Raw genomic sequence first — 121,896 nt, 5'->3', positions numbered from 1 at the left:
AGTTTCAGGCTGTAAAACAGCGTTGGGCTGTTTTCTTCTAATCCTGTGTTGGGGGCCTTTGCAGTGTTTCTGACTGATGCTCAGGAGTGCAACACATGTCCTTAAAGGAAACCTGCAGTGATTAACTGACGAGAGAAGCGATTACTGCCCACCATGGAACAGATGATCGGTTTGGCTCTTTCTAGAAATGCCTGTTGCTATTTCGCGCTCTCTCTCTAACAGTGCCTGGAGTTGCTCTGAGAGCTGCTGGTGTTACTAACACTTTCCCCCCCGGGAAGGCATGTGTGATACCGCAGGATCGGAGCTGAGGGGGGCCAGCCCTGTCCTGGCACGACAGATTTTTCACGTGTGTAAGAGAATTTTTGGATTAACAGCAGCAACTTCACTAAGTTTTTCCCCAGCACCAGCCCTTCCCTCACATAATGAGTTTGAATCTCTTTTGCATTCACACATTCTTGTCAGAACTGCATTTCCTGAGTCTGCCTGCACGCCAGACAATCAAGGTGGCAGTTTCCTATTTGCCTGCTGTTAGATGCCTTTTTATCGTCAGTGAGAAACTTCAAGGTGCGTTTTGAGCAACTTTGTCATTGGATGCAATGATGAAACAGGGAGTTTAGTCCTGCTTCAAACGGAGATCTCACTAAGGACCCCTACTGGGACCCTCCCTAAATACACGGTGGGCTTCCTACACACTTTAAACTTCTATGACCTTTGGGCTATGAGCTAAAAGAATGGGCTTGGGAATTTCATTTGAATGGTAGAGGCAGTGCAGGTACTTCCTGCTCAGTTAGTTTATGGACATGATTCCAGCCTAGAATTAAATAACTCAGTTTTATTTGCTGTAGTAAGGACACTACAGTATCTGAAAAATGCTGCATTTTAACGGCTTGAGAAGGCAACATCCCACGGCAACGTCTACCTACAGTGAATGAATGAATGAATGATGAATTAATGGAGATATCCTATCTCCTAGAGCTGGAAGGGACCTTGAAAGGTCATTGAGTTCAGCCCCCTGCCTTCACTAGCAGGACCAAGTACTGATTTTGCCCCAGCTCCCTAAGTGGCCCCCTCAAGGATTGAACTCACAACCCTGGGTTTTGGCTAAAGAAACCCAGCAGAAGTGCAGTCTTGGAGCCTTAAACATTGCCCGTGTCCTGAAGAAAGGGTGTATCCTCAACAGGACCTCCGTGTCAGTCAGTGGAATTCACACTGCAGGCCAGGAAGGTCCATGGAGGACAGAGGGAGTATTAAGGACCCAGGAGTGATCACTGGTGTTGGCAGGGGAAGCTTTGGTGATTGCAAAGGATTTTCCATAGTGATTCCAGGGAGACTTGGCAAATGACCAGGCAATCACGTGGCTTGGGATGAGGGCAGTTGCTGTTCTTTCCCTTATCTCCTGTGGCTTAATAATTGGCACTTCTATAAAGCTTCTCTGCACATAACAAATGGGGAAAACAAAAGCACAGAGCACCTAAGTGACTTCTTTGAGGTCACACAGAATGGACCCCAAATCCCCTACCCTGCACTCTCACCACTAGATGGCACTGCCCCCTCATTTGATTGGAGCAGAGCCTGGAGGTTTGACTATGGTATTGCAGGTGACGGTGGAGGTTACATGGGGGAAAGATCCTCATTCTCCCGGTGAGCAGTGATGGAAGAAGAACAAACAGGGTGCAGAGCCTCATAATGTACTGGGCACTGGCAGCAGGTGATGCACATGACAGCAGAGCGAAGAACTGAGAAAAACCTATGACAGTAGGTTGCTAGCCCTTTGCCTCCAGCCCTTCTACCCTGAGCAGCACCCTTCACTAAGGCAAATCCGCTGTGATGCTAATGCGGTTTCTGGAGTTAGGCACCGTTAGGCACCAGAGGCTTCTGATCATTCTGTATCCAGGTTCTCAGCCCGGGGGTGGGGGGTGTCATGACCACTCTGCCCTTCCCATAGTGCTAGATCCCAGCTAGACGGAAGGGGTCCCAGTATGGAAAAGACTGAGAAGCCCTGCAAGAGGCCTTCAAGCTCTTAACCTTTTACGATGGCCAGAAGCTGAACTTTCTTGTCTCTAGTCAAGGCTTAAATACCGGCACTCTCCCGCTATAGAAGCAAAAATACAACCTAGTCTGGACTGTGAATATGTTGTGATTGAACAACGTTTGGGCCAGAGCAAACGCCAGTCATGGTCTCCTGCCTCAACAGGGGATTCAGGCACCTGGGTGGCTCCTTGCTCCACAGGATGCTCCAAGCGACGGCACTTGTGGCTCTGATCGTTTTGGGGTTGTTTTTTTTGTTTTGTTTTGTTTTGTTCTGCTGGTAGAGTTTCATGTCACTTATAAATGCGTGTCCTCCTCTCCCTCCAGCTCCTCTTTTGTGAGGTTGTCCATGGGGACTATCCAGCTGTCTCCCAGCTCCCCGTTCAGGTTCACCTTCTTCTCCTGCATCTCCGAGGAGGTCTCCATCACCTCCAGAGTCGGGTTGTCATGGTAGCCATTCTCCATGGTCTGTAGCTCTTCTGTCAGGCGTTGCTGGAGGGGGACAAGAAAAAAACAACACAGAAATCTTTGGTGAAAACAAGAGCGTGATCAGTCTGTGGATAAATGTACGGTATTTCCCAGCTGCCAACGTTATCCTCACAGCATCTGTCCACACTGCACAGTCATCTCACAACCAGACATGTTAGTGTGACTTTCCTGGTGCTGACCAAAACTAGACTAGCCGGGGTGCTGTAGATCAGGATGGAGGGGCCTGGACTGGACAAGGCAGGGGTGCTGTGGGTCAGGACTGAGGTACCTTGGCGGGGCGCTGTGGCGAATCTTACAAAGCATCTGCCAGCCTTTAGACTCTCTCTCTTTTTAAAAGTCACTGATTGTGTAGTGTCAAAGTGTAATGCAGCTGGTGGCTTGGTTCTACCTCAGCTCCTCACGCCCAGGGCCAGAGACGGGCAATCTCCCTGGCTCACCTCACCAGCTCCTGATTCCTTCAGCAAGGCATTTCCTGAGCTCAGTGGCACATTGTCCTTCAGAACTAGCCTGCTCCACGCTCTGTTTTCTGCACCTGTCCTCCTGGCATTCCCAAGGCAGGAAAAACCCTGCTGTTCAGGCTGAACCTTCTTTGACTGGGGCCACCCTTGGTTTACAGCACACTTAGGGTCACGAAGTGCCTCTATAAATAATGCCACGGAGTCCCACCTTAGTCCTCTGTGACAGAAGTCAGAGATGGGAAAGAACAAATAGCTCATTCACTCCCTCTCCCCTTAGCCAGGAAGCGTTGTTCTCCATTCTACGCTCCCCGCTGTCTTTCTTGTCCAGGCTAGTCCCAAGGTATTGGGCTTCACTATTTCACGCCTGATACACCTCCTCTTTCTAGTGATATGGTGCCTGGAAATGAACTAACTTGCTGTCCATGCTCCCTCTGTTGTCTCTTTGGGCATTGTTGCGCCTCGCAGGTGTCTTGCACTGGTCAGGTGCCTGAGGGAGCATCCCCCAGATGTCCTCACCTGGGCCTTTCCCAGCGCAGCTTTGTTTCCATGTTTCCAATCTCTCTCTCGGGCTCTTTCGAGGATTTGTCTGTCCTGATTGGTTCTTGCCACTTCTTCCAGTTTCGTATCATCAGTCTGTGCTCTGAATGTGTTGTTCTAGCCATGCTCCCAGCTCAGCTGTGAAGCTAACAAGCCATCACTGTAGAATGGGGCTAGACTTCTGCCCCAGCTACATTGGTTTACCATTACCTGGGGTTTAGCCTGTTAATCGTTCTCCGAGTGTTCCTATCCAAGCCAATTCAAATAAGACTTCGAGACTCTTCATCAAATGCTTTGCTAAAATCCATTTGACATAGAATCATAGAAGATTAGGGTTGGAAGAGCCCTCAGGACGTCATCTAGTCCAATCCCGTGCTCAAAGCAGGACCAACACCAACTAAATCATCCCAGCCAGGGCTTTGTCAAGCTGGGCCTTAAAAACCTCTAAGGAAGGAGATTCCACCACCTCCCTAGGTAACGCATTCCAGTGCTTCACCACCCTCCTAGTGAAATAGTGTTTCCTAATATCCAACCTAAACCTCCCCCACTGCAACTTGAGACCATTGCTCCTTGTTCAGTCATCTGCCACCACTCAGAACAGCCGAGCTCCATGCTCTTTGGAACCCCCCTTTAGGTAGTTGAAAGCTGCTATCAAATCCCCCCTCACTCTTCTCTACTGCAGACTAAACAATCCCAGTTCCCTCAGCCTCTCCTCATAAGTCATGTCCCCAGAACCCTAATCATTTTTGTTGCCCTCCGCTGGATTCTCTCCAATTTGTCCACATCCCTTCTGTAGTGGGGGGCCCAAAACTGGACTTAATATGCCAGGTGTGGCCTCACCAGTGCCGAATAGAGCGGAATAATCACTTCTCTTGATCTGCTGGCAATGCTCCTACTAATACAGCCCAATATGCCGCTAGCCTTCTTGGCAACAAGGGCACACTGCTGACTCTCATCCAGCTTCTCGCCCACTGTAATCCCCAGGTCTTTTTTCTGCAGAACTGCTGCCTAGCCAGTTGGTCCCCATCTCAGTCCAGAAAGCAAAGCAATTAAGTTTCTGGCAGGATTTCTTCTTTATGAAACCCACCGATCATGCTGTTTATTGCTCGTGGCTCTGTATAGTTACTTGATGTTCCCCTTCTCAGGGTGGAAATTGGCCTTATGGGCTGATTACAGCCAGGATCACCCTGCCTTCATTTTTTGGGAAATCTGCACTAGCTTGTACTTGCCCTTCCCCCAGGCCCTCCTCCCCTGCCCTGTGGTCTGTGACGTTTCTAAAATAACTACAGCAAACTGGCTTGCTCTCAAATGCCCCGCGGGATGACTGTTCTACCAGGCTGAACGTGGGCGCTGAACCGTCCCTTGTAATGCAGCCCCTTACAATGAAAGCGACAGCGGAGATCAGGGAACACAGCACATATCGGAGTTGAGACCGTGCGCTACGGCCTCTGATTTGCCTACCTCCCACACTCTGTCTTGTCTATAAAGGCCTTGTCTTCATGGGAGAGTTGTTGGAGTGAATTTAAGCTGCTGCACTTATAAGTGGATGCATGACTATTAATATAGTGGTTTAACACGTGCCCCTTCCAGGCACTCATTCCTATGAGTGGCTTTTTTTGATTCAGCTTGTGTTACTTGGGAAGGGGCTTAAGCTAAACCAAAAAAGCTGTTCTTATACCAGAATCAGAGTGTGCACACTGGAGGACGGGGGGGCGGTTTATATTGGTCTGAGTACATGGGCATAATTGGTACAACTTTCCTGTGTAGCCATGGCCGTAGACAATAAACTCTTCCGGGCACGGACTTGTCGTTGGTTACGTGGCCATACAGCGCCTAGCACAAACAGGGCCGGCTAGCTGTTGCTGTTAGAAATATTAGAAGCCAGGTTGCTGCCATGGCAACCGCAGGAGCCAGCGGCTGGAAGTGCTGCTTTGTAAAGAAAGCCAGCGGCTCTGATGGGCACTCACACATCTCAGGCCGGCTGCGTTCACTTCCATCACTCACATATTGCAGCGGGAGACTCTTCGGCGCTGCCTCCAGAAACCGCCCGCTTCTGAATGCTTCCCTGGAGACAGATGGGGAGCTGAAGTGGGTGTTGATTCTAGCAGTGCGTCACTCAGACCAGGGTTTCTCAACCTAGGGGTCGGGACCCAAAACTGGGTTGCCAGAATGTTTGGAAGGGTCACGTGGCACCTCCTGTCCCTCGAGTCTCCCTGAGCTCACCTCCCTGCTCCAGGCACTGCAACCTCTGGGGTCCCAGCGCCGCTTAGGGTTGGCCCAGCCGCCATGACGACAGGAGTCCGGGTAGGCCAAATTTGAGTGAGTGGCACCGCCACCCCACGAGCCAGGTCACAGCTCCACTCTCACAAATTTAGTCCAGTCGGGTGGGGCCAAACTTGAACAGCACGGAGAGCCAAGCCCAGCCAGCCCCACAGCACTGGAGCCGCAGGAGCTGCCACTATGGGGTGAGTGTCGGGCAGGACCCAACCCCGCTGTGGGGCAGAACAGGGGCAAATCCACCTGCGGGCCTCCACCCCCAGATTATTTACTGGGTTGCGACAGGCCCTAAACAGTGACAAATGGGTCCTGAGCCCCAAAAGGTTGAGAACCACTGGACTAGGGTTTAAGGCTAGATGGGACCCCCGGACTGTCTAGTCTGATCTCCTCTATAGCCCAGGCCTCCACCACCACCCAGCACCCGCACACCAAGCCCAACAACCGGAATCAGACCCGAGTATCCCAGCACTCAGGTGCCTACACTGTTGTGTGCCATGGGCAGAGGACAGCAGGGACAGAGATGAACCAATGCCAATGGCAGGGAATTGCCACAGCTGCCTTCTCCCAGTCTGCTCCCCCAAGCACATCACCCCTACGTCTATTTAAAACTCAGCCCTGCATTGGAGCAGCCTTGCCGGCTCTGAAGCGGGGCCCTGGTCTTTTCAGGTCCAAATGCAGCCTCACTTTCATCCCGCTCTTAATCTTCAATCTAGTCTGTGGCTGGTTCCCCAGGGCTTGACAAACAGGCCGAGGAGCGAGTCCTTCGGTGTCTAGACAGGATGCTGCCACTTCCTGTTTGGTGACTCGACTGCAGCTTTTCTCTCATGTTTGTAGATTAAATAATCATGGCAAATTAAGTAAGCTTGGAAGGAAATTTGGAGGTGGAGGGACGACCTGGCTCCGTGCTAGCAAGGACCTGCAACGGGGACAGGGGAGGGGAAAAGGGCGTGTGCCCATTTTTGCTCTGATGATGTATAAAGAAGGCCTGAAATGTATTTGCCGGAGGGAGAGGGGAGAAGAGAAATCATCTGCTTGTCTTTTACATTAGAACTTCAGGCCTCATCTGCCCCGGAAGACACCTGTGGTCTCGTCCCTCCAGTCCCAGGAGGTTGAGAGCTGAGCCGTGACGCTCAGCGACACGGGAAGGGTTTGCTCTGATGCAGCTGCACTGGTGGAAACCCCCGGCCCACGGCTCCTCAGCTGACAGGCAGTGGTTTCGAAGAGGGGTAACTGATGTAGCTGCACTGCCTCAGAACTCCTCACAAGGGAAGGGGTTTTCAAGTCAAGGTGCTCCACAGCCATTGCTTTTTGTCCTTGCTCAGAGCTCCTCTGCTCCAATGCGCACTTGGGACAACGTGAGCGAAAGATGGAGCCGCCAGCCCCTTCAGGTGTAAGAACCCACAACACCCCTCAGCGCCCCGTCCTCCAGCAAAACCCAGGAAGAGCAGCTGGGCTGTTCCAGGTTCTTAGCTAGCCTTCCGAGTCACCGCTAAGGCCTGTCTTCCTCAGGGCAGAGAGAGCCTTTCTTCTCAAGGACGCCAACCTGACTCCAGCCCAGGCCCACGATTACAGATACCTGTGACTGTCTGTGCCTGGCCAGCGGCCTTTTGGGACGTGAGTGTGCTGAGCTGCAGTCCAGTTCCACCTTGCAGTGAAAGGGACCTAAAAATCACACGTCTGCCTGAAAATGTGTTTCAATCTGTAAATAGCCGTAGCCAACACGCAGCGCTGACAGCTCGTGGTGTATAATCAGTGTCACTCCTTCCCCCATACAGCGAGTTGCACCTGTTGTTGGGCCTCTCACAGAGCAAGAAGGGTGAGAGAAACACGTACGCTCTAGTTGTGTGTGTACAGCGCCTAGCACACTGCAGTCCTGGGCCAGGATTAGGGCTCCTAAGCACTACAGCAATACAAGGAATTCACACTGATGGAGGGCTGCAGGCCAGGTAGAGTGTGTAACCACTTCTAATGCTTTTTATATATATATAGTTAATTTCAAGCTGACAGTGACCCTGGTTACGGTCTCGGCACAGTGACCAAAAATGAAATGGACCTAAAGACCAGCCTGTCTTTTCGCTCCTGCTCGCAGAGGTGGGGCACATGAGAAGCAGCATGAGTGTAGGAAGTTGGGGCGGTAGCCCTCGCTGTTGTTAATCCACCTCCCGAGAGGCGGTAGCTAGGTCACTGGAAGAATTCTTCTGCCAACCTAGTGCTGTCTACGCTGGGGCTTAGGTCAGCTTCACGACGTCGCTCCGGACTGTGGATTTTTCACACCCCTACGCGTCATAACTGGGTTGACCTCACTTTTCAGTGTAGCCCTGAGTGATCACCTTCTATAGATGTTTCTAAGCTAATTGAAAGGAGGATTTTAATGCTCTGACAAATCCCACACTGCCCTCAGGAGAACTTGTGAAGACCTCTAGTGGTTTTGCCCTATCACAGGATTCTTGCATATGACATTGTCAAATTCCTTCTCCGTTGGATCCAAACTTTTATCAGTAGCAATTGGAGCTGTGTAAACCTAGGGAGCAGTGACTTGTACTCTGGTATCTTTTCACTCTTTACACTGATTCTACAGCCAGCCTTTTTGCTCGTAAGCTTGGCACCAGATGTTGCCTTTATCGGTTAGGTTTGAGACCGGACTCTGCCCAGGCAGAGCAAAGGGATGTCCCTAGCACTGCTAAACGAAAGGGTTAAATAGCTTCAGCAGCAAACATCACTCCTGGCGCTCTTAGATCTGCTATGTGTAGTGCCTGCGCCCTCCTGTGGACATCAGCTGTGTCTGCAAGTCACATCTGCATTTCCTACAGCACAGAGCGATGCAATGACGGTCCAGCAGTGCCAGTGAGGGTAGGGTGACCAGATGTCCCAATTTTATAGGGACAGTCCCAATTTTGGGGGCTTTTTCTTATATAGGCACCTATTATCCCCCACCCCCATCCTGATTTTTCACACTTGCTATCTGGTCACCCTAAGTGAGGGGATAGCAGGAGTAAATCAGTACAGGCCAATATTCAGATTGGTAGGGAACCTTTGGGAGCAACAATCCAGCCTGTTCTGCTGTGAGCCTGATCCTCCCAGGGAAACTCAAAGGGACATGAACAGGAGAAACGTATGATGCCCTGTCAAATTAGCCTATTGTAAACTCTACTGTTCTGAGCACAATAGACTCACCCATCGGCTTCTAAGGAGGTGCTCAGGCCCGAAGGTATTTAGGTGTGTAACTCAAATTGGGGCTTTGATCCTCTGCTACCTTAGCTACGCTATGAGAATTTAGAGGGATGGAATGCAGGCTCGGGGCAGGAAGCCACGCTGCCCATCATTTCAAAACCACAGCCAAGGGCTGCGTGCTCGGTGACTGTCCCTGTGCTTGCTGTGTTAGCCAGGGATTTAATTTGGATGAGGGCCCGAGGGAAAAACTTGCCACCCACTTAAAAATGTTGGGCGTGTGGGAACTGTCAGCCCATCTTGTCCCGTATCCTGTCTCTGATAGAGGCGAGTGTTAGATCCGTTACAGAAACTGTGTAATGGACAGATTGTTCCATAACTTTCCCCTGGGGGCATCTCCTGGTTGATTTCCTGAAGGGGCAGAGTCTGGGTTCAGCTGGTTGGAAAATGCCAATTATTTTTCACAGGGAATTTTAAAATTTTTGAAAGAAATCAAATTGCTTTGGGGGGTGGGTTTTCATCAAAAAAAAATTCAGGGAAAATTTTGAAAAAAAAAAAAAAAATCCCCAAAAACCTGTTTTTTGATAACCAAAATTTTTACCCATTTTTGTTTTTCTATCAGAAAACCAGTTTCATTGCCAACAGAGCGATTCCCCCAAAGCATTTTCTGTGCTCGACCAAAAGCAATTTACATCACAACTCGGTTTCCCTGGGACAAACTTCTGACCAGCTCTTGCCTGTCTAATGTAATGGGAGGGGAAGGGGAACGTCTCCATATCAGTCCTCCCAGCCCAGCCATGCTGACAGAGCCAAGCAGCCAGCCCCACACGTCCCCAAGGCATTCAGGGTGGCTGGCAGTGGTCTGATCCCAGGACAGACCAGTAGCCCAGTCCATGTTGGGACACAGCTCCCTTCTCCCCCGCCACACAGGTCACCCCAGCCTTCTGGCTGCTGATTGACTACCATGCAGGGGGCTGGGGACATAACGGGAAGCCCCTGCGGGTGCACGGACGGTGGGAGTCGCTTACCTGATCCTTCCTACGGGCGACCCGCTGGTGGCAGCAGCCGTAGATGGCAGCGACGAGCAGCAGGGAGCAGGCCATGCACACGATGGTGATGATCAAGGGCATGCTGAACCGGTCTTCGTTCTCCTCCTCCAGCCGCTTGTCGGCATAGGTGACGTTGCCAATGCCAAGCTGCCAAGGGCAGGAAGGGTGAGGGGGCAGATCCAGCAGCACCTGCATTCCCTGCCCTCGGTGCCTAGCCTGCGCTGAGAGAGCACCCGCCTCCCCGACACCCCCTGCAGTCCTCTTTCCATAGCACGGCAAGCGGCCCAGCTCCTGCCCGCTCTCCCCAGCCTGGGCCTGCACGTTACGGCCAGTTGCCCAATCAGCTGGGTGCATACAACTGTGGCGTACGACACCCAGCGGGGGGAACTATGCTATCCTGCCCTGGCAGGGGCTCCAGGCAGCCTGCGCAGAGGGGAAGGAGGGATGTCCAAGGACGGCAGCCGGGCCACCCCCATGTTCCCGTCCTCTGCTGATCCTCTTAGTCACAGTCTAAAGACCTTTAGAAATGGAGACGCTGATTGCCCTGGGGCTGGCATGGCAGGGAGCAGTGGGACTGTCTCCATCGCCTTCCAGCCCCAGAGCTCCAACCAACGTCATCTCGGCAGCTGGCCCTGAGCAGCGTTTGCCCAAAGCCTCCTCCCCAGGAACGGGAAGTGGGGTTTGTCTGGGGGGAGGGGGGAGAGACTCACTCACCTGCTGGAGCTCTCCCTTCTTCGTCCCTAGCAGTTCAAACAGCTCCTTGGGCATGGCGTTGGCTGTAGGGAGAAACAAGCCAGAGGTGAAGGGTGGCCCCCTGCATAGCGGCTACGCCACCCGGCCTGCCCCATGCGGAGCTCGGGGCCTTCAGCCTCCATCTCACACATGAGGAAACGGGGCAACTTGCCCCAGGCCCTGCAGTGAATAAATGGCAGCCTCCCCCCGGCGCCCCCATCATCAGTGCCGTGGGCCTCTGCAGAGAAGCCAAGGATTAAACGGGGGAGGGAGACTGCCCAGCCCGCTCTGCGTGTCAGGCTTGGTGCATGGCCACCTGAGGTCCCGTCCAACCCTGAGATTCTATTGGGTTAAGTTTCAGAGTAGCAGCCGTGTTAGTCTGTATCCGCAAAAAGAAGAACAGGAGTACTTGTGGCACCTTAGAGACTAACAAATTTATTAGAGCATAAGCTTTCGTGGACTACAGCCCACTTCTTCGGATGCATATATATGCATCCGAAGAAGTGGGCTGTAGTCCACAAAAGCTTATGCTCTAATAAGTTTGTTAGTCTCTAAGGTGCCACAAGTACTCCTGTTCTTTTTATTGGGTTAAGGAGTCCGTGGGCCCGAGGAGGCCGTGCTGCTGGCTGTGTTTTGCCTGCCGCCTGGATGCTCGCTGGGTTGGAGCCCAGGGCTGTAACTCTAATACCTTTCAGCAGCGCGACACCCAGGCCCAAAGCAAAAGGAACATTTACCCAGGGAGATTTTTGGGGCTGGAGTTCCAGCTGGGGAAGGGCTGCCCGGAGCTGCCTGAGCCCTGCCTGGAGCATTATGACACACGTGCTGCAGAGCGTGACAAGAACAGCAATCAAAGCAGGAGCAAACCTCGCAGGACAGCTAGTCCCTGCCCCACCTGGGCTGGGCTGGTCCCTCCATGGGATCCCACAGCCGTCTGTCCACTCCGGCCATCCTGTTTGTGCAGCGCATTAGGGCCACGTGGGGAGCGGATGCAGCCCTGGGGCTGTTTTCACTAGCGAGATGGGCTTTGGGGATTGGTTTCCGGCCTCATAAGCACCAAGGGTTTCAAACAATCGCCCTAAGCATGTACTTGAGTCCCCGAGGGAATGTCTACACTACAACTGAATCCCCGTGGCTGGCCTGTGCCAGCTGACTTGGGCTAAGGGGCTGTGTAATTGCAGTGTAGACGTTCGGGCTCGGGCTGGAGCCCCGGGCTCTAGGACCGTGCTGGGGGGATCCCAGAGCTCAGGTTGCAGTCTGAGCCCCAGTGTCTACACTACAATTAAACAGACCCTTAGCCTGAGGCCAGGTGTGAGTGCCTCACTGTGGTGTAGACATACCCATAGCGCAAGAGGGCAGCTCCGAATCCCAGCCCCTGCCTACCCTGTGCCCACGCCGCGGGAGGGCTGTTACACCTGGCCGTCAGGCAGTGCGGTGTGCAATGGAAGCAGACAGCACGGGGGAAGGTGAGACAGGGAGGCTGGTGGTCGAAGAGCAGCTCACAGGCCAGGAATCACCTCCCTGCCCCCAAGGGCAGGAGTCCTTCATGGAGCGCGGGAGGGATCGGATTGTTCCTGGCAGCGTGGCAAACAGCCTCTGCCAAGCAGCGGGCTCCTACATCTCCCCAGCAGGTGGGGCTGTTGCTGACGTGACCAGGCAGCGCAGGGGGGGCTGGGAGAGGCTGTAGCAGGGTGTGTGCCCGGAGCGCCAGCTTGGGTTACCTAGATCCGCCTGAGCTTTGAGATCCCCTCTCCCCACTCTCGCCTGCATGAGACCACTGGCAGGTCTGGTACCAGCAGCTCTCCCTGGTGGGTAGAGGGGGAAGACCATGCACTGCTCTCACTTTCTCTCCCTTCCCCGCCACGCCAGGAGTGGCATTAAACAGAGAGGCAGGTGCTACCCTCCTCGGCTGTGAGAGCAAGTCCCCGCTCCAGTACCAGCTGCCTCAGAAGAAAGTGAAAGAGCCCCCGTAGGGGGCAGCTACAGAATATCCTGCCCCGAGGGGAGATCTCTTCCTGACCCCAGGCAGCTAGCAGTTAGCTTCTGCCGTGAAGCATGAGAGCTCTGGCCTGTCCTGCTCATGTAAACTGGCTCTAAGTGCCTGGCCTCGCTGAAAGAAGGGGAGTCCATCTTCAGGTCCTGTAAACACTGTCCTCTCCTCTGTGGGTGCCCAAAGGAGGTCAGTCCTTGTGGGACCCTTTAACCATGGAAGCACCGGCAGCCTGGAAGCTGGACTGAAACCTACCACCTCATTTCACATCAGCAACCCAACAGCCATCAAATTGGTGTTTGGTCACACCTGAGCTGGCTGGATTTGAACTGGGGCCCTTGAAGTGAGAGATCATTGCCCAGCTACTCTCCTGAGCCTCCGTGGGGTGAGGCTTTTCTCTCCCTGGCCTGGGCTCCAGTCCCTTGTTGATATTGGCTAATGAGTTGTAACCCTACTGGAAGATAAAATTGAACTGATTCACCTGGCAACTAGGTTTGGAACCAGAGCGGTGGCCTAGCGGTTTACTGATTGCTGGGGGCTACTGGGCTTCCGTCACACCCCAAACCAGCCCTTAATGGAAAGTACTGGAGTCCCCAGTAAGGCTGATTACACAGCTCCATGATTTCCACCAGGCTTCCTGAAGAGGCTAAAATAGTGGTGCCCAAACTTCCTCTTGCCTCCCCCCAGTAATGGAATGTGTCTGCACACCCCTCCCCAGGCCTGGAGCGGAGTTGTGGCCAGGCTGGGGCCAAGAGCGGAGGCCTGAGGCCAAGCATGCGGGCTCAGGGCTGACAGCAGGGGCTGGCGGCTGAGCCAGGGCCTGGAGCAGGGCCGCAGCTGGGTGCTGGGAGTGGAACTGGGACCACGGCTATGGCTGAGGCCAGGGCCAGAGCGGGGCTGGGTAGTGCCCCTCCCTGCCCTCCACCCCCCGTGGGGGGCTGGCCCAGGCTGCTGCCTCCCCCGCACACCAGACATTCCTCCATGCCACTGTAGAGGGGCACACCAGTTTTGGGACCACTAGGCTAAAAGGTCTTCAGCATTGAGACACCCCCGCCCCCTCCCCTCCTGCAAAGCCCTTGGGTAGTGAGCAGGCCTCACTTTTCACAGAAACACCGAGCACAGCAATCCTGTTGGGGGGGTTCCCAGTGGCGATCAGGTGCACGGTGCAGATGTCTCGGCTCTGGTTGAACGTGGCCTTCACGGCTTTGCAGAGCATGTTGTGCAGGGAGGGATCCACAGGGCTGTCCTGCAGGGACAGAAAGCGCACATCAGCTAAGTCGGCAGAGAGCTTCCAACCAACCTTCTGGTCCCCTGGTCTGCCTGGGTCCAGCACCCCAGGTCAAATCCAACCCAGCACTGTAGTGCAATGAGTGTGACGGTTCTCAGCCCTTGTCTGGGGGGAGAGGGCAGGTGTCTACATCACAGCCCCACACCAGCACTGGGCACGAACTGGTCCTTTTGTGGGTGGCCTCAGGGGAGTGTGAACAACCCTCTTGTCCCAAGAGGTGGTACCTCCAGGTCAGAGATGGAGGCAGTGCTACCGTGCCCAGACGCCTTTGAAATGGAGGTCAGGCCAGATTTAATTTATCGCTCTATGGTACTTATACACCTCCCCACCCCCATCACTGTAGTACCTGAGCATCTCCCAGTCCTTAATGCTGTTATCCTCCCCCGCGTTGACTGTTTTAGCCTCACAACAGGGATGGGAACGAGGCACAGAGGCTAAGCGACTTGTCCAAGGTCTGCGGGCCAGCAAGGAATGACCCCAAGTCTCCCACACCCCATGCTAGAGCCCTAACCACTGGGCCAGCTTCCGCGGCATTAAAAGAATATGGTCGGGGGCTTGCTTTTGAGACGCTAAAATAGCAGCAACAGTTTCCTGCCTGGGGAATCCTGCGGATGGTCTCACCACCAATAAGGTGTTTGTGACACAGCAACCCCTTGGCAAAGAGTGCCCTGTTCTTTGCAACCACCTCTCCCCTCAGAACTGAGAAACTCACTACACCAAACGGTCTCACAGGGTATTTACCCATAAAGAGACGCTCCTAACGGGTCTGGATTCATAATCAGGGTGAGCTGTACGTACGCTAGTTAATAAGGTATTGCTATTGAACGTCTGCTTTATGGACTTGGCGTACAAGTTAGTCACCTGAGGATAATGTATCTGGGCAGAAGGCAGGTGTCACCCAGCCCTGTTCAGCCAGCAAGGTATTTGTCGACCCCTCCCGCTCCATCCCAAGACGTTCAATGGAAAACCCCCAGAGTCAGCTGCAAACAATTGAAACCACTTGGAGGTGAAAAGAACCATTATAGCAGGCAGTTGATGGCCCTGGCTGGGAATAAAGACAAAAGACTAATTCAGTGTATAGGGGGCGGGGGGGAACCTACTTTATTAACTAGGAAAGGGTGTAGCCCCAAGTCTGGGTTGTTATGATTTTGTTTTGTATTGTAGACATGTTTCCACCCCTCTCGTTCTTTCTTGCTGACTCTCGGTTCTTTCTTAAATAAACCGTCTTTTACTTCATGGCACGTGCTGCGGGGTTTACGGGGATTTAAGGGAAAACTGGGGCCCACGGCTCCTTTGGGCGGCACAGCATCTGGGATCTCTGCAAACCACCAGGGCTGGATAACACAGGAGAACAATTCGCAGGGACTCAGGAATTGGGACATCCCTACTGCCAAGGAGAAGCCAGTGTTGGCAGAGGCCAGAGAGGGCTTGCTAAGCTGGTGGTGGCGGCGATCCCCTGCACATTTTGCTGAGACGCCCGCCCGTGGCAGTCAGGGGGTAACAAGGCGGCTCTCAGGCCCAAATGCCCCAAGAGGCATCACAGGGTTGCCTCCCTTTCTAGCCCCCCACCTCCACCTCCTGCAAAGCAGGCAATGACCCACGTTGGCTGCTTCCCTCCCCATGTCAACATGGGACGAGTCTCCCTCTGGTCTCGCCTAATAACCCCAGAGGAGACTGAGCGCTGACAGGCACCACACCACCGGCTCGCTGAGCAGCAGTGGGCTTCTTGCCTGGGGCTTTTTCTCTGCTGAGCCCAGCTGCTCAGGCTGCACACATGGGGCCCATGAGCGTCCCTCCTGGCCGCGGCCTCCGCAGCCTCCCCTCTTCATCCGCCTTGTGCCTCAGCCCCCAAGGCCAGGAAGAGTTTCGAAGTAGTTTCTTTATCACAAGCCAAATCCAGTTGGCTGGAGTTCTTCGCCAGGGCACGGCCGGCCTTATCTGAGGGCTGCAGCTTTTGGAGTTACAGAAATAGCAACTCCCCGGAGGGCTGCGGGGAGCCAGATCACGCTTGCACGTCCCTGGCCGCGGCTTCAAACGAGCTGGGCTGTGCCATTACCGAGACGGGAGCCAGGGGATAGGATGGGGCAGGGTAAATAGGGCCCTGCGAGAGAGCAGGCCCAACGGATGTCGTATGAAGAGCCCCAAGCCCCAGAGGCAAGCAGGGCCCCGGTCAGCTCCCATCCCACAGGGATTTGTGAGCAAATGGCTGGACTTGTGACACTGAGCATGTGCTATGCAGGTACCCGGTACTGAGCTGTGCCAGGCCGGCCAGACAACCCCCCCCCCGCACCGCGCCTGCACCCCCCCTCCGCCACCAGTCCCAGGCGAATGAACAGCCAAGCAAAGAGCCAGCCCCGCCAGCGAGCCTGCAGCGTGCTCCGGCCCGTCACCACCCTCCCCCTGCCTTGTGAGGGGGGCTGCCCTGCACCCCAGGGTTATAACCCACGGCGCCGTCAGCCCCCAGGGAAACCCCAGCAGAGACCGTCCCCTTTGGAGAGGGCGTAGCTGAGACTGTGCCAAGACAGTGCGGCAGCAACAGGGCGGGACGTGCGGGGGTGGGGGACTTCTGAGCTGGGGCGCAGCATGTGGCGAGCATTAGGAGTGCCAGCGAGCCTGGCCTGGAATGGTGCCGGGCAGAGCTGGGGAGCAGAGCCCAGGGGAGAAGGGGGCACCCGGGAGCTCCCAGAACGGTGCAGGGGGGGCTGAGCCGGGGGGCAGAGCCCGGGGCAGAAGGGAGCGCCCGGGAGCACCTGGAACGGTGCGGTGGGGGGCTGAGGTGGGGAGTGGATCACAAACACCGCTTTGGCAGCTGTGTGCTGTGACCGCGGTTCAGTTCACTAAGCCCCATCATCTGTCTGTTACATCCTGCTCCCCCGTCTGTCTGTCTCCAGCCACTGCCTGACCTTACGCTCCCACCGTAGCTCTCTGGGGCAGGGACCGTCCCTCTGTTCTTTGCGCACACACAGCCCAGCACAACGGGGCCCTGCCATCTAGGTGCTACCACAAAACACACCCTACTAGGGCAGTCAGGGAAGCAGATGAGCTCCTGTGATGCTGCTGGGGACTGGAGCACAGGGGACAGTGAAGTGGGAAGGGGGCAGCCAGTGTGAGCCCAGAAGAGCCGATCTCCCTAACCCCTCACTTCTTAGTTATTTCCCTTTAGCCGTCTCACTCGGCCTCCCTTTAACTCCTGGGCTAGAAGGAGCCAGGCCTAGCCACACAGCAGTGGCCCAGGAGCTGATGCTTCCTTTGCTGAGTCCTCAGCCCGCTCCCGTGGAGAGGCGAGCCCAGTCTCTCTGCTAAGCCCCTGGGCTCGCAGCCACCAAGAGCACAGTTGCTTTATTCCCATCCTCTGCACCCCTGACCTCCCAAGGAACAACCTCGCCCCTCCTTGTCTAAATATTTGCGAAGCGGCTGAGAAGGCGCCCGTGGCAGTGACAGGATGCACATGCTCCGGAGGAAGGAACGTTCCCCAGCCGCCTGCGTGAGGGAGTTTGCCTGCATTGTTAGCCCCGCAGCGGGGACGAGCGCCCTTGGCCTCAGCTCCATGAGACTCCAGGTGCTGCCCTTCTCCTGCCCTTTCGCTCTTCAATCGCACAGCGAGCTCCTCCTGCCATTTTCCTCTGACCCAGCCAGCCCTGCCCACAGGTCGAAGCAGGGTCCTAGCAGCGATTGTTCCTGGGCACAATCCCGGGGGGCCAGGTGCAGCACACGCAGGAGGGCCGGGCACCCTGTCCTGAGAGCTGACAACGCAAAGACAAGGCGCAAGCAGTGAGCGGAACCAGCAAAGCGGAGGCAGGGCGCTCGGGAGGTCCCCAGGTTGGCTAACGACAGGCACAATGGGACGCGGCTAATCGTTTCATTATCTTTTTAAATGACCCCTTTGAAAATTTCCTCTCAAACCACAACCCTTTGTGCTCCCTTAACATCTGCCCCTGCCTCACCCTGAAAAGGGCCTCGGCTTGATATGCTAGTGTGGGTGGGTGGGTGGGGATGGGGGGGGTGAGGGGGGGACTAGCATTGGCTGCCTTCTCCCTCTCCCACCTGGCATTACCAGAGACATGGCTGCTCCAGGGCTTGGGGTGCTAGCCTGGGACTTAGGAGTTCTGGCTCCAAGTCCCTGTTTGGCTGCAGCTTTCTGTGGGCCCTGGGGTGAGTGGCTCAGGGGAAGGTTTTCCAAAGACACCTGTTAGGCACCTAACGCCGTAGGACCAGGCAACTCATTGCCACTGGTGCTTTTGGAAACCTTCTCCCCTTAGGGGCAGTGTGCCTCCACGCCCCGGCTCCTAGCGCTGTCCTAGCTCCCAGGCACGTTGTGAGGGGAAATCCACTACAGAACGTGAAAAGTAACAGAGGGTCCTGTGGCACCTTTTAAGACTAACAGAAGTATTGGGAGCATAAGCTTTCGTGGGTAAGAACCTCACTTCTACAGAACGTGAGGTGCTCAGCTACCCAGGGTCGGGGGTTCAGATAAGAACTTGAAGTAGAGTAGGTGGCACTGACTTGTTTGTATCCGACTCTCTACGTGACAATGATGTCGCTGTAATCAGTGGGGCCTGCTCCATCCCTGGGGGGACCCTGTGACTGTTAGAGGAGATCAGTGAGTATCAGCCTGCTGGATGCTGGCTCCCAGCTCCCAAGGGGAACTGAATCCTTTCAGGCTCTAAGTTCGAAGGGATCTTTCCCATCCCTCCTGTCCGTGACCCGGCATGTTCAGCTGAACGTGCTGAGGAAATCAGTGCTGCTCCGAGATCTGCTTTCTCAGACCCCGTGAGCTGAGTCCTGCCCCAGCAGTCCCCTGGCAATGGGACAAAGGAAATCAAGGTCCCCTCCTGCTGAGGGACAGACAGCAAAGACAACGCCAGCCTGGGGAAAGGCGTGAGGACAGGCAGAGCCGTGCCTGCCATTGGCACCTCCTGCTGTGGGATCTCACAGGTCTTAGGCAGGCTCAGAGCATGCCGACAGGATGGAGCCCTGCTGGTGAGCTAGGCGTTCCCCCACCTAGCTTGAGATTCTCACTTTGGGGCCTGTGGGGGGTTTGGCTTGAGCGAGGGCTCTGAGCAGCTCCTTGGCTGTGGGGCAGGGGCAGGGCTCGGGCGGCTTTGTGAAAGCCGACCGGCAGAGACGTAGGTGCACATAGGGATTTAGGAGCCTACAGGGTTAGATGGCAGCGAGGCAGCAATTTTGAAAATCTCAGCGGTGTTTAAAAAGTGGCCGCAGGCACCTACCTAGTGGCCATAGTCACCCACATGCTGCTGAGGAGCTGGGCCTAAGTGGCTTGCCCCAGGTCACGCAGGCAACTTGTAGCAGAGCTGGGAACCGAACCCACTCTCTAGGCTTGGTCTTTCCCCGCCCTGACTGCTACGAATCAGCCAGGGCCTGCAGAGCCATTGCTGGCTAGGCCGGAGCAGCAAGCGCAGCCGCGCTAACATCCGTGTTGCCAACGCTTATGATTTTTCTCGGGAATGACGGGATTTTGGTTGGGGCCGGAGCCGGGCTTCCGCTGATGCAAGATGCTCCCATCCTCTAGTGACCCCTCAGAGCTGCTGCAGAAAGAGCTCTCTCCCCTTCCCCAGGGCAACGGGCAACCCCAAGGGAGGAGGGAGCTAAAGACCCCAGCAGCTCAGCTCCTCTCCTTCCTCCTGTGAGCAACCAGGACAGGACGGTGCCTCTGCTCCTCCCCTTCCCTGCAGCAGCTCCCTGGGGAGGGGTGGAGAGTCCCAGGAAGCACCCAGCCTGGAAGGAGGAGAGGGGGGGTCCCACTGCAGCCCCCCAGGCCTGGGAGAGGGGGTGAAGAGCTACAGGAGGAACAGAGGGGGCTGGGTGGGATGAACTGATGGGGCGAGGGCTGGGGGCAGAACTGATGGGGTGAAGTAGGATAGGACAGGACTGATTTGGAGGTCAGGGGCAGAATTAATTGCAGGGCAGGGGATGGGGAGATGTTGGGGTGAGAGTTCCTGCAGTGGGGGGGGGCAAATCCCCTTACCCAGTACATTTGGGAGAGTGAGCAGCCCTAGATATCTCTCAGACCTACGCTGGGGCTGGGCAAGGGGAGTTCAAAAATCAAAAGATAGAGCAAAAAAACACAATACCGTCTTTTAAAAAAATCTCATGAGATTGTGGGCTGTCCTCCTGCCGTGTTGGGGTTTGATCTCTTGAAGTTCCCAGTACTGCAACATTCCCAAAGGCCTGTCGACACGATTAAGAATGCCGCAGGAATCGGTCTCCCTAGCAGCTGGCTAATTCTGCAGCACTTAGTGGGCCTTTTTGAGAGTCATGAAGCAAAGGGCTTTAGAAACAATGTGACTTAGCACTGATGAAGGGCGCTGGCCTATTTAAACCCTGCATGGGACACACCAAAGCAATGGAAGGCCTGGCCCCCTCAGGTGAAGAGGGAGCCCACAGAATCCAGAACTGAACTAAAAATGGAGGGTAAAGAATGAGAAACAGGGACAGGGTGCAGCTCACAAGTCAAATTGAGGGACCCAGAGGGGGACCCCACGCACAGAACGCCACACAGAGTTCACTACTCCCACATGGAGTCAATGCAGTTGGTTGACGCCATCCAAGGAACTCTGCAAAAACGAGGGATTGGCAAACAGGCCTCAAGTCACAGGAACACGACTTCTCTGTCCTGCTTTGATGTGTGGCCGATCTGGCCAATGCCAGGTGTCTGACAAGGAAGCCTCAGGACTTTGTGGGGCCATGGATGGGTCAGCCCAGGAGACCAAAGGGCTCTGGTCATCTGCAAGTGTCATTTAATCACTCTGCTCTACCGTGCCCTGAAGTGGCTGCCTGGATGGGCAAGAGGATGGTCCTACCTCCATGGCCCATTTGGTCATTGCTGCCTCTCCAATGACTGCCGGTGGCTATGGATGCCTCTCCACTAGAAACCCCCAGGCTCACCACCTACAGGCTCCCAAAGAGCCATGGGACAACTTTCAGTCCCTCCTGACGTGCACTGGGGGGGGGGGGGGGGGGGGGGAGGTCTGCTGCCCTCGGAGACGAACATCTCTATTCCTCATTCCCAGCCTCTTGAACCTGCTAGTGCCCCATGGTTTCCATCTGCTCCAATACCTCCCTGCCCCTCGGAGTATTTTACATTCTTTGGCTGGAGTTGACAGGGCCTGACGGGCTGAGCTAATCTGGTTCCCACACTGGCAGGAATCTAAAACTAACATCCCCAAATGAGGTAACAGCACTTGAATCAACAAACCGCCCTAAACAGATGGGCAGGGAGAGAGAACAGAGATTTCCCCTGGCCGCCACTCTCCAGCTCAGTGAAGTACCTCAGCTCGGCCCTGAGCGCGGCTGACGTGGGAAAATCCAGGCTTCAAGGCACGGTTTATAGCACAGCAAGCTCGGCCTGCACCCGTCGGAGGCCTGCTTTCCCATGTCAGTCGCTGTGGGGGCGAAGCCGCCAGGCTGCGACGCTGCGCAGATCTCCAGGAAGTAAAGGCCTGCCCTCCCAGCCCCAATCCTTTCCTTTTCTGGTGGCGAGGGAAACAAGTTGTCACGGGCCCTTTAAACAATAAATCAAATCAATGAGATGAATGATATGGTGCGTCTGAGAGGCCCAGCAACAGGTTTCCCTGCCTAGGGAAACCAGCCTTGCTCTGGTGACATTATACCGAGCAAGGGGCTTCCCCTTTAAAAAATTTTCTTGCTTCAAAGGGGCTGTGAGACAGAGTGTGAGGTGAGCCCAGCACACTGAACCTGGTGATTAGGGGAGAGGCATGAGACCGGAACTCAGGGGACCTGGGCTCTACTCCAGAGACTCCAAAAGCCTTTTACCAATGTTAATTGTGCCTCACGCTGACTCTATGGAGGTAGGAAAAGTAGACAGTAAGGCTCACTTTACTAGCTACTGAAATGCAGCCAGCTCTGGGGTGGCGGGCAGCAGCTCTTTAACTGAACACTGCAATGCTACCACATAAAAACAGCAGAATACTCTATCCAGCTGGATCCGACAGGATCCGCACGTGCCTCCCCTGAGTGCCCGACTCACCCCTACCTGGTCTCAGGGCCAGCCCACAATATTTTGGCACCTGAGGCGGGGAGCTCAAATGACTCCCCCATGTCCCCTCACTTGGGCCAAAACTTTGAAAGGTCTCAATTCTGCCTTCTTCCTGTTCTACTCCTCTCATGGTACTGCTCTGCTACCTACCCAAATAAAGGAGAACTAACAATTTAAAATACCTTTTTCAAAAATTTTAAGTAACACTTAACTTTCAAACTCCTGAACAGCAAATGTAACTTTTCTTGTCGTCATAGTAAACACTGGCATTTTTATCTGTTTGAATAATCAAAGTGGTGCTTTCGTGGTTGCAAAGCTTTGAACTGCTTCCTGAAGGTCCACAGTCTGGGCCAGCTCATGCTCTATTGAGATGGTTGCAAGGCCGACCAGCCTCTCCTGTGTCATTGTGGAGCGTAGATGTGTTTTTATTCACTTCAGCTTGGAGAAGCTGCATTCTCCACTGGCAACTGTTACAGGAAGTGTTAGAAGTATGTGCAGAGCAACAAAAGCATTTGGAAAGAGGGTGGTCAACTTATTTGTGCACATATATTCCAGAACAGCCTTTCGAGTTGATCCTGCTGAAATGTATCTTGAAAGGGCTTTCAGTTCATCATCTAAATCACTCGCATCAATATTGCGCATGTCATCATGTGTCAACACTGTCTCTAGTGCATTGTTGGTGTAGGTCTTCTTCAGGTTTAGTGAGGAGTTTTGGAATATCCTACAACATCCCAAATATACTGCTGTGTTCCTTGAGCTGCATGAAATGTTCTTTAACTGATTGTATTGCACAATCTAGCACCTGGTGAAAGAATTCAACTTTGAATTGTTGTTTGGGGTCTCTTATGGGATTATCCCGTGTCTCATAATCAAAATGTCTTCTTCTTCGGTGACTCTTGTATTCTTGAATGGGTGGGAAAATAGCTTCAGTGTGAAGTTCCTCTGCCAACTTCTGTGCACTCTTCAGAATGTTTTGAAATCCCTCATCTAACCGGTTAGACGGTAGGTATGACTTTGCTTTGTCCAGTTGTTCCATTGTTCCAGATATATCAAGGTCAACACCTTGGAGCCTCTTGCTTACAACATTTATTTCAAACAGTATGTCATGCCACAACACTAAGCCACACAGAAATTTGAAGTTATGTATGTTTCTCGTGATTCCATTTCCCCTGCCACTGTTCTCCCATGAACAGTTCCGGTCATAGCATTATCCTCCATAATGGCAACTATGGCATCATCTATCTTCCCAATTTGGTTTTTGATAGGTGTTTGACAGGCTCCACAATGTTAAGGAAGTTTCCATTGTTTGGCACATACAGCTGATCTGAAGTGCCACGCAGGGCGAGGTTTTGGGTAGCAAGCATTCTCACAAAGGCAACGAGCCTTTTCAGAACATTTTGCCAGTAAAGAGACTCTGATGCAATCTTCTCTTGATGCTGATCATCTATGGTAGCCTTTAACCTTAGTCTCATCTCAAGCTCTTTCCACCTATGGAATGCTCTCTGGCGATTTGCTGCTTTCTCACGGCATGCCAGATTTTTCCAATGTGGCTGGAACATTAGACCGGAAGAGTTTGCAACAAAACAAAAACAGTATGCAGCATTCTGGGTTTTTGAGTACATAAGCCATGGCCTCTCCACTTTGTCACTATTGGGGATTTCACTCCAGTAATGTGTTGGATGGAAACTTCTATTTTCATTGTCTTTGGGGAACATGAAGTTTTTCACTTGCTGTGGCCCATGCAGTACAAGGAAGTCCCTCAGGCTACTGCTCAAGTGGGTCCACAGTCCTGGATCATCTAGACTTAAGGAACTAAACTCAGCAGCAGCTGTTTCTTGTGCCTCCACCACACTCTTCTCTAATCTACACTGTTCTTCAGGAATGTGCACGGTTACATCCATTTGAGATGGAGATATGGATGCTGCAGTAGCTGCCAGGTCACCTGCACTCTGACTAACAGGAAGATCAGGCATCTCCTCACCACTCTCATCCTCCCTGGGGCCGGAAGGCTCACCGTGAACATTTGTGTTTATGACTCTCAGGAGAGCTCCTTCCTGCTTAGATAGAAAAGCTTCCTTTGCTTTCTTGCTTGTTCTGAGTGTTGCCCCAGAGGGGCGTTTTCTTCTTTCACTCATGACTGCTGTTCTGTAACAGCTATAGTGGCTCTCAACACTCAATTGAAGAGGACAAATAAGCAGGCCCTGAGTGAGGGAAGATCAGCATCTTAAGGGCCTAACTGGCTCCTACTACTTCAGCTGACTGCCTGTTCTCCTCAAGTGGGTTCAGGGAAGCAGCAGGCAACAGGAAGCTCCCTGAGAAGATGGTGTGAATCAGTCCAGGCTCCCGGGGGTGCTAGAGAGGTACATAAGAGGCTCCTCCTCCTCTCTCCCCCTGCAGCTCCTGCTGCTTTCTGTTATTCCCTCTCACCTCTTCTCCTGCCTGCCTGTTATGTCTCTTGTGCCCTCCTTCCTCCAGCCCAGCTCGCCACCATCTCTGTGCATCTAGAGCAGAGAGACTACATATCACCAGCAGCAGACACCATTTTCTACACTCTGGGTCCTAGTGGCGCTCCCCCACAGTCTGGCACCTGAGGCGGCCGCCTCAGTTCGCCTCATGGTAAGGCCAGCCCTGGTTCACCACCACGTCCCTGGCCCGCTGTGACGTGAGGAGCTGGCCACCTTCGCTTTGCAGTCCTTGCTGAACGGGCAGTGCCAGAACTCCCAGTGAGCACGTTGGGCCAATGCAGCTTCCCTGCAGCACTACACGGACGACCCCTTCAACGCTCACGGCACCTGCTCACACCCCCTTCCTAAGAGCCAAGTAATTCAGGGGCATAAAGCTTGATCCTGCATCACTGAACCTTGACTTCAACGGCAGCTGGGCCATAAAGAGATGGGATATAATGGGGTTTATGCAGCTGCAACCCCGGGTAAGAGAGCTCCATGTCAGAGAGCCACCGTATGTGCTCTTACAGGGTAGGATGGTCTTGTGATGAAAAGCTGACCAGCCATCAGAATATCCTCTCTCCCTGGCTCCACCACAAGCTTGCGGTGCCTTCGGCATGGCACCACTCTGTGCCTTAGTTTCCCCATCCTTAAAATTAGGATATTGATCCTGACCTAATTAACGAGGGTGCGTTGAGGCAGATTTCATTCGTATTTATCAAGTGCTTAGAGATCTATAGATGGAAGGTTTTAGGGATGGATGAAGCACAGTGTCAATACATTTGCTCTTGTGTGGGAGCTTTCCATCTTCAAAGAACTTCATAGCCGTTCACGCAGCAAGCTGCCAGCCCCATTCTCTGAGGTTATTCCCTCCTTTGACAGCTGGGGAGTCTGAGGTTCAGAGAGGTGATGTGCCCCAAGTCACACAGGAGAAGCCACGGATTAGACTTCGGGACTCCTTGGCTCCTAACCCTGTGCCCACATCACAAGGCCATGCCGTTTGCTTAGTCAATCGTTGCCTCAGCAGAACAGACTGAGGTGGGAACAGACAGAGTCCTGCACTGGGTGTCAGGCGACCCGAGTTCTAGTCCCACCTCTGCTGCTACCCACCCGGGGCAAGTCACTCTGCCCCAAATCCTCAACATATCCAGGTACCTGATTCGTTTCAACAGGAGTGCAGTACCTAAATATCTTTATGTGGTACTGTTTTCCTCTTCCACCCTTTGTCTGGCTTGCCTAGTTAAATCACAAACTCTTTTGAGCAGGGCCTGTCTCTCACTGTGTGCATGTACAGCACCTAGCACGCTGGAACCACGATCTGGGTTAGGGCCTGTAATTATGGAACAATCATTGACTCAATCATGGAACAAAACAATCCTCTTTGGTAGCTCTCGGTGTGCTGCTTTCCCTTGTGTTACGAAGTGCGTGAGATTCTTTCACCTGACTGTCAAGGTTTGGCTAGAAACTTGTTTACCAGATCATCAGAAGGGGGAAGCAGATGCTGCAGGTTCTCAGTTATCTGCTTAGCTTGGGAGACATAAAAATTGTTCTGATTTTCAGGAATTCCTATCATGGGGAGTTAAAGGTAGCTGAGCGGGAGGCATTCCAGGAGCTGGTGAGGCAGGGACCTTCGAATGCTGGTGGGATGCATAATCAAGATCTTACTGCAGCTGCTTAAATATTTAATTAGCATGTCGTGTTAACAACATTTTAGATAATTATGTCTCTAAGAAATTGGAGTTGCAGACTTCCTGACGAGCCTGCCAGAAGGTGCAAAAGTGCAGCTCCCATAAGCACACCGGAGACGTGGACGAGGCTAACCTATGATGTTCACATGCCGACTACCCTACTTGGAAAATGAGCCGGAGGGGAGGGCCGGGGAGCGGAACTTAACCAGGGTGATTTCAGCACAAAGGGGCATTTCTCGGTTTTATTTTTAAAAATGTAAACAAAACCCATCGTTGGTTTGGAGTGGTGCCACCAGCATGAGCCCTGGCTGTGTAGAGACAGACACCGCCATCAGGAGAGGACCGAGCACACGACCTTCAGAACGAAGCACAAGTCCCTGCCGCTAACCTCCTTTAGCTGTGATGTTTTAGCAGGCTGTTACCGTCACGCTCACACACACTAAGCTAGTGTAGTACAGTATCCGTTCTCTGCACACACACCCCTTTTGAACATCTGAGGTCGATGTGAGTTCACGTCCCATCGAGGGTGTGATTTTGTGACAAAGACGTGTATACAGACAGACACCACGGGGTCTCAGCAGGGATCAAGCCCAGCATTGTCAGCACCCACAGCACAAACCCTGCCACTTAGGCTAAAGGAGGAATTTACTCCTTGAGCTGTGCGCCAGTCGCTGGGGCCTGCTGCAGGGAGAAGAGAATCCCAGGCTACAGCCAGTGTGTTAGACAAACAAGATTAAAGAAAGTGACAGCCAGTTTAGGTGCAAATTTTAGGGTTTGTAAATAAAATACAGGAGAAACATTTTCATGAATGACTATGTACATAGGGTGGTTGAAAACTAGGGGTTATTTTTGGTCTGGATTTAAAGATCAGATTTAGAGATTTAACAGAGATCGGGACGGGACCTAATGTGGGAAACAGACTATCCCACGTCTGCCGACAGCAGAGTTCTTACAGCTTCCACTGAAGCACCTGTATCTGGCCAGCATCAGACAGGATACTGAAGCAGATGGACCTTGGTTCTGATTCAGTCTGACAAACTATGTTAAACAGTCCCCGGCAGTTTGCAAACCTGTCTCGTGCTACTGACTGACAACATGGAAGTGAAACTAACTAGAAACACCGGCGAAACAGGCCAGTCTTCATCCTCCAGTCCAAGTGAAATGTACCAGTGGGGAAAAGTAAAGAGGAACGTAGGACGAGCCAGACTGGATCAGCCCTGAGGTCCATTCAATCCAGGATCCTGTCTCTGGCAGTGGCCAGTACTAGTTGTTACAGAGGAAGGTGCAAGAAACACTAAAGTGGGCAGTTCTGGACTATCCCACCCAAAGCAGAAGTTTCCTCCTGACCTCCGCAGTGAGAGGCTGGCTTATGGCCTGAAACATATGAGTTTATCCCTTCCAGACATGCATTGTTATTTTGACATGACAGAACGAGGAGCAATGGTCTCAAGTTGCAGTGGGGAAGATCTAGGTTGGATATTAGAAAACATTATTTCACTAGGAGGGTGGTGAAGCACTGGAATGGGTTACCTAGGGAGGTGGTGGAATCTCCATCCTTAGAGGTTTTTAAGGCCAGGCTTGACAAAGCCCTGGCTGGGATGATTTAGTTGGGGTTGGTCCTGCTTTGAGCAGGGGGTTGGACTAGATGACCTCCTGAGGTCTCTTCCAACCCTAATCTTCTATGATTCTATGATTTTAAATCCTCTTTAACTGTGGATGCTTTATCCATATTATCCATGTTAATTTCTAATACTTTTTGGAATCCTAAGCAATTAAGTCATCAGAGGTGTTATCAGTGACACAGATAAAGACACAGATGGGGTTTTTAGTCTGACAGTCCATTTAAGGAGCTAATTTTCCCCCAATAGCGGCAAGAAAGAGAAGGGGTGACTGATGACCAGGTGGTGGCAGCAGTGAGTCATTTCCCATCTCAGATGTTGCCTATCAGACTGCGATTTAGGTGCAAGCTTGCACCAACCTCACAAGAGTGCTTTCAAGGGGCCCGCTGGCCAGCCATCAAGCCATTGTACTGCTTGAGAGGCCAGAAGTGGCTCAGAGGCCCTGCCTCTCAGAAATGCGCAGGGCTGCCACTCACAGAGTCCCGGCCATTTTCAGGCTCTCGCTTATGTATGTTTTTTAAGCCTGCAGGGTGGGAAAGGGGATTGACTGTGCTTTCAAAACTACTTCTGAGTCCATCCTTAACATCCATCCCCAGAGCCAGGGGGTCAAGCTGGACCCGGACAGGCACATCTTCACCTCTCAAACCAAGCACTCCCCGCCCCCACCAAACACACACACACACACACACACACACAGGAGAGGGAGTGATAGACAGGGATTAACAGGCTGACAAACAGAAGGGGGAAGGTCTGCTTCCCTCTCGGTCCTGGCAGCTTCAGAACTGCCGATCTGTATGAAGAACGCTGTGCACAGCACAACAGATTCTTTCATCTGAAAAAAGCAACAGAGAGTCCTGTGGCACCTTTAAGACTAACAGATGTATTTCATCAGAGGATCTCCACGCATTTTACAGACATTGGGGAATCGCGGCTTCCTGCATTCCAGTGAAGTTAGGGTTATTCCATTTTACAGGTAACAGAGGCACAGGAAGTTTAACTGAAACCCTCTGAGGCCACGCAGGGAGAGCCACGGAAAGGACCCAGAAGTCCTGACCCCCTCTGACTCAGTATTTATACTATCATGAGCCCCACCGGCGCCAGAAACTAGAGCTTTATACTGTCCTAGAGCAACTCCGAATCTGAACTGTGCTCCAAATCTGAAGCAGGCGCTCATGTTCTGTGGTCAAATAATGCTGGCCCCTCGTCCTCATTTCCCAGGTGCTACATCGTATTACAGACAGCGAGAAATAAACTAAATACTTCCCCAGATAAGCAACTGCTGTGGTAGGAGGTTATGTGACAGGGAATGACAAGTGAGGGGTCCCTGAGCTGTGGCGTGGGCCACATTCAGAAAGAGTCTGAGTACTCCTGGTCGAAAAGATAAGTGCCAGGTTCTCCTTTCCACCTAAACCAGTTTTACAGCTGGTAACTCCACTCACTTTAGTGGAGTTGCTCCCGATCTTCCCCAGTGCAAGCAAGAAGAGAATGGGGACTTTTCTCTCTCCCTCTAGGGTTTTCTCAGAAATTGGCTGTTAAAATCCTGTCAGAACTGAAGTGGAGGCAGAGGGAGCGAGAAGGTAATCAGAATGACGTGGTTTACAGGTCCACTCTCACAACCTGCCATGGCCAGAAATGAATCTCGTCTCCTACTGGAACCCTAGTTTTCCAGAGCTCTAAGGCATGTGTGCCTAGTTCTAATTGTCTGCAAGATTCAGGACTGTAACATGGTGCCTGGCCCCTTGGTCTAACCGGGCTTTTTTGACCTTAATATAGAGAGTCCCCAGATTGCAGGTCATTTGCTGTATGATGAGCTGCCACGCTGCCTTCTGCTGTGGCGTTGCTAGGTCTCATAAAATAAGCAAGTCTGTCTGTGCTAGTACTTGGATGGGAGATCTTCAAAAACCAACCAACGAACCACCTCGCTGCTGCGCTGAATGGTGGTGGTGAGTCAGCAGGGGCCGCTGTTCACTCAATATTGAGCGAGCACCCCAGCATGCCATCAGAGGGCAGTGCGCCCCTGGAAATATCATCTCGTAGATGAGATCTAAATCCAAGGTCCTGACCACTTCTGGGATGAAATTCTGGCCCCAATTAAGTTAATGGCAAAACTCCAACGGACTTTAACGGAGGCAGGATTTCACCCTGGTCTTTAAAGCTCCATCTGCACTTTTCCCAACCAACTTGGGTTGGTTAATGCTTGTTTTCTGACCATCTTCCTACTCTGGTAATTATAGTCTGCCTATCTTTAACTCCTGCAACAGTTCCAGCTGGATACTGTCTCTTGCCTTATTGGGTAGTATTGTAGCGTACTGTTAAGCAGTGGCATTTTCCACCCCAGAAGCGATTGCATTTCAATAGCTGGTGAAATCATGCCTGTGCCTACAGCTTGTCAAGCGCTTTGAGATCCGTGGGTTAAAAGCTGCAGGGAAGTTGCTGTTGTAGCCAAGGACAACGGGGTGTTGTATGTAAAGGAGGGTACTCACACAGTGTATAGGCTTGTTCGGGGTTAGAATGATTGCTGAGTCGTTGGACAGGTTCTGGTCCTCACAAACGATCTGAAAAAAAAACAACCCAACCCACATCATTTCTGCACGGTGGAGGGATAGCTGGTCGTTAATGCAGCAGATTGATCAGAGACACAGGATTGCAAACACTCCAATCCGTTCTATAGACTGCGTTAGGCAGGTCAAACTAGATGATCTAATGGTCTCTTCTGGCCTTAGAATCCACGATTATGAATCAAGAGACAGAGATGGCAAAGGCCTGACAGGCCTCCAGGGCCCATCTCCCAACCCTTTAGAGATAAGTGTCCTGAACAGTCTGGGCACTTCTAACCAGGAAACTGTTGTCTGACCTGTATTTGCTAGCGCATGTGCCAAAACGGGCTTAGGACCTAGAGCAAGGGGTCAGCAGGAGAGAGCTGGTCTCACCAGCGTGTTCCTGCCAATAAATGGTTGGAGTCAGACACTCCGTCACATGATTTATGGGAGTCAGCCATGATGCATGCCCACCCACCGTGAAAACAAACCTCCAAAATATTTCCCTCTCCCGGCTTCCTGTTACCACGGCCCCCTCTCCTGTGCCTGATGCAGCTCATGTCCTAGCCCCATCATCTAATTTCTATTGTCGTTTATAGCATGCCCAATTACTAGAGCAAACAGAAACACCAGATATGGCCTCTGTCCAAAGCCATAACAATCTAATTCCTCTCCAAGTCAGTCAGGGCTGGATTCACAAAAGTACCTAGGTGCCTAAACCCCAGATTTAGAAACCTAAGTCCCAGTTTTGGCTCCACTGCAATCCTCAAAACTCCCGCTGAACCCAGGAGATGCCAAACCTCCCTCGGCACCTGTGTTTGTCTTAAAAATGGCCTCCATGCTTATGTTCCTGCCTCTGGGCCTGGGCACTGATGCCTCACTCTAGGCACCTGGACCCCTATCTCCCACTTAAACCCCAGATCAATTCACAAACCGGGGGAAGGCAGGCGTTTGGCCGTCTACGTCATCTGTGGGGCCAACCCGAGAGGTGTGCTCAGAGATCGCCTACCAGACTGGGCCCATCAGGTGAGTTCAGCGGAGGAAGGAGAAGGAAAAGGAAGAGCGCCCACGTAACAGCTGCAACAGGAGAGATTGAGGGAGCCCCAAATCAGAGTATCTGATGGGATAGCTCAGTGATTTGAGCATTGGCCTGCTAAACCCAGGGTTGTGAGTTCAATCCTTGAGGGGGCCACTTAGGGAACTGGGGTAAAAATCTGTCTGGGGATTGGTCCTGCTTTGAGCAGGGGGTTGGATTAGATGACCTCCTGATAAAAGATAGGATGTTCCAATCCTGATATTCTATGATTCGGTAGCCTAGTAGTTAGTGGCACTCACCTGGGATGTGGGAGACTCCCATTCAGGCAGAGGGGGGACTTGAACCAGGGGTCTCCCACATCCCAGAGGAGTGTTCCAACCGCTGGGCTGAGTAATGACTGAGGTAAGACCTTCCCCTCTGCTGCCTGGCTTCTTGGAAAAAACATAGGTAGCTAACCCCACAGCTGGGACTCACAAGCGGAGCTAGGCACCTCCCTGCAGCCCAGACTTAGCTCGGACGCAGGGGTGGGGCTTAGCACACACCCCTCTGGTTGGCATCTCCCATTGGCTAGCTTAGGCGGCTCCATGCCTAGCACGCTGGCTTTTGTGAATGGCAGTCTAAGGCGCTGGTCTGTCCCCATTCATTGTATAGAGACCCTGGGCACCTACCTCCTGTGATTTTCTCAGCACCGAGTTGCTTGGTGCCACAAAGCCTAAGGACCTTTGTGACTCCAGCCCTCGCGCCCTCTATTATACTCCCCATCCCACCCCCGAAACGAGACGTCTTTCCTGAACAGCTTCCCAACAGTAGCCCTCCTTCGCCCCTCTCTCCAAATCTATACACTGGGAGGGTTTGTCCATTCCTGTCTTGCAGACTCAAGAGGCTTTGTAGAGGCTTCCCCGGCAAGAGATCACCCTCTGACGACAACAGAGATACATAAGCAATGACACATGCCGTAAGGAACCCCTGACCTATGCACACACTGGGTGCTGCTTCAAATGAATAAGCTGCTTTAGGAATAAAACACAAGCCTTTGCTCCTTGAGCAGAAAGAGGATCTCTATTTGCTGTCAGCAGCAGTAGTAGGGCTTGTATCTTTTCCGTGGTCCAGCCACCAGAGGGAGACCTGATCACACATATTGAACCTGGCATGTCCCAGTGCCACAAGGCTTGACAGGCTTAGGCTGCCCGAGAGGAATGAGCCTTCTCTCCTGCTGGCTTTCGGCCTGCTCACCTACACCCAGGCCCCTGTTACCTTATTTGGGGGCGGAGAATCACTGGGCTTGGATTCCCTGCTAGGAGCTGGAGTGGGGCGGCTCGGCGAAGCGCTGGTTATAATGGAGATCACAGTTCCAGAGCTTGAGGCTGGTGGCTGTAATACAACACCAGACTGCTGTGTGGTTGCAACTGCAGCTTCCGTAGGTTTGGTAGCACTTTCCGTAGTTGCCACAGGTTTCACTGGCTGGTTCTGGGTGGTACGTTCCTTGTCTGTATTAACACCTAAGCTGCTTCCTAGACATCAGAACACAAACAAACAAGACATGGATAAGTTATAGTGAAGTCCCACCAACATGTGAAGAGCAGACAGGCGTCACGAGGAGCGATGAACTGTGAACTGCAAAAGGAAGCTTTCGCCTAAACTTTACATGACATTTATTGGCAGCCCTACCTGTATCCTGAAGTTTTTTGCCTAGGAATTTCCTCAGTGGTGTTTATTAAAATAAAAGAAAAAGGGGTGGGCAGGGTGGGGGCAGGTTGGAGAATACGGATATGTAAAAATTTGCTGTAGATAGTTATATTTCCTTGAGATGAAACCTCACCACACCGGGGCCTGAAGGCTGCCCTGCTTTATGCCAGGCTAAAGCCACGCTCTGAGGGGATTTCCCAGGGGCCATAGACGCCGACTCCATGGGTGCTCTGGGACTGGAGCACCCACGGGGAAAAACTGGTGGGTGCTCTGCACCCACCGGCAGCTCCCCGCCCCCCTGCCCCAGCTCACCTCCGCCGCTGCTCCACCTCCACCCCTGAGCACCCCACGGCTCCGGTTCTCCCCCTCGCTCCCAGCGCTTGCCACCGCGAAACAGCTGTTTCATGGCGGCAAGTGCTGGGAGGGAGAGGGGAGGAGGGAGAACACGGGGGGGGAAGAGGCGGGGCCGGGGCGGGGATTTGGGGAAGGAGTCCAATAGGGGCAGGGAGGGGGCGGGGTTGGGGCGGGGACTTTTGGGAAGGGACTGGAATGGGGGCGGGGCAGGGGTGGAGTCGGGGTGGGGCCGAGGGGGGTTGAGCACCCACTGGCGCTGCGAAAAGTAGGCGCCTATGCCAGGGGCTGTGATGGGGGGAGGGTGCCAGCTGAATGCCCCCATAGATCCCAGTTATAGAAGGATCTCGCTGATTTCTTCTAAGACAAAACTGATAAAACGCGTGACCTTCCCCGTCCCCTCAGCTCCCCTCCCCTCCTACAACTCTCTCCTCCTTCTCCCCTGTCACAGACACAGCAGTTTCTCATCTGTTCTCCTCCCCTAACCTCTTCACTTGCCCCAGTGGCTTCCTCCCACTTTATCTCCTGATCTCCCTCAAGTCTATTCTCATCCCCTCCCTTACGCTTCTCCTTAACCTCTCTCCTCCGACTCCTTCCGATCACAACACAAACATGCTTTGGTCTCTCCATTTTTTTTTTTAAATAACCACCACCTCTGCCCCCACTTGCTGCTTCAACAACCCACTCTCCCCCATTTCCCTTCTCCCTTTCATCATGAAGCTCATTGAATGCGTTGTCCACAGGCACTGTCTGGAGTTCCTCTCCTTCAGTTCCACCCCGGACCCTCACCAGTCTGGGCTTCTGCCCCTTGCAATCCACTGAAATCGCTCTTGACGAAGTCTCTAATGACCTTTTCTTAGCCAAAGCTCAGAACCAATCAGTTCTCCATTCTCACCCTCCTGGAGTGGTCAGCAGCCTTCGATACAGTCAGTCACGCTCTTCTTGAGATCTTGCCCTCCCTTGGCTCTGTCCTCTCCTGGTTCTCTCTAATCACTCCTTAAGTGTGTCCCCCTCCGACTTTCTACAAGGGCTCTACAAGGCTCTGTCCTGGGTCCTCTTCTCTTCTCCCTCTATATCTTATCCCTGGGTAAGTTCATCCATAAACACAAATTCAACCACCGTCTCCATGCTCTCCACCTCTCTACTCCAGACCTGTCTCCTTCTATTCAAATGGCAGGGGGCTGGGAGGGATATGCCCTATTCCACCCCCTTCCCCCAGGCTCCGTCCCTACCATCCTCTGCCTCCTCTATGGAGCTGTGTGCACGCTGCCGCTCTTCCCCCTCCCCCTCACTAGGGCCATCAGCTGATTGGCGCAGGGACGGAGAGGAGGTGGGGGCAGGAAAGCACCACGCTGGGGGAAAAAGCGGGGGAGGGGGGAAGCTTGGCTGCTGCAGAACCAAGCTTCTGCCTCCTGCCCCCGCAGGGGAGAGCGGTGGGGGGGGGGGGGGAGGGAGGCGGGACCGCGGCAGGCAGCTGCGTGCCACTCAGAATTGGCTCACGTGCCGTGTTTGGCACGCGTGCCGTAGGTTGACGACCCCTGGTCCAGGTCTTCACATCCAGGATATGTCTAAAGTTTGCCGATTCTTCCAAAAGAACTAGACAAGTTCATGGAGGATAGGTCCATCAATGGCTATTAGCCAGGATGAGCAGGGATGGTGTCCCTAGCCTCTGTTTGCCAGAAGTTGGGAATGGGCGACAGGGGATGGATCACTTGATGATTACCTGTTCTGTTCATTCCCTCTGGGGCACCTGGCATTGGCCACTGTCAGAAGACAGGACACTGGGCTAGATGTAGGGCCGTCCCTACCCATTCGCAAAGTACGCAGCTGCGTAGGGCGCCAAATTTCCTGGTGCCCTGCGCAGCTGCGTGCTGCTCCAGCCCCTGCTCTGTCTCTTCCCCATGGCCCCCGCCCCTGCTCTGCCCCAGCCCCGCCCCCACTCCAGCCAGCCCTTCCCCTGAGGACCGCAGGAGGGGTCGGGCTCCCTGCACTCACCGGTAAGTAGAGCGACCCGGCCCAGCCTGCTCCGCTCCCCTGGCTCCCAGCCATGCTGCTGTGGCCAGCTTCCCCCCGCCGCCCCGCCAAGGCCTGGGGCCCCACACAGCGCCCCCGCGGAGGGGCTGCGGAGGGCACCAAAATGGCTAGGGATGGCCCTGGCTAAATGGACCTTTGATCTAACCCAATGTGGCCGTTCTTATGTTCTTTCTGTGGAACCTCTCTAAGATGCAGCTTTTTCTGTCCATCCACACAACTACAACTCCCATCCAGGCTCTCATCATCTCTCACCTTGATTAGAGCAACGTCCTTCTTTCTGGCCTTGACAAATACAGCCTTGCCCCGTTCGTATCCAGAATGCTTCTGCAACAATCATTTTCCTAGCCCCTACCTCCCCTGCCTCCCCCTTCTCCCTCGTGTCAAACATAAGCTGGCCTCCATGGCCTACCTGCTAAATTTTCAAACCAGCACAGACAGGGCCCTGCTAGGGACAAGCGAGGAGTTCGGCCTCTATGCTCCATTTGGTCCTGAGCCTCTTTTGCCAAGGCTGCCAACAAAGGGGCCACTTGCTAGGGTGGCTTTTGTGATAGGGACCCCTGGCCACTGGCCTCCGAGCCACCAGGTGATCTCACGCAGGCCGCTGAACAGCTGCTGGGTGTCAGCAACTGTCAGCCATGGCCAGGCTGAGCTCGACACGAACCCAGGACCTAACCTAGACCGGAAAGACTCCATAACCCGTTTTCTATTCCAGAGTCAGCCAGCATTCCCCCAGCCTCCAAAAACTGCACACAGCCCTGCTCATACCTGTAGTGGTTTCTGTTGTTTGGGGCTTCTGAGATGGAGACGCAGCTGCCGGACCAGTGTCTGCAGAGCTGGGGACGTCAGCGACGATGGTAAAGCTCGGGGTAACAGCTGTGTGAGCAGCTGGGGTGGCCATGGAGCTGGGGGTGGCTGTGGAGCTGAGGGTATGGACAACAGGGGCGGACGGGGAGCTGGGGGCAGCGATGGTGAGGGAGTCTGCAGAGCTGGTGGTGGTGGTGATCGCCGCTGTGCTCTGAGAGGTAGCACTAGCTTTAGTTGGTAGGGTGCTGGTGTCAGCAGGGGTCAGAGTGGTGGCAGGGGACAGAGTGGTGGCGGGGGTCAGAGTGGTGGCATTAGTGTGGGATGGGGCACCGGCGGGGGATGGAGGGACGGTGCCAGGTGATGTTCCAGCACCAGTGAAGGATGGGACGCTGGCACTGCCTGGTGTACCAGAGGTGGTGGGGAGCAGGGTGCTGGCACCAGACAGGGAAGTCGAGGCAGCAGGCAGGATGCCAGGGCCAGTGGAGGGTGAGGTGTCAGCTTTGGTGGGGGTCAAGGTTTGAGTGGGGGTTGGGGCACCCGTAGTCTCAGTGGGGGATTGGCTGGCCTGGGAGGAGGCATCGGCAGACGGGGCACTTGTGGTGGTAGCTGCAGTCATGTCACTTTGTGCAATGACATCTCCTAAAAAACACAAAGGGCCAAATGGTTACAAAATCAGAGGAAAGGTTTCCTGGCTTCCATCCAGCCCCCTCCACCCCCCACCTCCACCTGCTCTTCATATGCACCATGTCCAGCGCGGACACTTGTGTAAATAGCCAATGTGTGGGAACCAGCCCCTGCCCACTGCCGAGAACGCTCGCTCAGCACTTCCCCTGCAGCCCCTATAGGACCAGCTCACTGTGGGGGATTTTCAGAAAATGCCCCGAGGAGCAGCGTGGCAGAGGGGAGGGCTGAGGACGAGGTAAGGAAAAGGAGTGAAGAAGTCAGTCTAATGGGCACAAGTGTTGTAAACTGCATGGATCTTGGAGGGAGGCGCACAGGTTGCAGGAGGGAAGAGTGTGGAGGAGGCACCAGGAAGTCGGTCTGTGTGCACATGGCCGGAATCCTAGGTGCAGACAAGCATCTCTGTAAATAGTTCTTACTGAACTGTTGAATTTTACAGGCATTGAGTCCTTTCATATTATCATCTAGACTGTGAGGCATGAAAAACTACGTAACGAGCCAATGGAGGAGCATGTGAGACTTGCCCCGATACCAGGAAGGCTCCTTCCCTCTTGCCACCCCTCTGCATTTTGTTCCCACGTCACCTCCAACCCAATCTTCAAAAGTACCCAGTTGAAGACTGAGTCTATAGAGAGGAGCTGTGGCAGAGGGCAGCAGCAAGACAGCTCAAAACCACAAAAACCCAGTTCAGAGGGGTGAGCAAAAGAATAACACCAAAATTGATTTAAATTAAAAAAAAAACAAAAAACAAAAAACCAAGCAGCAAACCAGACAGGGTATCTTGCATATTATACATTCACCAATGGTTCCTGCAGGTGACCCATTCTCCTCTGCCAACCAGGGGTGCTGGAACAATTTGTGTAGTGGGGGTGCTGAGAGCCATTGAACCAAACTGTGCACCCTGTATATGATGGAAACCACTTCAAGCCAGGGGGTGCGGCAGCACCTCCACACCACTCGTTCCAACACCTATGCTGCCAACTGCCTGACTTAGGGTATGTCTACATTTTCGAGCTGGGGGTGTGATTCCCAGCTCATGTAGGCATATGCATGCTGAAAGCGGAGTGGAGTTGCGGTGTTGCGAGGTGCTGGCCATCCCAAATACATAACGGCTGGCTAGCCCCACTCATGCTGCCACGGATACAATGTATTTTTAGCACGCTAGCTAGGAATTGCATCCCCAACTCTAAGCACAGACATACCCTGACTGACTGTCCCCCAGCTGGAAGACTGGGGGTTTTATATGGAGAGAAAGGAAGTCCCTCCCTCAACTCTCTACTTGACTGACAGCCTTCTTAGCCAATTGGCTTTACACATAGGCTCACGCCCAGACAGTTTGCTGGCTTGGGTCTCATTAAAAGCCTCCCCACCAGTAAAAGCGCCACCCACCAAGCCATCAGTCCTGCTCACGTTCATCCTTTCATGGATTAGGGCCTGGGTTGAGTTCCCAGCTGGCCTGCTGAGTGTCCTTGGGCAAGTCACTTCACCTCCCTGTGCCACCTCTGTTCCCCATCCCAGCTTTCTGTCTGACTTGTCTTGTTAGCGCTTTGGGGCTGGGACATGACATGTATATGAAGCGCCAAGCACAATGAGGTCCTGATCTCCGCTGGGGGCCTCTACGTATTATATAATTATTAAAGAATAATAATATGTTGGGGATCTGATTTCTCCCAAAGCTGTGGTTGTTGACCCTGCCAGAGCCAATTAGGTGTCTGCCTGGATCCCAAATGGCCTGTGTCCGTGTCACCTCCAGCTGCAGCGATTTCATACCTCCACCCCCTCGCATGCTCCTCCACAGAGGGGAGCTTCCGTTAATTAATTCCCAGCCACAAAAATCTGCAACCTATGACTTTTCCTGGATGGATGAGAGCTGCAATTCTCACTCCCACTGCCCATCCTATGTATCCAGGCTCCCTCGCACAGGGCCAGCAGGCTCAAGAGAGATGCGGGCTGGAATGGAAGCAATGGAATTCCCCCCCACCCCCCGCTTTGTTGCAGTTGATATCAAAAGGCATAACAGAGACAGAGAGAGCGGAGATCGAGATCTCCCGCCCACTCGGAGCCCCTGGCAGGAGCGATCTATCTAAGAGGCACCTGTTAGGTGGGACCGTCAATCCTGACAAAAGGCCATTGTTTCAGCACAAACCCAGTAATGCAGTCACGGGATGGTGAGGATCCTTGGGAAGCCCCTTGTTAAACACCCCTCCCCCCAAATTCATCAGAAGGTGGGGGTGATTTTTTTTTTTTTAGACCTCTGATGGAGCTCACCTCAGCCCTGGCATCCACCCCACCCCCATCCAAAGACAACTTTTCTCTGGGCCTCAGGCAGATTCTTCTAAAGAGCAATTTTTGGCAGCTGGAATGGAGCAGATGCCCTAACTGGTATGCAGGTCCCTAAGCTTCCAGGGGAGAGGAAATCCTCAATCCCATCGCTTCTCCCCATCTCAGTTGACACACACCACGTCGTGGGCTCTCTTATCAATACACTCAGCCCGTGGCTGAGTCCTTGCACTGGTAGGAAGCCAGCGTGTCCATACCCACGTTTGTGCTAATTTACTTTTTGCCATCCATCTATTGGAGAAAGTTACCCTGATGCCCAGCCGGGGCAAGGAAGGTCCTATCTATCACTGTTAGTTCAACTGATGGACTGCCAGTGAGGATGCACCTCACTGCCACCATGCGACCAGGTTAAACAGTCCTCCCGCTGCTGTTTCACAGACATTGCTAATGGGGCCAGGCTGGACAACTTTCTGCAACTGCACTCCCAGGGGTCCCTGTTTGCTCAGGGTTCCTTCCCTGCCTCCTCCCATAGTAATGAGAGCACGATTTTACTGAAGAGGGGAACAAACAAACAGATTTCACCGTCCCTCGCCCTGTCAGGGAACAAATTATCCCCAAGAACACCGGGTTCATCTAAGGGGAAGAATATATTTTTGCAGGAACGCAATGCTAAATGATTCCCATCATCTCCCTAGGGAAAGACTCTTCCTGAAAGTCTGAGGAGGAATTTCACCTGGGGTTTCAACTAGGGTCACGCTCCCCACGCCCAATTTTTGGTAAGGTGGAAAATTATCTACCTCCCCCCATTCCGGGGTGGTAGCATCAGGGTGAAGTTAGTGACACTGCATTAACTGGGCTTTCATCTCTTGTAGCATGCCAGGGAAAACTAAGAGGTACGCCGCTAGTCCCCAGGTTTGCTGGAAGACAGTATCTCGGAGGTGGAATTGTCAGGCAGTTGCAACGAATCCAAATCCTGAAAGCAAAGGCATGTTGCATGGGACGCTTTGAAAAGGCAGTTAAAAAGTCACACACACACACCCCAGTTTGAGGTTAAATAGTCTGGGAGGAATAAGTGCCCTGAATAAGAGCATAACACCATCATGTCAGTGTGCATGTGAGATTGTTTGCCTCCCTCGAGGGAAGCCCTAGCGTGGATAGGAGCCTCATACCAACTGCTAGCAACAGGAGTTACCCCCTCACAGCAAATGAGGCAGGTCTGTGGTTGCAAGGCTGAAAGTGCCAGGTTCAATCCTCGTTGATGACTGAGCCTGATTCTCTATTGGCCCTTGTCTTGTGTAGTCATTCCTGTCAGCACAAAGTGGATGTGAAACGCTCCTGTTCTGATCTGATCGTACTTGGCGGTGGTGTGAATGACCATCTGAGGGGCTGGGCAATGGAGAGCCTGCTCCTCTGCTCCTCACGTTGTTAGGGCTGGTTCTGTTTATCCAAACCCAACCGAGGGCCACATCATCGGCTGGTGTGAATCGGCATAGCTACACTAAGGTCCACAGAGTGATGCTAATTTACACCAACTGAGGATCTGGCCCAGAGTTTTAAAACTGAAGCTCCAGATTGGTGGAGGGGCAGGAGGAGAAACTGTGGCAGGATTTATTCGGAAAGGGCCCCTGGGTCCGGGCGCGGGAAAAGAAGGGTCCCTGGCTCTGAGAAGAGAAGGGCCCCTGGTACTGGGTGCGGGAAGAGGAGGGTCCCCCGACTCCGGGCGCAGGAAGAGGAGGGCCCCTGGCTCTGGCCATGGGAAAAGAAGGGCCCTGGCTCTGAGAAGAGGTGGGCCCCCGGCTCTGGGTGCGGGAAGAGGAGGGCCCCTGGCTCTGGCCATGGGAAAAGAAGGGCCCCTGGCTCTGAGAAGAGGTGGGCCCCTGGCTCCGGGCAAGGGAAGAGAAAAAACACACCAGAGCAAAGTGCCTAGAAAAGGAACGTCCCTCCTCTTCCTCCCCCAACACCATCTAAAGCCACCTCCCCCCACCCCCTCGCAGCTCCTGTTGCTAGGTTCACTCCCCGTCCAAGTCCTTTCATTTCCTATCTCTGTAACTCCCCCTCCCCCCAATCACCTCTCGAAAGAGCTCAGACTGGCTCCAAGTCTATTAATAGTGGGAAAAGGAAACACAGAAGAATAACCTAGGAAATTGTGGGCGACACCCCACTCAGCCTGTCAAGCAGAGTCCTGCTCACAGAGTCGTTGGCCAAGAGCCCCTGCTTCTCTTGAGATCTGATGGGAAACTGAGGGACATGGGGTCGTGCAGTTAGTGGGAGGGGAGAGACAAACTGGGGCTGAACAGGCCTTTGGAAATGCCTACTTCTCCCTTTGCAGCCTTTCCTGCTTAAATAAGGGTACATCTACACTACAGCGGGGAGTCGATTTAAGATACGCAAATTCAGCTACGTGAATAGCGTAGCTGAATTCAACGTATTGCAGCCGACTTACCCCGTTGTGAGGACGGCGGCAAAATCGACTTCTGCCGCTTTTTGTCGGCAGCGCTTACTACCGCCTCCGCTGGTGGAGTTAGAGCGCCGATTTGGGGATCGATTGTCGCGTCCCGACGGGACGCGATAAATCGATCCCCGAGAGGTCGATTTCTACCCGCCGATTCAGGCGGGTAGTATAGACCAGACCTAAGGGAAAAGGGTTGACGTCATTACAGGGAAGATGGGATTTGGGAACCCAGGCATAGCATTTACTAGGGGAGGGAGTGTAGCCTAGAACAGTGAGGTGGGAGTCAAGAGTCTTCAATTCTTTCCCTTTCATCAGGCAAGATCCCAAAGTGCTTTGCAAACATTAGTTACAAAGAATCACTCCAGCTGCCACTGAAAAGCAGCCCCCCTTGGGCAGCAGCTGTGCCAGGAAGTGAGGAAGAACATAATCTCCAATTGAAACCGGGAGGGAAATTAGACAGAAAATAATCACTCACGCTGGAATGTGGTCAGGTGACCTGGGCAAGTGCTCCAACTGCTGACTAACCAGTCAGGATATTTACTGATCACGTGTGGGCAGGGCCGCAGTTTTATGGCATTGTAGAAAGACGGCGAATCTAGCACAGCGCCCCCTACTGACCTGCGAGCACACTGGTCACGGTAGTTCTATTAGTCACGTGCTAAGCCAGTGACACTCAGACTGAGGTTCGGGAGCCGCAAGTGGCTCTGTAATGTGTCTCCTTTGCAGCACATGACATTCCACAGGGCGTGATGTAATTATTAACCAATCCGGATGTTTTGACTATGTTATTAACCAATTGATAAAATAATCATGCTTGGTCAGTCATTTTGCTGTGGCTCTTTGAGGTAACGTCGATCGCTCATTCGGTTCCTGAGTATCAGGACTCGAAGCCAAACAATGGGTCCAGACGATAACCCAGTGCCATTTACCCCGTGGAAAAGCAGGTGTCCACATGACAAAAAGCCACTCACTAATTGGCATTAGCGGATCCCTTTGCTGCTGGCCTCACGAGCGGCGATTACGAGGTGGCTAGATCATGGAGAATGAACTGATCCCCTCACCTCTTCTACTCTGCCGCAAAGAGAAATCACAGCATGTGAGGTCCTCCAAGCAATGATACTTGGCCACACACAGCAACCACTGTCAAAGCACTTTACAGACAGTCGTTCATCCATCCAATCGTTGCATTATACAATGTTAAAGACAGGGCCTGGCACCCAGATAGAATGAGAAGTACAACACCTCTGGGAAGGAAGCTACCATGCTTGGATTCAGATTTAGTGCAATGGCGCTTGGTTTCTGGGGGCGGGGGAGGGTCTGTTTACCCCTCCCCCCAACTGTGACAAGGACTCGTTATGGAATTGGCTTTTGAGTCGGAGCTGTTTAGAGCTAGTGTGTGAGCGACACAGAGACAATCAAATCAAGGCAATAAAACACGCTGTGTCGTCTCTGCTCTCAGATAGGAACAAGTGTGTGTGTGGGGGGGGGGGGCGGTACATTCTGTCCAAAGCTTGCGCCCAGAAGGTCCCACCTGATAAGCCCTGACTGTCTGAATCAAGGGAGAGATAAAGACAGGGCATTCTTCCGATCCTGAAGTGTCCTGTTCTTATCGCCCCAGTTCAGATGGAGAGCCTGGCAAGGGCTCTCAGTGGGTCAGATTTCAATGGGCACCAGCTGCAGTGACGGTCTCCCTTCTTTCCCCCCCTTCCCAAACAGGTTGATGGATGCTCCAGGCCGCCGCGGGAATGATTTAAACCAGCGATGTCCACAATCACGAGAAGGGACATTTATCCACAGGAAGCAGCCGCACGGCCAGCCCTCCCCAATCAATCTCCACATGTGACAAAAGAGAAGTCGCTCCCAAGAGGGTGGCCTTGTGGTTAAGGCACTAGACTGGGACTCAGAGGGCTTCAATTCTCAGCCTTGCCACTGACTTCTTCTGTGAGCTTGGGAAAGTCACTTTGTCTCCCAGTGCCGCAGTTCCCATCTGTAAAATGGGGCTAAGCATCCTTCCTTGCTCCCAGTGCCTGTACTGTCTATTTGCACCGCAAGCTCTTGGGAAGCAGGGACTGTCTCTCGCCACGTGTTTGTACAGTCCTTAGCACAGTGCACTACTGTGAACCAACATCAGGGTTAAATCTAGCATCTTGCGGGGGGTTAGACTAAAGGACCCGTCTAACCCTATGATTCTATGATCAACAGCAATGTCTCTGCTAGGGTGGACTGGGGACAACAAGGTGCTGGCTCACAGGCTCCGACTCCCCCCCCCCCCGGCTCCCCCCTCCAGCACCGCCCCCTTCCCCCAAGTCCCCATCCCTGCCCTGCCTCTTCTCCACCTTCTCCCCTGAGCGCGCCGCATCCCTGCTCCTCCCCTTCCCTCCCGGAAAGTCCTAAGTGCCGCCAAACAGCTGCTAGGCGGCAGGGGGGGTGGGAAGCGCTGGGAAGGAGGGGGAGGAGCGGGGACGCGGCACGCTGGGGGGGGCGGGAGAAGGAGGCAAGGAGGGGGGAGCTTGGGTGCCGGTGGGTGCGGAGCACCCGCTAATTTTTCCCCGTGGGTGCTCCAGCCCCCCACAGAGTTGGCATCGGTGCCTGTGGGCTGGCTTGCAATGGTGGGTTTTGTTGGGTGAACGTATGGGCCCTAAACCAGACTTAGACCCTCAGCTTGTTTGACAGAGGGTCGCAGCGTGGACGGAGCGTGGGACCGGGAGCCAGGAACTCCGCTGTATGAGTTCTGTGTGGCACTGGGCAACTCAAAGTCAATGTACTTTAGCTTCCCTCTGTGTAACACGGGGCTCATAATAGCGCTCTCTCAGGGATGCTGGGTGACCTGATGCGTTCATGGTTATGCAGCACCGTGAGCTTATAAAGCACTGTGTAAGTGCGAACTATTTTTATCGTCACCAAACCCCTATCAGACGGCAGGGACTTTCGGTCACCCCCAAGCTGGGCTGCATTCAGGTCAATGACCCAGAGCTACAAGCCCATCACCGATTCCCCGAGCCAAACACTGCTCCAAAAGAAACAGACTTTACACCTTCAGCCGGACGCCTCCCCTCATCCCACCAATTCTCTGGTGCTTCTGTAGGAGAACTGTTCCTCGCTTCCCGAGTCCCCTTCGCACAGAGTCTGCTTAGTGTGGCAATAGCTCTGACCAGCAGGTCCTATGAAAACCACTCAGCACCCAGGGGGCAGAGACTGCAGCTGTAGGTAGAGGAAGGACAGCCCAGTGCTGTAGCCTAAGACTTAGAAAACCAGGGTTAGAGTCGCTGCTCCCCTACAACTCTGTGTGTGACCTTGGGAGAGTCAACTCATCCCTCTGGGTCGGTTCTCCAATGGGAATAGCGCTTCCCTGCCTTGCAGCAGTACTGTGAGGTGCTCGTATACTAGGCTGATGGGGTACCTCAGCACAGGCCATTTAAAGGTAATCCTGCTTTTACATTTGCAAAATAGGGGGGGCGTTGTGCCTAGCTTGGCTTCTCTGCGCCTGGGAAAGCTGGTCTCAGTTCTCTCCCTCCCTCCCCAGAAGAAGGCAATTCAATTTTCTTTAATATCAAGCTTGACCTCTCTCCGATTTCGCTAGCGTCGGGTGATTGTTAATGGAAAACGGAGCCATTCGCTCTTCAGTTGTGGATTCAAATCCTGCCTGCCACAGGGCAATAGTGACCCTTTAAAAGGGAGCAGGGCCGGTGCACCTGTGACTGGTCAGCTGACCCCAGCTGAGTTTTAAAAGAGGGTACCCAGGTTTAGAGAGAGACTCTGCCTGACTGGGTAAGACAGGCTGAGAGCCAGCCAGGAAAGGGGCACAGAAAGGGGGGCATGGGGCTCTCACTGCCTGCTCCCTGGGAGCCCTAGAGAGCAGGAATGCCTGAGTCCCCCTCCCCACCATGGGAGGGCAGGTGTAGTGAGATTGCCAGAGTGCGCTTGGAGTGGGTGCAGAAGGGCAGGGGGAATGCCCTGGGAGCTGTAGCCTGGGGCAATTGAGGAACTGGGTTTTGTTGACCTAGGCTAAGTTTGGACAATAAAACTGCATGAAAGAGCCTGGGGATGTGGCCGTGAGGCCTTGGCAAGCTGGGGGAAGGTCCCTGCCTTGTGACACGTCCCAGATGGGCAGGGACTGGATAGCATCATCCTCAGACGGTTGTTCAGTCACGTGTGGGTCTCTGTTCAGAAGCCGATGGACAAGGGTCCATATGGCAAGTGTCTCACCTGGCCCCCTTGATGGCAGCCTCAGTGGCATGAGCAAGAACTGAACCTCAGGTCAGAGTTGAGGGATACTGGGGGGATAATGTGATGGGAACTTGCTTTTAAAGCTTCCACTGTGCTGAGATTCGATTTCTGAGTTGATCCAGCTTCCCCCATTCCAGCCCATCGCCATTCCCAGGCTGCTAAACAAAACAGTAAGGGACGCTGCGCACTCGGAATAAAAATCCTGTCTACCTAAAACTGCACCGCTCAGGAAATGACAGCGGAACTGCTGGGACCGGAAAAGCAGGGAATGCCGGCAAACAAACCAGCATGTCCCTACTGCTCTCACTGCAGCTCCGTAAAGACAAGTGACCCAGGCTTGAAACCCTTCTGAGGGCTTGTCATTTTAAGGGTTTTTCCCCCATGTAGCCAGAGCAGTGCCAGCCTCTCATAATTTCACAGAGTCTGAGGCCAGAAGTGACCATTTTGGGTTGGACTAGAGCAGTGGTTCTCAACCAGGGGTACGTGTACCCCTGGGGGTACACAGAGGTCTCCCAGGGGGGTACATCAACTCATCCAGATAGTTGCCAAGTTTTACAATAGGCTACATAAAAAGCACTAGCGAAGTCAGTACAAACTAAAATTTCATACAGACAATGACTTGTTTATACTGCTCTATTCCCTATACACTGAAATGTAAGTACAATATTTATATTCCAACTGATTTATTTGATAATTACATGATAAAAATGAGAAAGTCAGCAATTTGTCAGTAATAGTGGGCTGTGACGCTTCTGTATTTTTATGTCTGATTTTGTAAGCAAGTAGTTTTTAAGTCAGGTGAAACTTGAGGGTGCACAAGACAAATCAGACTCCTGAAAGGGGTACAGTCGCCTGGAAAGGTTGAGAGTCATGGGACCAGATGACCCTTGCATCTACGATTAGATCATATCATCAGGGCTGGTGCTGATGCAATGTATCCCCGTTTCAAACCGGTGCAAAATATCCCTCATGTAAACAAGCCCTCCGAGGAGTTTTGCCATTGAAGTTTGTGACGACGATGCTGGTGTAATGATCTCTGAAACTCTTGGAGTCCTGCAAGTGCTACACTGGGCCAACGAGAGAGTTTTCAAGTAAACCAAAATATTATTGAGAACTTAGATCAGAAAAAGACTCAGTGCACCAGAGCAGAGCCGGGCTACTTCCATCACCCAGGTTCCCTCTACAGTAATCATGAGTCAGGCCCGCAAAATCAGGAGATTGGCGCTACAGTGATACAAATAATAAAACTGTCTCGGCTCCGCAGGCCAACGGCTTCAGCCTCATTGCCTCTTCCTGCCCCAGGCTTAACAGAGACCAGCCAAAGGGGGAGAGGCAATTGGGTTTGTGCCTGTTTCGGTAGCAATAGGTTACCGAATTGGGGGGGAGGGATAGCTCAGTGGTTTGAGCATTGGCCTGCTAAACCCAGGGTTGTGAGTTCAGTCCTTGAGGGGGCCACTTGGGGGATCTGGGGCAAAATCAGTACTTGGTCCTGCTAGTGAAGGCAGGGGGCTGGACTCGATGACCTTTCAAGGTCCCTTCCAGTTCTAGGAGATGGGATATCTCCATTTAGGTTATGCTGCAGGCAGGTAGGAAAGAGATCTGTGCTAAGCATGCAGAGGCCAGTGTTACACGCTCCTAGACCTGTGTTTATCCAGTAGCAACCCGGCCACCAGTTTGCATTCTGGGGTGTCACACCAAACTGGGCCTCTCCGGAAACCTGACCCTCTTTCTCCAGTCCCACTCACTATATGACGGAACTTCTTCACAATACACAAGAAAGGCCTGAAAGGTTGATCTGTTTAAAAATAAGGCAGTTGGGTAGGTTTTTCTGCTTGGTTTTATGTTAGAAAGTGAACTCCTCTCTATCCTGCTTTGCCTAGAGCAGGGGTTCTCAAACTGGAGATGGGGACCCCTCAGGGAGTCGCGATGTTATTACTTGGGGGTCGCGAGCAGTCAGCCTCCACCCCAAACCTTGTTTTGCCTCCAGCATTTATAATGATGTTAAATATATAAAAATGTGTTTTTAATATAAAAGAGGGGGTCGCATTCAGAGGCTTGCTATGTGAAAGGGGTCACCAGTACAAAAGTTTGAGAACCAGTGGCCTAGAGGACTCTATGGAAGACCAAAGATGTAGGGATAGGACATACAGAGTCACCATTGAAGCCTGACCAGATTAACTGAGATGGGAAGCAATTTTCATTCAGACTGGCTGAAATGCCAAGTTCTACCCGGATTTGCAACCCCTGCAAACTCAGGGTTTGTTTCTGCTAACACCTATTTAACTTAAACGCCTGGGAGGAAAGGTCTCTTTTTTAAGGATTCTGCACTCTGTAATTAACGCTGGCAGTTCCTGGCTTTTGAGTGTTGAAACAGTGGTCTCAATGTCACATTAACCAATTGTGCAGGGTTTTAATTTCCTGGTTTGTTTTTCTAAAGAAAAGAAAAGAATGAAAAGCGAACGCGTTTTCGAGCTAAATGCACCATACTTCCTCAGCTCTGCACCTGCAGAGACCTACTCCTACATACAGAGAAAGACCAAATCTGGTCTCACTCCTCATTGACACCAGGGTAACTCACTGATCTCAACCCTCAGATGGGCCAAGTTTATATTCAGCCAGGCTAAGGAAGGTGGCGCTAAGCTACCTTTCCTCTCTCCGAATCCTGGGCCATCGCCTGACTGAAACGGCCCCTAGCAGACTTTAGAACAGCTGTTGGGTTGCTCTAAGTTACATGAGCTACAGCTAGAGGCGGAGGCAGGTAAGTGCAATATGCTCTGTCCTAACCCCTCTCTGTACCTAGCCTTGAAAGTGGAAGATGGGGGGTCAGCCAGCCAGCTCTGCATGCTTTTGGCTGCCTCTTTAGGGAAACTCCCAACTGTCCTGCTGCTGTCTCAAGAAGCAAAGCAGATGGGGCACAGAGTTCCATTAATGTAAGCAAGTGGAGGATCTGGTCTGGAGAGTACACTGTGTATTCCTGTACTCAGGATGCAACTAGCTAGATGGGATGGGGAAATGCAGGGCTGTACCAACCTACCCGTATAGCATCCATTTTGCCTGTCCTTCCCCTGTATTCAGGCTCCCTCTTCCCGTCTTCAATGTACTTCCCTCCCACTTGCCATGAGGTTTTTCCTATGGGGCAAGTTCATCCTAAAGGACATTTACAACTCCCATGCCACGGAGAGATTCCAAGACTGGGTTTGTACACCAAGTGCTTCTCCTACCATGCACTATCCCAGAGTGCTTTACACTGCAATAGGCACTGGCAGAGCTGAGACCATGGAAGCAACACAAAGTCCAAACGCAGCCTGGGAGGTTAGACCAAGAAGGATGGAGGAGGTAATGGCACTGGAATTAGTGCTGACTCCCTTCCAAAAGCCATCCTGGACTCTGGACAGCAGTCACTGCGGAAAGGCAGAGGGGACCTCTGCTTAACGGCTCCTCTGTGAGATGAGGGAACAACAGAGAAAATGAATGAAGGGAATTGGAGCCTAGGATGGAATTTCTGCTCAGAGTGAAGGAGCGAGACCCAGCTTCAACTCCCTATGCTGACTAAGGCAGACCACGAACTTGAACCCACATCTCAGGTAAGTGCCCCAGCCACTGGGTTACTGGCTGGGCAGGTGGGTGTGTCTGTTTCTCTCTCTCTCTTTGCAACAAATTTCAAAAGGTCTCACCCACAACCTCAGAATTTTTCGCAAAAGGGAATTCTTCATTTTCGATCAGCGCTGGAAAACAACGGTGCAGGAAACGTCACACGCTGGACCTGGCTTCATACAGGAAGCATTTGTCTGTAAGCGTCCCAGATTCAGTGAATTTACAGTGGGGGTGGGGGGAGGCAACATGGCCTGGCACAAAGGAGAGCTGAGCTCCAGCACACGGACGAGGCAGAAATGACCACACACGACTGGAGCGTTACAATACGCATATAAAGCGGGCACAGCTATGCCCTATCGCTAGTAGCGCAAACGCAGAAAAAAAAAAAATCAGAGGTGGGGGGGGACAGCTTCACCGAGATTAGCAGATCCTAGCATGGAATAAAACCCACTTGTCCTCTGAGCTGAGCATGTGTATGTAACTCTGTGTACAGGTCTGGCCCTTCGTACCTCCCTTCCCTGAGCCCGCAGGGATCGCTCCTCAGCAGCGGCCGTTCCCTTCACAACTCCCACCTGCCTGATCATATCGCACAAGAGGAAAAGGAGAAGATCTGGATCTAGAGCGCCATAGGCAGGTAAAACGCCCGTTGACGTGTCTGGGTGAAATTCAGCAGGGACCTAAATGCTGAGGTGAGCTACACGTCTACCGTCAGCTGGCCGGGTGACAAAGCAGGGTCACTTTGCAGTGGTTTGGCATCCAGGGGACCTGACTCTCCGCTGCCTTGCTCTTCCTGTACTTGAATCATAGAATATCAGGGTTGGAAGGGACCTCAAGAGGTCATCTAGTCCAACCCCCTGCTCAAAGCAGGACCAATTCCTAACTAAATCATCCCAGCCAGGGCTTTGTCAAGCCGGGCCTTAAAAACCTCCAAGAAAGGAGACTCCACCACCTCCCTAGGTAACCCATTCCAGTGCTTCACCACCCTCCTAGTGAAATAGTGTTTCCTAATATCCAACCTGGACCTCCCCCACTGCAACTTGAGACCATTGCTCCTTGTTCTGTCGTCTGCCACCACTTACTTGCTTTAGCCCTGACCTCACCCCACTGCAGGGGCGGGGACTCAGGGGGAAGGAGTGGGGTGAGGGGCCACAGTTCAGGTGCCGGTGGCCCCCACACTTTTAGAGACCTTCTGTCACCCTTGGCTGAGGGAAGGGCGGTAGAAAGGGCCTGATTGCCATACACCAATAAGCACTTTGCCTCTGACGAACAGTGCTGTCATCCTCAACTCGAGCCACTCAGCCCATTATCCGTCACACCCACTGTCTGGCTTTATTTTGAGCCCTGATGAATGACGCTGGCCACCCTAGCGTTCTCACACTGATCTCATCCATCTTCCTGGTGAACGCTGATGTCAATGGGTGGAGTACATTGACTTCAATGGAGTTACGCTGGTTTAAACCAGCCAAGGGCCCTGTCCCTATGTGAGACTTCACCTTAGAGTTTCTCTTCTACAAATTACGCACAATAGTTCTGTGCTTTCCCCAGCCTTCAGCTACGGCCAGAAAATGCTTTCATAGCCTTCTCCCCGCAGTAGGGCTTGAATGGGAAACATTTCTGCCTTCCCCTCTCATCTTTGTCTGCACATGCTGCTTGCTAACTCGGGTCCTGCAGGAAGTGGCGTGGGTGATTCAGTAGGTTGTGCTCTGTCCCCTGAGTCAGGTCCTAAGGCAGAGGGTGTTGTCATGCCCCCACTGTCTTTTGGAGTTCAAAATCAAACTGATCCTCTTTGGTCATTAAAACTCCATGGCATTTCCACAACACTAAGGAAGTCCTGTGATTAAGAGGCAGGATCTCTGGTGTCCTGGCCAAATTCTAATGTTGGTGTATTTAGTTTAAATTCCTGTAGTTCCGACTGGATACAGAACAATTCACTTCCTGCCCTGCATTGTTGTGTAGTGCTGCGGGTTGCACTGTTAAATAGCTGCAGTGCTCTACCCCAGAGGCGGCTGCATTTCGGTGGTGGGTGCAGTGATTAATAAAGATACACAGCTTGACGGATATTGTAGGAACTACATCGGATAGACATCTTTGTGCAAAGTGATCATTTCAAAGTACCTCAAAGGCTCTCAGTCAAATGTTGTTTAATTCCAAGCAAAATACCAGCTCTACTAGGCCCCCTATTTTTGCTGCAGTCACTTGAGACAGGTTTCCCCACAGAGAGTTTAAGAAGCTCTTCAGGATACGCTATGACTGAAGATGTTCTACCCAAACGTAAACTACCACGCCTGACCCTGCAGCCAAATGTCAATGGGAGCTTTGCCTGCTTGGATCCACAGGATCAGGCCCTTTGCTACAGTCACATTGTTTAATGACCTTTGGTAGCTGGGGGTGACTCAGCCAGAAGCCTGGAGATTTCCTGTTAGTGTCTCAAAGAGGGCTGTACGTTTCCGTGCAGTCTTTTGTCTGTGGATGCTATTTAAGGTCCCACCTTTTTGCCTTTAGTCCCCCACCCACCACTCCCTCGCAGTGGGTTTTACCCAGGCGGTTTTGATAGCTATATATTTAAAGGCTATGCATGCTGAACCTTCAGGCATTGACAGGACACAGTTGGCTTGGCAAGAGACCATTCTTTAGGTGGGGAAGGGAAGGACACAGCTAACTCTCCCTCCTATTCAAAACTATTTAAAGTCTGGCACAAACGTCCCTTCCCAATGAATGGCTCCGTGACCATCTCGCTTTAAATCTGCGTAATCAGATCAACTTCTATTGTTGGCAAATTCATAATGGCTTCATTATTTAACTCTTGTGATAGACATTCCAGAAATAGGAAACCCCTATTCGCTTATTTCTGTAAAAAGGAGCACTTGGATCGGTGTTCCGTTTGAGGAAGAGCTTCTGTTCTTCCCCCTTGTCGACATAATACAGGTCTCAGAGATGGATGAGACCTGGAGTAAGAGAGGACCTTATCCAACATACTGTCAATGCCGAATTCTTCCCTACGGTTTATCTGTGATACTGGTAAACCAAGTGCAGCTCTGGCCAAGGCCATAGGCGTTAGCTAAGAACTGACGAACTCAGAGATGGAATCCAAACCAGTTCACCTCTGGTAGTTTTGTTCAAAATAGGTATTAGTCTTATAAGAATGTATTTAGTGTTTAGACTCTACAGAATGCTTGTAAGTTGCTGCCTGTACTAATCTCAGTCCTCATCCTCAAAGGAAACCTGCACAACACTGTCAAAAGACGAGCCTGGGAGCTTCAATTTCATAACTGCTAGACACTAAAATTCAGGGACTGAACAGAGGGCAGGTCTACACTCAAAACGCTGCAGCTGCGCCGCTGTAGCACTTCAGTAAAGACGCTACTGTGCCAACAGGAGAGGTTCTCCCATCGGCATAGTTAATCCACCTCCGCGAGAGACATAGCGCTGTCTACACTGGGGGTTACGTCGGTATCACTGCGTCGCTCAGGGCTGTGGACTTATTACAAGACTATAACCCCCGCGGCCCCTCTTTTTGTGCTATGGCTGTAGAGGTGTTAACAAGCCACTCTACCTTGAATGGTCTCTTAGAGCAGTGGCTCTCAACCAGGGGTACGCGTACCCCTGGGGGGTACGCAGAGGTCTTCCAGGGGGTACCTCAACTCGGCTACATATTTGCCTAGTTTTACAACAGGTTACGTAAAAAGCACTGGCAAAGTCAGTACAAACTAAAATTTCATACAATGACTTGTTTATACTGCTCTATCCACTATACACTGAAATGTAAGTAGAATATTTATATTCCAATTGATTTCTTTTATAATTATATGGTAAAAATGAGAAAATGAGCAATTTTTCGGTAATAGTGTGCTGTGACCCTTTTGTATTTTTAGGTCTGATTTTGTAAGCCAGTAGTTTTTAAGTGAGGTGAAACTTGGGGGTACGCAAGATAAATCAGACTCCTGAGAGGGGTACAGTCATCTGGAAAGGTTGAGAGCCACTGTCTTAGAATATGTGTTAACTGTTTATGCTAAACAATCTGTTCCACCTTGCATTTAGCTGTGAGGCTCAGAGTCCCTTTTCCAGACCTGAAGAAAAGTTGGTCCAATAAATGATGTTATCTCACCCACCTCGTCGCTTTTATCCCACCCATAATTTCTGTATTCCAGACTATAAGGAAACGTGTCAGTTTTGCATTATAACTTTGAAAATGTTTGTTCTGAACTTGTGAACCAAGGTACGGGAATCGTCCCCGCTGCCCATTCAGGAGGCCTATCAAGATTCAGGCTTTGTCTACACTGCACTTTTGTCGGTAAAACTTTTGCCAATCGGGGTGGGAAAAAAACCACACCACACCCCTGACCAACGTAAGTTTCACCAGAAAAGTGCTGCTCTGTCGGCAGGAGAAGTTCAGCAGCTACATGGGAAACCTTACAGCAGCACATGTGTAGCCTGTAGTGTAGACACAGACTAAATGAGCCATTATTCACACCCCTGAGCGATGTACATTGTACCCAGGTAAGTGGCAGTGTAGGCCTGGCCTTAATGTAGAAGCTAAAACAGGGTCACAAAAGAATTTTTCATCTCTTTGCTGTTTGGACCTGTGACAGGTCCAGAGACTCAGAGATCCCCTAGGGTTATCCCTGGGTTTGCCCTGATACAGTTTGCAGACATGCCAGCTCTTCTGAATTAATCGCCAGAGATGCAATTTCCAAGTAAAATTAAGCCCAACTCATGATCGTGTGATAGAACTCTTAAATGTCAGGATTTTTTTTTTTCAGCTGTTGGTCTCCTGCTCTCAGACCCAGTCCGGGGGGGAATGGCTCCCACTCTCAGTCCCAGCCTCAGGGGAGGTGGGGCTGCCCCTGTCGGCTTGAGGCCCCGGGTGGCTGGGGCGGCCGCTGTCAGCCCCAGGGCTACCCTGCCAGCCTGGGAAGTGGGAACCCCACTTCAGCCCCCCAAGACTTGGGGACTGTGAAGAACCCTAAGAAGAGCAGAGGTGAGGCCAGCAGGGCTGAACTATGCCTGGCGATGGCAGGGGGCTGAAGTGAGAGGGATGGGGGGCTGTATTGATGGTGGGTTCTGAGCAGATGGGGCGGTGCGGGGAGGGTGAACCGAGGGCGGTGGGAGTCAATGGGGTCAGGAGGGCTGAACTGATGGGGTGGTGATGATGATGAGGGCTGGGGGACTGAACTGAGGGGGGCTGAATTGACGGAGGTTGGGTGAGGACAGACCTGATGGGGACCTCGGGGACAGGATTAATTGCTGGGTAGGAGACGGGCAGATGTGGAGATGAGCACTCCTGCAGCTGGGGCCAGAATCACCTTATCCAGTACATATGGGAGAGCGGGCGACACCTACACGCACACACCCTGGGGACGGGCAGCGGGACTTCAAATATCAAGAGACTGACCCAAAAAACACATCTTTTTAGAATCTCATGATTTTGGGGGGTCCGGCTCATGATTTTAGATCACTTGAAGTTGGCAATACTGAGTTTGAATGGACACATCACTACAACCCCGACACTCTTCGGATTTAGATTGTAACTCGTTGCTGTATATAGGTTTGCTTGCTTGAACCTGTAAATAACATTTTTTTTTCCTAGTTAATAAATCTTTAGATAGTTTATTACAGGATTGGCTACAGGCGTTGTCTTTGGTGTAAGATCCTGGGTACCAAGTGATTGGTCTCTTAGGACTGGGCGCAACCTGAATATTATGTGATTTTTGGTGTAAGTGACCATTTATCACTAAGTCCAACTTGCCTGGGTGGCAAGATCAACTGGAGAGCCCAAGGGAACTGTTTCGGAGTCTGTGGTAAGACTGATATAGTGATCCAGGAATTCATGTTATTGGATTGGTGAAATCTAATTACAGAACATACCACCAGTTTGGGGTGTCTGCCCTGTTTTTGACAGTATGCCCTGAGGTAGGCATTCATGGCCATGAAGCACTCCAGACAGCATGACAATATCATCCAGTGTTTTCTCCAGTCTATGTACAAATATCACAAGTGAAGGGGCAACCGTCACCTTCCCCAAAAGAGCAAGGATGGTCTTGTGGTAAAGGCACTGAACTAGGGTTTGGGCTCAGTTCCCAACTCTGCCATGGAACTCCTGTAAGGCCTTGGGTAAGTCACTTAACCTTTCCCCATGTGCCTCGGTGCCCCATCAGTACAAAGGGAGTGTGTGGGAGATAATGTCTTGTTTAATTAGACTGTAGGCATATGGGGGGCAGGAACTCTCTCTCACTGTGTGTTAGTACAGCACCTAGCACAATGGGGCCTCAATCTTGGTTAGGTGCTACTGAAATACAAATAATTAATAAAACAATCTCTTAGGTCACGTGACAGATGCAGTGCTTTGGAATATTTTAAGATTATTATGTCAACTTTATAAATGTTGGCTACATCTTGATGGGCTGGCTGGGGATTGTATCCTTGGCTTGATGGGTGAGCACCAGTCGTGCGGGGTAATTACTGCAAAGCCCTAATGCTGAAACAAGGCAGGTCACAAAGTCCGTGGAAGTTTTGTCCCATGAGAAAAGAGCAGAGATTTGGTTTGACTTGGTTCAAGAGGCCTGGCAGAGAAAGAACTTGAAACTGTCTAAAATATCCACCCCGACCAGCTAAGAGGGTCACTCACACTCGATCCAAAACGGACATGAAACTGTGACCAAGAGAGATGGGTTTGTAGCTCCTATGGGGTCTCCATGTGGAAGAGGGGTGACTGCCTGGTATGTTAGACATATATAGTTTTAAAGAGGTTTTCTTTGCAAGACTTTTGTTCTGAATAAATAGTACGTTGCTTTATGAAGACTGGCCGGTCACTGGTTAACCTTGTCATTGCCCTGGAGAGATCAGGACTGCAGGTGCTGAGCTCAAGTCAGACCTGCACAGATAATCAGTCAACTGCAGGAGTCTGCAGCCGAAGTCCCTAGTTTGGAGAGAGAGGTCCCCACCCCAAGAAAGGTGATGGCTAAAAGCCTGAGACCTAAATCTGGTGCTCTTCAAGAGGCCATCAGCGAGGGGCAGTTAACTCAGAAACTGTGACAGGAGGCTACTGCATTTTGGCAGAGCCCGTCCTCTCAAACAATTGCTCCCTTCCTCGCTTTGTACAGCCTACAGAGAAGCTGCCGCGGTGCTTTAGGGCTGTGACAGCAGCCTTGGTAAACACAGGCCCAGAATACTCATGCTCAGACGGTCCTGATCAGCAGTAGCGAGGTGCAGAGTGAAACCTGGTTTAAGCAACCACTTAAAGGGTCAAGAAAAACTGGGTGTTTAACAGAGGTGGGGTCCTAACAAAGGTGGCTCAGAATTGTACTCAGTGCATTTGGGGATAATTTGGGGTGTGCCTTGAGGGCAGGTTTACTGCACTATATATGAATTATAATAATCCCTAGCTCTCAGGTAATGCTTTTCATCAGTAGCTCTCGAAGCGATTTACAAAGAAGGTCAGCATCATTATCCATATTTTACACATGCAGCACCTTTCATCCAAGAATCTCGAAGTACTTTACAAAGGCGGGTCAGTGCTAGACGTTAGGTGACTTGCCAAAGGTCACACCAAGATCAGTGGCAGAAGCAAGTATAAAACCCAGGAGCCTAGAATCACACAGGTTCTTGCTCTGAATAGCCTCTGCTGCCTGTTGATTCCTTTCGCCTCCCCTGCGAGAGGTGCAGAGAGGGGCTTCCAGCGGAGACCAGCCAGAGGTACAACCATGAGCCTTTCTGACTCATCCGATTGGTCTGCTGCCTATAGCCCACGAGGGTCTTGGTTTGGGCTGCACAACAGGTAGTGGGGAAAGAGGAAGAGGCTGCTAATTCATTCTTTGCCTACCAACAGGCCAGAACAATGGCCCAATAAAAATGTTGAATCGTCTACCAAGATAGATCCTACCCAGGAATCAGCCATTGTTTTAATTATTCAATTACCTGTGACTCTGACAAGGCGGAGGAACCTAAAAATAAGACTTCGCTGCCGTGTTTGGCTCCCGAATGGCATCTTCCTTCCAGCTTGCCTGCCCTGTTGTCATGAGTCAGAGGAATGAAATATACAGGGCAACGGCACCCACAGAAGGGTTGCAGGCAGTCGCGTTCGTGAGGGAATCCAGCACCCAGGTTTGGTGCTAGTGGGTTCCTGGGCAGATGCTGGATTTTAATGATGCAGTTTTGCGCTGCGAGATTCTAGCTTTCATGGAAGATGGAGGGCCTAGCATCACTCCACCCAATATAAAATGAGATCTAGACGCAGCTCACAGGGGGCTTAGGTAGTGCAGGGAGGGAGGGAGGCTACATGAGCTCATCACCTGGACAGTTGGAAAGGCAGCCTGGCCAAGTTTGGGCATCAGGAGAGGCTCTTTGGGTGGGGCAGGGGGAGCTGAGTGGTGTCCAGGGAGCACTGAGGCAGGGGAGACGGGTGAATGAATGGGGACTAGGAACAGCGCCGTGTGAGGTGGGCTGAGACACAGGCACCCACCCCCCCAAGGCAATTCTGGAGCCTTCTATGAGGGCAAAAAGGGTCAGCACCAGAGGGTGCGCAGTGCTTCTCTTCTCGCCCTGCCCCCTAGATTCCTCTCCTTCCCACCCGGATGTGGGGCCGTAGGAGGAATGCTAAGGGGGCAACGTGGGGTGGGGGACAGAGAGGACGGGAAATGGAGGGGCACATCTCCCCCACCCAAGGTTAACTATCACCATCTTTCTTTCAGAGAAGTTGGCCGCTTTGCAAACTCCACGCCCAGGTTCCTCTCAAGAGCTGGCTCGCGAATCTGGCTGCCGCTCACAGCCACAGGGGAGCTGGGCTTTAAGAAAGTATCTAAACAATTCCGCTCCAGGGATCTTACTGTCTGGTTCCCACCATTCGGCACGACAGTGAAATGTTGACACAGTATGGCTGCGTATTTCCTGAAGGAATGCTGGGCTGGGATAGCAGTGAAGGGGGCTGCAGGCCGGTGCACAGGCTGGGTTGGGCTGCATACGGGCCCATGGCTGGAATAAGACAGCGTACCATTCGGCGGGCACATGCTGCATTGGCAATGCTGTGGGGCTAAGGCTGGCATTACAGTGGGTGCTATTGGTCAGAGCATGGTATATTGGCAGTGCTCTGGAATAGCCATTGTGTTTGTGACCCAGTATCACTGTGAAATGTGCGTACGGGTACTATGTAAAGAGCAATGTATCTGTACCAGAAAAAAATGTCTTTTTAAGCATGTGAATGAAAAGCAGGGCTTAGATCGGTTTCTCCAGACAGGAGATAAGAAATGTCTCTCTCGGTCAGGCTGTACGTTAAGCATTGTAAGATGACACAATGGATAACATTTAACTCCATATGTAAATGGGTAACAAAGAGATGAGAGGTCAATAGGAAAGGAGCACACAGGAAAGAACAAGCCATGGGGAGCAGGGGTGGGGGTTATCCTGTCGGTGAGTAATGACAGTGAACTTTGCAGGTATTTTTAGAAGGACGAAGACTCCCTGGCTTCCTGTACCCAGGGAGTAAACAGACAGCACATTTGCATTCAGGAAAGTGGTGGCCTGGGTTGAAAATGTTGACGAGAACTTTGGGTGAGATAACAAGTTCACCTCCTGTCTAAAGGAGTTTAAGTGCAGTCTCTAGAAAGCCTGTTATGATTTTGTTTTCAAAGTAACCTTTTGTTTCCAATATTCTTACTCACTGTCACTTGAATCTCTGTTCTTGGACAAACTTCTTCTTGTTTTCACTATAAATGTATCTCAGTGCTGTGGTGTTAAGCAAAGTGCTGGCTCCGAGTTGAATCTTTCCAGCTGGTGTGTACTGTTCCTTTGGGAACAACGGGCCTGGTAATTCTGTGAGTGTTCAGTGGAAAAGGACTGGACGCTGCAGGGAGCGCTCTGAGTACTATGGGGTTGAACTGGCCCAGAGAGAACGAGGCCCGCAAAGGCCGGGAAGGCAGTGCTTGTGCTGTCACAGGCTGTTGGTCTCAGGGAGCTGATCCATAGCACGCGCAGACAAGACTCAGTCATGCTAAGGGCAGGTTGTGGTGAGTTGCTCCTCAACCCTGGCTACCTTTGGGGAATATCCCAGTGCTACTGGTCAGAAGTGGGGTGCATTGGTAAAGCTGGGTTCTGTGCACACATCTCATCTCTGTGGCTACATAGGCAAGTGATTCATCACCAAACCAACACATGCTTTGTTGCAGCAGATTATGTAGTGCTTTAAGATAAAAGACAATGCAGAAAACCATCTTCCCCGACCCAAGAATGGCAGGATGGAGCACGGAGTACGTTTTGGGACAACCCTAAAATAGTCATACATTCTGACGAGGATCTAATCATTCGGATGTTTGGGGAGACACCAAAGCTTATCTGCACCGCTTACTATAAAAGCGCCACATCGTGAAATTGTTACTCAGGCAAAATTGCCACAGACTCCAAGTGGAGTTCCTGTGTGTCCTCTCTAAATCAGGCCTCAACTGTCCCAAACCATATGCAAAAAACAGAGGCACCAAAAATGGAGTCTTATTACAATAGCACCTAGACACGCAGCTGAGATCAGGGCCCACGGCGCTAGGCACTGTACAAACTCACTGAGACTGTACCTGCCCCCGAAGAGCTTACAATCTAACTAAACAAGATGAAGCGTGAGAGGGGAAACAGGTACAGAGAGAAGAAGGGACTTGCCCCAGCTCAGCCAGCAGGTCAGTGGCAGAGCTGGGAATAGAGCCCAGCATAAGCGCCAACTTCTGCTGGCGCCGGTGGGTGCTCGACCCCACTCTGCCCCCAGCCCCGGCCTGATTCCACCTCTGCCCCGCCCCCATTCCAACCCCTTCCCCAAAGTCCCTGCCCCAACTCCACCCCCTCCCTGCCCCTATTCCGACTCCTTCCCCAAATCCCCGGCCCCGCCTCTTCCCTGAGCGCACCATGTTCCCGCTCCTCCCCCCTCCCTCCCAGAGCCTGCTACAGCTGTTTGGCAGTGGCAAGCGCTAGGAGGTAGGCGGAGGAGCAGGGACGCGGAGCGCTCTGGGGAGGAGGCGGGGGGCAGGGCGGGGAGCTTGGCTGCCGGTGGATGCAGAGCACTCACTAATTTTTCCCCACGGGTGCTCCAGCCCCGAAGCACCCATGGAGTCGGCGCCTATGGAGCCCAGTTCTCCTACTCCCATCTTCTAATCAATCAATCAATAGACCGTCATGGCACTGCATGACCACCTCTCCTAAGGTAATGTCCTTCTCCACGGGGAAGCAGACAGAGGTTCATGGGAAGATGGGAGGAAGAAGGGAATATATTTTCAGGCCTCCAAAGAAGTTGAGATTTGAGTTTTGGGAGAGGGTTGGGAGTTGGAGTCATTCGTTAGTCTAGCTGAAGTAGTCTGCCCAACACTAAGTCATCAGCCCACATCCACAGCCCTCCACTGCACACGGTAAGTCCTGTAAAAACCTGTTAAGCTAAATGACTCCCTTTCTTAGTGTCTGTGTCGTGCATCTCTTGCTCAAGCCAAGAAGCTGTTTCAGACAAGGCTTGCTCAAAGCGGCAGTCGTCAAGTGCAGCCCAACGTATGATTTTATTTTGTAAATAAATTTCACGCTGCTGGGGATTGACCCAGCCTAGGAGACAGAGGCTGCCTCTGGACAGAGACAGAGGCTGGACAGACATACAGCTCCCTCACCCACTGCCCCAGCCATGCAGAGGACGGACCTCACTGTAGGAAGACTGAGCATAACAGTTATGCCTGCTTCATCTCTCTATTGAGACTGCCAGCCAGTAGGACTTCTTTGCATCTATGCATTAAGCTCTAAACCAGTGGTTCCCAAACTTTAACAACCTGTGAACCTCTTTCACTAAAATGTCAAGTCTCATGAACCACCTCCTAAAAATGAACATTTCCAGGGATTTTCTCCTTTACCTGAGTATAAATTATAAAAGCAGTGATCTTGGAAATATAACATTTGTTTTTATGACATGATTATTACACACTATTTATTATTCATTATTATTTATCATTACAGTATTTTATTACATTATGAAAATGGTAACACTCTTCCAAAATCTCACTTTCGTAGCTTGTATCACTTTGAATAAGTCTGTTATAAGACAAGGCTCCTATATTTCATCAAGGACTATCAGATGTGAAACAGCATGAAGGTATTTAAGAAGTCAACTCAAAGACTTCCTCCTACACGAGCATTCAGGTCTTGAGCAGTCCAGGCAAACAACGCATGTTACAACAAAGCTTAAACTTGTTCTTCATGATCATTTTAAAAACAATACTAGCTGCCTATTTAATTTTAAAAACAGCAAAAAATATCCACTCCCCTTCCATTTCTTATAAGGAGTCTTGAAGTTTAATTCTCCTTAGTGTGCTAGATAAGCTTGCTTTGATCTGCTTAGCTCTTGGACGTCCAGAGGCTCCGGACTGCTGGCCCCCTGCTGTCCGGGGATCCTAGGGACAGCTCTGTCCGCCATTAGGGAATTTTTCCCCGAGAACCCCGTGTAACATTTCACGAACCCCAGTTTGGGAACAACTGCTCTAGACTGAAACTAGCAGCCATGTTCCACACAGACCTCTGAACAGCCTCCAGGAAGCACTGACTTTGGGTCACTACCACACTGGATTCCAAGCAGTGACTTAATGGTTGAAGGGTCTACATCCCAGTACCAAGTCCTCAGCCTCTCATCTAACCACCACTGAATGTTCCCCCCCACCCCCATATCCTTCTTTTGCAGCATTGCAGATAAGAGGTAGAAGCGTGTTTGATGGAAAATACCAGAGCTGGTCCCTTTCATTCACCTTCACTGAGCTACATGCTGCAATCTTCTGTATTGCAGAGCAAGCTGTGATTCAAACAAGTGGGATTTCCCCCCCTAAAGTCAGGAGTTAGATTTGGACTCTGACTGCACCAGATGGTAAATTCCTTCATTGCCAGAGGAAGTGCTTCGATATACTTCCCCAAATGAAGCAGAAGTGAGTAGGCCAGAAATGGGAGGTCAGGAAACATAGCTAGTTCGTATATTGTAAAGCACGGGAAGCCTGATGAACCAAGTTCCCCTTTGGTGTAATTCCACGGGTATCAACAGAGTTATACCAGGGATAAACTTGGCCTTATGTCTCAGAGAACTGGCAATGTCACATGGACCCTTCCACCCATAGGAAACTGGCTCAAAGCCAGATCAAGTCAGCTCAGCTGAGCTGGGACCAAAAGCTGTTACCATCAAAGGACTGTTTAGTGGTCGCTTACATGGGAAATGAGTTTGTTGATCTCAGCCAATTGCTGGGGGGACTAAGCTGCCTCTATCACCAAACCACCAGCATGTTTGGCTCTCGTTGAGCCTCTTGTTGGCAGACTCACTAGGGCTCAGACTGAATTGGGTCTGGACACTTAGTTGCCCACTGACCCCATGCACCCAGAGGCAGTGCATCAAAGTTGAAGCCTATGAGCAGGACATTGTAGTCTAGGGAAGCTTGCCTTGTGCTCTGCCTGTTCTGGGGATAAATGCAGGAATCCAGCCCGCGTAGCTGTCAGCTCAACACCTTATTTTCTACCTTGCTGTTGTTAAATGTAACCTTGTCCTTAACAGGAGAGGATGGCCTTATTGCTAAACCAGAGCTGGAGATTCATAGCTTCTAGGACTGGAAGGGACCTCGAGAGGTCATCAAGTCCAGTCCCCTGCCTGCATGGCAGGACCAAATACTGTCTAGACCATCCCTGATAGACATTTATCTAACCTACTCTTAAATATCTCCAGAGATGGAGATTCCACAACCTCCCTAGGCAATTTATTCCAGTGTTTAACTACCCTGACAGTTAGGAACTTTTTCCTAATGTCCAACCTAGACCTCCCTTGGTGCAGTTTAAGCCCATTGCTTCTTGTTCTATCCTTAGAGGTTAAGGTGAACAAGTTTTTTCCCTCCTCCTTATCTGAGTTCTGTTCCTAGCTCTGCCAAGAACTTCCTCTGTGATCTCAGGCACCTCCCCCCACAATGCCTCAGTTTCTTCATCTATAAAATGGAGCTAGTAATACCTAGGGCATCTGTTTCTAGGGGTTTATTCATTTCATTTTTCAGGGCTTATTTTTAGTAATCTTTGAGTTTTATGTAGATGTCCAAAAATTGGGGCTTTTTGGAGTTTTCTCCTTGTATATACTGTACTGAATAATCTCTGTCATATTCCCTAGTGCACTTGAACTGTTCCAAAACGTACTATATTCAAGCACACTAGGGAACCTTCAGGACCAGCAAGGTCTACACGCACCAGTTAGTGTGCAACATGTTCATGTGCTTTAGAAATCACATTCTCTGTGTAGGCAAGTCCTTAGATACAAGTACCCATTTCCGGTGTTTTTCTAGTATTTATTGGATAAACACCGATTTAATATTTTTTTTTTTTAATAACAGGGCTGTTTTATTGGTGTTTATCAGTTAAAACTGAAAATCAGAAGCCTTAAAATGTCTCAGCCTGCCTCGCAGTGGGGTTGTGAGGGTATCGTCTTTGATATTTAGCACTTAGAGCTCCTCAGATAGAAGGCACTGCAGAAATCCAAAGCACGGTTACCCATTGGCGATCTTTGTCCAGGGACATGGTTTGACAGGGCACACGCACATCTGTTCAAGCCGTACAGATGTTTCTGAAAGCATGGAAATCCGTTCCCCACCGCAGTGATCACAGAAGGGTCAAACTGCAGGATGGGAATGAAATACGAATAATAAAAAATGACAACAAACATGGCCATAAGGTAAATTAGCTTGCAAAGCTTTGCAGTCACTTCCCCGTTCACACAGCTGCTGCGAACAGGCATATTCCTGCCTCAGAGCTCTGTCGTCTTAGCCTGTTTGAGTTTCTGTGCCAAGACAGAGATAAGCCCTGGAAGTCAGTGCCCCAAGACTGCTGATCTGAGCTGTATCATGAGGGAACCTTCTCTAAAAAGACCAGCTGGACCCACTCTTCCTAGCGCCTAGACCCCTAAGCATGCTCAAGAGAAAATCGGCTTATGGCTTTATATTGCTGCTGCATCCCCTCATTAACGAGCCCCCTTCCTAATCGGATTGGAGTTGTCCCATCACACATGCAAAGAGGACGAGCAAACAGAGAAAGCAATCATAGGAAAAACACAATCCTATTGCGTCTGCTCCACTCTAACACAAATAAAAAGCAAATAACTGGCATTCTTTTGGCATGGCTGTTCCAGAACTATTTCTAATTAGCTGGCATTCTCAAGGACCAGCTAGCTTCTGGGCTGAAATTCTGATTGCAGAGACCTTATTTTGTTTTTTTCACTGCGATTGTTACTCGTAGTACTCTGTGTAAGAACGCTATTGAAAGCAACAACAACGCTGCTACTGAAAGCAACGGGAACCGTGATGCTACTGCTGAAAGGAGCCCTACCAAGAGCAGAAACCACAGATAAAAGAAATAATCTCTTAGCATTTTATAATACCTGTCCTCCAGAAGGAGATGTGTAAACGGAAGTTAGTGAAATGCAGGTACCTGAGGTGGAGCATGGCAGCTGTTTAACAGTTTAGGACTGGAAGTAAAGAAGAATACCAGGTACAATTGAAACTGGAGGGGAAATCAGGGAGGCAGAATGCAATGATCCATATTACAACTGGAGCAAGACCAATGTTCCTTCTCTTGCAGACAGTGCCTTGAGATCTTTAATGATCACAAACCCTCAGCGCTTGGGTTTCATGTCTCGTCCGAAAGACAACACTTTCCGCAGCATACAGCCCTCTTAGCAGCACGCTGGGGCACTGGCTCTCTAGTGATGTCACCTCTTGAATCATTCGCACCATTTCCTGAATAGGCTGGGGTTTCCTTGCAGGTTTCCCATCCATGTGGTGACCAGCCCCGACCCTGCTTACAAGATCAGACACAGTCACGACTGAATACATTAACCAAAGCAGAAGCGTAGCTCGTTGGACATGCACGTTTGCTTGTTGCCAAAACCCAGATCGGGTAACCATAATCTCTGTTTCTGATCTGATCAGCGGAATGAAAAGCCCCACCCCCTCCATTGCTGACACTGATGCGGAGCTGTGCCTTGTCTTAAACTTAGGTTTGTCTACACTAGAAATATAATGCAACGTATATTAGGTCAACTTACAGCCATTGCAGTGATTACTGCAGTGGAGCATGTCCACTCTACCCTTCTTGGGTCAGCGGTGCATGTTCTCACCAGGAGCACTTCCACCAACCTAAGAGTGTTAATTACAGCCCTGCCAAATTCTTGGGGAAGGCACACACCCACCCAGCTGGATTTTAGGGCATTGTTTATTAGGTGACCATCTTGGTCTGGATAAGGACAAGGTGACCTCCATGTTGTGACAGTTTCTTGTTCCCCTATTCTGGGCAAAAGGCGGGAAAGTGAAAAGAGCGGGAATCAGTTGTTGCTAAGTAACCGCCGACTTTGATAAGGGGCCGACAGGACTTTGCGTAGGCAGAAGGCCAGGATCTTGTGCTGATGCACTTGCTAGAATATCTTTCAGCGCTGGCGAGGCTGAAGGACCCCGTTCCAGTAATTACTGGGGCGGGGGGGGAAGAAGTATACAATTGTGTTGGAGGAGAAGACTGCTTTGAGCAGTTGACTGCATAATGAAGACGTTTCCTTTGAAAGGTGCCTCCCACGGTGAGGAGCCCGAGATAGATACACGAGCAGGGATGTGTCACTTGTTGAGACAGGCTACTTAATGATCCCTGAGTGTTGCGTTAAGCGGCAGCATTTTAGATGTCAGGCTGCAAGGGAGAACGTTCTTCCGCTGCGCTGGAGGTGGGAGGGCGGGGGATGCATCCAAACAGGGCTGGGTGGGGAGAGATGGTCTCAGACGGGTCTTGAGGGCTTGCGGTTTGTTTTGCTCTGTTCCTTTAGAAACAATGTGAAATGGGCTTGTGGCCTTCGTTACCGTATAGAGCCACACACAGGGCTGGCAGTGTAGGGGCTGCCTGGGGTGTGCCAGGCTTGCCTTCAGGCCTACTGTCATGGGAGCCAGGATGGCAGGACTACACGAGGCTAGCCCTGCTGGTGAGCAGCATGCTCTTGACATGAGATGCAGACGAGGACAGGTCTCCCCTGATGGCTTCTGGGATGGCAGAGTCACACCAACCCAGGCCTATCCTCACTGGACACGGGACAGCAGGGTCACACCATCCCTGGCCTGCTTCAGCAGAGCAGAGGCACACACCGCTCCTCAGAGTGCACCGGCTGGTAGACTCAGACCTCCTTACAGTGCATACGCTTGCTGCCAGCCATCCTTTCAATATGCAGCGTCTCCATTTCTTTGCATCGAAAAAGTACCATCTAGCCCCACCCCTGCAGGTATTCTGCCATGTGCATTTGAGATACATTTCAAGACAGATCAACAGACCCCAGGCTGGGTGCACTTGGAAACTGCAATGCAGGACAACAGTCAACTGCCGACCTGCCCCTTCTCTGTAATCAAGCATTTAATGTGTGCACCACTGCCCTCTACTGAATGGACTCGGGACTACTCAGCTGTGCATCCTAGGCCCTATATTAACAGCTACTGGAGACTCCCCTTTAGCTCAAGTGACAGAACCTGAGCTTTTTGGAGCTCAGCAATATCTGAGTTTTATTCCCTCTGTTATATGAAGTTCCTAAGTGGTCACAGTTTTGTTACACTACATTTTAAATCAATATAGATGAAGGTCATTTCCCCTTTTAGCTACCTGCCAAGATCGGAGTTCAGGGTTCTCCGTTTGCCCTTTGGCAGCAGACAATGTGGCAGGCACTGCGAGCAGAACATCCTCCTTTAGGCTGCTCGGGCTTTTGTGATGTCATCTACCTGCTGGGGAAAACGCAGAATCCCGAACGCAGGTCCTAGCAGGAAAGAGGATTTTAAACTTATTGTAACCAATCCATGACCAAATAGGACCACACTGGCATCACGCAATGCTGCACAGCATGGGAAGTTGGGCTTTCATGGCAACTGTAGGACTGAGCTTGGATCCTCCTCCGCCAGGAGCACTGGTAATCTAAGGTAGACTCAGGAAAAACTCCTTCTCTCCTCTTTAAACACCATTCCACCCATACGCGAGACCAACTACAGATCCAGGGCATCTGGACACTAAGTGCTGAAGTGACGAGCGTTAAAAAACCCTAAAACTTTCCCTCGCTTCATTGGGAGTAAACGGTCTACATTCTTCAGATTCCAGGGCAGGAAAATGCCCCCTAGTCACCAAGAGAGGGCTCTGGGTTTGGACTCTGGGTTGATATTGTACCAAATCTGTGGTCACATCACACCTGTCACTGTTGCAATGTCCCATCCACGTACCAAACTATCAGGAGTATGTTCAGCGGACAGGATATGACAAGATCACTTTGTTATGGGAAGAGAAGGGAGAGACCTTTATGGAAGGGTCCCAGAAGGTCAGATTCTGATGCCCTTTACTACTAGCTCACCAGCAAGAGCAAGGGCTTCACAGTCTGGCTAATAAAATTTAGTTAATAGGGAAACTAATAGGATTATATAGCCATTTTATTGGATTCTATAGAAATTACTTCAGCCAACCTATAGAATTGAATAGAGAAGGAGACCTCTCTATAGGGCTTTTGAACCATCCTATAGAATTCCATAGCAGGGATATAGTTTTCTACTATGTTCTACAGAATGATTTTTTAAACATCTATTTTTTATTAGATTCTGCAGACTTTTTGATAAAGGAAGGGTCATTATTAGTTCAAAGGGCACAGGCATCTCTCCCACACCGGCTGCCTTTTCTTTTCTGGAACTGTGACTAGACAGCAGTCCTGGGAAAGACTAAAAGTATTCTCCTGGCAGAAGCGGTCACAGAAGTGGGCAGAAGAGTATATAAGTCAGGGGTTCTCAACCTGGGGGTCGGGACCCCTCAAGGTGTCACAAGGTTATTACATGGGGGGGTCGTGAACTGTCAGCCTCCACCTCAAACCCCGCTTTGCCTCCAGCATTTATAATGGTGTTAAATATAAAAAACATGTTTTTAATTTACATGGGGGGGGGGTCACACTCAGAGGCTTGCTATGTGAAAGGGGTCACCAGTACAAAAGTTTGAGAATCACTGGTATAAGTAATACTTTTCTCTCTCTCTCTCACACACACACACACACACACACACACACACACACACACACACACACACCACTTTCTGCCTCTGTTTGCTGCCAGTAACATTCATTAGTCACCGCAGCGTGGGCTCGCGTTAATTCCTGTATGTGCAGGAAATTACGGAATGTGCAGAAGAGAGCGTTCGGAACAATAATTCGGGTCACCAAACAGGGTGAGATTCCTTCTTTCAGAGCTCACACAAAACATGAGGCCAGGTACTGTTCCTCCCATGTTTTGTTCCAGTCCTATGTAGCTTGAGTCACTCCCACCTTGAGCACCACGCATGTGCAGCCCAGCACAAATAACTGAAGCCCCTTTCATCAGACGCTCCCAACACACTTTACCAAAGTTCACTCAGCCTCACAGCACCCCAGGGAAGTAGTTTAGTATTATTCTTACCCCAGTTTTACTGATGGGGAAACCAAGGGACAGAGAGGTTAAGTGATTTGAGTCCTGACTCCATACTGCTCTACACTAGCTACTAGATCACGCTCCCAGGCAGGAACAATTTAAGGAAATGCACTTACCAACGTAATTCTACCAACTTCACTAAGTCACTTCTGATTCACACCAGTGTAAATGAGAGGAGAATCAGGCACACTTCAAAATGTCTGATTCTTGCACCCCCGTTTACACCTGTGCAAGTTGGATGTAACACGCTACCAACCCAGTTGGGTAGAATTGTCCACCCACTTTGCCGTCACTTTGCACAGGAGTAAATCAGCAGGAACAGTGGAGGCCCTGAAAACCCAGGCCCTACTATGGCTTCTAAACCAGTCTATTGCCCCTTGCTTGTACAGCAATTCATGACACAACCTTTTCCAGATCAACAAGAGCCCCTTGAGCTTGTGAGAATTGGGACAATTAGATCACCACTCTGCCATTAACATTGTCAGAGCACAATACAATCTTGAACTGCCTAATCCCTCCAGCACCACCGTGAAAAAGTGAGCAAGCATTATTAGCCCCAGTTTACAGCTTGAGACACAAAGAGCTTACTCTGACTTGTCCAGGGATGTTGAGTGATTTGACTAAGGCCACACAGGGGGTCAGTGATAGAACCCAGAAGCTCTTTGCTTCTAGTCCACGGTTCAGACCACTAGACCTCATTGATTCACTCCTCTGACTTGTTTCTGGGTCAGCCAAGATTTGTGCCAGCGAAGCCAAATGTGTTGTATTTACTTGTTTCCTGCAAATGAACCCACACATATTAAAGGAATTAGCCAATGAGAGTGGGGGGTCTAGAAGAAAACATTCTGATATATAGGGCTGGTAGTGGGGTTCAGTGATTAGAGCAGGGGGCTGGAAGCTAGATGTTTTGCATTCTACTCCTGCCTCTTACTCACTATGGGATTTTAGGTAGGTCATGTCTCCTCTCTATGCCTCTGTTTGCCCATCTGTAAAACAGGGACAATAATTCTTATTTACACGCACGCATGATGCAATGATCAATTCACTAATGTTTATAAATTACCTTGCAATCCTCACATGGAAAGAGTGTTACCTTTTTGAATCAGCAACACAGTCACTTCCCAGAATGCAATCTGGGTTTTCCTTGGTATGCAACCATAGCAATGGTGCATGCAAATTAGACACACAACTGCATCGCACACAGATTTTACACACACTGACTATCTTCGTGAGGCTCTCTGTGGTCAATTGTTCTTTTTTCAGAACAACAACAATGTGGCTCATTTGCTTTTTTATTATTTGATGGAGCAATTAATTTACAAGCATTGCAATTGTCATGAGAGTGATAAACGCACTAAGTGCACAGAGGGTAAAAGCCAGCCATTGGGAATTATTGGATGCAGTATTGCCAACCTCAAACATTCAAAAAAATCACGAGATTGGCTTAAAAATCACGAGATTTAAAAAAATACTGGGTTCTTTTTATTTGATTTCTGTTTTTTCAGCTGTTAGGACCTTGCTTCACATTTTCAAGCTTTGCTCTGCAATCATGAGGGCTAGAAACTTAATTTTAAATGAAAGTTGTGCTTCTCCTGCAGTACTATGATTCCAGCAGCTAGGACTTTAAGAAAAAACACTAAAAATGATGGCACTTGCAATAAAATCACAAAAGCTGGCATGAAATGGATGAAATTCAATAAGGACAAATGCAAAGTACTCCATTTAGGAAGGAACAATCAGTTGCACACATACAAAATGGGAAACGACTGCCTAGGAAGGAGTACTGCGGAAACGGATCTGGGGGTCATAATAGACCAAAAGCTTAATATGAGTCAACAGTATAACACCGCCGCAAAAAAAGCAAACATCATTCTGGGATGTATTAGCAGGAGTGTTGTAAGACATGAGAAGTAATTAGAATCATAGACTTTAAGGTCAGAAGGGACCATGATGATTGTCTAGTCTGACTTGCACAACGCAGGTCACAGAATCTCACCTACCGACTCCTGTAACAAACCCCTAACCTATGTCTGAGCTATTGAAGTCCTCAAATCATGGTTTAAAGACTTCAAGGTGCAGAGAATCCCCTAGCAAGTGACCCGTACCCCATGCTGCAGAGGAAGGCGGAAAACCCCCAGGGCCTCTGCTAATCTGCCCTGGAGGAAAATTCCTTCCCGACTCCAAATATGGCATGTGGGCAAGACTCACCAGCCAGACACCCAGGAAAGAATTCTCTGTAGTAACTCAGATCCCACCCCATCTAACATCTCATCACAGGCTGTTGGGCATATTTACCACTAATAGCCTAATTTTGGCAATTGATCTTTGACCATCCCATCCTACCATCTCCTCCATAAACTTATCAAGCTTAGTTTTGGAGCCATGTCTTTTGCCCCCGCTGCTCCCCTTGGAAGGCTGTTCCAGAACTTCACGTCTAATTTCAAGTCTAAACTTCCTGGTGGCAAGTTTATATCCATTCATTCTTGTGTCCACATTGGTACTGAGTTTAAATAATTCCTCTCCCTCCCTAGTATTTATCCCTCTGATATATTTATAGAGAGCAATCATATCTCCCCTCAGCCTTCTTTTGGTTAGTCTAAACAAGCCAAGCTCTTTGAATCTCCTTTCATAAGATTTCCATTCCTCGGATCATCCTAGTAGCTCTTCTCTGTATCTGTTCCAATTTGAATTCATCCTTCTTAAAAATTCTTCTGCTCTACTCCACGCTGATTAAGGCCTCAGCTGGAGTATTGTGTCCAGTTCTGGGCACCACATTTCAGGAAAGATGTGGACAAACTGGAAAAAGTCCAGAGAAGAGCAACAAAAATTATTAAAGATCTAGAAAAGATAACCTATGAGGAAAGATTGAAAAAAAATGGGTTTGTTTAGTCTGGAAAAGAGAAAACTGAGAGGGGACATGACAGTTTTCAAGTACATAAAAGGTTGTTACATGGAGGAGGAAGAAAAATTGTTCTTAACCTCTGAGGACAGGACAAGAAGTAGTGGGCTTAAATTGCAGCAAAGGAGGTTTAGGTTGGACTTTAGGAAAAACTATCAGGTTGGTTAAGCACTGGAATAAATTGCCTAGGGCAGCTGTGGAATCTCCATCATTGGGGATTTTTAAGAGCAGGTTAGACAAACACCTGTCAGGGATGGTCTAGATAATACTTAGTCCTGCCATGAGTGCAGGGGACTGGACTAGATGACCTCTTGAGGTTCCTTCCAGTCCTATGATTCTATGACTAGGGGACACATCTTCTCCCCAACGATGTACTTAAAACACAGGCACAATTCCACTGTCTCTCAGGCTGCAATAAACAAACTCCCAGGGAGTCAGTGGAATTACACCTCTGTGAGGGGAAATTCAAACCCACAGCATCTACCAAAAGTAGCAGAGGGCTGGAATTATACAGAGAGGCCATCTCCTCTTGGAGATTAATTACACACAAATTGATAAGCCCTGAAAGCCAAATTGCAACTTAAGGGAACAAAGTGAGATCCGTTAGCATTACAGCGAGTTCTCTTCCAACAGATGCTTTATTATGGATGTGCAGATGTTCCGGCACGCTCACTGCCAGCTCTTGAAAATAAAGACACCCGTTCCGAGTCATTATCGTGCGCCTCTCCTGCTCCAGGAGGTTCGAGTGCTGCATTTTACAGTAAGTGGCACAGAGATAATTTTTATAATTCATTTGCCCTCTCTTTGCACCCTGAAGTACTATCACCAAGCTGTCATCAGCATCTGCGACACAGAACTAGAGCTCTCTTGGCTTGTGGCCATACAGAGCAGCATCATGTCTGTTCTTTATGTGATTGTACAGCACTTCGCAGAATGGAGCCCCAAGCCCAGATTGGGAGTGCTGGGTACTACTGCAATACAAATACAGAAGAATAAGGCACTATAAAGCAGCCACATCTAGGTAGCTGGGGAATCTAGATAGTGGACCTGTCAGGCCATAACCTCCCTCTCCACTGAAAGCATCTGTCAGCCACAAGGTCTCCCTGGATGCCCTGATCCTGGGTGTCCCTCTGGATCCCCACGTAACAGCTTCTGGCCAGGAGATTGAACCACAGTGATCTACACCTTTGTCATCTTCACGCTGCTCTGTGCAAGATTCGATACCTAGGGCCAGGGCCATCCCTAGCCATTTTGGTGCCCTACGCAGCCCCCCAGCGTATGGGTAGGGACGGCCCTGCCTAGGGCTGGCCCTGCAAGCCACGTGACAGTTCCAGCAGGGTCAGCATGCAGCAGCCCACCTACTAAGCAACACTAGGGTGACCAGATGTCCCGATTTTATAGGGACAGTCCCCATTTTGGGGTCTTTTTCTCATATAGGCTCCTAATACCCCCCACCCTCGTCCCAATTCTTCACATTTGCTGTCTGGTCACCCTAAGCGACACAGTCCTCCACAACTCATCACCATAGGGCTTTGTCCCTCACAGTGCATGCTCATCCAGGGCTGAGTCCAAATCAAGTTCCCAGGCCTCAGCTACAAAGCCTTAGCTGGGTCAGATGCCCATTGATCTCAGCGACTGCCTCGCAGAACAGCAGCTCCATTCAGCCAGCACAGACCATATGATACACCTCACAGGGGCTAGGGCAGGGGCGGGCAAACTTTTTGGCCTGAGGGCCACATTGGGTTTTGTAAATTGTATGGAGGGCCAGTTAGGGGAGGGGGTCATGGCCTGGCCCCCACCTCCTATCTGCCTCCCTCCCCCGGAACTCCTGCCCTATCCAACCCCCCAGTTCCCTGACGGCCCCCCCCAGAACCCCTGCCCCATCCACACTCCCCCGCTCCCTGTCCCCTGACTGCTCCCGGACCCCCGCCGCCCCATCCAACCCCTCCTCTCATTCCTGATGGCCCCCCAGGACCTCTGCCCCAATCAACCACCCCTTCTCCCTGTCCCCTGACTGCCCCCGGAACCCCTGGCCCTGACTGCCCCCCGCTGCCCCTACAAACCCCCCTCTTCTTCCTGACTGCCCCACCTGGGACCCCTGCCCTCATTCAACCCCGTCTCCCCCAAACCGCCCCAACCCCTATCCACACTGCCGCCCCCTGACCACCACCCTGAACTCCCCTGCCCTCTATCCAACCCCCCCTGCTCTATGCCCCCTTACCGCACTGCCTGGAGCACCGGTGGCTGGCGGCACTACAGCCGCACCGCCCGGCTGGAGCCAGGCCATGCTGCCACCACCGCCACCGGGCAGCACAGAGCACCAGGTCAGGCCGGGCTCTGCAGCTGCGCTGCCCCAGGTGCTCACAGCCCCGCCGCCCACAGCATTGCGCTGGCGGTGGAGCGATCGAGCTGAGGCTGCGGGGGAACAGTGGGGAAGGGACCGGGGGCTAGCCTCCTGAGCCAGGAGCGCGGGGGCCAGGCAGGACGGCCGGCCCGCGGGCCGTAGTTTGTCCACCTCTGGGCTAGGGGCAGAGCTTTTATAGTCATGGAACCAGCGTCTGCCAGAGACTAGGTTGGGCACAAGTCCTGGGCAGATGTTCTGGGCTGGGGTCCCATCTCCACTTGGAAAATGAGCCTTCTAATAAGAGTCTCTGAAGGGGAAGAGGTGGGAGAGCTACATTTCTGGCCCTTTAAAAACTGTGTAGGAAGGGGGCATCTTTTCTATAGAAACTCAACGTTATTCAGTAGAATTCACCCTGCAGGGGAGGAGGGTTTTTAAAAGGGCCAGGACTGCTCCTCGGCAGAGATCACTCTTTGTACTACACTTTGGGTGTGAGTGCACCTAAATATTGGGGTGAAAAGCATCCTAAGAGAGTTTGTAATAAATATTAACCAATAATTATTAATAGGCTCCAAAGGTGCCCAGGATGCAGGCAGCGGGGTGCCCCATTTTTTACTTTATTACTGGTATTTTCCCTTCAGTGCTCCTTATTCCCAATTCGATTTGCATTTTGTACTGAGTGGAAGACAGGTCAGTGCTCTGCTGATGCTGTCGGGAGCTGAAACATATCTGTGGATTTTGTATTATTCCATCAAAAAATAACTACGTTTGAAAGGACATTAAGAGCTCCAGACTCAGGCAACACCAGAGCCCCCTTATGCATTATAGTATCGGGCCTCACTCCAATTCTGCTGGTCTGACATGGGGTCATCCTTTTGGGTCTGATTCTCCACTCACTCCCCACCCTGTAAATCAGGAGTAACTCCACTGAGGCACACGTCCTCGATGAGGGCTAGCTCCCTGCCAAATTTAAACTCTCTAGTCGTGGTCATTTTGTTATTATTTGTTTGTATTACTGTAACGCCTAGAGTAGGGTTGCCAGGTGTCTGGTTTTCGACGGGAATGCCCAGTCAAAAAGGGACCCTGGCGACTCCAGTCAACACTGCTGACCGGGCTGTTAAAAGTCTGGTTGGCGGTGCAGGCAGGCTCCCGACCCGGTTCCGTGCGACTCCCGGGAAGCTGCTGCCATCTCCCTCTGGCTCCTAGGTGGAGGGACGGCCACGGGGACTCTGCACGCTGCCCTCGCCCCCAGCACCAGCCAGATCCGTGGCCAATGGGAGCTGAGGGGGCGGTGCCTGCAGGCGCAGGCAGCGTGCAGAGCCATGTGGTCGCGCCTCCACTTAGAAGCTGGAGAAAGATGTTGCTGCTTCCCGGGAGCTGCCTGAGGTAAGTGCCACCCAGAGCCTGCACCCCAAACCCTCTCCTGCACCCCAACCCCCTGACCCAGCCCTGAGCCCCCTCCTGCACCCCAAACACCGAACCCACCACAGACCCCGCACCCGCAGCCCTCACCCCCCAGCCCCACATCCCAAACCGCCGCCCCAGCCCTGAGCCCCCTCCCGGACCCAAACTCCTTCCCGGAGCCCGTACCCCCACCAGCACCCCAACCCCCTGCCCCAGCCCTCTCCCACACACAAACTCCCTCCTGGAGCCCCCACCCCCTCCAGCACCCCAGCCCCCTGCCCCAGCCCTGAGTCCCCTCCTGCACTCCAAATCCTGGCCCCATCCCAGAGCCCACACCCACAGCTGGAGCCCTAACCCCCCTGCTGCACCCCAATCCCCTGCTCCAGCCTGGATCCCCCTCATTTCTGGCCCCATCCCAGAGCCCACACCCCTAGCCCAGAGCCCGTACCCCCTCCCACAGCTTAACCCCCTGCCTCCCTGCCTCAACCCGCTGAAAATGAGCGTGTGAGTTAGGGTGGGGGAGAGCGAGTGACGGGGGGGAGGGGGAATAATGTGGCTGGGGGCATGGCCTCCGAGAAGGGGTGGGGGGGGCAAGAGTGTTCGGTTTTCTGCAAATAGAAAGTTGGCAACCCTAGCCTAGATACCAGTCGAGATCGAGACCCCATTGTTCTAGGCACTGAACAGACACCACGAGAGACAGTCCCTGCTCCAAAGACAGACACAGGATGGGAGGGGAACAGAGGCACACAGATGACATAATTCGCTCCAGGAAACACAGCAGGTCAGTAGTAGAGCTAGGACTAGAATTTCTTGACTTCCAGGCCACTGCTCTACCCACTAGACTACACTGCCTCTTAGCACTAGGGTTGATCACAAGACATTTTTTAAATGATGGAAAAGTTCATTATTTCCCCTCCTGTAAAAAAAAGAAAGGGGGCTAATCCCATTTTTCCTCCAGCTTGTCAAAATAATTCACCTTCAGACAGAGACCAGGGCCAAAAAATTCCAGCTCATAAAATGAAATAGCAACTGAACATGTTGTAATGTTAATGCTCGGGTAACCTTAACTAGAGCTACGGCTTGTACTCCAGCTGGAATAGATAGTGAGAATTTCCCACCAGTTAATTACCATTTGTAGGTAGGGTTACATCTTCCTGGAGGGCAGAGGGAAACACTAAGAGGTTTGAGCATAGCACTAAAGCAGATAATTGTGCAATTAGAACTACTAAAAGGTGACAAAGCCCCAGGCGCAGATGAATTGCACCCCTGAATAGGGTGACCAGATGTCCCGATTTTATAGGGACAGGCCTGATTTTTGTGTCTTTTTCTTATATAGGGTCCTATTACTCACCCCCCACCCCCATCCTGATTTTTCACACTTCCTGTCTGGTCCCCCTACCCCAGAATAACGAAGGAAGCAGCAAGAGAAATAGAAAAACCTCGCTCCAGTGGCAGGGGAGGCTGGGAGAAGGGACAAAATTATAATATTTAGTACAGGGAAAAGGAGAGGGATTTTAAATTAAGCTCATGATTGACATATGGTATGGGCTGCGCCTGTGAAGCGCTGGCAAATCCCACTGAAGTCAGTGGAAGGAGCTGGACCTCAGCAGCTCTCAGGTGCACTCAAGTCTGCTTGAGTATCTATCTGAGGGATTGTCTACATTGCAGTTAAAAACTCACAGCTGACCTGTGCCAGCTGGCTTGGGCTAAGGGGTTGTTTAATGGCAGTGTAGATGTTCAACCCGCGCTCTGGGACCCTCCCACCTCGCAAGGTCCTAGGGCTCAAACATCAACTCCACAATTAAACAGCCCGTTAGCCCGAGCCTGCTGACACAGGCCAGTCACAAGTTTTTAACTGCAGCATAAACATACCCTCACAGACAGGAAACAATTACAGCATGTGGAGTAGGTGGTTCAGGGGCTTGGCTGCAGCACTTCTAGGTGTCTGGTTCAACTCCAGCCGAGGTTAGGAGTGAAGAATCATCTGACAGCTGTTGGTGATCTACTACACAACATTAGTTCTGCAGAGAAGTGTCCACATCACAACGCCCAATAAGAACGAACTTTGGCCACCCCTGTTGAAAGTCTTAAAGTCAGTTTTCATTCTCCAGACACAAAGCACAACCACAAACTTTGTTTTTCTCTTCATGTAAAATCTAACAACAAAGCAAGAAAGAACAGAAGTAAAGTCTCCACCAGAGCGAGCAAGAGCACAGGGTCGCCTCTGCAACAAGCGGCACCTGAACCAACCACAAAATGGCGGCTATCTCCAGCAAACTCCTAGGGAATTAAAGGCCCAGTGCAGCCAATAAATAAATAAAGTGACAAGAGTACACAATCTGTCAGTGCACGCACCGAGCCACGGAGAGTGACCAGACTTCCCATCCATATGGCCCCTCCAGGTCAACGATGAGGCACGCTGGCAGGGCAACAGAACGGAAACTTACCCTGAGGCTGCCCATTCTTTGGCTAAATAGAGAGCGTCAATCTCCAGGTCTTCACGCCAGCAACTCTCACGGGCACTCAATGCCCTTAAAAATGTAAGGGGAAAATCCTGGCAGTGGCAAACAATCAGATGGGGCAGTTATTCAAAGCAGGGGGAAGGCAGCAAGTCGGGGTTGGGGAGAAGCCACAACAGTCAGTCTGAGAGCCAGGATCTTGTATATAAATGACCACAAAGCGTTAGTTTCAAGAGTGGACAAATCTGATGAGGATATTGGGGAAAGGGGTTGGGGAGGAAACAACAACAAGAAGACAGAGCAAATCGATTCCAGGTGGAGCCCATCTATTGGCTTCAGGCAACAATGCAGTGGAGAACTGCTAGATTTTAAAATAAGAATGACCAAACTGGGTCAGCCCAGCGGCCCATCTAATTGCGTTTCCTGCCTCTGGCAATGGCCAGCTCCAGATACCTAAGAATGTGCCGAAATCCCTGTAATGGACAAGTAATGGAAATTGGAGAAGTTCTTCTAAAGACCCCCCCAAGTGAGCGTTTGGCTTGATGTATGATGCTGTATGAGCCTCATCATTGTTATCCTAATTCATGTAACTGTGGATGTGCGCAATAGGTCCATCAATGGCTATTAGCCAGGATAGGCAGGGATGGTGTCCCTAGACCGGGATGAGCAAACTTTTTGGCCCGAGGGCCACATTGGGGAATAGAAATTGTATGGCGAGCCACGAATGCTCACAAAATTGGGATTGGGGTGCACAAGAGGGTGAGGGCTCTGGTTGGGGGTGCGGGTTGTGGGGTGGAGCTGGGGATGAGGAGTTTGAGGTGTAGGAGGGTACTCTGGGCTGGGACTGAGGGGTTCGGAGGGCGGGAGGGGGATCAGGGCTAGGGCAGGGGTGCGGGCAGGGGTGCAGGTTCCGGCTGGCGGTGCAGGCTCTGGGGTGAGGCTGGGGATGAGAGGTTTTGGGTGCAGGAGGGTGCTCCGGGCTGGGATCAAGAGGTCTAGAGAGCAGGAGGGGGAATCAGGGCTGGGGCAGGAGCGTGGGGACAGGCTCAGGGATGCAGGCTCCGAGCGGCACTTACCTCAAGCGGCTCCTGGAAGCAGTGTCATGTCCCTTCTCCGGCGCCTACACGGAGGTGCAGCCAGGGGCTCTGCGAGCTGCCCCATCTGCAGGCACCGCCCCTGCAGCTCCCATTAGAGCACTGGAGGGGGCCTTTGGAGCATAGGAGCCAGAGCGGGGCCATGCCAAGGCTTCTGGGAGCTACATAGTGCGGCCCCCGACCCAGCACCCGGGCCGGAGCGGAGACAAGCCGCATTGTGCGGCCCTGACACAGCACCGCGACCGGAGCGATGATGATTACCTGTTCTGTTTGTTCCCTCTGAAGCTCCTGACATTGGCCACTGTCAGAAGACAGGTGTGACGTTACTGACATAACCTGTAACCGTTTAGATCATTGTTGCAACCACTGTTATATATTTGCAGCAAATATTGTACAAAGGTTGTCGTGTAAGGTGTCTATGGAAAGGTTCTGACTGGCTAATTATGATTATGCTATCTGTGTGTGTGTAACATTTTTGTAGTTGAAGTTATCAATATTGGCTATGTACTTGTATATCAATGTGTTTTGATTCTAAGTAGCCTTAGTAAAGCATTTGGTCAGCTTCTTGAGAAAAGAATTTGCAAGTTAAGTGCCCAATCAAGAAACACTTAAGTGACAACAGACCCTGGGAGACTCCAATCCACATAAGAAGTCTTCCTGGGGACATTCAAGATAGCATGTGGGCAATGGCTGCCACCTGTAAAGAACTAAGTCATGCATGGACATGTGACTTGCCCGTGTGACTCCAAACTCCATTTTGTGGTAATTTTCCACAGTCAGAACAAAGAGGTGTTCTTACCCCTGGAAGAGACTATAAAAGGCAGCTGCCTCATCTCCGTCTTGTCTTCAATCCTGCTTCATACCTCTGGAGGAACTTTGCTACAAACTGAAGCTCTGGACAAAGGACTGAATGACCCATCCCAGCTGGGGATGGACTCCAGAGACTTGATTTGAACCTGCAGTTTATTCTATCACTACTACAAGCCTGAACCAAGAACTCTGACATTACTGTACATAATTGATTCCATTTAACCAATTCTAGCTCTCATCTTTATCTTTTTCCTTTTATGAATAAACCTTTAGATTTTAGATTCTAAAGGATTGGCAACAGAGTGATTTGTGGGTAAGATCTGATTTGTATGTTGACCTGGGTCTGGGGCTTGGTCCTTTGGGATCGAGAGAACCGTTTTTCTTTTACTGGGGTGTTGGTTTTCATAACCATTCACCCCCATAGCGAGTGGCGCTGGTGGTGATACAGGGAAACTGGAGTGTCTGAGGGAATTGCTTGTGTGACTTGTGGTTAGCCAGTGGGGTGAGACCAAAGTCTCCTCTGTTGGGCTGGTTTGGTGCCTTAATAGTAAAGGAACTCCAGCCTTGGCTGTAACTGCCCTGCTCTAAGCAATTTTTCCTGAATTGGCACGCTCAGTTGTGTTACAATAGGATACTGGGTTATGTTATGTTTCAATATCCCTGTCTAATCCTTTCCTTAATGGATCAATGGACTCCCTTGGCAGTGAGTTCCACAGGTGGGCTAGGCACCATGTTAAAGCACTACCTTTTACCAGTTTCAAATTTGTTGCCTTTCAAGGTCATTGACTGTCCTCTTGTTATTATACTAGGATAAAGGGCCAATAGAGATGGTAAATTTGGCATCCCTATGACATTAAGTTATTGCAAAGAACATCACAAGAGAAACCAGAAAAATAACCTGGAGCAGCTGGTGACACTGAAAATTATGCTAAGAGCCCATCTGCAGAGACAAATTTATCGCATTAGGACATACGGTAGTTCTAGGGTGACCAGATAGCAAATATGAAAAATCGGGACAGGGGGTGGGGGGTAATAGGAGCCTATATAAGAAAAAGACCCAAAAATCAGGACTGTCCCTATAAAATCAGGACATCTGGTCACCCTAGGTAGTTATAACATAGCTTAGTTTTGCCAGTCCATGCTATAACGATGTCACAAGATTCCATAACATGCCTATAACACAGCTGGGCCCTGCCCACTCAGTGTTATTTAGTCTGGTGTCCCTTGGATGGTTACACGCAAGATTCAACAGCAGGTAGATACTAGCGAAGTGCACACTGCATGCAGCTCAGCTCATCTTACTATAGAAGAGAGATTGTGGATAGGGAGGGAAAAACCTAAGTGACTTAGGTACTCCAGGATCTTAGCAATTCAATAAAGCTAAACAAACAAGCTCACCATTCTGTAGAAAACAGGAGATTGAGAGACACCGGGAGGTGCACAGAGTTTACAAGAGGGGGAACGGAGACAATAGATGCCCCGGAGCTATTTGCGTCCCCGGGTCGTGAACTCTTCCCAAAGGAAAGGGCAGGCGCTCCAGGAATTCGGAAACAATTTTTTTTTTTTTACAAGGAAAAATGGCTAATTATGGAAGAAGCTACCTAAGGCAGCCACAGGAGCAATGGGTATAACGAGGCTCTTAGAAAACAAAGACATCGGGGCAAGCATGTAAAAGGAAAAGGTTACCAGGGTTTCAAACAAGTGAGCAGAGCTAGATGGGGCCGGACAGTCTCATACACAGAGTGTGTAATTTGGCTGGGTCTGTTCCTTGCTTCCTTCAAATTCTTAACTGTCCCAGGATGTTTGGATCTTGGCTGATCTGGACTTAGCCAGGAGCAGCATGAGTGATAGCCAGGCATTTTGGGGGACTTTGCGGCCCCGCATGTCATTAGCTCCTAGCAGTATAGGGCCTATCATGCCCAGCAGAGCTGTTCTGATCTCCCCAGGCCATCAGCCTCCCCCTCTGGTCATTGAGACAGAAGTTCACAGCAAGAAAGGGGGTGGTATACATGCACTCAGCTTGGGAGACGAGGGTGGTCTGAAAAGGAACCAGCTGGAGGGTAAAACAGGTCCAAGTGTTGGGCGGCGCTAGGAGTGACAAGGCAGCAAAGGTAGAATTCAGACCCTCCTGCTCCAGAAGCACAACCCCCTTCTATTTGATGTAGAAGGCAAATCTCTCTTAGGTGAAGGGGCCTATGACACGCAGTTGGGCCTTTCCAGGTCCATCCAGCAAAGGGCTGCATTGCACATGCTCACTCAGGTGAATGGGTAGGGCATCTGGCACCTTCCCCCCCAGTGCCCTCCACGCTCGGAGCTGGCACTCTGACAGGGGCAGCACTCACCTCCGCTGCCCTGAGTTCTAAAGGGTGCAACATCTCAGACGACGCTCACAGCATCCCCCCAACCTGCCTTGGTTTTCCCTGCTCTGTCAGAACACAGTCACACTCTGCATGCAGCTGCAGTTCCCCCTCCCAGGCTGGCACAGGAGCAAACTGACAGCTTGATGGCTCGGTGACAGAGTAAACAGAGGACCTCGGACACAGGGACAGCAGCTGGGCACAGACAGAGACTTTTGCATGGGAGGTAGGTGCCCGGATGAGGGGGAGCCAAATTTGGAGCTGCTGCAAGCAGATGGAACTGCACTCAAATCAGTGGAGTGGCTCAGAAGTGTAGGCTCCATGCACTCCTCTCTGTTCACGTCAGAGCGGGGTAAACCCATCCGAATCCAGCCAGCGGGTCCCCTGCAAGCAGCCTCCTTCTTCCCGATCCTGCAGACGCTCCTCTGACCCAAATCAGTCGGGCTCTCAGGCGTGTGTGCAGGGAGCAGGGGAAAAAGCCATTCTCCCCACACTCATCTCCCTTCATACCCACAGGGATCTCCCCTCTGTAGATAATGGTGATGGGGTTCAGGCCTATCTTCTGTGCTGTCCCCATCTGCCAATACACTCCCATCTCCTCCACGTACATACAGTGGATCGGCTCTCAAAGGAGCACCACTGCCATAGAAGAGGGTACCCCTGGGAAGTAGCTAACCAGCACCAAGTCTCCTTCTGCAGGTCTCAAGATCTGCAGGATTTCCCAGGTTGGGTGGGTCTCACCCCACCCGGTCTTTGGGGGTGGTGGGGGAATCTCTCTCTTGACTGCAAGCTCCTATGGTTTTAATGTCACAAGTGATGGGGAAACTATTCCATGGCTTAAGAGATCTCACTGACCCTAATTAATCTCATATACCTGCCACAAACCCCATGCACACAAGCCCCACAGGGTGTTTGTCACAAACGCAGGGGCTAGAGCCCCAAAGCTTCAGAGAGCTTCAAACAAGGTGCCAGGCTCTTGTACAGTGTTTAGAAAACTCCTGCAGCATCACTTCAGCCACCGGCATGAATAATAATAATAATCATAATCATACTTCAAAGAAACCCTCCGGAATTAAAATAAACTATGTCGTCGCACCGCTACAGGTCCTTTCATAGAATCATAGAATATCAGAGTTGGAAGGGACCTCAAGAGGTCATCTAGTCCAACCCCCTGCTCAAAGCAGGACCAATTCCCAGCTAAATCATCCCAGCCAGGGCTTTGTCAAGCCGGGCCTTAAAAACCTCCAAGGAAGGAGACTCCACCACCTCCCTAGGTAACGCATTCCAGTGTTTCACCACCCTCCTAGTGAAATAGTTTTTCCTGATATCCAACCTGGACCTCCCCCACTGCAGCTTGAGACCATTGCTCCTTGTTCTGTCATCTGCCACCACTGAGAACAGCCGAGCTCCATCCTCTTTGGAACCCCCCTTCAGGTAGTTGAAGGCTGCTATCAAATCCCCCCTCATTCTTCTCTTCTGGAGACTAAACAATCCCAGTTCTCTCAGCCTCTCCTCATAAGTCATGTGCTCCAGACCCCTAATCATTTTTGTTGCCCTCTGCTGGACTCTTTCCAATTTTTCCACATCCTTCTTGTAGTGTGGGGACCAAAACTGGACACAGTATTCCAGATGAGGCCTCACCAATGTCGAATAAAGGGGAACGATCACGTTCCTCGATCTGCTGGCATCCTTTCATCCAAGGATGTCCGGGTGCATTGCAAACAATTCATTAATTAAGCCTCCAAACAGCCCGGGGGAGAGGGTGTACCATTACTGTATCCATTTCACTACTTGGGGAATCAGTGGCACAGCGCAATTTCAGTAACTTGCCGAAGGTTACACTGGGGATAGACTGCCAGAGTCCCAACTCCATCTCCTAACGCAGGTTACAACCACAACCTGTCTTGTTCACATGACAATTTAATGTGTTAGTTAACACACGTCTGCCAACGTGTTTTTAAAAAAACCCTTGTTCCTAGTGTAGCCCCACCCTGGCAACTCTCCTGTTTTGACCACAATCCCCTCCCAGCATCAGGAGTAGAACCCAGACGGCCTGTAGCCCCTTCCTAGAACGCAGTATCATGAATAATGGAATGAAAAGCGAGATCACTCAAAGTTTCTGCAGTTCACACACAGACCCTTAGATCGAACCAACCTTCAGCTTCTTTGGAACTGTTGTAGCTCTGGGACTGAAGAGGGGGTGTTTTAGAGACAGGGACTGTGATGGCTTTAGATTAGGAGAACAGCAGGCCTGTAGGAAAAATCCAGTCCTGCCATTTGCATTAAGGATTATTTGAGACTTTGATTCTTTTTATCCACCCGTAAGGTAAAGGGGTCAAATTTCTCCTCCCAAGTCAACACCACCCCCATAGCCTGTAATGGAATTTAAACATCTAAGAAGTGTCCCGTGAACATGCTGAAAAAGCATCTTTGGGCCTTTCTCAACAGATTGTCTGAATTTGAGGCAATTGTGCTTAAGACCATCTTCATGTGTATGCTGTGCCAGCCGGATTCTGATCTGACCTACCCCAGTGTAAATCAGGGTAGCTCCATTGAAGCCAGTGGATCACACTGGTGTGAGCTCAGAATCAGGCCCAGATTACACAGTAAATAGCCTTAGCAGACAATTGCTGCGTTTTTGAAACCGCAACACCATAGTCCTGATGCTGAGCCGCCTTGAGCACTGTGCTATCCTTTATTTACACCTGTCGAAGCCAGGGTAGAACACTACCAAACCAGAACTCTCCACTCGTGTGTACAGGTGATAGCATTTCACAACCCTTGTGAACAGCTATACCTGGCTACACAAGCAGTCAGGCAAAGGGCAATGAAGTGGGCTGTAGTCCACGAAAGCTTATGCTCTAATAAATTTGTTAGTCTCTAAGGTGCCACAAGTACTCCTGTTCTTTTTGTTGTTTCCAGTTATTTTTGTTCTTTAAAATAATCTGCACATTTTAATTAACGCCCCCCAACCCCTACCCACACACACAATTTTTTTCTCCTTTAGGAAAATAACAGGGTTGGCCACCCTTCCTGACACGTGTGGGTCCTTGCTCCTTGAGTGTACCCATTGATTAGAACGGGTTCTGCTCATGGAGTTAAGTACAGCTCACAAAACGGTGTAATCCCTGGGCAAGCTGAAGTCAACATAAGGGAGGCCCAATCTAGCCCTTAAAAAAAGAGTCATCCAGCCTTTCTACACAAAGTAAAAAAGTATCTGCAGTTGACTTATTTCAAACCATAACCATAGTAGCTTATAGAAGGAGATGCTGTTCGGCAGAACTGGATGAGTTCCAAGAGGAGCCCAGCAGGATCACTTGACAGCTAATATAACAGAGCCATCAGAACGCCTCCCCTCACCACCATCACCCCACAGCACAGCCCTCAACCCCACTTCATACAACTCAAAGTGGATTTGACTCAAACCCCTGAAAAAAAATCTTCCGAGGCGTTACTGGGCCAGGTTCTGCCTGGTGTAACGTGCAAGTGGCTACACTGACTTCAGTGCGGTTACTCCTGATTTACCCCAGCATCACTGAGATCAGCGTTTGGCCTAATCTTCTCATGTTAAACAACAAGAGAAATCATTTTTTCAGTGCCTCTATCCGCGTTCATAACAGCCTGACGTCCCTGCACTTGTTGACTCAGGGCTTGTCTTCACTGCTAAAAAAGTGGTGCTTTCTTTACCGGGGGGTAACTACAGTGCAAGAGCTATCCTGCGGTAAAAACACAATGAAGACAAGGCACTTTAGTTTTAGTGGACGATTAAACTTGCTGAGCTCAACCGCACACCTCTGCCTGGGGCAGACCTTCACTGTGCTTTTAACTCAGGATAGTTACCGCAAGGTAAAAAACCGCAGCTTTGAGCAGTGAGGGCAAGCCGTCAGATGGGCAGAGAGGTCACTGCAAGACCTCCTCTAGCGCAGGCCTTCGCCAACTTTTGTCCATCCTTTCTCCCTCTTAATGTCAAGAAACATTCCACTCCTTCGCTGTCCTCGCCCTTCCTCCCGTTTACAACAAAGGGAGGAATTCCCTTTCCGACTATTTTTCTTTAAAAATGGTTCATGCGGTGAGTGCATTTTAAACACACCTTTCAGATGAGACATACAACTGAGGTCTTGGTGGCATGGGGCCCATTAAAGATCCTATGGCAGTTTTCACAAGAGTATGGGTGTTAAACCCAAAGTCCTGGATGAATCCAAGTCTGGATTATTACTTCCTCTCATCAAATTCCCTTGTACGGGGTCCTGATTCCAACTGCACTCACACCAGCGTAAGTCAGGGTAAGCAAACTGAGGCACGATAGCTAGGGCACTGCATGGGGAATCAGGAGTTCTATTCCTGGCACTGCCACCAATTTGCTGTGACCTTTGCTTTTCCTGTTTTCCCTCCTACCTTTTATCAGTCTTGTCCATTTACATTGTAAGCTCTGCAGGGCAGGGACTGTCTCTTAGGGCTTGTCTACACTTACAGGGCTGCAGCCGGTGCCGCTGTAGCGCTTCATGAAGGTACTCCACCTCCCGGAGAGGCAGTAGCTGTGTCGACAGGAGAAGCCTTCCTATCTACATAGCGCTGTCTACACCGGGAGTTCAGTCGGTAGAACTGCGTCACTCAGGGATGTGGATTTTCCACACCCTTGAGCAAAGTAGTTACACCGACATAAGTTTGTAGTGTAGATGAGGGCTGTGTTTATACAGCGCCTGACCCAGGGGGGCCCTGGTGTTGTTTGGGGTGTACAGGCACTCTGTAATAGAAGTAAAAAATAATAACTCCAGCCAAGTGAGTGGAGTGATACCAGCATGCAACTGGTGTAAGATCCAAATCAGAAGCAGGGTTCTGTATTTCCTGCTCTAAGCTGCTGGGTGGGCTGTTAAACAGCTAATCCACTCCACCCTGGAGACCCCTGCATTTCAGGGTAAATTGATTCCTGGGGTAAGAACTGGATGGGGTAAATTGATTCCTGTAACAATTACTGAATAACAGCCTAAAGTGCTTTGGATTCCTCTGGGACGAAGAGCACTACATAGATGCAAGGTATTACTATGCAGACAGGGTAACCTGTGTTCATCCTTTTGTCTGGCTGGGCCATTTCCACTTCAAACTCAGCAAAACCAGGAGCGTCCGCTGGACGTGCGGCACACGCCAACAGAGTCCCCGGGTTCAGGAGAGCCACGGGGCGAGAGAGAAACATCTTCTCCTTGTTGCTAACTTTCCACTTGCTTTGGTCCCCTGGAAGAGGATCAAAGCTGCCCTCAGCCTGGGCTTTACTCTGCCCTGCCCATCACTCAGCACGGACTGCCCTGAGCCAATGCTTCCTAACCGCTTGGGGCTGCTGTGATCAACTGCAACATACGCTAGCCCATCTCCGCCCGAGGAAGCTGGATGGTTCAGAGGCTCTCCCAATGTGATGCGAGACCCCTTTCACCACTAGGTCGTTGGCTCAGCTCCGGCGTGCGTCAGCAGTTACCCTTCGGTGGCGAACATGCAACGAGTTGTTGGGTCTCAGTCTGGTGCCTCGGGGGGGGGCTCCACCCATCCAGTTAGCCCCGTGGCTGGCAACCTGGGCAAAGGTGCGCGGGACGGGCAGCAGGAAAACCCCCCTCTCCTCCCAGAGCCGGTCTCCTGTCCCCCACCCGGCGGAGGGAGAGGGGAAGGCTGCTGATGGGGGTACCCATCCACCAGCGGGGCCGGCACAGCTACCCCCCCGGGAAGGGGCAGGGAAGGAGACTGGCACTTACCCCTGTAGCAGAGCAGGACGAGCAGCAGGAGCGGGCAACGCATGGTGCCTCCCTGGATCGCCGCTGAGCCCCGGCGCGCAGCTGTCCCTCTCCCGCAGCCCTGCGGGGACGGCCGGCGGCGAGGCTGGGCAGGGGGGTCGGCTCTGCGCGATGCACCAGGGCTCGGGCTGGGTGACCAGCGCCCGCCGCCCGTGGAGCCGGGGCGCTGCTGTCCAGCCCCCTCGCTGCCCCCAGCACGCTGGGGCCCGCGGCTTCTGCGACCCCCTCTTTGCACGGGGCTCTGGGCAACTCGCCTCCTCCTGCGCCGGGCGCTCCGCTCCGGATCTCTGCCTCTCCCTGCCCCGCAGCGGCGGCGCCCTTCGCTCCGCGGCTCCCCCTGCCGGGTTCCCTGCGCCCCCCGGCGCGCGCCGCAGCTGCCTTTGTGAAATGCTGCCGCTGCCGCTGCCGCCGCTGCCCTGCGTAGCCCTGCCGGGTCCCAGCCGGGGCACCGCTCCGTACTCCAGGGCGGCTGAGCCAGGGGAGAGCGATTGGTCCGCTTCGCCAAGCCCTGCTTCCCGAATGGCTGGCCCCCAGTCCGGCCCTGATTGGCCACAGCAACGGCCTGTCCACTGCAGATCCCACCCTCCCACTGACTGATTTTAGGGCTGGTCTGTCCTCCCCCACCTCAGTTGTAGGGGCCCTACCAGATTCACAGTCCATTTGGGTCAATTTCTGGGTCATAGGGGTTTTAAAATGGTAAATGTCATGATTTCAGCTATTTACAGCTGAAATGTGGCAGAGTTGTAATTGTAGGGGTCCTGACCCAAAAAGGAGTTGTGTGGGGAGGGCGGTCACAAGGTTATTGGGCGGGTGGTGGGGCGGGTTGCAGTACTGCTACCCTTACTTCTGCACTGCGGCTGTCCTCATAGCCGGGCAGCGGGAGAACAGTGGCTGCTGGCTAGGAGCCTAGCTCTGAAGGCAGAGCCACCGCGAGCACCAGCACAGAAGTAAGGATGGCATCATATGGTATTGCCCAGGGCCGGCTCCAGCGTTTTTGCCGCCCCGTGGCAAAAAAAAACAAAAGAAAAAAGCTGTGATCAGCGGCAGCTCTACCGCCGCCGCTTCATTCTTCGGTGGCAATTCGGCGGCGGGTCCCTCAGTCCCTCTCGGAGGATAGGACCTGCCGCCGAATTGCCACCGAAGAGCCGGACATGCTGCCCCTCTCCGTTGGCCGCCCCAAGCACCTGCTTGCTGCACTGGTACCTGGAGACGGCCCTGGGATTGCCACCCTTACTTCTGCGCTGCTGACTGCAAAGCTGGGTCCTCAGTCAGCGACCGCTGCTCTCCAGCCACCCAGCTCTGAAGGCAGCAGCACAGAAGTAAAGGGTGGCATGGTATGGTATTGCCACCCTTACTTCTGTGCTGCTGCTGGTGGGGCACCGCCTTCAGAGCTGGATACCTGGCCAACAGCCGCCGCTCTCCAGCCACCCAGCTCTGAAGGCAGCACAGAAGTAAACGTTATGAGTCAAAGTTTTACACACCTCACTGCTGATCGAAACCAGACTGAATGATACCAGCGCTCACTAGTACTTAGCCTGTCAACTTCTTGGGGCAGGGACTTTTAGTTCTGTGTCTGTACAACCCCTAGCACAATGCGGGTCCAGATCTGTGACAGGCTACTAGGTGCTACCAAAATACAAATAACAAATAATAATATGCATATTTTTAAGTATATATTATCTGAGTTTCAGACACAGCCTTCATCCCGCACTGTGAAAAATTCCTCTTAATTTGAATGAGTAACAGATTTGAGCAAATGTAAAGACACAATACTTCTAAGGCCACCCCAAATGACATGGCTCTGTGATGGCAAGACAGTTCGGAAGCACCCAAAGCTTTATTTCAGTTCAAAGTACTGCCCCATTTAGGGTGGTCAGATGTCCCGATAATATCAGCATTGTCCCAATATTAGGGGCTTTGGCTTATACATGCAACTATACGGCCTCTTGAAAAAAAAGTGTCCCAATTTTTCACACTTGCTATCTGGGCACCCTACCCCCATCAAATTCCCTGCCCCCAAATTGCATTTGCAAATGTTGTTTGCATAAACAACTGGGATTTGAACATTTAAAAAAAAACCACATTTTTATTGGTTCAAGAACACAAAAATAAGCAATATGTGAAAAATAAACATAACAATAAGGCTACATTTGCTACATTTATTTGTTGCTCCTGGAAGGTCCTTTATCTAACATTTAGTGAAATAGTATTTTGCTGCTGCCAGGAGACTAGAAATAAGCTTAGAGGTTTCCACTGAACTGTCCCCTCTCTCTAGGAAGTCCAGACATATATCACTAACGTGTCCAATGATAATCTGGATACACTGATATCAAAAATTAAATTAAGGACAGATGTCCAAAAATGAGCCTGCCTTGGATACTGCAGTCTGATGTTGTTACAAGGTTATTACCATGGGCGGTGGGTAGCATAGGCCGGGGAAGTCTGTGCCTCCCCAAACAGCCTGGCGTGGCCCTGCCCATGCTCTGCCCCCAGGTCCCCTCCTGCCTGCTTCCAGTTCCCTTCCCGGCACTCTTCCGGGGCCAAGAGGCTGGGGCCAGTTCTCACAGGGCCCGGGGCTGGGGGGCTAGGGCTGGGGCAACGTCGCACCGCCCGTCTGTCCAGCGCTGGGGTTAGGGGTGCTCCGGCTATGTTGCCCACCCAGCACTGGGGTTAGGAGCACTCCGGCCACGCTGCCCACCCAGCACGCTGGGGCTGAGGGCGCTCTGGTCATGCTGCCCGCCTGCCATGTTGGGGCTGGGGGTGCTCCAGCTGTGCTTCCCACCCAGTGCTCCGGGACTGGGGACATGCGGTGGTGTGTGCTCTGGGCTTCGGTGGTGGTGGAAGAGGTGGGGCGGGGCCTTGGGCAGAGGGGGAGGGGCTGGGGATTAGTCTCCCCCAACGGCTCGTTTGTTACAAGGTTTCAAAGGTTGTTACAAGGAGGAGGGAGAAAAATTGTTCTTTTTAACCTCTAAGGATAGGACAAGACGCAATGGGCTTAAATTGCAGCAAGGGCAGTTTAGGTTGGACATTAGGAAAAACTTCCTAACTGTCAGGGGGGTTAAGCACTGGAATAAATTGCCTAGGGAAGTTGTGGAATCTCCATCATTGGAGATTTTTAAGAGCAAGTTAGACCAACACCTGTCAGGAATGGTCTAGATAATACTTAAACCTGCATGAGTGCAGGGGTCTGGACTAGATGACCTCTTGAGATCCCTTCCAGTCCTACGATTCTATGATTTTATGTTGCAAAATGTAACTTTCCTTCTCATACACACACATTCTCACTAGCAAGTCTGAGAATTTATTTTTATTTATTTTAATGTGAAGAGACATTGAAACATCACCTTATAGTGTTCTTATTTTAATAGAATCATATACTTAGATTGTAAATTCTTTGGGGGTAGAGACTGTCTTTTTGCTTTGTGTTTGTACAGCACCTGTCACAATGGGGTCCTGGTCCCAGGGCTCCCAGATGCTCCTGCCACACAAATCAATAATGAATAATTCATAACTTCATAGATTCTAAGGCCAGAAGGAACCACGGTGATCATCTAGTCTGACCTCTTGCGCAGCACAAGGCACAGAACTTCCCTCCAAATAATTCCTGTTTGAACAACAGGAGATCTTTTAGAAAAACATCCAATCTTGATTTAAAATTGCCAGTGAAGGAGAATCCTCCACAATTCTTGGTACGTTGTTCTAATAGTTAATTACTGTCACTTACAAATGCACCCCTTATTTCCATTCTGAATTTGTCTAGCTTCAATAAATAATAATAGGATGGAGGCAGATATTTCCCAGTCTGGGACCACTGCTCAAAGGAGATTTCTTTTCCTATAAAGTTTTCCCTGTTTTAACATATGCCAACTTTTCTCCTACGTATAAATTTTCCATATAAACTGGAAATTAAATGTTTATAGCCTGAGAACCAGGATATTAATATTGTCACTCTTGTAGGAGGCCTTTGGAAATCCTTTGCAACCTGCGGGTTGGTCTACACTAGAAAATTAGGTTGATTTAACAACATCACTCAGGGTGTGAAAAATCCACGTGCCTGAGCGGTGTATTTAAGATCACTTAACCCCCCAGTGTAGACAGTGCTAGGTTGATGAAAGAATTCTTCTGTCAGCCAAGCTAACGCCTCTCTGGGAGGTGGATTCCTTACGCCGATGGGAGAATCCCTCCTGCCCGGTTGGCATAGGTACTGTCTACACTGAAACACTACAATGGCACAGCTCTGCTGCTGCACCATTACAGTGACAAGCCCTGAGTATTAAGGACATATATCTGAAGTGTAGATGGGGAGAAGAGGCATGTGGGTAAATTAAACATGTTTATTATTTACTATCTGTATTGAGGTGGCACCGGGACATCACCAATCAAGGATGAGAGGCCCCATCGTGTTTGGCACAGTATATGCATATAATGAAAAAACAGACCCTAACCTAGAGAACTTACAAATATTTATGTCCAACATCTTTCCAGAATCAAATAAATGACTCTCAGAATCTGGCCATCACTCAGAGTGCAAGTGTTGCACCCTGATCGCTGGGGACGGAACCTGGATTATTTCTAGTTGGAGTTAGGCCAGGTCTACACTACAGACCTATATCAGTATAACTACGTTGCTCAAAGGTGTGAAAAATCCACACCTCTGAATGACGTAGTGATACCGACCTAGCCCCCTCAGCCCCGCCCTGTGCACACAGGGTGATGTCGATGGGAGAACTTCTCCTGTGAACGTAGCTTCCAGCTCTCGGGAAAGCAGATTCACTACGCCAACGGGAGATGATTTCCCATCGGCATAGTAGTGTTTTCACTAAAGCACTACCATGGACCAGTTGCACTGATGTAGGTGCACCCTTGTAGCGCTGTCCATGAAGACAAGCCTTAAGAAGGGAAGGGGCAATACTAATTCTCCTAGGACATTACTTCTCCATGAGGACTGACTGCTGAGGATTGAGTGCTTTTCATCAGCCATTTGGGGAGCGAATAAAATATGTATCCATTTAAAAAATTGGAGTATATTTTAATTTGATGCTTTGTCCTCCGACTCTCTTGAAAAATATCACCTCTGGGGTGAGACCAAGCGTGGAAAGTATTTTCAGAAGGTTGAGTGATTTAAAATGAGCGCAGATAACAGAACTCCAGATGGATCTTTAACACCTAGGAATTCCATTGTGGTACAGTGTCAGAGATGTCCATTGCATGGGCATGACCAATGATTTTGCAAAAGGACTTTCTCTTAGACTGCTGCTGATGCATCCAGGAGGAGACGTTACAAAAGCCAACTCAAGACGATGAAGAAAAGACAAAAGAAAAAGAAGATCCAAAGAGAAGAAAGAAAGAATAGAGAATTCAGGGGACTCCAGCTTCCAACCCAGGACGTCACTAATGTAACAGCACAACATGTGTATCGGCTGCCTCTTTAATGAAATCATTTATTACACATAGGGCCAGAACCAATGAAGCTATGCTGAGTAACTCTAGTGAGAATCAGGGACCCTGAGTGCTAGTGATGGGCACGGCTTTTTTCACTACATACGCATCCCATCACTCTTCTACCCATTGGGCCTGAACCACCTCCATGTTACTGCAGGAAATTAGTGTACATGCACTGGAATCAAGAGATACACCAGCCCATCTGGATCTATGCCCTGCTGAATCAGGCCCACTGTATTTAGCGGTGCCATACTGCCTAGTGATGTTTATGCCAGATGTTTATTAGCTGCTCTTGGAGCCAGGTCAGTGTACTAGTCACTGCACGTATCATTTTGAAGACCGTGAGACTTTTACTTGCCTAGGAACTACAGGATCAGACAGATTTTTCTGCCCCAGCTCACGTTTTTTGTAGGCAGAATGTTGTGCTCACGATTAACTGTCCACACCTGTCTGATTGTGCCCATTTACATGGGACTCTGCGTGCAAAAATGCAGACACAGTCAATAGCTGGAACAAACTTCTGCCCTGGATTAAAGCAGGCCAGGTTTAAAATCACAAGCTCACAAGGCTGCTATGTATTGGGAAATGGAGTGTTTATGCTGCAGCAGTTGTACTGTATCGGCACATGGAGAACAGGGAGAAACCTACTGTCAAGGCTGATTCCCCACTCTGGCACTTCGAGTGCAGAAGGTGGGGGCCCGCAAGGATTCTAAAAATTAATACCGGCCCCTCCCGGCTTGGATTAAACTCCCAAGGTTACAGCTTCTCTCTGACCTTGGATGGATAGATGCTGCCATCACTCACGTGCAAAAACCCCTTTTTTAGAACCCAGGAAGGCACACTTCCTTCATTTATCACACCTACTCAGATGGATTTATTGGGAGTTGTATACAGAGCAAGTGCTCATTTGCTGGCTTTGTGCAGGGAGGGGTGAGTTATTTTCATTAGTTGTGTTGTAAATTTGGTAACAAATAGCCTGAGTGGGTGTGGCTGAGTGTTGTGCTATCTCACACCCTAAGGAGTGGCCTGTTGGGAGGCAGATTTGTCCTCCCCAAGGGAGATTTGTTTCTATTTAGGCCATGTAGAAGGACACAAGGGCACATCACAGTCTGGTACTTATACCCTAAGGCAGTGGTTTTCAACCTTTTTCCATTTTATAGAATAGAATCCTAAAATATCAGGGTTGGAAGGGACCTCAGGAGGTCATCTAGTCCAACCCCCCTGTTCAAAGCAGAACCAATCCCCTGACAGATTTTTGCCCCCGATTCCTAAATGACTTCCTCAAGGATTGAACTCACAACCCTGGGTTTAGCAGGCCAATGCTCAAACCACTGAGCTATCCTTCATTTGCAGCCCCCTTAAAAATTTCAAATGGAGGTGTGGACCCCTTTGGAAATCTTAGACATAGTCTGCAGACCCCCAGGGGTCCGTGGACCACCGGTTGAAAATCACTGTTCTGTGGTAGTGACACCCTTTTGCAGACCCCTTAACTCCATGGCAGTCAATGGAGTCCTGCCCTAAGGTGGAATTTGCAGTCCTGCCCTAAGGTGGAAGTTAGGCAAGGGGAAGAAATCCCAATATAGACACAGCCTCAGATTGTATAGTTTTGCCATATGCAACGACACACAGCCAGAAAAGGAGAGCCATGCACTGATGAATCCCCTGGCGGAAGATGTTCACGCAGGGTGCCCGGAATATTTGTCTATGAAAGGATCTACCCAGACTTTAGGATGGCCAGTAGATTCCCTTTCTCCTCCATTTTGGGAGGGAGAGAGACGAACATTGCAGGGCTTTTGTGTACATACTATAGAAACACAAACACCTCACCCCACCACCGAAGCAGCATTATTTTCTCCTCTTTGGCTGATCATCTTTAAAATGGGGGCTTTGTGTTACTTCTGTTGCCCTCCCCATAATGCAGTTGTACAGAGCTATGCAATCTTAGAAGTAGTTCCAGTAGAGATAGATTAGTGGGCAGAGTACAGATGAGGAGGCCAAAGGTACTCGGTCAATGCAGTTAGGCAGTTCCACAGTTTGTCACATGGGTATTACCGCCTCTTGCATGGTGTTTATACATTTAACCTAAACACACACACTGTGGCCAGGTCATGATTTTATCATGAGAGTCACAATATTTTATGGTTTTCTGAAAGCCCCAGCTCATGGAATCAGTTGATTGCATTAGAATCTCATCTTGCTTTTTTTTTTTTTTTTAAAGTAAGTTTCCAGACCTCATGGTTGTGGAGAAAAACTTGAAACCATGATCCTAGTGCAGCGTTTCTCAAACTGGGGTCTGCAGATGAGGGTACTCCAGGGGGTCCGCCAGCCCCACTGATCAACTCCTGACCTGCCCCCCAGTGCCTCCTGCATGCTGGGGAACAGCTCAGGGGAGGGGGCAGAAAGAGGTGGGGAAGAGGAGGGGCGGGGATGGGACATTAGGGGAAGGGGTAGGGGTGGAGTGTGGGCGGGGCCAGGGGCTCAGCAGTGGGCTTGGGGGTGCACAAAACATTTTAAATCACAATGGGGGTCCTCAGGTTGCTACAGTTTGAGACCTGCTGCCCTAGTACTTTCCAAGTTCTCAGAGACCAGAAGGCACATAAACAACTCCAACATTTATCATCACTGGTTTGTTAAATCTCATGATTTTTAAGACAATCTCATCATTTTTAATGCTTCAGGTTGGCAATACCGTGCACGCCCGCGCACATGTGCCTATACACACACCTGTGCACACACGGAGGTTTCTTAAAAAGCCATCCACCTGCGTTCTACTTATTTAGTTAAAGATTCTGTGAAATAGCAGGACTGGGATGTGAGATGGAGCTTTACACAGGTAGAGCCCATAGTGGTTCAAAAGTGTATAAGAAGGAATGATGGGACTGAAATTACAAAGAGGAGAATGGTGGCTGCATTTTAGGGAAAACTTCTTAACAATGACACCTGTTAGGGTCTTTAATAGTCTCTCCAGGGGAAGTGGTGGAAGCAGGGCCGGCTCCAGGCACCAGCTCACCAAGCTTGTGCTTGGGGCGGCACCTGGAGGGGGGCGGCGCGGTGCTCCAGCCGCCGGGGAGAGCGGAGCCCCGGCCGGGGCTCGCCGCCAGGGAAAGCGGAGCCCCAGCCGGGGCTCGTCACCAGGGAGAGCGGAGCCCCGGCCGGGCACTCCGCCCTCCTACGAGGGCTCCGGCCGCCAGGGAGAGCGGAGCCCCGGCCAGGCACTCCGCCCTCCTCCCAGGGCTCTGGCTGCCCTCCCCCCCTAGCGCCCTCCCCCCCGGCCGCCGGGGAGAGCAGAGCCTCGACCGGGGCTCGCTGCCCTCCCCCCCGGCGCTCTGGCCGCCGGGGAGAGCGGAACCCCGGCTGGGCACTCCGCCCTCCCCCCGGGGCCCCGGCCGCCCTCCCCTGCCGCACTGGTGGGGGGGCGGCCGGAGGCTTTTTTGCCTGGGGCGGCAAAAAAGCCAGAGCCGGCCCTGGGTGGAAGCCTCATTACTTCAGACATTTAGAACTAGATTGGACAAAGCACTGGAAAATAGAATACAAGGAACGATGCTGCCTCAGGGGAGAGATGGGTTGCATGATCTAACAGAGCTGTACTTTCTCTGTCCTGCATAATTCACTTAGGGCTGCATTCAAGTTTGCGATCAGATTTGACTGACATTGACAAAACCATTGCAGTATTTACTTCCATCGGCACATAGCTAGCGAGGAAAACCTGCACATCACAGAAGTGCTAGCTCCTGAGTTTTGGCTGGGATCCAGGTGTGGATAATTTAACTGTCTGTCCAAGCTTTCCCGTAATCCGATTTTATTGAATGTCACCACCTATCTTATTTGTGCAATAGGGCCCAAAGTAATAATGTTTGGAATTCAGACTTGGGATTAAGGCAGGAGGATGAGCTGAAGTGCGCCAACCTGCTACCAACGGGATGAGTAACAGAATGAAGAACATGGGCTGCCACTGGGGGTCAAGATAACCACAGGCTATTTCAGGAAGATAAAGAGATCCCAGCAAAAGGCAAACACGCCTACAGTCTGACGGCTGGCTGGCAAATAACCCCAAGGAAAAGAGAACATTTATGGAAGGGAGCCTTCAGAAGCAGAGTTGCAAAAAACCAGGAAATTTAGTAAGGCAGGAGGGGCAGAGGGTCTTAAGGTAGAAATGAGGGAGGAGGTTTGGTATAGTAGTCAGAGCACAGGACTGCGAGTCAGGAGATTTGGGTTCTATTGTGTAGGACGCATCTCACGCAGCACCAGAAACTTTTGTCGTGTCCTCATATACACAATGCCTTGTAGGTAGGAACTGTTTCATAAAGCAATCCCGTTAGCAATGTAACACAAGACCCTTGCTGATAGCCATGGGGAAGCCTTGGGGCACACTAACGAAGAAGTAATAACAATAGGAAGGATGGTGTTGTTAAGACGTCAAGCTGAAACCCAATAAATCTGGGTTCAGTTCCCAGTTCTGTCACAGACTCCTGGTCACTGAATCTCTCTGAGTCTCAGTTCTCCATATTTACAATGGGCACAATAGTATTTCTATTGTTCTGCCTTTTGTCTGTTTAGATTGTGAGCTCACCTGGATAGGGACTGTCTCTTACTCCTATAGAACCTATTGCAATGGAGGCCTGGTGTCAACCGGAGCCTCTAAATGCTACAGTCAAATAAATAATAATAATAATTCTATCACGCACACATCCCACACAGTGGAAGAAACTTTTGCCATGCACAGCACAGTGTGTGTGTGTGTGTGTGTGTGTGTGTATTAGGAGCAGCTTCATGAAGCAATACCAGCAGCAGTGTAGCCTAAAGAACCAAACTGATGTCAGGGACAATCCTTGGCGCATATCAGATAAACAAAATGCATCTATATTACATTTCATAGAAATGGAAGGGATCTTGAAAAGACATTGAGCTCAGTCCCCTACTTTCACAGCAGGACCAAGTACCATCCCTGACAGATTATTTTGCCCCAGATCCCTAAATGGTTCCCTCAGGGATTGAACTCACATCCCTGTGTTTAACAGGCCAATGCACAAACCACTGAGCAATCTCTCCTCCCTACCTAGCACCTTCCACACTGAATAATCTCAAAGTGATTTACAAATTTAAAAATTTTATTAAGATGATGTTAAAAAAAAAGTTTGAGCATAGAAGATTCTGGTTATCAGGGAATAACGTACAGATTACCGAGGGTGCAAAATTTGGTTTAAAATCGAGTGGCATAAGGAATACATAATCGGCAATATCCCCAATTGGGGGTAAAAAGTTGATGGGTCAAAGTACAGACATTGAGATATGAGGGTATGAAGTTCATAGGGTGGCTATGTTTGGGTGTGGAGTATAATGAGTGGATATGATGATAAGGATGGATTGACCCTCATTTGGTGAGATTTAATGTTCAGGGAGTTTATGGTTCCAGTTCATATGATCCAATGGAGAAGGTCACTTGGTCCCTTTCTCATAGTGGGAAAACGACGTCACTCTGGCTCACGCCTCCTGGTACTGTTGGTGGCCGGTGATGTGCTTGATGTAGATGTCCCTGGACCATCAGATGGTGTCTGAGACCATGAGGTGCCGCATGAGCCATGATCTACACTGTAAAGAAGTCAGAACTGCCAGTTCTTTGGGGCAAGGACTGTGTTCCCAGCTGTATTTGGGAAGCAGCTAGTACTTGGTCCACAACACTGCAATATTAATTATTATTATGTAGATCTAACTGGACCCAAGACCTGGGTCAAATCAGAATTATGCCCAATAGAAATGACTTTGGTGATCTCAGTCCAGATTTTAGTCTCAAGATTTTCCTCTGCAGCACAGGAATGACAAAACTATTGATTGGATTGAATTAAATTGATTGGAAGAGCAGGCCAGGACTGAGGGGCACTGGCAAAGCGGTGTGTGGATGAAATCCAGTGGAATAGCAGGGGCTGTTACAGGTCAGGCTTGGTTGAAACTGGCAGAGATGTGGTGGGTGAGTAAGGACTGGCATAGCAGAAGCTGCTGCATGTCAGGATTCATGAGCATTGGCAGGGAGTCTGGAGGAGCAGAACTGGACTAGTCTACAAGGGTAGACAATAGGTGGACTGAGGGCCAAATCCGGACCACCTGGTTATTTTGAATGGACTGCAAAATCCTTTTTATTTACTTATTATTATCGTTATAGTATGTAGTTCTGTTCAATATCTGCATCAATCAATTAGATAATGGCATACAGAGTACACTTATAAAGTTTGCGGATGATACCAAGCTGAGAGGGGTTGCAAGTGCTTTGGAGGATAGGATTAAAATTCAAAATGATCTGGACAAACTGGAGAAATGGTCTGAAGTAAATAGGATGAAATTCAATAAGGACAAATGCAAAGTACTCCACTTAGGAAGGAACAATCAGTTGCACACATACAACATGGGAAATAACTGCGTAGGAAGGAGTCCTGCGGAAAGGGATCTGGGGGTCAGAGTGGACCACAAGCTAAATATGACTCAACAGTGTAACGCTGTTGCAAAACAAGTGAACATCATTCTGGGATGTATTAGCAAGAGTATTTTAAGAAAGATACGAGAAGTAATTCTTCTGCTCTACTCAGTTAGGCCTCAACTGGAGTAGTGTGTCTTGGTCTGGGTGCCAGATTTTAGGAAAGATGTGGACAAACTGGAGTAAGTCCAGAGAAGAGCAACAAAAATTATTAAAGGGCTAGAAAACATGACCTATGAGGGAAGATTACTGGGTTTGTTTAGTCTGGAGAAGAGAAGACTGAGAGGGGACATGATAACAGTTTTCAAGTACATAAAAGGTTTCTACAAGGAGGAGGGAGAAAAATTGTTCTTCTGAACCTCTGAGGATAGGACAAGAAGCAATGGCTTAAATTGCAGCAAGGGAGGTTTAGGTTGGACATTAGGAAAAACTTCCTAACTGTCAGGGTGGTGAAGCCCTGGAATAAATTGCCTAGGGAGGCTGTGGAATCTCCATCACTGGAGATGTTTAAGAGCAGGTTAGACCATCACCTGTGAGGGATGGTCTAGATAATACTTAAGCCTGCCATGAGTGCAGGGGACTGGACTAGATGACCTCTCGAGGTCCCTTGCAGCCCTACGATTCTATGATTTTTGTTATTGGGGTGTGGCAAATAATTCTCTGGAGTCTGGACCTTGATTATACCTTGACCAAGAAATTTGGACCTGGACAAAAGATAAGGGATGGCCCCTGGACTAGTGGGAGTGCTGCTGATTAGAGATCCATTGCACGGGGAGAGCTCAATGGGGGGCATTCTATGCAGCATCTGCCATGCTAACCCTGCGGCTGCCGCTGCCCAATGTGACTGGTGCGTCCCTTTCAGAAGTGCTAACTAACATTTGCATAATGTAAAAAAGGGGGAGAAAAGCGTTAGAAAAATAAACAAGCAGTCCATTAAGAAGGGCAGGCAGGCGGCTAGACACATTTTCAGCTGTTAAAAATAGCCATTTGAGGAGGCCTGTATTTCTGCATGTCTCTTTCACTCGTGCGGCTAAATAGACGTCTCTTTTAGAAAGCCACTGCCAGTGAAAAGTCACATTGCCGCTTTGACAAATTATGTCATTCCCATCACAAAGGCCCCAATTCAACACCCCCACCAGTTACTGCAGAGATCTGTTTGCTGGCAGGGCCTCTGGGCTTTTCATCTCCCCCTCCCCCATTGCTGAACTAGGGACCATCAGCATCCCCACCAGCTGAGCCAGGCCTTTTGGGCCCGATCCCAAAGTCATTGAAGTCAGTGGAAAGATTCCTGTTGAGTTCAATGAGCTTCAGATCAGGCCTTTTGGATTGAAATGAAAATAGCCCATAGAGTGATGTGTATCTCTGCACTCTGAGCAAACATAAACCCACCCGGCTGGGGAAACCCTGCTCTCAGAACTCCTTAGTCACATTTCTTTCAATGATACTTCCCTCCCTCCTCTTCCCTCTTTGACTGGGATTTGCCCACAAACAGCCTGGAAGTTGCCACAGCAACACCTTAAACCCTGGCGGAAGAGATCATTGTTTAATTCCTCCAGCCGCCCAGAGGAATTTGCTATTTGTTTTAGAGAGAAAAGGCACAAACGTCCCACATTCTTCTCCAATTTCACTCTCCATTAACCGCATTGCACTGTTATAACAAAGTGCATTGGGTTACTAGAAATGAGCTCGGTCTCTTTAAGACTACAGCATGGGGAGAGAGGCTTGTGGTTTTCTTTTCATTGTCCCCGAATGAACATCCATTGATAACTTGGCTGAAGCTGAAGATTAGGGCTTTGCCAGAGCAGGAGAGGCACTGTCGTCCAGTGGGTAGAGCACTGGCTTGGTAATCACGAGACCTGGCTTACATAAGAACATAAGAACGGCCATACTGGGTCAGACCAAAGGTCCATACAGCCCAGTATCCTGTCTACCGACAGTGGCCAATGCCAGTTGCCCCAAAGGGAGTGAACCTAACAGCCATTGATCTCCTGTGTAACCCTGAGCAAGTCACTTCTCCTCCCTGTTTCCTTTTCTACATTTTGTCTGTCTTACAATCTGCAAGACTATGATCTCTTCAGGGCAAGGACTATCTCTTCATCTGTGTCTGTACAGTGCCGAGCACAATTCAGCAGTGGAGTAGAACCGGAACTTGACGGAACAGCGTTCTAGCGTCACAACACCCCTGAGTGCACTGTCCCGCACAGCGTGGGGGCGGGGTTAGAGCAGCGTGGGGGCGGGGTTAGAGCAGTGTGGGGGTGGGGTTAGAGCAGTGTGGGGGTGGGGTTAGAGCAGCGTGGGGGTGGGGGCTAGAAAGCAGCAGGATTAGAGGACCAGGCTGGCGGGGAGACGCTGCAGTTTAGGAGTACGCCGGTGACAGTTATTATTCGTATTGGGGTAGTGCTTAGGAACCCCAGTCATGGACCATGATCCCATCAGACACACTCTTCTTCTTCAGGTGCCTCAAGATAAGGATGCCCCACGATGAGCGACAGTCCCTGGCTTCTGGTTCTTAACCTTAAGATCCTTCACAACATTGTGATATGCCGCCTGCTCTCGGCCAATGGTGGCAGACACTTTCATCCCCAAGCGCCTCCCACAGCTGTCCCTAGTGCCTGGAATAGCCTCCTGAAATTGGTTTGCACAGCCGCAACCCTGTCCTTTGCCATAATTGCTTCTTCCATGATGCCCAGCCATGATAGCGGCCCAACGATACTGGCGAAAAAAGGTGGCCTGTCAGTGATTCATTAGTATTTCTTCTCCAATAAAAAAAGAAAAATTCTGTTGCCTTCCAATTGTACACATAGATGGGATTTTCAAAGGCCTCCAACACCCATTGACGGCTGAGCGCTTTTGAAGATCCCACCTCTAGTATATAAATGACAACATCCTGGCAAACAGGCTTAGGCTGAAATTTTCAGAGGGGCATAAGAAGGAGTGAGGAGTCCAATTCCCACTGAATTCATGGCCTTTGGGCTAGCAGGCTGAGAAAACAAATGTAATGTTGCAGTAGGAAGGATAATCCAGTGTTTAAAACACAGGATGAGGAGTCAGTAGACCTAGGTCATATTTCTAGCACAGGTACTGACTGGCTTTGAGACCTTGGGCAAAGAGCTTCCCCATGCCCCGCTACTCTGTACCTCGGTTTCCCCATCTGTAAAATGCAGATCATAGTACCCTTCTGCACAGTGGGGTTAACCAGAAATAATTCATGGATGTTTATAAAGTGTTTTGAGCGTTGCCGACATGCGAACTATTATTATTCCATGAATTGGAAGCTTCTGTATTCCCCTCCTTGTTTGTTAGTGTGTCTATATTTTATGTTGAAGTGTCCTGTATTTAAAAACACGCATAAAAGCCAGATGGGAAGGGAATTGCTAATTGAAGTATATTTGTAATGAAAATAGCTCCCCACCCCTTCGCTCTCATTTCAGTAAAGATTAATTTTGGGGACAATCATCCAGCTCGTGGAAGTGCGTCACGCTCGTCAGCATTAATGGAAACTGCATGCAGTCATCAGTGGCAGAAAAGACCCTTTAATCCCTTCAACCCAGTAAAGATAAATGCAAATCACAGCACATTTTGTTTTTATGTGGCGTTTTTAATGCACAGTAACACAAAATGCTTCACTGAGACACGCTCGCTAACCACTTACCTGAATCATAAAAGAAAATGAAATTGCCTGGCTGAGTTGGGTTATTTTAAGGCATGAGAGACAATTAATCGTTTTTAAACGAGCGCAACATTGTTAAAAGGTGCCAGATTGACAGCCCAGGAGACTCAAGTCCAATGTTTGCCCACGGGACACGTACAGAGCAGGTGATGGCAGTGCCAGCGCCTGTCACAGCACATCACCAAGGTACTCAGCTCCACCCTGGAGCTCATTCAATCCATGGCCCACTCAGTCCTTGGCCTGTCTGCTCAGACTGCTGGCAAGATGCAAAGGGAGTTTTGGGGATGTCAACTGAGACCCACCAAACTCATTTCACACGGATGGTAACAACCTAGACCTGCTACTGACCCATGATGGATTCAAAGGGCTTTCCCAGAGCGAAAATGGTCAATTCATAGCCAGGGCCGGCTCCAGGGTTTTTGCCGCCCCAAGCGGCGGGGAAAAAAAAGAAAAAGCCGCCATCACAATCGGCGGCACTTCAGCGGCAGCTCCACCACGCCACTTTCTTCTTCAGCGGCATTTCGGCGGCAGGTCCTTCCCTCCGAGAAGGACGGAGGGACCCGCCGCCCAATTGCTGCCGAAGAGCCAGACGTGCCTCCCCTTCCCCTTGGCCGCCCCAAGCACCTGCTTCCTGGGCTGGTGCCTGGAGCCAGCCCTGTTCATAGCCCATCCACTCAGCTATCTATCCTCCCTGGGAGATGATTTTAAAATATGTTGTTGTAATGAGAACCCATAACAACAAGTTGTAAGAGCAGCAATAATTTCTCCAGATTTGGGCTGCATGGAAACCACCCCCAGTATGGCCGGATCCTCCTCTGACATTGGTGTAAATCAGGAATAACTCCATTGAGCCATGGGCCAGATCCTCAGCTGGTATAAATCACAAAGCTCCATTGAAGTCTGCTTGCACCTGAAGAAAAGCTGGCCCATCCGTTATACTGGTAGGAAAAGAGATTCAGGCTTACTCTCTTTTGGATGACACCTAAATCTCAGGTGCTGAGCACCCCGGTAATGAAGTATCCCCGTGCACTTTTCCCTTTAATATGAACATATTAAATGGGTCACATTTTGTTTAATTGTTTTAAGGCAATGTATTGCTAAGCAATTTGGGCTTGTGGTTTTAATTTGAGGGTTTATTTAAAATTGAATAGCATATAAAATCCATTATGACAAACATTATTTTAATTAATTAAAAAAAACAATTCTGGGATGAATTATAATATTTAAAACTGATGTTTATGAGGGGGACCAGGCTTTAAAAATGTTATACTGATGGTGCTCCATTAGTTGTTGAGCTTGTGTGGATATTTTTAGAATTTTAGTTTTTTGGTGCAAAATAGCTAGACTTTGCGTTAGTATTTTTGTTTGGGTTGCTGCAGTTAATTGACTAATTTGCTTATTTTTTGCTAGCTATTGGTCTGAGGTGGTTTAGTTAACCCCCAAAGAAAAATTAAAATTTAGAGCATTATTGGTATTTATTAGGTTAACATTTTTATTTTTATGAATTGGAAAATAGTAAGCTATGGTGGGGGTTTGCAATATTGTTACATTGCACATACATTGTTGTACAGGTGGCTTTTGAGTATTTTTTGTTGTTGCTATTTAATTTTTTAAAATTTAATAATACTTTAGTGGTGCTATTATTTAATTATTTTTAGTAGCATGTTGCTAAATTTTTGTTTTGCATGAAATAAGGTTTTCTTAAAATTGGCACTGTGGGGCATACCCACTGTCGGGTAGTTTATTTTTTTTACACCTATGGTGATTAATGATTTTTTTAAATTTAAATATAGTTTTGCTAATTGTGGGGCTTAAATATGCTGATAGGCATAAGCCCAGCACTGGAGGTGTTCCAGAGAATACAGTAACTCCTCACTTAACGTTGTACTTCTGTTCCTGAAAAATGTGACTTTAAGTGAAACAATGTTAAGCAAATCCAATTTCCCTATAAGAATTATATACACACACACATATACACACACAGTATACATTTTAAACAAACAATTTAATACTGGTACACAGTGATGATGATTGTGAAGCTTGGTTGAGGTGGAGGAGTCAGAGGGTGGGAGATTTCCCAGGGAATGCCTTACTGCTAAATGATGAACTAGCAATTGGCTGAGCCCTCAAGGGTTAACTCTCTCTCTACAAGGCAGCAGGAATGGAGGGGGGGGAGACATTGCAGACAGAGACACACACCATATATGTTTGAGAGAGAGATGCGCATTTCCCCTTGCTGCCCCTACTCTTAAGTACACTGCCTTGTTAATTAGATCCGCTTGCTGAGATGCAGCTGCTGCCAGCAAGCTCCCTCCGTCCTGAGCCCTGGTGTGTGGAAGATGGTGCAGGAGCAGGGGGACACCCTAACATTAGCTCCCTTCTTCCTTACCTCCCCCCCGCACAGCAAGCAGGAGTCTCAGGGAGCAGCTCCAAGGCAGAGGGCAGGAGCAGCACATGGCAGTGGGGGAGCGACAGCTGAACTGCAGGCAGCTGCTGCACAGGGAACTTAGGGGAGCAGGGAGCTGATGGGGGGCTGCCGGTCTACCCTGGTGCCAAGCCCCCACCAGCTAGCTGCAACAGGCTGCTCTTCCTGCAAGCAGTGGACAAAGCAGGCAGCTGCCAAACGACGTTAGAAGGGAGCATTGCACAACTTTAAATGAGCATGTTCCCTAATTGATCAGCAACGTAACAACGAAACAACGTTAACCGGGACGACTTTAAGTGAGGAGTTACTGTACTTACCTAAGTGCTGGAATGGCTGCCTGGGGTGAATATAACTGCAGATGATATCCTCATTGTAGGTGAAGGAAGCAATAATACAGAAGCTGAATGAGTCCATGACAGAACACTACCAGCTTTTCTACAGTGAAGCAGGGACAAGCCTAGAAAACTCAACTCAGAAAAAATGTGACTCAGCAACGTGAGGTGACATACGTTGGACATCTGTTCACAGCAGAGGGACTGAAAGCAGTTCCCAGTGAGAACAAGGGAGTCAGAGACATGCCAGCTCCAGGGATGTGAAAGGAATACAGCGCTTCAGAGGAATGACAAAATGACTAATTTTCTGTACAAGTTTTGTCCATACCTGACTGCAGTTGTAGGCCAAACACGTTCAACAAAGGCCCAACCCCCCCTCCCTCATATGCAATTTCAGCTAGCCACTAAAACTAACCAAGTAACACTAAACACTAATAACTACAAAATCCAGCTGCAAAGCTGTCTTAGACGGGTTCAGAAGTGTGTTTAGTGGCCATGAATAAATACATATCTCTGCTCCTTGATAGAAGCATGGGACACCGGCCTGCCAGGTGATAACCCCGAGCAGCAAGAGACTCTATTAGCCCAAGAGCTGCCCATCTGACCATAGGAAAAGGTGAGAAATGACCAACTTACCTTCAAGGAAAAGCAGGACTTCATGACAGTGGCCTACTACAAAACATTTTGGGAGGTTGATGCCCCGATACAAGAAACAAGTCAGTGGTTGGCAAAGTGAAAGGCCACTTTGGGAGCCACAGCATTCCAGACACTGCATTCACTGACATGGACCTCAGTTTGTCTCAGAAGAATTCAAGCAATTTGCACGCATATGGGAGTTTGACCACCATACCTCCTCCACACCCTATCCCCAGTGTAAGGTTGGCTGGACTCAGCTGTGAAAACAGCTAAGAGACTGTTGCAAGAGGCTGTTTCTTCTGATTCAGACCCCTTGTTAGCATTGTTGGTATACAGGAACACCTCATCACAGGGGTGTCAAAACAGGCCAGCGCAGCCACTGATGGGACAAAGGACCAAAACCTTGCTACCAGGGAGGGGAGACCTGTTGCACCCAGAAGTATGGGGACACTGCTGAGAGGAGATGGCCAACAGTCAGAGAAAGCAGCTACTACAGTATGGTGGGTCAGCCAAGGACCGACAGGCTCTTCTGTGAGGATCCAGCCATTAGAGAGACACCAAAAGGAGTGGACTAAAAAAATCATGAGGGGTGCAGAGGCACCCAGGTCATATGAGGTGACTATGCCAGAGGGACAAGTGATCCGAAGGAACAGGAGACACTTATGAGCCAGCAGACACAATGACCAGAGAGTGTGTGCAGAGGCAGAGAGATCATCACAGAACAGAGGGACAAAGAAACACCCAGAGGTTAACCCCCCAGGGAGGGAGCAGACTCCTCAGAGATAGGGGGTTGGGATGTGGGACAGGGTACGGCCGAGGGGTTTGGCGTGTGAGAGGGGGCTTCAGGCTGAGCCTGGGGCAGGGGGTTGGGGTGTGGGAGAGGGTCCAGGGTGCGGGCTCTCGGAGGGAGTTTGGGTGTGGGAGGGGGCTCAGAGGTGCAGGGTGCAGGCTCCGTCCAGGCGGTGCTTACCTCAGGTGGCTCCTGGAAGTGACCGGCATATCTCTGCGGCTCCTAGGCTCGGGGCAGCCACCGGCTCTGCGCACTGCCCCTGCCTGCAGGCATTTCCCAGCCAATGGGAACTGTGGAGCCATCACTTGGGGTAGGGGCAGCACGCAGGACCTCCCTGATTGCCCCTGTGCTGTGCTTAGGGGCCGCAAGGACATGCCGGCCACTTCTGGGAACCTCTTCAGGGAGCCGCACGGATCCAGGGCAGGTAGGGAGCCTGCTTTAGCCCTGCTGCGCCGCTGACTGGACTTTTGGCCTATTAAAATCTCCTGGATTGCTTTCAATAGCAACCGGGATATTGAGGCCGATTCCTGGAGACTCCTGGCCAATCCGGGAGGGTTGTCAATCCTCCCGGGTTCACGAGGTTTTGGTATTCTTCTTCACTGAACTCATGTGTAGTGTTGCGTTGTAAGCAGTGACTGAATTCCACCCCAGAAGTGGCTGCATTTCAGCTGAGAGCGAAGCAATTTCTTTCACTCGGCGTGAGTTCACCTCACTAGCTAGAGCAACAGTCTGCCTTCATGCAGCTGCACTGACTCCAGCAGAGATGCAAATGAGGATCCCTGACCAGATGAAAGAGACGAAAGGGAGTGTGAACGGGCCACATATTATTAATTTATTCTAGTTATTTCTTAATTATTTATGATTATTTCCTGTTTCCACTCTTTGGCTATTAACTCCCCCCCCGCCCCTTTTTGTTTGCAGCTGCATCCTACTGCAGCTGAAGCCTGACATCTTCTCTATCCCTAGAGCAGGTTGTGTGTGTGTTTGCAAGAGAACATAACATACGAACATAAGAACGGCCATATTGGGTCAGACCAATGGTCCATCTAACCCAGTGTCCGGTCTTCTGACAGTGGCCAGTGCCAGGTGCCCCAGAGGGAATGAACAGAACAGGCATAGGGTTACCATCTTTTAGTTTTTAAAAAGGAGGACACTCCATGGGGATCCAGCCCCGCCCCAACCCCGCCCCTTCCCCACCCTCAGCCCCGCCCCAACTCTGCCCCCTCCCCTGAACGCTCTGCCCCCTGCTCCTCCCCCTCCCCTGCTTCCCGCGAATCAAATGTTCGCGGGAAGCCTGAAACAGGGAGGCAGCAGGTAGGCTGGGGCGGGGTGCGGCGCGGCTCAGTCCGGCCCTCCTGGCCGAGCGGCCCCTTCGGCGGCCGGCCCAGGCCAAGAGGCTCTGGCCCCGGCGTCTCCTGCCCCACCCGGCTTGGCTCAGGTCCCGGGGCACTGGCCCGTGGCCCCGCGACCCCAGCTCCCGGCCCCGCGGGCCCGGACCCGCGACCCCGGCTCCCGGCCCGGCCCCCGGCTCGGCACCGCGCCCCCCCGGCTCGGCACCGCGCCCCCCCCGGCTCGGCACCGTGCCGGCCCAGTCCCGCGGCCCCGGACCGGCTCCCGGCACCGCGACCGGCTCCCGGCCCCGGCCCCGCGACCCCAGCTCCCGGCCCCGCGGGCCCAGACCGGCGACCCCGGCTCGGCTCCCGGCCCCGCAGGCCCGGCCCCGCGACCCCAGCTCCCGGTCCCGCGGGCCCAGACCGGCGACCCCGGCTCGGCACCGCGCCCCCCCGGCCCGTCCCACGACCCCGGACTGGCTCCCGGCTCCGCTCCCGGCCCCGCGACCCTGGACCGGCTCCTGGCCCCGCGGGCCCGGCTCCCGGCCGGGCACCGCACCCCCGGCACCGCGCCCGGCCCGGCCCGGCACTGCGACCCCGGCTCCTGGCCCAGCCTGGCCCCCGGCCCGGCACCGCGCCTCTGGTTCCCGGCCCGGCTCCCGGCCCGGCACCATGCCCCCGGCCCTGCGACCCCAGCCCGGCCCCGGCCCGGCCCCGCACCGCCGACCCCAGCCAAAGAGGCCCCGGCCGAGCACCACCGAGCCCTCCCTCCCTCCCGATTTTCCCAGACATGCCCGGCTTTTGGGGATTTCCCCCCGGACGGGGATTTGAACCCCCAAAAGCCGGACATGTCCAGGAAAATCCGGACGTATCGTAACCCTAAACAGGCACTCATCGAGTGATCCATCCCTTGTTGTCCACTCCCAGCTGTTCTGGCAGTCAGAGGCTAGGGACACTCAGAGGAGGAGAGGTTTTGAATTGGAGGACAGACCAAAGCCCACCCTCCATATCTAACACTTTAAGCATTACGGAGGACTTCAGATCCAAACTGACCTCCATGCCCGGAGCCTCAGTCTCCCATCTGAATGGAAGGAGAACTGTGTGCCAATGAGACCAGTGCAGCGTCTTTCAGATCTGCAGCCCTGAATTGTGCCTGCGATCAACATGATTCATCACAGCTCAGCGCTGCCAAAGAAATGGGAAGGATGAAAGGTTCTGGGGAAACAAAGTGCTGGCACCATGCAGCTTCTGTCCCCTAGAGAATCGCCTGCAGAGGCAAATATCTTGAAAGACCAGGGCCTTCCCCTGCCAATCACATCATTCAAACACAAGTCTTGCCTTGCCAGGCATCGCTTTCCTCTAAACAGCTCCTAATTAGAATGCCTATCAGGTGACTTATTTTGCCTCATTCCTAACTGTGACCTGATTCTGCTCTCTGCTACCCTGGCTTAAATCTAGAGCAACTTCAGGGAAGTCACTGAGTCCCACCAGAATCAGGCCCTTTGCATTTGAATTTCAACCTCTGTATGAGGAGAAGTTAAAAAAACTGGGACTTTTCAGCTTGGAAAAGAGACGACTAAGAGGGGATATGATAGAGGTCTATAAAGTCTTGACTGGTGTGTAGAAAGTGAATAAGGAAGTGTTACTCCTTCACATAACACAAGAACTAGGGGTCACCAAATGAAATTAATAGGCAGCAGGTTTAAAACAAACCAAAGGAAGTACTTCTTTACACAATGCACAGTCAACCTGTGGAACTCATTGCCAGGGGATGTTGGGAAGACCAAACTATAACAGGGATCAAAACAGAACTAGATAAGTTCATGGAGGATAGGTCCATCAATGGCTATTAGCCAGGATGGGCAAGGATGGTGTCCCTAGCTTCTGATTGCCAGAAGCATGGAGTGGATGATAGCATGGATCACTTGAGGATTACCTGTTCTGCTCATTCCCTCTGAAGCACCTGGCATAGCCATTGTCTGAAGACAGGACACTGGGCTAGATGGACCATTGGTCTGACTCAGTATGGCCGGTCTTATGGTCTTACGTTACTAGAATGTTACTGGGTTCCTGTCCCTCCCACAAGAGCCTATGAAGAAAGGAGCAGAGAGGGGTAAAGTCAACGAGTGTGATGCAAATGTGCACACAGCCAACAAGTCTAATCCGAAACCCACTGAAGTCCACTGGATCCAGCCCTATATATGCTCTGGTAGGGTATTCATCTGAGCAAGCTTACTGGATGCCCTATGTGGAGGTCAGAGTTACCACTGTCACAGGTGTGTCGGGCAGAGTCACAAACAGTCCTTGCATGCTACTCACCATTTTTACCACTGCTGCCTCCACACAGCATGAGTTCCAACTCTGTCTCCCTTGTTTACCAGGGCCTCTATACAGCACACAGAGACATCTAGTGACTGAATAATATACTGAACGTGAACATATCCTTACTGCTAAGGGGCACAGGGAAGCTGTTCCAAAGACCAGGAGCTGCAGAGGAGAGGACTGTAATAATACCAACACTTGGCTTCACTTTTCATCAGTAGATCTCAAATTGGTTTGCAAAGGAAAGGAAGTAGCATGATTCCCATTTCACAGATGGGGTTATGAGGCACAGACAGCTTCAGACTTACCTTACCAATGAAGTACTGTAGAGCCAGGAATGGTGGAGCTCAAGTCAGACTTACAGTCCAGTGCCCTATATCTCATGATGGTCTCTTCATTCAAAATAATCCAATGAACGTATTTGTGGTAACAGAGAGAAGGGCAGATTGTGTCCTCTGTTTACAGCCATGCAGCTCCAAGGACTTCCCAGGAGCTGAGAGCCGAGTTTGCATCCAGAGATTGGCAATATAATGAGCCCCTGAATGGATCAGTAACAGGATTTAAACCTGTGACTTTACGAACCACAGCAGAGATCTCTAGCACTTGAGATAAACAAGTAACTCCGTTGGCCAGTAGCGGTAGTAAACTGTTACCCTCTAATGGACCAGCCTCTCGATGGGAATAAGACACACAGTTTGCCAGTCTGTTGCACAGAATGAATTGGGTTCAATAAGAAATTGACTCAAACCTTCAACTCAGGCTTGAACAGAACCCGAGTCAAACTTTTTTCAGGTTCATGAAATTAGGAGAATTTTATTTTTCTGCTGTTTTCCATTTTGGGGAGAGGGCAGGGACCGGGCTGCTGCCTTATTTTCTGCTTCTGGCTAAGTCCACAAGTGGAAGCGCCGCAATCTCATAAGAGAGGCTATTTCCGTGGCGATCCCAGCCCGCTGGCAACAGGAGGGCTTGCAGGAATGCTGCTCTCTTGAGATTTGTTACAGACTGAAGGGACTGGATTCTGATTCTCCTCCTGCCCCAGCCTTATGCTGGCTTAACTGTCCTGAGCGTGGTGGAGTCGCTCCTGATTTATCCCAGTGTAAGTGAGAGGAAAGGACCAACTGCTTAATTAATTGATGACAGTACAGTGCTTTGAATCATAGCATCATAGAATATCAGGGTTGGAAGGAACCTCAGGAGGTCATCTAGTCCAACCCCCTACTCAAAGCAGGACCAACCCCAACTAAATCATCCCAGCCAGGGCTTTGTCAAGCCTGACCTTAAAAACCTCTAAGGAAGGAGATTTCACCACCTGCTTAGGTAACCCATTCCAGTGCTTCACCACCCTCCTAGTGAAAAAGTTTTTCCTAATATCCAACCTAGACTTCCCCCACTGCAACTTGAGACCATTACTCCTTGTTCTGTCATCTATCACTGAGAACAGCCGAGCTTCATCCTCTTTGAAACCCCCCTTTCAGGTAGTTGAAAGCAGCTATCAAATCCCCCCTCATTCTACCCTTCTGCAGACTAAACAATCCCAGTTCCCTCAGCCTCTCTTCATAAGTCATGTGCTTCAGCCCCCTAATAATTTTTGTTGCCCTCCGCTGGACTCTTTCCAATTTTTCCACATCCTTCTTGTAGTGTGGGGCCCAAAACTGGACACAGTACTCCAGATGAGGCTTCACCAATGTCGAATAGAGGGGAATCATCACGTCCCTCGATCTGCTGGCAATGCCCCTACTTATACAGCCCAAAATGCTGTTAGTCTTCTTGGCAACAAGGGCATGCTGTCTACTCATATCCAGCTTCTCGTCCACTGTAACCCCTACGTCCTTTTCTGCAGAACTGCTGCCTAGCCATTCGGTCCCTAGTCTGTAGCAGTGCCTGGAATTCTTCCGTCCTAAGTGCAGGACTCTGCACTTGTTCTTGTTGAACCTCATCAGGTTTCTTTTGGACCAATCCTCTAATTTGTCTAGGTCCCTCTGTATCGTATCCCTACCCTCCAGGGTATCTACCACTCCTCCCAGTTTAGTGTCATCTGCAAACTTGCTGAGGGTGCAGTCCACACCATCCTCTAGATCATTAATGAAGATATTGAACAAAACCAGCCCTAGGACCGACCCTTGGGGCACTCCGCTTGATACCGGCTGCCAGCTAGACATGGAGCCATTGATCACTACCCGTTGAGCCCGACAATCTAGCCAGCTTTCTATCCACCTTATAGTCCATTTATCCAGTCCATACTTCTTTAACTTGCTGGCAAGAATACTGTGGGAGACCTTATCAAAAGCTTTGCTAAAGTCAAGGAATAACACGTCCACTGCTTTCCCCTCATCCACAGAGCCAGTTATCTCCTCATAGAAGGCAATTAGGTTAGTCAGGCATGACTTGCCCTTGGTGAATCCATGCTGACTGTTCCTGATCACTTTCCTCTCCTCTAAGTGCTTCAGAATTGATTCCTTGAGGACCTGCTCCATGATTTTTCCAGGGACTGTGGTGAGGCTGATTGGCCTGTAGTTCCCCGGATCCTCCTTTTTCCCTTTTTTAAAGATGGGCACTACATTAGCCTTTTTCCAGTCATCCGGGGCCTCCCCCAATCGCCATGAGTTTTCAAAGATAATGGTCAATGGCTCTGTAATCACATCCACCAACTCCTTTAGCACCCTCAGATGCAGCACATCCGGCCCCATGGACTTGTGCACGTCCAGTCATGGACTTGTGCATTTGATGATGAAACAGGCAATACTAGCACTAATAATGGTTAGCATTTATTATTCGTATTTTAGTAGGTCCTAGACTGAGTTCAGGGACCCATGGGGCTAGGAGCTATATAGACACACTGTAGGAGATAGTCCCTGCCTCAAAGACAAGATGGACAAAGGTGCAGCTTCTAGATAACTGTACATGATTTAGGACTGTGATCAATGAACCCTCTGAAATTTTGTGATCTGCCTTAAACTATTCCTTGGAGTTTGAAAGGGGTTCACACAAAACTTCCGTTCTAGTCCTCATATTTTACATAAGGTACGTTCACTGCATAGCAGTCACATTGTAGTTATACGTATGTTAATATTACATATGCTCATACCTACACCATATTACAGTTATGATGTGACTGAAAAATTAGTTCTACGTAGTTGCATGAGTGACCATGTACTAAAAAAGTACTTACGACAGTGTTCTCTTTCTGAAGGATACTACCACTATGCACCTGTTTATGTCGCTAGCAATGTTCACTAGTAGTTCCTCTGCACTGGCACTTAATCGATAATGCAACTGCACTGATCCTTCTGTGCAAAAGAGATGTCTTTTTACAGTGTAACCTGTGACAGGTTCTAGGATCCGCCATAAAGATGCAGAGCTCTTTTGCTGACTCACCCTGGTATCAGATGCAAGGATGTCAAGTATCAGAGGAGTAGCCGTGTTAGTCTGAATCTGTAAAAAGCAACAGAGGGTCCTGTGGCACCTTTGAGACTAACAGAAGTATTGGGAGCATAAGCTTTCGTGGGTAAGAACCTCACTTCTTCAGATGCAAGTAATGGAAATCTCCAGGGGCAGGTATAAATCAGTGTGGAGATAACGAGGTTAGTTCAATCAGGGAGGGTGAGGTGCTCTGCTAGCAGTTGAGGTGTGAACACCAAGGGAGGAGAAACTGCATCTGTAGTTCGATAACCATTCACAGTCTTTGTTTAAGCCTGATCTGATGGTGTCAAATTTGCAAATGAACTGGAGCTCAGCAGTTTCTCTTTGGAGTCTGGTCCTGAAGTTTTTTTGCTGTAAGATGGCTACCTTTACATCTGCTAGTGTGTGGCCAGGGAGGTTGAAGTGTTCTCCTACAGGTTTTTGTATATTGCCATTCCTGATATCTGACTTGTGTCCATTTATCCTCTTGCGTAGTGACTGTCCAGTTTGGCCAATGTACATAGCAGAGGGGCATTGCTGGCATATGATGGCATATATAACATTGGTGGACGTGCAGGTGAATGAGCCGGTGATGTTGTAGCTGATCTGGTTAGGTCCTGTGATGGTGTTGCTGGTGTAGATATGTGGGCAGAGTTGGCATTGAGGTTTGTTGCATGGGTTGGTTCCTGAGTTAGAGTTGTTATGGTGCGGTGCGTGGTTGCTGGTGAGAATATGCTTAAGGTTGGCAGGTTGTCTGTGGGCGAGGACTGGCCTGCCTCCCAAGGTCTGTGAAAGTGAGGAATCATTGTCCAGGATGGGTTGTAGATCACTGATGATGCGTTGGAGAGGTTTAAGCTGAGGACTGTAGGTGATGGCCAGTGGAGTTCTGTTGGTTTCTCTTCTGGGCCTGTCTTGTAGCAGGAGGCTTCTGGGTACACATCTGGCTCTGTTGATTTGTTTCTTTATTTCCTTGTGTGGGTATCGTAGTTTTGAGAATGCTTGGTGAAGATCTTGTAGGTGTTGGTCTCTGTCTGAGGGGTTGTACCTCAGTGCTTGGCTGTAGACGATGGATCGTGTGGTGTGACTGGGGTGGAAGCTGGAGGCATGAAGGTAGGCGTAGCGGTTGGTGGGTTTTCGGTATAGGGTGGTGTTAATGTGGCCATCGCTTATTTGTACGGTGATGTCTAGGAAGTGGACCTCCGGTGTAGATTGGTCCAGGCTGAAGTTGATGGTGGGGTGGAAGCTGTTGAAATCATGGTGGAATTCTTCCAGGGTCTCCTTCCCATGGGTCCAGATGATGAAGATGTCATCAATATAGCGTAGGTAGAGAAGGGGCATGAGTGGACAAGAGCTGAGGAAGCGTTGTTCCAGGTCATCCATAAAAATGTTGGCATATTGTGGGGCCATGCGGGTGCCCATAGCGGTGCCACTGGTCTGGAGGTATATATTGTCACCAAATTTGAAATAATTGTGCGTGAGGATAAAGTCACAGAGCTCAGCAATAAGTTGTGCTGTGTCATCATCAGGGATACTGTTCCTGACAGCTTGTATTCCATCTGTATGTGGGATGTTTGTGTAGAGAGCCTCTACATCCATGGTGGCTAGAATGGTGTTTTCTGGGAGGTCACCAATGCATTGTAGTTTTCTCAGGAAATCTGTGGTGTCACGGAGATAGCTGGGAGTGCTGGTGGCGTAGGGTCTGAGTAGGGAGTCCACATATCCAGACAGTCCTTCAGTGGGAGTGTCAATGCCCGAGATGATGGGGCGTCCAGGATTTCCAGGTTTGTGGATCTTAGGTAGTAGATAGAATAACCCCGGTCGGGGCTTTAAGGGTATGTTGATTTGTTCCTGTGTTAGTGTAGGGAGTGTCCTGAGTAGATGGTGCAGTTTCTTAGTGTATTCCTCAGTGGGATCTGAGGAAAGCAGCCTGTAGAATTTGGTATTGGAGAGTTGTCTGGCAGCCTCCTTCTGGTAGTCAGACCTGTTCATGATGACAACAGCACCTCCTTTATCAGCCTCTTTGATGATAATGTCAGGGTGGTTTCTGAGGCTGTGGATGGCATTGTGTTCTGCACGACTTAGGTTATGAGGCAAGCGATGTTGTTTTTCCACAATTTCTGCCTGTGCACGTTGGCGGAAGCATTCTATGTATAGGTCCAGACTGTCATTTCGACCCTCAGGAGGAGTCCATGTGGAGTTCTTCTTCCTGTGTTGTTGGTGGGAGGGTATCTGTGTATCAGTGCACTGTTCAGTATTATCTTGAAAGTATTCTTTGAGTCGGAGGCGGCGAAAGTAGGCTTCCAGATCACCACAGAACTGTATCATGTTCGTGGGGGTGCTGGGGCAAAAGGAGAGTCCCCGAGATAGGACAGACTCTTCTGCTGGGTTGAGTGTGTAGCTGGATAAATTGACGATATTGCTGGGTGAGTTAGGGGTACCCCTGTTGTGGCCCCATGTGGCAGGTAGGATTTTAGACAGCTTACGGTCCTTTTTCCTTTGTAGAGAGGTGAAGTGTGTAATGTAGATCTCCTGTCTTATTTTAGTAAAGTCCATTTGTTTGGAGGGTTGGTTATTTATGAAAGTCTCCAGGTTGGAGAGCTCTTCCTTGATGTTTTTCTGTTTGCTGTATAGGATGCTGATCAGGTGGTTCCTCAGTTTCTTTGATAATGTATGGCATAATCTCTCACTGTGGTCTGTGTAGTATGTAGATAGCAATGGATTTTTCACCTTCAGTCCATTTGGTATGAAGGATGTTGCACAGAAATGCATTTATTTTTGTTCATCCAGGAGTATAAAAGGGGATTGAATCTCTGTCTGAGCCAAAGGAAACTAGGAACAGGATCAGAGAGGGCTCTGCAGATAACACCCAATCTCAGGAGAACACTGAAGCTGAGGTTTATGTTTTGTTTGTTGTTGAAGGTAACAATCAAGGGAAATTCCAGGGAAAGGAGAATAGACTGGACCGGTCCTGCATGTGTGTTTGGGCATGCTGTGTTAAGAGCAGGATGAGAATGCCACCTGCTTACAAGTGCTTTGCTCAAATGTCTGTAACTAGAAGGAAATTCTTATTATATTGCTACATCCGGTAAGGGAACATATTCAGGTCCACTTATAAGAACATCTGTAAAAGAGGCAAAACAAATTGAGTGTGTTTCAGCTAGGAAGCCCGCAGGTTGTCTGGGAATATTGATTCTCATGCTTCTGAATGACACATCCCCTCAAAGGAAATCTGGGATTCAGTCCCAGCTGACTTGCAAAAAACAAAAAGCTCTAACCCCATAACAAATAATGATCACAAGGAATAAGTCACACAGCTTTGGTGAAGAATTTGATTGCAGAGCAGGGAAACCTGGAGGCGGGGGGTGGGGGTGGATAGGAGGGGAGGGACCTTTTTACACTTGGGCTGACTAGCAATAAGTCTACACCGTGATTTTCTGATCCAGATCCAAAATTCTCCAAGCCTTGGCAACACGGGCATCTACATTGAGCCCTATCCTTAGTGATGATCTATCTGCAAGGACCTCTTGTCTGTTTCAGCTCCTGGTTCCTAAGGGTATGTCGACACTACGAAATTAGGTTGAATTTACAGAAGTCGATTTTTAGGAAGCGATTTTATATAGTCGATTGAGTGTGTCCCCACTAAGCGCATTAAGTCGGCGGAGTGCATCCACAGTACCATGGCTAGCATCGACTTTCCGAGCGTTGCACTGTGGGTAGCTATCCCACAGTTCCCGCAGTCTCTGCTGCCCATTGGAATTCTGAGTTGAGCTCCCAATGCCTGATGGGGCAAAAACATTGTCGCGGGTGGTTTTGGGTACATGTCGTCAGCCGCCCCTCCCTCCGTGAAAGCAAAGGCAGACAATCGTTTCACGCCTTTTTTCCGTGCAGACACCGTACTGCTTTCAGCTGACGGTGCAGTAGGACTGCTAACCGTCGTCATCCAACCACCGCTTCCACTGCAACTCTGCTCTCCTGGAGCCATGAATCGACCTCACAGGTCCTCTTGTCATTCTTTATATCTATTCTCGTGGCATCCCGCCATCATCCAACGCTTCCGCTGCAACTCTACTCTCCTGCTCGTGTCGCGATAGCGAATTTTTCCATGTTGTCTGTCATGGGCTCCAGCAAACATGTGTTCTTCCTCAGGAAATGTGCACGGTGCTAACCGTCGGCCTCCACCACTTCCACTGCAACTCTGCTCTCCTGCTCTCCTGGTGCCATGAATCCACCTCGCAGGGACTCTCATCGTTCGGTAAATATCTATTCTCGTGACATCCATCGTCATCCACCGCTTCCGTTGCAACTCTGCTCTCCTGCAGACACCATACCATGGCAAGCATGGAGCCCGCTCAGCTCACCGCTGCTGTTAAGAGCATTGTAAACACCTCGTGCATTATCCTGCAGTATGTGCAGAACCAGAACCTGCAAAAGCAGGCGAGGAGGTGACGACAGCGCGATCATGATAGTGATGAGGACATGGACACAGACTTCTCTCAAAGCTCGGGCCCTGGCAATTTGGACATCAGGGTGGCAATGGGGCAGGTTCATGCTATGGAACGCCGATTCTGGGCCTGGGAAACAAGCACAGACTGGTGGGACCACATAGTGTTGCAGGTCTGGGATGATTCCCAGTGGCTGTGAAACTTTCACATGCATAAGGGCACTTTCATGGAACTTTGTGACTTGCTTTCCCCTGCCCCGAAGCGCCAGAATACCAGGATGAGAGCAGCCCTCACAGTTGAGAAGCGAGTGGCGATAGCCCTCTGGAAGCTTGCAACGCCAGACAGCTAACGGTCAGTGGGGAATCAATTTGGAGTGGGCAAATCTACTGTGGGGGCTGCTGTGATCCAAGTAGCCAACGCAATCACTGAGGTGCTGCTATCAAGTGTAGTGACTCTGGGAAATGTGCAGGTTATAGTGGATGGCTTTGCTGCAATGGGATTCCCTAACTGGTAGGGCGATAGACGGAACGTATATCCCTATCTTGGGATCAGACCACCTTGGCAGCCAGTACATAAAGCACAAGGGGTACTTTTCAATGGTGCTGCAAGCACTGGTGGATCACAAGGGACGTTTCACTGACATCAACGTGGGATGGCCGGGAAAGTTACATGATGCTCGCATCTTCAGGTACTCTGGTCTGTTTGAACAGCTGCAGGAAGGGACTTACTTCCCAGATCAGAAAATAACTGTTGGGGGTGTTGAAATGCCTATAGTTATCCTTGGGGACCCAGCTTACCCCTTAATGCCATGGCTAATGAAGTCATTCACAGGCACACTGGACAGTAGTAAGGAGCTGTTCAACTATTGGCTGAGTAAGTGCATAATGGTGGTAGAATGTGTAATTGGACATTTAAAAGCATGCTGGTGCAGTTTACTGACTCGGTTAGACCTCAGTGAAACCAATATTCCAATTGTTATTGCCACTTGCTGTGTGCTCCACAGTATCTGTCAGAGTAAGGGGGAGACGTTTATGGCGGGGTGGGAGGTTGAGGCAAATCACCTGGCCGCTGATTACGTGCAGCCAGACACCAGGGCGATTAGAAGAGCACAGCAGGGTGCGCTGCGCATCAGAGAAGCTTTGAAAACCAATTTTATGACTGGCTAGGCTATGGTGTGACGGTTCTGTTTGTTTCTCCTTGATGAAAACCCGCCTCCTTGGTTCACTCTACATCCCTGTAAGCCAACTGCCCTCCCCCCTTAGATCACCGCTTGCAGATGCATAAAGTCATTATTGTTTCAAAATCATGCATTCTTTATTAATTCATCACACAAATAGGGGGATAACTGCCAAGGTAGCCCGGGAGGGGTGGGGGAGGAGGGAAGGACAAGGCCACACTGCACTTCAAAACTTATTGAATGCCAGCCTTCTGTTGCTTGGGCAGTCCTCTGGGGTGGAGTGGTTGGGTGCCCGGAGCCCCCACTCCACCACGTTCTTGGGCGTCTGGGTGAGGCGGCTATGGAACTTGGGGAGGAGGGCGGGTGGTTACACAGGGGCGGCAGCAGCGGCGGTCTGTGCTCCTGCTGCCTTTCCTGAAGCTCCACCAGATGCCAAAGCATATCAGTTTGATCCCCTCAGCATTCCATCCTGTGTCCTCTCATCGTGCTGCCACCATCTCTCATCTTGCTCCTGCCACCTCTCATCTCGTTCATCCCTCCTGTCCTCGCGTTCATTTTTTGCTTTCCTGGACTCTGACATTGTTTGCCTTCATGCATTGTGCTGAGCTCTTTCAGTGCGGGAGGACTGCATGAGCTCAGAGAACATTTCATCGCGAGTGTGTTTTTTTCACCTTCTTATCTGCGCTAGCTTCTGTGATGGAGATGATAGAGGGAGTGTTGAAACATTTGCAGCTGCGGGAGTTAAAAAAGGGAGAGTAGTATTTAAAAAGACACATTTTAGAGAACAATGGATGGACTCTTTCACAGTGAACCAAGCTGTTAACATTACATAGCACATGTGCTTTTGGTACAAGTTTGCATTTTGCCTCTTATACTGAGGGGCTGCCGGTTTGGTGTGAGAGATCACACACACTTAGGGCTGGGCAACAGAATTCGGCTTGCAGGCAGCCATGGTAAGCCACAGTCTTTCAGCTTCTTCAACCTTCATAACATGTGGGAATGGTTTCAAACAGCAGCATCCGCTTTTCCTATACCAAGCACTCGTTGGGTTGGCCATTTAAAAGGAGGGGCTGTACTGGCCACAAATGCATCCCAAGTCTTCAGGGTAAATTAATCATTAAACACGCTTGCTTTTAAACCAGGCATTATATTTACAAAGGTACACTCACCAGAGGTGCTTTCTCTGGCTTCATGGTCCGGGAGCCCGCCTTGGGAGGGTTGGGAAGGTATTGGCTCCAGGGTGATAAACAGTTCCTGGTTGTCGGGGAGAATGGTTTCTCCACTTGCGTGCTGTGCGCTATCCTCATCCTCCTCCACCTCCTCATCTTCCTCGTCCCCAAAATCCTCATCCATGTTGCATGAGACTCCCCCCTCGCAGGTGTCCACGGACAGGAGTGGGG

The 121,896-nt window shown here is 50.6% G+C and overlaps 1 protein-coding gene across 2 annotated transcripts; it reads right to left on the bottom strand.

The window, feature by feature from the left end:
• Window positions 1-2,288: 2,288 nt before the first annotated feature.
• PODXL (podocalyxin like) lies at window positions 2,289-88,461 on the bottom strand. Of its 2 annotated transcripts, none has more exons than XM_054015876.1 (8): window positions 88,026-88,461; window positions 36,191-36,868; window positions 32,609-32,865; window positions 30,265-30,336; window positions 13,824-13,971; window positions 10,721-10,782; window positions 9,986-10,153; window positions 2,289-2,520 (listed from the first exon to the last, which is right to left on the bottom strand). In XM_054015876.1, the coding sequence occupies exons 1-8, from the start codon at window positions 88,066-88,068 to the stop codon at window positions 2,326-2,328; spliced, it is 1,623 nt and encodes a 540-aa protein (XP_053871851.1). In that variant the 5' UTR covers window positions 88,069-88,461; the 3' UTR covers window positions 2,289-2,325. The 2 variants fall into 2 exon arrangements, with proteins under 2 accessions (XP_053871851.1, XP_053871858.1); XM_054015883.1 differs by lacking the exon at window positions 2,289-2,520 and adding an exon at window positions 4,324-5,577.
• Window positions 88,462-121,896: the final 33,435 nt, after the last annotated feature.

This window comes from Malaclemys terrapin, chromosome 1 (genome assembly GCF_027887155.1).
Source record: "Malaclemys terrapin pileata isolate rMalTer1 chromosome 1, rMalTer1.hap1, whole genome shotgun sequence".
NCBI classification, from domain to species: domain Eukaryota; kingdom Metazoa; phylum Chordata; order Testudines; family Emydidae; genus Malaclemys; species Malaclemys terrapin.
This window is presented reverse-complemented; position numbering and strand designations above follow the sequence as displayed.

Bases quoted from the DNA above. Each gene is read 5' to 3' on its own strand.
- PODXL (XM_054015876.1), bottom strand. From the start codon at position 88,068: ATGCGTTGCCCGCTCCTGCTGCTCGTCCTGCTCTGCTACAGGG. The intron at 10,783-13,823 runs GTGAGGCCTGCT...TTCTCCCTACAG, and splicing joins GCTCGGTGTTTCTGTGAAAA to CCAACGCCATGCCCAAGGAG. The intron at 2,521-9,985 runs GTAAGCGACTCC...GTCCCCCTCCAG, and splicing joins TCGCCCGTAGGAAGGATCAG to CAACGCCTGACAGAAGAGCT.